A 143,356-nucleotide genomic window follows, 5' to 3' on the forward strand; every position below is an offset into this window, starting at 1 on the left:
CCTGGCCTCTCGCATGGTTTGGGTCTATCTAAATATCTGGGAAGCTGCTCTTACACTTAAGGGGACTATTACAGCCTCAAGCGCCGGGGTCCACGGGAGGCCATTTAACTCGGCGGTGAAGTCCGACAGCTCTCTAGGTGTGGGCCCCAGACCCACGGCGGCAGGGCCATCCACACAGCCAAGCTCAGCCACCTTGCCACCACCAGCAAGCAGCAGAGAAGAAGGTGGCTCAGAGGGCCTGGGGCTCCAGGCAGGCACAGACGGATGACCTCGGGAGGATTTCCCACCCAGGGCCTCTCCAGAACCCTCATCCCACCGGCGCACGGAGGAGCACGCCTCGCATGGCTCCCGGAGATCCCATCTTGTAGGCCTCGGTGGTGGACCAACTTCCTCCCTCCTCAGAGTCTCTGCCTGAACGGGGCATGTGTCGGTGGACTCAGGTCCCTCTCTGCCGGACAGCCCTGCCTGAACTCCCCAAGCCCTGCTGGCCTCAGCGTGGGCAGTCGCCTTGCCGAGGAGGACCTGGCTGGCTTGACTCTGAGAGAAGCCTGGTGTTTGGGTTCTTGGGCGTGGAGCTCCCTGTGCAAAGGCAGAGGCGAAGCCCCTCGGAGCCAGCCGACCCCAACCACACACCTCCCTGCCAGCACTAAGCCTAGAAGGATAGTTTTGAGGCTTTGGGTGGAGAAGGCCTCAAAGGGGCTATTAACCCAGCAGGCCAGTTTCCAAGGTGCCCTGCGGTTCCTCAGGGCTGCCCAGATAAGGACTGACAGGAGGAAAGATAAGTGCAGTTCTGATCCCCGGGTCTGTCACACCAAGCTGGGGTCATTAACCCTGGCCAGCTCTTGGACCCTGCCCCGGGGCCAGGGGAGGTGGGGGAGGGTGCAGATCAAAGCCCTCAGATGAAGTGACTGGTCTCCGCTCTCGGGGGTTCCGGGGTGCTGTCTGCTCTAGGCAGACGAGCTCCACACAAGCTCACTGGGCATCACCCCATCTTCAGAGGGACCAGGGGCTTGTGGCAGTCAGGACCAGTCATCCCAGCTGTGGGACAGGAACGTTCTTTCTGCATTTCTGCCCTCTTTGTTTATTCTCACTGCTTATGAGAGACAAACACCCACGCTGTGAATTCGGTCCCAGAGCAACCAAACTTTCCTTGGGGATGCAGTGATCTGGTCTGAGCCTGAGCCAGACGCTCTGAGGCTTCCTTCTCCTGCCACGTTCCCTGGAAATCCCTGCAAGCCTTCCCCCAGTCTGGGGTGCCCCCCGCTCTGGGTAAGGGGGCTTCCTCCTCTCACTGGCTCACTAGTCAGCCTCTGGTCATCCCAGGAAATGGACCCACCTGGCAGGGAGGACTGGATACCTGAGAGGTGACAGGGCTCCTTCTACCTCACTGCACCCCAGCAGCCCCCGCTGCACCTGGGGAAGGCGGTGTGAGCAAAGGGGAAGGTGGGGAGGGCGGAGAGGAGGTGCCGGGCCGGGAAGGGGCAGGCCCAGGCCCCAGAGGGGGAGGAGACAGTCAAGCAATGAGGGTGTTGGCTAAAGACAAGGAGTCTTGATGGGGAAGGAGGAGCAGGAGGGGCTGGAGTGTCTGGGCCCTCTCTGTGGATAGGGCCGGGGGAGGGGTGGTTGGGAAATACACCTCTCTCCGGAGTTCAGAGCTGAGTTTCCGTCTAAAGCTACTTGTTCCTGGAATCTCTAAAGCAAGCATCCAAGGGTACCACACTTCAGAAGGACAGCGTCTAGGTGAGTATGACACAATACTGAACACATGGACTCCTGGCTTCAGTTGCCAGGATCTTTCTCACTGTCTTGACCTCTATCTAGCAAGAGGGAGGCCCTTTCCCTAGAGCCTGGGTGGTGGCTTCGAGATCTGGTGGTCAGCTCAGAAAGCTGGGGCAGGAACACACATCTGCAGTCATGGAGAAATATCAAGCAGTGGCCTCAAGTCCAGAGCCTGGTTGGAAACAGCTTTGCCACTCCTAAACCAGCCCATGACTGCCTGATCTACCCCCACCTGATCTCCACTGCCGTGTGGATCAGAGTGCTGGGTACTCAAGAAACTCATACCTAGCAGCTTTCAGCCATCCCTCCTGGGCAGGGCTAACACTAGGGGTCCTGGCTTTTGCTGGAACCCGTGTGGGACCAGGAAATGCTTGACTCTGGGGTCCCAAGCTGTCTGGGGGTTCCTTCCTTCTTCTCCTGAAGGCAACCCTAAGCATGCTCCAAAGAAAGGGACACCAGAACTTATTTTATGCAAACTAGGACTCACCTGTGGCTGGGCAATTCTAATGGGAAAAACTGGGGCAAGTGAGCATCCTTGCAACCGGCAAAATCTTCCAGTCCGTGTCTCTATCCCAGTTAGCTTCTTCCTGAGGGCGTTCACGCTTATGGAGCAGCGACTGTTCAATTCACAGCAATGAAAGGGACACCCCTTCCCTGCAGAAGCTCACGTGATGGGGGGACTCAGGGGGGTTACTGGGAGGTTCAGGCCCAGACTGGACAGATGAGGCATCTCTCCCACAAGACTCGGGAAAGGTATCCCTGAGAGAAGGAAGGGCAGGAGGTGCCACCATGCTCTAGGGAAGGAAAGCTGGCAATGGCAGTCACTGCACACCCGGTGACAATGCCGGGAAGGTCCCCCTGCCTTTCAGGGAGCATCCAGGGCCTGTGCTCCTCCTCAGACCCCGCGGGGGGTGGAGCGAGGGCGCACATTTGTCCCTTTGTTCGGGGGTTTCCGCTGGATGTAATGGGCCTCCTGCTCTTCTCTCCCCAGCCGCGCCATGTGGCGGACCCTGCTGCTGTTGCTGCTGCTGCTGCTGCCGCCGGTGTCGCGCCTCAGCCAGGCAGATCCTCCCCAGGAGAGGGCCCCGCTCTTCTGGCTCACTCAGCGGGGGTCCTGGGGGTGCGACTGCAGCAACGCCACTGGCTCGCCCTGCGAGGGGCTCCCCGCCGCGGGGGCCACGGCCTTGACCCTGGCGAACCGCAGCCTGGAGCGCCTGCCCAGCTGCCTGCCCCGCGCCCTGCGCAGCCTCGACGCCAGCCACAACTTGCTGCGCGCCCTGAGCGCGTCAGACCTCGGCCACCTGCCGCAGCTGCAGGTGCTGACGCTGCGCCACAACCGCGTCGCAGCGCTGAGCTGGGGCCGGGGCGGACCGGCGGGGCTGCACACGCTGGACCTCAGCTACAACCGGCTGGCCGCCCTGCCGCCGTGCGCCGGGCCCGCGTCCGCGCCAAGCAGCCTCCGCTCGCTGGCGCTCTCCGGAAACCCGCTGCGGGCGCTGCCGCCCCGGGCCTTCGCCTGCTTCCCTGCCCTGCGGCTGCTCAACCTGTCCGCCACCGCGCTGGGCCGCGGCGCCGGGGGCGGCATCGCCCAGGAGGCGTTCGCCGGAGCGGACGGCGCGCCCCTGGACGCGCTCGAGGTCCTGGATCTCAGCGGCACGTTCCTCGAGCGGGGTGAGTCCGGGCGCCCCCAGGTCCTCAGCGGGTATGATCGCTGAGCTGCGCAGGGCTGCGCGCCTCCTCGACGGGTGACCTGGTGCCTGGCTCACAGTAGGTCTCAGGAATAACACCAGGGCCGACCGGGTGGCTCAGGACTGTAATCACAGCACTGTGGGAGGCTGAGGCAGGAGGATTGTTTGAGTCCAGGAGGGCGAGACCAGCCTGGGCAACATAGCGAGACCCCATCTCTGCAAAAAATAAGGAAACCTAATTGGGCGTGGTGGTATGCACCTGTAGTCACAGCTACTCGGGAGAATTGCTTTGCGGTTACAGTGAGCTATGATGGCACCATTGCATTCCAGCCCGGGTGACAGAGTGAGACCTTGTTGCTAAAAAAATAAAATAATAACACCAGCTGCATCTCCAGAGCAAGTTGGCCCTGTTTGAAGCACCACACTGGGGTTAACTCCCTGAGTCCTAAGAGGTGGGAACTGTTACTATCCCCACTTTACATGGGAGGGAACCAAAGCACAGAACTGTGACATAAATGGCCTGTGGTCTCACAGCTCATTAAGTGCTTCATGCCTCCAAATCTGAACCCAGGAAAACTCCAGCCACTCTGTTCTTCTGCTTCCCAGCATAGCTGGACAAATGCTTGCGGAATTAGAGTAGGGAATGCATCACTTTGGGGTTGAGTAACAGATGAGCTTAGCAGCAAACATGCAGTTAATGAATGTGCAGTATGCTCTGAGGGTGAATTCCTTGATTTTTCTACTTGGAGATGTAGATAATGGTCTTCTGTACTTGGTGTTCTGACTTTGATTCACAAGGTTGGTTTTATTATTTTTTAAAAAAACAAAATAGCACTTTATGTGTCTGTAACCACCTGTTCTATCACAGACAAAAAGAAAAAGGAGAACAGGAAATACAGAGGGGAAGGGGCACATTCTCCATTGATAAGGAGAGCCACAAAATTAGGTTTCTGGGCCTCCTCTCCTCCTTACTTATGATCCTCAAAAGTTCCCCACTCCCCCGGGAGCCATCTGAGTGAAGCCTGGTTATTTTTGTATGTGGTGTTTAGCAAGAAGGTAGGGTGGCAGTGGACTTGGAGACAGTGTCCTCTGTCCTCTCCCAGCTGTATGTCCTTGGGCCAGACATTCTTCTCTTTGGCCTTGGTGAGCTGGGACTGGTGATCCCCGAGGGCTCTTCCAGCTGAAATGGTCAGGCTTCTGAGATCCCCAAAGCTGCTAACTGTGCCACTGCTCGGCAATGACATTCTTCATGACCCGCCTTGTCACTCGTGTTGCTTCTTTGTGCCACGCTGGCCTCCTGGGTTTGTGCCTTCCTGGGTAACGGGCAGCTTCCCTCTGTGTTTCAGTTGAGCCAGGGTGGATCAGAGACCTGCCGAAGCTGATGTCGCTCTACCTGAGGATGATGCCCAAGCTGAAGACCCTGGAGGGGGACATTTTTAAGCTGACCCCCAACCTGCAGCAGCTGGATTGTCAGGACTCCCCAGCACTTACTTCTGTCCACACAAGCATCTTTCAAGATACTCCTCGTCTGCAGGTCCTTCTGTTCCAGAAGTAAGTGTTTGCGAGGCACATCTTAGTCACATGACTGATTTCTGCCCACAACACTGTGTTGAGTTGTGTAGAACAAACCAGACCTTAATTTTTCTCCCACTGCTCCCCCATTCCTCTCTGGGGCTTTGTTATTCCTCACCTTCTGGGTGATTTCTTGGGTAGATTCCCAGATAGTCCAGAGTAATATTAAGACTCCTATACATTTAAAGATTCTTTTAAGCTCAGGCTGAGAACATTTACAGTGGGAAGAAAGGATGAGGACCTCGGCTCTTCTCTCTGTCTGGATTCGCCTCCTTCCCCACATGCTATGCAAGTTCAGTCCCTTCCAGGGTTTGAGCAGGTCTAGGGATGAAAGTAATGTTATTGTTAGAAAATCCCTGGAAAGTCTAAGGGCAGGTCTTGTTTGTCCTGTTTTATATAATGCAGCCACTATAGATGGAATTATTCTTGTAAAAGGTGAACAGTTGTTCAAAGCAAAGATAGAACTTTCACACATTCTTTCCTTCTTTCCATAAATAGCTACTGAGCACACAATGTTATGAGGGCAAATGTTTTATATCTCCTACTCAGACTCCTTCTTTAAGCAAGCAAGCAAGAGGAAGGGAGGGAGAGAGGGAGGGAGGGAGGGAGGGAGGGAGGGAAGGAAGGAAGGAAGGAAGGAAGGAAGGGAGGGAGGGAGGGAGGGAGGGAGGGAGGGAGGGAGGGAGGGAGGGAGGGAAAGACAACCAAGAGCTGCGTAAAGTGCCAGAATACAAACATCGTGGAATTTCTTCATCTATAAAACATGTACAACAATGGGATTTCACTTTGGGGCTTTTCGTGAGAGAAAAAAATATGGTAAATGTAGAGCACTTAGCTCCAGTCCTGGTATATGGTTTATGTCTTATAAACTTAGCAAAGGTGATGGTGGTGGTGGTATAATGGTGATGGTGAGGACAGTGATGGCGATTGATATTGTCTGATGGTGGTGAGGTTGGTAATGATGGTGAATTGGAAATAGTGATGGTAATGCTGATGATGATGGTGATGGTGGGAATGATAATGGTGAGGACAGTGACAATTGTGTGACGAACTGGTGGTGGTGAGGATGCTAATGGTGATGGTGATGGTGGTCATATTAGTAAAGGTTATGATGGTGATGGCTGTGTTGACAGCATGGCCCCTGCTTTCAGGGAGCTCACAGTTCAGTATAGGCAGCAGACATTTGCAAATCATCACAATGTGTTGTGATCAAGAGCAAAGACACACAACACATGCTGTTATAAGGTAGGTGGGAGTAATGAACCATCAGACTGAATCATAGAGGCTTCTTCAGGAACAACAAGATTGATCCATATCTCTAAAGGGGAGTCCAAGCAATGCTAGAGGAGAAAGGCACTTCAGACCCAAGTACAGCAAGCACTCCAGGTTTGGAAGTGGTGACCACTTCCTCTCATCCCTCCATTTGTCCATCTATTGCCACCTGGCTGTCCATGTCAGCTGCCAAGTCCAATGGACACTTCTCTGCCTGTTGAGCTCATTGTTTTTCTTCTCCCTCTTGACACTCTGTTTCTCCTGGCCTCAGAATGTTTCCCTGTTACATCTCCCACTTAAGAAGGCCTTCTTAAGTTCCTTGCTTATTTCCACCTCTAAGTTTTTTGTGAGTCATTGCTCAGCTTCCGTGCCTACTCCAGCACCGTCCCATCCCCCAAAGCCTGATGCTTCCTCCTCCATCCCTGTGCCGAGGATGCCCATCGGGTACCTCCACCTGAGGTTTCTGATGGGCCCCAGACTCATGTATCTAACTGCCTGCTCAATACGAAGACCTATGAGATATCTGGTGGAAATGTTCAGTAGCAATAATAATGTGAATCTCTTGTTCTGTGCCGGGCATTGTTCTAAGCACATATTAAAGTATTTACCCTTGCAGCCATCCAGTGGAGGAGGATTCGGTCATTATTCCCATTTCACAGATGAGAAAACTGAGATACAGAGATGTTAAGTAACTGGCCCCAGTTCACACAACTAGTAAGTAGTAGAGTCAGAATTTGAGCCCAGGCAGTTTGGCTCCACATCTGATACCTTAACCACAATGCTGCATGAGTCTGAAGCTTGACGGAAAGGTCTGAGCCAGAGATAATAATTTGGGATTATAAAGATGATATTGGAGGTCAAAGATATGAGATCACCAAGGAGAGGGTATAGAGAGAGACCCAGAACTGAGCCTGGAAGAACCCCAATTTTTAAAGTCAGAAAGAGAAAGAACCAGGAAAGGAGACCAAGAACATGTGAGCAGTGGAGTTATAGAAAACCCAGGAGGGTGTGATGGCCTGGAGGCCAAGAGAAAAGAGTGTTTCAGAAGGGAGGGGGTGGTTGGCAGAACTGAAAGCCATCAGGAGGCCTAGTCAGCTGAGGACAGGGTGAGCGTGAAATGTGGCAACATGTGGAACAGTGGTGAAATTCCTTCCCAACAGAGCCAGGTGGGAGAGGTTGCAGAGCCATTGCAGGTGCAGATGACCCTTCAGATGACCCTGGCTCCCCGTCCCCAGGTCCAGTCTCAATCCCATCCCTAACAGCTCCCCTGCCAGCCCCCTCCCACATACCCTTTAGAGCAGCTGTAGGTCAAGTCCATTTCATTTCCTACCCAACTTAGTGCCTTCTAATCAATGTCTGCATCTTCAGGGCCCCCCTTTAACATGGGGGGGTCTTATCCTTGTTTGCGTCATGACCCTTTTGACAGTCTGGTAAAGCCTGGGGTTTACTCTTCTCGAGAGAGTGAGTGTGTATGTGTGTGTGTGTGTGCTCACTTCTTCAACACCTTAAATAACAGAATCTACCAGTAAGTCTAATAACTTCCATAATTTTAATGATTGAAAATGACATGAAACTACTGGAAAGTGACATGGAAATGTCTATGATTTCTATTAGTGATTCTCCAATAGCAGTTATTCAGGAGAGCAAATGGAGACTTCTTCCACACTAGGATCCTGTCAGTTCAGAAGTGGCAAATATCCAAATGTGGCTATGTGTCAGGACACCATCCAGGCCCTCCCCTTCATCAGCATGTGGGTGGCAATGCAACCTGTCTTTATCACGTGCAGGTGGCAGGGGGTGGCAGAAAGAACCACCTGTGCGAATTGCGCCTTTCACCCTGAGTCATTATCCATATCTGTAAAATGAGTAAAATACTGTCTACCTCACTGAACTGTCATAGTGATCTCAATGCGATAATGTATGTAAAGCACCCAACTACGTTACTTGCTAAAAAAAAAATACAAACCATAATACTCTTCCTCTCTAATTCCCTTTGCACAACAAAATGCTAATTAGATTCTCATCCTAAGATTTTCACTCTGTGTGAAATCTACTAAAACAAGCATGTACACATATATATATACTTGCATATGTGGGTATGGATTAAGTTTATTTTAAATTCTTTTTATTTCATCATATTATGAGGGTACAAATATAGTTAAGGTTACATATATTGCCCTTGCCCCCCCTCCCCTCGCCCCCCCTCCACCAACTCAGAACTTCGAGCATGTCCATCCCCCAGTCATGCACATCGCACTCATTATGTAAGTATACACTCATCCCCTCCTACCCCCTCCCACCTGCCCGACACCTGATAAACTCATTTTGATATAACCATTGGACATGGGAGTATTGTCCCCATTTGATATGAGGATGACATTACCTGAGTTAGGTTGGTATCTCTGTTTTATAGATGACAACAAATGAAATCCAAGGTCATTAAGGATTTTGTCCCAAGCGACATCCTCTAACCCCTATCAGAATGGTTTTCCCATGACACTATCATGTGGGAATATTTTTGACCTGATTGTAGAAGCCTGACTTAATTTATTTTTGTGTGTGTATTTCAGCTGTAACTTGAGTTCCTTCCCTCCTTGGACGCTGGCTTCTTCCCAGATCCTATCCATCAACCTGTTTGGCAATCCCCTCACTTGCAGCTGTGAGTTGTCCTGGCTGCTCATGGACACAAACAGAACTGTCCTAAACAGGTAACACCTTCACAAAGCAGATGGCTGAGGAGTGAGTGTCAGCCTTCAGGAGCTGAAGTTCTCCTGGTTATGTCTTCTTGATCATGTGACCATGCTGGGCACCTTGGCAGAGTTGGGCAGGGTGGCTCAACCCCATGTACTTACACTCAGGGACCCAGGGTATGGAGGCTCTGGCTCCGTTCCAGCCAGCCAGAAGGGCGAAGACCATAGAGGAGGGGACTTGGGAGGTTTTTAATGGGCCAGGCAGAGAGGTGGTACCCCTCACTTCCACTCACATTCATTGGCCAGGAGTCAGTTAACAGGCCACGCCTACCTGTGTGTCCAGTAGGATAAGGAAGTGAGCTCAGTGAACAGTTGGCTAGCTTGTCTCTGCCAAAGCAGGTGCTATCATTGCCCTATTTTACAGATAAGAGGAATGGAGGTGAGGTGCTTGCTTAAATTCATGCAGCCATTGGATGAGGAGGCAGGGTCTATCTTCTGTCTTCCTCTGCGGTGTTAACGACTGGGCCCCACTGAATCTCCACAATGAAGCCTGACCTCCTGCTCCTGGGTCATTCAGTCCCAGGCCAGTGGCCTTACAGGGTTCTCATGGGACAGGAAGAACAGAATTCCTATAAAGGCTGTTGGCTGGAACTGTATTTGCAGTAGGGACACCCAGGCTGGCCACCAGAGGAGGCTGGGGGCTGGGGAACTGGGGACACTGGTTCTGAGCATTCTCAAGCCAGCTAACTTCACCAGCTAACTACCGCTCAGGGAAAGACAACCCCCTCCCCATCCTGCAGGATTCTTTTCTCACCTTCCACCCAAGCCCAGCTGTGAAGTGGGGCTCAGCCTCCTGCCCTCCATGTTGCCTCCAAACATAAGCACTCAGACCCTTAGCAGTCAAGGGTCTGTCTCCCTCTCACATTAATGAAGAGGTTGAGAATGCGGGCTCTGGAATTGTGTTGTCTGGCTTCATACCACTTACTACTGTTGATTTGGGCTCAGTTACTTAACCTCTCTATGCCTCTGTCCCCTCATCTGTAAAATGAGGATAATAGCACCTGCCTCATAAGGTAGTGTAGATTAAATTAGCTGATACAGGAAAGTGTGAAGAATAGTCCCTAACTCGTGGGAAGCATTCAGAAATGGTAGCTAGTATGACTATTATTACTAGTACTCACTGCCAGGAAGCAGACAGGTGAGGACAAAATGGCAAACTACACTTAGACAATCTAGACCCTGTCACAGTGCCTACCTAGGTTTAGGCTCTGCCATTTGCTAGCCACGGTACCTCGGGCAGCTAGTTCCTCTTTCTGAAATTCCATTTCCTTATCTGCCCAGTAAGGCCAAGTTTCCCCTAGCGTCAGTGAGGTGGCATGTGTGGAGTGGCAGAAACGTGTTGCCACAGCTTGGCAAGAGGGCACCCCTGCACTGAGGATGCACAGCCCAGCACAGAAGCAGCCCTGAAGCCAGATCTTCTAACCGGTTGGCTTCCCCTTTAGGGCAGCAGACACCGTGTGTGCACCCGCTGCGGGCTCCAGCCGCCTCTTCTCCGCGCCACTTTCACTCTCCCAGCTGCCTGGTGTGTGCCAGTCGGACCAAAGCACCACCCTCCTTGCTTCAAACCCACCTTCCTCCGACCACTGGGCCTACGCTCCCACTGCACGGGGGCCCTCCACCCCGCCAAGCGGAGCCCCCTCCACTCGGCCTGCAGGACGCCAACAGAGTGTCACCGAGGCCCCCTCCGTAGGTGTGGATTCCCTCACACAGGCTGCGCGGCCGCCCAGCGATGCAGGGGAGGGGACTGCCCCCTCCACTGTCAGCGCTACAGCTGGACGCCGCAACTCCAGCGTTCCACCCAGGGCGTCCAGCACAGCCGGGACAGAGCACCGAGGAGAACATGCTGCCAGGCCTGTCCTGGAGCCTATTGCCTCGGCTGCCTCCACGCCATTGGCCAGCAAACGCCCGGGCCCCTTCCCTACCTCGTGGAAGGGCTTGAGCACACCCCAGCCCGACCAGAGGACGCGGACCACCCCTCAGGCTCCCCACCCGAGTCCTTCGGGGGGTGGGATTCCAATCCTCCTGTTGGACGACTACAGTGAGGAGGAGGGGGCCAAGGAGGAGGGGGCCAAGGAGGAGGTGGCAGCGCCTCTCCCTGATGTCCCTTGTGATTACCACCCCTGCAAGCACCTCCAGACCCCGTGTGCGGAGCTGCAGAGGCGCTCGCGGTGCCTGTGCCCCGGCCTCAGCGGGGAGGACACCGCCCCAGACCCTCCCAGGCTGCAGGGGGTGTCGGAGACGACGGACACGTCGGCGCTCATCCACTGGTGTGCCCCCAACTCGGTGGTGCGCGGGTACCAGATCCGCTACTCGGCAGAGGGCCGGGCGGAGAACCAGTCGGTGGTGGGCATCTACGCCACCGCGCGGCAGCACACCTTGTACGGGCTGTCGCCGGGCACCACGTACCGCGTGTGCGTGCTGGCGGCCAACGGCGCGGGCCTGAGCCGGCCGCGGGCGTCGGGCTGGAGGAGGGCGTGCGGCGCCTTCACCACCAAGCCCAGCGTCGCGCTGGTGCTCGCGGGGCTGTGCGCCGCGCTCGGCCTGCTGCTCGGCTGCACCCTGGTGCTGTCCGCGTGTCTCTGCAGGCGGGCCCGGGCGCCACGCCAGCGGCGCTGCGACACGCACCTGGTGGCCTACAAAAACCCGGCCTTTGACCACCCGCTGGCGACCTAGACCTGCAGTTAGTCAGTTTCCCCTCCTCCAGTTGAGCTCTAAGTGCAGAAAAGAAGATACAGAGGGTCAAAAACAGCCCCGTCAACTCCAGCGTTTCTAACTCCCGTAAAGCCAGCACGCCTCGGGCACACGGGACTTGCCACAGAGTTTCTCAGTCCAAGGAACAGCCTCCTTCCCTTCCTTCCACATTACTCTGTTCCCAGAAACCTGATGATCACGGCCAGACCACTTCCGTGTGTGTCGAACACCAACTCCTGTGTGTTGTTTCATTTGGGCGGTCCAGCAGTGAGTGCCCCTCAGGATCCAGTAGAATAGTGTATGGAAGTAGGAAGGGATAAAACAGAAGTCGCATAACCCAGCCTCTTCCGCGAGACATTAGAGGTGACACCCTCAGGTCTTTCCAGCAGAAGTTCTTTCATGTCCACGCTCTGGCTAAGGCGTGTTATGTGTTATTCAAGGAATCAATTCCAGTGGATTCCTGGAACTGGGGGGTGAGAGGAAGAGCCATGGGTTGTTTCCTAAGGCCTTCTGGGCTTATTAGGTGCATTTCAGAATATGGCAAAAAAAAAAATATATATACTTCTAGCTTTTACAGTTAAAACTATAGGTTTCTGGGAATATCTGTTAAACACAGGAGAAGGCTGTTCTTTTAAAAGTCAGTGTTAACTGCATTTCACCTGAGACTTAGTAGACAAATGAACTATGAATTCCTTTTTTAGGAAGCATAATTACTTTCAGGAACTGGGTTTTTTTTAATTAGAGGGAAGAAATGGGCAAAAGAGAACCTCAAGGCTCTAGCTAAAAGCCAAAGCATTTCTTTGCTCCCAATTGACCAAACAATACCTTAATAATCTGTATATTAGTGTGGGGTGTGTCCACTATACCCTTTTCAATTTTATACAAACAAGAAAAAAAGTGATTCTATGAAATTATAATTGAGGCTATTTTCTACATCAGCATTTGTTAATTTCCTGTAGCTGCAGTAACAAATTACCACAAATTGATAAAACTGGCTTGAAATAACAATTTTTTTTTTCTTATAGTTCAGGCCAGAAATCCAAATTCAAGGTTCTCAGCAGGATCGACTCCTCCTGGAGGCGCTGAGGGAGAATTGTTCCATGCCCTTCTCCTAGCTGCTGATGGTGGCGGGAATCCTTGGTGTTCCTTGGCTTATAGACATCACTCCGATCTATGCCTCCATCATCTCCTGGCATTCTGTGTCTGTGTCCAAATTTATTTTTTTCTTACAAGGAAACTAGTCATTGGATTAAGGCCCATTGTAATCCAATACTGTCTCATCCTAACTTGATTTCATCTGTAAAGACCCTATTTTCAAATAAGGTCATATTCACAGGTACTTGAATGTTAGAACTTGAACATACCTTTCTTGAAGGACACAGTTCAACCCACAACAGCATTTAATTCTGCTGTCAGGAAAAAAAAAATCAAATTTGAATCCCATGTATCTTTTGTTTCCAAACCATATTGCAGAAACTGAGCATATCCCAAGTTTGACCGGGATAACTGAATTGCTCTCCATATTTCTAGGTGTTTGAAGTTTCAAAAGAGCATCCCAAAGTTTTAAGGTGGATCCCTAGTTTCATCACAAATGTAACCAACTAAGTGATTGGCCGGGCGCGGTGGCTCACGCCTGTAATCCTAGCACTCTGGGAGGCCGAGGCAGGCGGACTGCTGGAGGTCAGGAGTTTGCAGCCTGAGCAAGACCCCGTGTCTACTATAAATAGAAAGAAATTAATTGGCCAACTTATATAGAAAAAATTAGCCAGGCATGGTGGCGCATGCCTGTAGTCCCAGCTACTAGGGAGGCTGAGGCAGGATTGCTTGAGCCCAGGAGTTTGAGGTTACTGTGAGCTAGGCTGACGCCACGACACTCACTCTAGCCTGGGCAACAAAGCGAGACTGTCTCAAAAAAAAAAAAAAAAAAAATCTCCACCATCTCCTGCTTAAAAATTGCAAAGCAAGCCAGGTATGGTGGCATGTCCCTGTAGTCCCAGGTAATCGGGAAGCTGAGACAGGAGGATGGACTGAGCCCAGGAATTCGAGAGACCAGCCTAGGCAACATAGCAAAACTGCCTCAAAAAAAAAAAGCAAAGCAAAAGCCAAAAATATGACTAAAGTTCTCAGATGTGTGGGTCAAATGATCCCAATGTTTTTTTTTCTTTTTTAGCCTACTATCAAGTCTATTTTGTGGAGACACTGAAATACATTTTCATCATGTTTTGAGTCTGTATGCATAGAATGTACTTTAAGATGCCTAATACAAATCCAGTGTTTTATAAAATGGCAAAATTTATGTGCTTTGTAATTCAGTATCCAAAAAGCCGGGTAGATTTGGAACATTTTTCTAAGGGTTGAAGTGGAAAAAGTCTATTAATCAGAGCCAGATTAAGACCTTAACAGTAAAGAGATTAGGAGTCCAACCCATAAATCACCCCAATGGCATTAACACTAAATCATAACTGTAATTCTAGCACTCTGGGAGGCCGAGGCGGGCGGACTGCTCGAGGTCAGGAGTTCGAAACCAGCCTGAGCAAGAGCAAGACGCCGTCTCTACTATAAATAGAAAGAAATTAATTGGCCAACTAATATACATAGAAAAAATTAGCCGGGCATGGTGGCGCATACCTGTAGTCCCAGCTACTTGGGAGGCTGAGGCAGTAGGACTGCTTGAGCCCAGGAGTTTGAGGTTGCTGTGAGCTAGGCTGACGCCATGGCACTCACTCTAGCCTGGGCAACAAAGTGAGACTCTGTCTCAAAAAACAAAAACAAAAAAACAAACAAAAATACCCACTAAATCATAAATAAGCATAATAAAGTACAGAGTTTTCATTTTCCCCATAACTACCTCAAGTCCTCCCTTCTTTAAACATTTTTGTATGCTTACTTCACTAATGCCAAGACTGGCTCACTGTGCCTCTTCAGTGGGACCAAACTCCAGCCTTACCACCTCCCAGCTATGAAACCGCAGGGAGGTTCCAAAGGGCTAGAACCACCAGCCACACATATCCATTCCCCACCCCCACCCCCACCCCCCTGGCTGCAGGCTTCAGTATGCTCCAAACCAACAGTGGCTCAGCTGCTAGTCTGGGAACAAGGAAGCCAGGAAGCAAGCCACAGAGGAGCACAGTGATGCAGAATGCTGTTGCCAAGAGGCATGAGTTTTTCTTATAACTTCCATTTTAACACAGCTCTGCAGGTTGTGATTGGATAATTTCACTGTATGAGTCCATATTACACTTGGGTTAAAACCAGGGACACTAGGCAGCAATAGGCCTCTACTGTTCAGAGAAAGGAACCAGCACTCCACACTGTCTTAAGGGGGAAATCCCTGTCCCGTAATCCTCCATTCTCTCAAACACCATGGTGTAGTGAGAATGTCTTTCGAACTAGATGGTCCCAAACCAATGTTTTTTACAATGTAAGTGAATCAGAAAATGTGAGCAACAGCAGAAGATAAGTATGCTACATGGAACAACTCAAGTTAAAAGTACAATTTTTTTCCAGCTCTTTTATTCCTTAACTTCTTAACAAAAGAAGATTCCCCAAAGTTTAAAAAAACTTTTGAAAAATATACAGCTTCATATTATTTACACAATATATGAGTACAGGTTCCAATATCAAACAAACATTGGTACGTTAGAAACAGAGGGACGGCACGATGTAACTCACTGCCTTTTAGCTGCAAAGGCTAATGGACGTGTTCTCATACATATTTCAACTACCTTTGTTACTTGCTATCCTGATACATACACTGTTAGGTACCTGAGAGGCTGGAAGACTACTGAACATGAACTTCAACACCTTCTATTTCGTTTGATCTTATTATTTTCAAAACGTACTGCATTTTAAATCCCTTTACAACTTTACTTCATCCAGTTATGCTAACTCCATTTTCATTATTCTAAATGATCAAATGTTAACCACATGAACTGTTAATGTATGCATAGATCTAAAAATCAAACAAAAAAATATATAGCCAAGTTGTGTAGGATAGATGCTTAAACCCAGGAAATTCCTTAGTGCTTTGTGAGCAGTTTAAATTCTATTTTAAGAGAGGTGTCAATTCTTCAGTTTCCAGGCTCTGGAGTACGTTTTCAAAAACCATATAAAAATGGCTGACAATAATTAGAATAATTGAACTATGTTAATCAAGAAACCTAAGATTAAAAATTCTAAATTATAGTTTTATTTGCATTTAAAAATACATTGAAAATTCTGCATATGCCCATGATCACATGATCAAGCGTATTTTCAATGTACATTAAATTTTGATGACATGGTTTGTTCTGACAAGTCCTTCTACAAACTGAACACCAAACTAGGAAACTCCTGTAGATTTCCACGGGCCCTGCTGCCGATGACGTATTCTGTTTCCTCGCTAATGGTGATGGATGACTTTCATCAGCCCTTTATCACCTGAATAGTTTTCCGACCATAATGATAATAACTATAAGCTGATGCAGCTGTGGTGAGAGCTGTAAAACACCTTTCATGGAAGGAAAGAAAGAAAATTTAGTTGTCAAGTCTAAAACACAGTAACAGTGAGAATCACAATGAATACATGCAAAAGATCTATTTAAAAAGTACAAAGGCTTTGTGGAATAATTATTTTTTAACTACAAGAATCTAAATACGGCCGGGCGTGGTGGCTCACGCCTATAATCCTAGCACTCTGGGAGGCCGAGGCAGGCAGATTGCTCGAGGTCAGGAGTTCAAAACCAGGAGTTCAAACCAGGAGCAAGAGCAAGACCCCGTCTCTACTAAAAATAGAAAGAAACTAATTGGCCAACTAATATATAGAGAAAAAATTAGCCAGGCATGGTGGCGCATGCCTATAGTCCCAGCTACTTGGGAGGCTGAGGCAGCAGGATTGCTTGAGCCCAGGAGTTTGAGGTTGCTGTGAGCTAGGCTGACGCCACGGCACTCACTCTAGCCTGGGCAACAAAGCCAGACACTGTCTCAAAAAAAAAAAAAAAAAAAAAAAAAAAGACTTTTCTTTAAGACTTCATTTGAATTAGTAATATCAAACAACAGTCTTCTAGGTGTCTTATGTTCTCATTTTATTTTCACAGCAACCTCAATCTACAGATGAGGAAATGGAAACCCTGAAGACTTGCTTGGGCCTATGACAGAACTATGTCTGAGCCTGGCCTGGTTTCACCTCGAAAGCCCATGTTCTCTTTCCACAGCTGCATGCTGCTTAGAGCATTAAGAGTCTATTTCCTACAGGTTTTGAGAATTTTAAATAAATTTCAGCTTTCTTTACCAGTGTTTCCTTAACCAGATACTCCTTGAAATGACAGGGGTGGTGCCACGGCATGCTGAATGCTTACAGTATCCACACACTTCTGCTTCCACCAGGTGAGACAGAATCATCTAGATTCTTTTTTTTTTTTTTTTTTTTTTTTTGAGACAGAGTCTTGCTTTGTTGTCCAGGCTAGAGTGAGTGCCGTGCCATCAGTCTAGCTCACAGCAACCTCAAACTCCTGGGCTCAAGCGATCCTACTGCCTCAGCCTCCCGAATAGCTGGGACTACAGGCATGTGCCACCATGCCCGGCTAATTTTATATATATATCAGTTGGCCAATTAATTTCTTTCTATTTATAGTAGAGATGGGGTCTTGCTCTTGCTCTTGCTCAGGCTGGTTTTGAACTCCTGACCTTGAGCAATCCGCCCGCCTCGGCCTCCCAGAGAGCTAGGATTACAGGCGTGAGCCACCGCGCCCGGCCTAGATTCATTTTTGTTTGATCCCAAACCTGTTCATACCAGTTGGATATTCTAAATTCATACATAAACCAATGAAACATGTGTAAGAACAACTGCTATTTCTGAGAACTATGCTGGATGTTTTAGAAAGACTTAATAGTAGGCAGGATGATCATGAAAACACTGGAAAAAAATGGCAAAAAAAAAAAAATCTAGTTACTGCACTCAGATTGCTCTGCAAACGTCTTAAATTCTTGCATCACCTTAAAAAAGTAAAAAATGAAAATCAGAGAGATTGTATCATGGATGTAGTTTATTCAATAAAGAAAAAAAACTCTCATTGATGAATCTGTACTTTAAAAAGCCCTCATCCTATATTGGAAGGTACAGGATGAATCAGAATGCATGTACACTTATATGTTTTAGATTAAAATAAGAAGTTTAGGCTGGGCGCAGTGGCTCATGCCTATAATCCCAGCACTTTGGGAGGCAGAGAAGGAGGATCACTTAAGGCCAGGAGTTCAAGACAAGCCTGGACAACATAGTGAGACCCTGTCTTTACAAAAAAAAAAAAAAAAAATTAGCCAGGTGAGGTGGCACATGCCTGTAGTCCCAGCTACTTAGGAGGCTGAGGCAGGAGGATCACTTGAGCCCAGGAATTTGAGGTTACAGTGAGCTATGACTGGGCACTGCACTCCAATCTGGGCGACAGAGTGAGACTCTGTCTCTAAAAAGAAAAAAGGTTTGGAGTATGTATCCCTTTGACCAGCATCAAGCTAGAAAGTTCTAATTATAGAGTTAAAAGTGTACTAAAATATAACACTTCAATATCAATGTGGCACTTTGAACTCTGAAAATTTGAATTTGACACATTTTCAAAACTATAAATAAGCAATTATGATAATAAAATTCAAACTCCTTTCTCCAGTTTTCCCACTATACCCCTTTTCAATAGGATGAACTCACTTTCCTCTACCCACTCTGCTACACCCTGACTTTGCTGAGGATCTTCCAATACCTGATGGCCTCCCTTCAGTCTCTTCCTGTACAAAATCCACCTACACCTCATGGCTCAAATGCCCCTTCTTCCCTGAAATGTTCTTTCTTCCTACCTGGAAGTATCTTTTCCTCCTCTGAAACCATAACACATCATCAGTATCTCTTGTCCCTTTTAATTTGCATGAGAACTAACTTCTACATCCCATCCTTGATGGTAAGCTTCTTAAGAATGGTAACAAGGGGCCAGGCGCGGTGGCTCACGCCTGATCCTAGCTCTCTGGGAGGCCTAGGCGGGCAGATTGCTCGAGGTCAGGAGTTCGAAACCAGCCTGAGCAAGAGCGAGACCCCGATCTCTATTATAAACAGAAAGAAATTAATTGGCCAACTGATATATATATAGAAAAAATTAGCCGGGCATGGTGGCACATGCCTGTAGTCCCAGCTACTTGGGAGGCTGAGGCAGGATTGCTTGAGCCCAGGAGTTTGAGGTTGCTGTGAGCTAGGCTGACGCCATGGCACTCACTCTAGCCTGGGCAACAAAGTGAGACTCTGTCTCAAAAAAAAAAAAAAAGAATGGTAACAATGATAAAATGTAGCCATGGCTTTACCCAGTCAGTGCTCAATAAACACTATAAGAACAAAGTCACTCCAGCACTGTCACAGTAAGTCATGGTGTTGACATTCTCAGAGAGTAATTTTAAATTTGGTTTACCACAGCATCTGAAGATAAATGCTGTCAGAATAATTGAAAACTGGAGCTGCCAAAGAAGCTGCCACCAAGATTAACTGGACTGCTGTGTTTACCTAAAAGGAAAAAAAGGAACAAGTTATAAATGAATAGTGCCAATGGAAGCTATTTCAAGCTTGTGAGACAAAGGCATAGCCCGTCCCATCACACTGTAACATTACATACCCTCGGCATGCTTGATGTTGATCTACAATATCCCTGCCAAAGACTGGCATTCGCAGGTGAGCACACCCCGAAGGGTCAACTTCACCGACTGACCCGTCTTGTCTGCACAGCTGCCCTTCACAAGTGAGGGCGATGGGGCAATGAGTTAGTTACCTGCTGTCACAACAGACAACAGAACTGAAGCTGGAACCCAGCTTCCCTGGTGCCTTAGCCAACGATCGTTTCACTTGCCTACCTGTCAACCCCTGTGAGGGCAGAAAATTAAAATGCAATCATCTTCACAAAAGAGCCTCTTCTGAAGGAAATGAATAAGATTCCCTACCCTAAAATACAGCATTAGGGAATAAAAGAAAAGAGAACTAGAAATACACTGGAACTAGAACTAGAAGAAAACTAGCAATACTCTATCATCAGGAGAAGCCTTCTGTGAAAGGGTCTGTGAAGTATGAAACAGTGGGTGATGTGTGTAGAGAAGCACTTCTGTTCTACCATCCATTCTGCAGCCCAAAGACAAAGATTCTTCATTTTTAAAACAAAATAATTAACTTTGTCTGAAGAACTTCCCACGAGAACAAGGGTTTGTTTGAGGCATTTGTCCCTGCACCTCTTTAAGCCACTTTCTACAGAGTACCATATATAAAGTTGGTGTACTTGATATAAATACAAGTCACTAAGCCAAAAGAACCCCACGTATGTAGGTTACAGTCCATCCTAGGGAGTCTTTGTATAAAAGCAATCACCCCTCTTTTTCAAAGATGATCAGCATCCCAAACCTGCTAAATCCCTGTCATTAAAGATGGGACAAAAGAATTGAAAGGGATGGCCTTGTGAAAATAATAGGAAAATACCTAATCCTACAATTTTCCCAGGAACAGTTAAAGATCAATCCTGAGTTCTCTCACTAACAAGTACCCTGCAAGAGTTGTTTTGCACTACTTATGAAGAGCTAAATAACAGAAAAAGATGTAAATCTCTTTCAAAATTGTTTTTTGAGAATCTGCTTTGACAGAGTTCCTGGGTACACAGCAGGAGAAGGAACTACAGCCTCAACCACATCTCAAGGACAAAGTCACCTCTCCCGTGATAATCCCTTCTCCAAGCAAAGGGAGGAAAACAACTCTTGGACCTTGACATCCTTGCAGTTTTTGTTACCTACCTGCTGCTGCTTTTGTTATCAACTGACAGCCATCACTATTTTTTTCTCTTTGTCCCCATAAAAGCAGCAAGCCACTTGGCCTTAATGCTGGCACCCCCCCTTCCCTTTCTTTGGGATGCCACGCCATCTCCCTACTTTCTTTCTCCTTTTCCCTTCTCTCTTTCTCTTTCTCCCTCTCTCTCTCTCCCTCCTCTAAAAGAGTAAACTTTTTTTTACTTTTATATAGCTCAGTCTCAGTGTGAGAAATCTTTCTTCACCTGTGCTGTGAACACCCACTAGCCTTTCCATCCTAACAAGAATGACTTGAGCAAACTTATCAAGGCTTTTAGAAAGACACACAGGGCTTGAGAGGCATTAATAGTATTGTTTTTGTGTGCAAAGATTGGCCTGAAGGCTCAGGAAAACAGAATGGACAACTAGGAGTAGCAGTTGTTCATTAGTCAATAAAACTTTCTCCAATCACCTTCCACTTAAGGGTGTCAATCTGAAAATGAAAGGACCATAATATATGGTGTTTTCACCACAGGGAGGGAGGCAGTGAAACCACAAGGGACACTACATCATCTCTCTGCATCTCAATCAAGAAGAACTTCCATTTCAGTTCCCTTCCCTTTTCTGAACATGGCCAAATTACAACCACTAACCCACAGCACAACATACAACAACCATTCAAAGATCTAAAAAGCTCAGAGGACAAAGAACTGGGTTAAAGTTGTCTGCCTTACCCCACTATCCCCTATAGTCAAGCCATTTAAATTTGTCTCATTTTCAGCTGCCCTTGACTGAGGTTTATATTCATTACAATAAAATTCACAAAGCTATACCTAGAGGCACATGCCAGAGGAGGGGCCAAAAAAACCCATAAAATTCACAAAGGAATAACTTAAAGGACATTGTATATCTCTTACCTTGCTGATGAATGTTGGTTTTAACCTAGCAGTAGCATAGCAAGGGTTGAAATACTTAGCAAGTGTTCGCTGGCAAAGGACCAAAACAGATAAAGTGTTTAATTTATTGTTCAAGTTTAAAACAAACATTTTGTTGTTATTTGTAGGTAACAGTTACTGATTACTTACCATTTCCTGGCCCTATGCTAGTAGATAAACCCTTTGTATTTATCTTCTTTATGTTAAATGGGTAGTATCTACATTCTTTATAAATCACACATACATTCAACACATACATATATTCAATACAGAGTGAAAACTGATTTTTAAAAATTTCTAGATTTCTTAATTCCTATAAAATTCTAAATAGCTACCAGTTATCAAGTTTGCTTGATGACATCTTCCTACTAAACTCAAAACTCCCTATCACTATTTTCTTTTACAGATTTAAAAACAAATGAATAAAATACTGCTCTCTACTTTCACTAGGCTGGGAGTCAAAAGAGGTTATTATGCTATGCTTGTGTGCTCAAATATTTATAGAACCAATGAACAAATATACAAGTAAACCATCCCATGCTCCTACAACTATAATTTTATTTTATAATATTTAAAAAAATTTATATAAAAGATTTATAAAATTAATTTAAAATAAACATTTTTATTTTTTTATTTCTTTTCTTTTTTTTTTTTTTTATTTTTTTTTTCTTTTTCCGAGATGTTTCTAGAGCTGAAATTTCTTTTATTTTTTAATTTAAAAATTTCTCTTCAACTCTTTAAACTGAGAATATGAAGTACAACTATAATTTTAAAAACCAATTCTAGACAAACCATAGTATAGGCTAAATTAGAAACAATAAGGCTTGGATCTATGCAAAACACCTCTAACAAAGTTTGCTACTAGGGATGGAGGTGCTTGCTGGTCTGGGTTTCACTTTGGCTTAAAACAGAAACACGCCTTTTAAAAATTGACTATTCATGTATTTACTAAACAACTACCTTAGTGGATGATTCAAATAACAAGGTACTTTTAAAATTCCTGGTAAATGGGTCAAAAAATAATTGCCATAAATTAATCCCATAACCATAAATAGAGTGAATCTTTACTTTTTTTCTTTCCCTTAAGTTATATATAATGCTAAGAGAATATTTTTTGGAAACAACTTACCGGTGTTGGAAGAGTTCGATATCTGACATAAAAAACAGCAGCAATCAACAATACATCTCTTGAAATTATCATATAAGTAAGTGGAACTGAAAATCAAATATAAAATAATTTTAATTGGGATTTTGAAGATTACTAATAAACATTATGAATACAATAAAACCTCATTCAGCCTTATCACAAACTGGTATTTCCCATACATGAAAGTTTCATAATAAACACTTACTGACAGTTTAGGATCCCCACAGTGAACCACTGAGTTTTATATTCTTCTTTAACCTGCCCTCAAAAGAAAGTAAAGTACAGTCTATGTCTGTCTATGAGAGAATGTTGATCCTCTCATCTCTTTTTGTTTTTTCTTGCATGTGTTTTAAGCTATAAATCTGCAGTTATCAGTGTCAGCTCTACTCTACTCCATCCATCTCCTCCTTTGTTAATCTCAGCTTTGTGGGTTTAGAAAAAAGAACACCATGCTCAACAGAATTACATGGAGAGAGATGTTAAGGAGGCTGGGAAGGATGTTGGAGGATTCAAGCTCTTCTGGAGTCCTAGGAGCTCGATGGAATGCTTCAGCACTTTAGACTACTCTCTCAGGAGTCAAATTTGCATATGCACACTATTTCTGGACAAAAATATTTTATTCTTATCCAGCCAGTTCCTACCCAGGCAACTGCTACTTTTCTGCCTGCCCAGTCATTCAATGGATTCAGCTCATCAACAGTTTTCTCATTATTCCTCAGTTTTACAGCATTGTCCCCTGACCCAGTGCCAAGAGAAGTGTATTTCAGATTAATGCCCAAGGAACCCCCCTACTCCCTGCTTGAATGAGAGGGCAGAGAACTTGCTTTACTTTATATCCTTCTTTACTGCAGGAAGTTTTAAAACTGTGAATATATATCTTTTACAAGGAAAAAATATGCTTTTGAAAGATTTGAAATTTAAAAAAAAAAAGAATTTTTAAAAGGGAAAAAAATCCTGACTGCAAACACTCAGATCAACTGTTTCAATTACTAAAATAAAGGTTGATGCACATCCCTTCCATAATACTTTCAAACAATTCTTATGAATTACTTGAGGCCGTACTTATGGTCCTCTTCAGTTCTGAGATTTCTACTGGCTCTGCAATTTGAAGAAAATCTCACTAATTAATTATAGATTTAAAATGTAAATCTCTGCTGGTCATAGCAATGATGAATATGTTGATCCTTGGCCTAGTCTTTGATGATAACACTATTCCAAAGAGAAAATGCTTCTCAATTCAAGTCATGGAATTTTGAACAGACAGAAGATATGCCCACAGAAGCCATGCAAGAAACAGTGAACCATGATTTTTATAAACATTTTTGTACATGTAAAACAAATTTTTCTATAGCAATCATTAGCTGGCAAAATCTAACAACAATCACTCTTTTAAAATGCAGCAACCCCATGCAAATTAAAACTCATGTAAACATGGAGGAACATGCAAGACTGTATCTATGCAAGAATGTAGGTATACAGAATTCACAGACTATGTTTGGGGCAGCGCACTAGGCTCCAACCCAGCAGTATGACCTAGCAACTAGCATCTCTAGACTCAGTTTACCTTGTATAATAATCTGGTGGGCGAAAGGGCTATTAACAAAATCAAGGGTTCCCAAAACTAACTGCCTACCCAAAAATCACCTTGGGAGAGCTTCCTAAAAGCCCAGATGAAAGCTCCCTGGGTGATGTGCATGCACAGCCAGGCTGGGACCTTTCTGCAGAAAGTAGTCTTCTCCAACTGACAGTATATGGGCTCCTACTGTTGTTCTCTGGGCAATTTTACCTAGTTCTCTGACTTTTTCTCTGGCCTTCCCTTCTTTTTTTTTTCTAGAGCCAAAGCAGCTTTCATTCTGCCTGCTAGAATATGACAGTGTGTTAGCGGTGGACAGCACAGTGTAAAATGTGTCAGGGAATGCTGCACAGTCTTTCTCCCTACCTGCTAATTCTGTCTGAAACATAAGCAATGTTTGCAACAAGGAGGTACATCATGCACTCTAATTTTATTAGAGTTAAAGGGAAATATTTCATAAAATCAATTCATTTTTACATATTAAAAGTGGTCAACATCAATATCATAGGTTTTTGCTTTGAAAACAATACATTTAATGAAATTATTCTGGAAATCGAAACCAGAAATAAGAATTTACCATATGGTAAACCAGAAATGATATAAAGATACAAAAAAATGTGGCTAGGTGGTAAATGTGGCAAAACAAATGCCCATAAGCAAGTAGAAATTATCTTAGGTTCGTAATCCACACTCTAATAAATATAACAAGTCAAATAATTCTTCATCCTTCTCCCCCTCTCCCATAAAAATAAGATAAGCAGAATGATTTATTATTTCAGCTAAGGAAGAAAACAAATTTCTTTTTTTTTTTTGAGACAGAGTCTCACTTTGTTGCCCAGGCTACAGTGCGTGCCATGGCGTTAGCCTAGCCTAGCAACCACAAACTACTGGGCTCAAGCAATCCTGCTGCCTCAGCCTCCTGAGTAGCTGGGAATACAGGCATGTGACATCATGCCCGGCTAATTTGCTATATATATATTAGTTGGCCAATTAATTTCTTTCTATTTATAGTGGAGACTGGGTCTTGCTCTTGCTCAGGCTGGTTTCGAACTCCTGACCTCAAGCAATCCGCCCGCCTCAGTCTCCCAGAGAGCCAGGATTACAGGCGTGAGCCACTGTGCCCAGCCAAAGAAAATAAATTATTTTAAAACTCTTCCCCAAAGAAAACTCAAGGCTTCAACAAATTCGACCAAACATTTAAAGTGGAAAGGGAGAAAAAAGCAGTCTATAACTCAATTTATGAGGCTAGTTATAAATTTGATACTAACCTAATAAAAATATTTGGAGAAAAGAATTTCAAGACAATCTTACAAATCTAAATGTGAAATCTTCAATAAAACATTAGCAAACCAAATCCAGCAATATCTTCATAATATATCATGGCCATGTTGGATCTATACCAGGAATTGCAGATGGTTTTAGTATTAGAAGACAATAATGTAATTCATCACACTTTAACAGCTTGAAGGGAAAGAAGTGATATAACAATCATAATACACACACACAAAAGAGTTTGATAAAATTCAATATCCAGTTGTGATAGAAATTCTTAACAAACTCCCAACAGAAGTAAACTTCTTAACCTGAAAAAGGATATCTACAAAACCCTACAGGAAACATCATCTTTAATTGAGAAATGTTAGCCAGGTACAATGGCTCACACCCCTAACCCCAGCACTCTGAGTGGCCAAGGCAGGAGGATTGCTTGAGGCCAGGAGTTTGAGAGACTAGCCTGGGCAACACAGTAAGACTCCCTTCTCTAAAAAAAAAAAAAATTCAAAAAATTAGCTGGGCCTGGTGGCATGCACCCATAGTTCTAGCTATTTGGGAGGCTGAGACAAGAGGATCACTTGAGCCCAGGGTTTTGAGGCTGCAGTGAGTTATGATCACACTGCACTCCAGTCTAGACAAAGCGAGACCCTGTCTCTAAAAAATTAAAATAATAGTAAAATGTTAAAAGCTTTCTCTATGAGATTGGGAATAAGACACAGATACCATTCCTATACATAACTATACTTTTTACTTTTCCAGTAAAAGGACTGGAAAAGAAGAAATATACTGTCATTAATTATAGACATAATTGAGGATATAGAAAATTCAAGAGAATTTATATTATTAGAATAAGAGCAAGTTTTGCTAGACACAAAAATCAACATTAGAAATAGAACTGGGAACACTCATTCTATTTTATAGAAAAAGTATTACCCAATAAAAAGTGAAAAAGAAACAGAACTGATTTTCATCATATCAACAAGGAGTTCTTACAAAAGGAAATTTTAAAAGCTACTATTTATAAAAGCATCAAGAACTATCATGTACTTAGGAATAAATCTAACAAAAAAAGTTTATTACCTCTCAGGAGAAAACTATAAAACTTTGAGAGACATTAAAGACACAGAGTAGATACACCATGTTTGTGGACTGGAAGACTTAATATTGTAAAGATGCCAATTCTCCCAAATAGATCATAAATTGCAATCCCAATGAAAATTCCAAGAGATTTTTCTCAAGAGAATTACAGATTCTGGGAAAAACTGATCCTGAAATTTATATACAAATGGAAAGGGCTAAGAATATACAAGGTAGAGGACTTGCTCTACCAGATACTGAGACTTCTAGCAAAGCAATAATAAAAATGGCATTAGTGCAAAGACAGGACAAATCAATGGGGAAAAAGGCAGACAACTCAGAAATGGACCTGTGTGTATACTGACATTATAGTAAGATTACTGTTCACTAAAATTAGATAATATTTTAGTTACAACTAGTGGAAATCAAGCTCACTGTACCATTTTAATAACTGAAGAGGAAAATATGGAAAAGCCAATGATTTGTAAATGAAGCAGGGAGAGACATTAAAAGGAAATACAGGTGTATTTTATATGTTTAATGTTGCTGAAAAGCCAAGAATAACAACTTTTATGAATATTCATAGTATATTTTTATTCCAAAAAACTTTATGAGTCATGATAACAATGCTCTCTATTAATTTATTGGATTCCTCCTTACTTTTCAGAAAATGTGGTATTTGTTTTAGTTGTTTAAGGAAACAGAAAACATGTAAGAATACACCTAAATATAAACGACAGTGTTTTATTAAAAAAAAAAAAAAAAAAAAAAAAAGAGTGCTGCGGGCTGAGTGTGGTGGTTCATGCTTCTAATCCCAGCACTTTGGGAGGCCAAGGCAGGAGGATTGCTTGAGGCAGGAGGTCAAGACCAGCCTAGACAATACAGCAAGACCCTGTCTCTACAAAAAATAATTTAAAAAATTAGTCAGGTGTGGTGGCACCTGCAGCTCTAGTTACTCAGAAGGCTGAGACAGGAGGATCACTTGAACCGAGAAGTTCAAGGTTGTAGTGAGCTATGATCACACCACTATACTCCAGCCTGGATAATAGAGCAAGAACTTGTCTCTAAAAATAAATCACCCTGATACAAAAACCAGGAAAGGACACAAGAAAAAGAGAAAACTACAAACAGATATCCCTCATGAACACAGATGCAAAAATCCTCAGCAAAATACTAGCAGAAAGAATCCACAGCACATCAAAAAAATAATACACTAATCAAGTGGGTTTTATCCCAGAGATGCAAAGATGGTTCAGTATACACAGATCAATAAATGTGATTCACCATATAAACAGAATTAAAAACAAAACCCATATGATCATCTCAAGAGACCCAGAAAAAGCATTTGGTAAAATCCAACACCCACTCATGATGAAAACTCTTAACAAACTAGGCATAGAAGAAACATATCTCAAAATAGTAAAAGCCATATATGACAAACCCACGACCAACATCATACTGAATGGGTAAAAGCTGAGAACAGGAAGAAGACAAGGATGTCCATTTTTACCACTTCTCTTCAACATAATACTGGAAGTCCTAGGCAGAGCAATCAGGCAAGAGAAAGAAATAAAGGGCATCCAAATCAGAATACAGGACGTCAAACTATCCTTGCTCACCAATGGTATGATCTTTTATCTGGAAAACCCTAAAGACTCCTCCAAAAGACTCCTAGAACTGACAAATAAATACAGTAAAGTATCAGGTTACAAAATAAATGCACACAAATCAGTACCATTTTTATACACTAGTAACAGTCAAGCTGTGATTCAAATCAAGACCTCAGTACCATGTATGACAGCTGCAAAAAATAAAATAAAATACCTAGGAATATGTTATACTTAACCAAGGAGGTAAAAGATCTCAACAAAGAGAACTACAAAACACTGACAAGAAATTAATGACACAAACAAATGGAAAACTTCCCATGATCATGGATTGGGAGAATCAACATTGTTAAAATGTCCATTCAGTCCAAAGTGATTTACAGATTGAGTGCAATTCCTATCAAAATGCCAACGTCATTTTTCACAGAATTAGAAAAAAAAAATCCTAAATTTCATATGGAATCCCACTCTAGCCTGGGCAACAAAGTGAGACTCTGTCTCAAAAAAAAAAAAAAAAAGTAAATTTCATATGGAATCAAAAGAGAGTCCAAATAGGCAAAGTAATTCTAAGCCAAAAAAAAGCCCAAATCTGGGCTGGGCATGATGGCTCACACCTGTAAATCTTAGCAATTTGGGAAGCTTAGGTGGGAGGATAGCCTGAGGCCGGGAGTTCCAGACCAGCCTGAGCAAGAGCAAGACCCTATCTCTACAAAAAATAGAAAAATTAGCTAGGCATGTGGTACATGCTTGTAGTCCCAGCTACTCAGGAGGCTGAGGCAGGAGAATCATTTAAGCCCAGGAATTTGAGGTTGCTGTGAACTAGGCTGACGCCATTAACACTCTAGCCCAGGTGACAGAGCAAGACTCTGCCTCAAAGAAAAGACCGACAAATGTTGGTGCAAATGTAGCAAAAGGGAACATTTATATACTGTTGGTGGGAATATAAATTAGTATAACCTACATGCAAAACAGTATAGAGATTCCTCAAAGAACTGAAAGTAGACCTCCATTCAATCCAGCAAAACCACAGCTAGGTGTCTACTCAAAGGAAAAAAAAAAGGCATTCTATAGACACCTGCACTCAAAATAATTTCTATGTTTAATAGGGAAATGACCCAAACTTTGTAAAACAACATAATAAAATATAACAATCAAAATGAGAGATATGAAAACACACACACAAACCATTTGAATTTTGAATGTCACCAGAATGCTCTACAGGATTTTTCCTAAAAATTCCCTACAGTCATTAGAATGAGAATACCACTGTCCCTTCAAGCCCCCCATCCCTAACTATATACACACCTCAATTCCAACTTTCAAAACAGCATATAAATGTAAACATTAGTCCAATTTATTTTTCAATTTGGCATAAAAGCTTAGAAGGCTAATGGTAAAAATCAAAAGGAATTTCCAGCTTGAGAAGATTACATTGGACCGAAATAACCACTACACTCCTTCCTACCAACTGTCAATAATAACATGATACTGAAGGACCACATGACAGCTGCTTTGTTCTCAGATCTGATTTCTAACCTTGGGGGGAAAAAACAGTTTAATCTGGACTAAGGAAGAAAAACTGATTAAGAAATACAACTGAAGTAGAAAACAACCAGAAAAGCACATGCAAAATACAAAGCAAAATATCACAAAATTGTGTTAGAAAAAATATTCAGATAATATACCATCTATGTGATTTGAATATTGCATAATAGGGTCTAAATAGCAATAATGATGTGAAGTTTTATAATCATCTTCAGGATTTCAGAGTTTTCATTTATTATGACTAAACTGTATTTAATAAAGGTAATAATAGACTTAGGAAAACTTTAAATTGTTTTCAAAAAGTAAGGCACTAAAAATATATAACATAGCCCCCCCAAAATTCTACAGTAATATGAATAGGCATTGTGAAATATTTGTTCAACTTTAATATTAAACAATCTTACTAAGAAAACCGCTAATTCTACTAGTGTAACTCGGACATAAACTCTAAAAGAAACAAAGATGTTGGCAATCAAAATAGTTCAATAGTTTAAAATTAGGGAAACAGTTTAAAGTTGAAAAATATATTTATGGAACAAAAATTATTTGTCTCTCAAGAGAAGTCCTAAACTGACTAATGTCATTCTTCCCTGTGCTACTTAACAGCACGCATGACGGCGTTCTTACCTGGAATAAGATCTGCATAGGTCAAGCTAACATATAAGATACTGATAAGTATTTTATCAGCAAGTGGATCAAGAGCACTTCCCAAAGCTGATTTTTGATTGGCCCAGTTTCGAGCAATAAATCCATCCAACTGAAAATAGAAGTTGTTTGTTTTTTTATAAATGTCATAATAGGAACAGAGTAGATATCTTGAAGCTTAAGAGGTACCAGAATAACAACTATACTTTCATAAAATGTTAACAAAATCTATTCTGTTTCTTACCCCCAAACCATTCTCATTCTTTTCACTGGCATACATTTAGCTTTTAAATTAACAACTAGTCTGAAAATAATTTCACATTTCTACAAAACTTTTTTCCTCAAGGCCTTCCAGTTATTTTTCAATATTTTTACAATGCCCTTTTGTAGGATGAACCTAGACACGTATTTAGAGATGAAAAGAACCCAAACAAAACTCACAGAGAGCATGACTGACAGAGCCTGGACCAGGAGCCCTGTCTTTTGAGCCTTAGACTATTTTCACAACAGCTAAAATAATTTCTTGACCCTATTTCTTTATTTCCCTACAAAGCAAAATGCCTCAAAGCAATGTCCATTATTACCACCTCACAATTGCTTATCACCCCACTCTAATCATCCCTACCCATCTAGAGAGGATACTCATAAAAATCACCAATGAACTGTGTATTTTTTTTTTTTTAGAGACACAGTCTCACTTTGTTGCCCAGGCTAGAGTGAGTGCCGTGGCATCAGCCTAGCTCACAGCAACCTCAAACTCCTGGGCTCAAGCAATCCTGCTGCCTCAGCCTCCCAAGTAGCTGGGACTACAGGCATGCGCCATCATGCCCGGTTCATTTTCTCTCTCTCTCTCTATATATATATAATATATATATTTATATTTGTTGGCCAATTAATTTGTTTCTATTTATAGTAGAGACGAGGTCTCGCTCTTGCTCAAGCTGGTTTTGAACTCCTGACCTCGAGCAATCCGCACACCTTGGCCTCCAGAGAGCTAGGATTACAGGCGTGAGCCACCTTGCACAGCCCTGAACTGTGTATTTTTAAATTACCTGATCTCAACACAACTGAAGCACTTTCTTCACTTACCCTCCAGGATACCTCATTGCCTAATCTTCATCCTTCCTTGCCAACTATTTTTTCTCTGTGTCCTTTACTGGCTTCTCCATTGCTCATTTCTCTGACCCTTCATTTCTATTCTTTTACATCAGTCTAGATGATTTCACCCAGACTTGACCTTCTGTATCTGATAGCTCTCAAATCTGTCTCTATGTCACAATTACTTCCCTCCAACTCCAAACTACTAAACTCAATTGAAACCTCTAAGGCAGGCGTCCTCAGACTATGGTCTGCGGGCCACCTAGCACATTTATCCGGCCCTCCAGGTGTTTTTTGCCGCCACTGCCTGTCCTGCTTAGCAGCCAACTCATCCCAGGCCCACAGTGCGAACTCTCCAACAGTCTGAGGGACAGTGAACTGGCCCCCTGTTTAAAAAGTTTGAGGACCCCTGCTCTGAGGGGACAGGCATCAGAATTCCTGGTATTCTTCCCTATACCCTGTGTGTTGCCCATCATAGAAAATGTGAACTCCATGCACCTGGTTTTTTTAAAAGAGAATGTTTAAAAAAAAAAAAAGAACAGCAGCACAGTATTCATATTTGACTCCTCCTCCTCTCATTCCACATATCCAATCCATCAACATATTAACTCTATCTTTAAAATATATCCCAAGCCCATCCACTTCTCTCCAACTCCAAACTCCCACCCCTGTCCATGCTACCACCATCGCTCCCCTAGATTACTGTAAGCCTCCTAACCAGTTACTCTTCCATTCTTGCCTTTCTATAATCCATTTCTCAAAACAACACAATCAGATTTTGTCATTCTCCTGCTTAAACTGATGAATCCAGCCATCTGCCCAGCATTAAAACATGTAGGCTTTAAAACCTCCATGGAATAAATGTAAAATATAGTACCAGCTAACTCAGGTCTCCACACACATCATGTTATAAACTTAGAAAAATGTTAATGAGGCCTCTCTCCCATTCAATGAATATTGCAATCTCATGTGGCATCTCAAAAAAGAAAACAAAAACTAGCAGAACAAAAAAAGTGAATCCAGTAACTGAAAAAGATCTTGTCTGTTACATTAAAAAAATTTTCATTATCAGTATAATGACCTTTGACAGACTTGGAGACCATATCAATAATGAATGGAGGCCTTCAGGCTTCAGAGATAAAAGCAGGGACAAAAGAAAGGGAGAGATTTTGAAAATGGAGAGAGGTGGTGACAAATGGAGCTAAAGTCTGCAAAAAGAGAGGCAACAGCCAATTTGAGGGGTTATATTTGATGCATATTTGGAAACACTATCCATAGATGTCAATCCTCTTCTCTATTTACCCGCCAAAATCTTTAGTTAATTCTATATTTTCCCCATACTGCTACTGGGCAGGTGGAATTTTTGTTTCTACGAACCTAAAAGAGCACAGAGCTGATGTTACAAAGAAAGATGCTATACAACTTTTTTCTTTTTGACAGCACCAGAGGAATCTAATATACAACTCTTATTGATAAAAAATTAGTTTCTCTCTAGTCTCACAAGATAAATATTGAGCAAAGCTTTTCAAACATAAAGCTTGAAGAGGCATCAAATCACTGACTAGGTGCTCACATGGATCTCAGACAAGCCTTGTACAAGAATATAATGTCTCTATTTCTTCATGCTAATTTCGCCCTGATTTAAAATTTTTTCTCTACCTTTTTCACACTTTTCTCAACTATGTTTTTACAGAGCATGTACAAAAACTGTCTTTATAAGGCATTTCAAATCTTTTATAACACAAAGTGGGTGATAAATACAAATAATGTCATACATGATGATGGCTGGCCAGTCTATAAAAGCCTATTTAACACATAATGAAGGCTTTTGTTATAAAATTATTTTCCTAGTTCTAATTTGAGATCACCCAAATAAATCGTCCCCTCCCCCAAAATTGACATTATGGTATCAAGGGCCTCTTTTCTCCTTTGTCCATGTCTAGAGGAGTGGAAAAAGGAAGGATGTTCAAAGGCCAGCCTAGAGCAGAGTCTTCTGCAAGGTGGTCAGAGCGTTGTGGAGCAGAGATCAGGGACCAAGCCTGTGGGGTCCCTACAGCCTCCTGCTAGCATTAAACCTGAGCGAAGCTCTGACCTCTATAAGCTCCCTGGTCACATCCCAGTTCCCTGGGTCATAACAACTGGTCCACTGTTTTTCTCTCCGCCAGGAAAACCAACTCTTGCTGCAGATCAGAGTATTTCTCTCTGTCATAATAAACAGAAAAATAGACTCAGAGCCTCTGTCCTTTATTTCTATCCCTAATGCAAACATGCAGCTCTTTGGGAATTTCTAAGGGTGCTTCTTTTGCAAAGAATTTAAAAAGCAGGAGTACAAAGTGCACCCTCCTATTCCTCCCTACAACCTTCACTTCCTCCCTTGGATCATATGCAGAAAAAATCTCATGCAGATGCTAAAGACAAGTCCTTACATAAAGTACTAGGTCAAATTCATCTTGAGGATTTCCTTCCAAGAAACAGCAGACTAAGGCTGTGCTATCCTAGTGCAGTAGTAGAGACCTTGGGATTAGGAAGGACAGCAAAAGGGGTATATGTTTACAACTTACCAAATCAGTTAGCCCAGCTAAAGCAAAAACTCCTAGTGCAATATTAAAATCTTCTTCAATAATCAAATAGCCCAGAACTGGGGCCAAGCCAATTCTTGTCATTGACAACATATTTGGGATTGTCCATGGGTTTTCATACTGAAACACAAAGAATACAATTTAAATGAAATACTATAAATTCATACTTTAAATAACTATGTATGTTAGCAAAATACAGTTGAGCAACTTAAGATTCAGAAGCTACATAACCTTTAAATTTAGTATAACCTTTAAATTGAGTTTTTAAATCCATTCTGTTCTTTTTATAGGTGTCTCTCTAAAACCATCTTTCAAGAATACAGAAGGTGAAGATGTGCCATGCACCCAAACATAGACTAAAGGGTCTTACATACATAATAGGTTTTCTTCCTAAAAAGAGAGGAGACAAAAGAACATATTATCTGTCATATAAGCTAAGGCTTTCATAGGTGACTTTACCATAAGAAATCAGAACTTCCAATACTCTGCTTTCAAAAGTGAAATTTCAGGAAGATCTTGTAAGTAGACAAAATAGTCCTATGAAGTGTCAGAAAAAAGCCAAATTATCAACCCCAGGCATTTTGGCTTAAAACATTTATTGCAGGCTGGGCGCACGCCTGTAATCCTAGCTCTCTGGGAGGCTGAGGCGGGCAGATTGCTCCAGGTCAAGAGTTCGAAGCCAGCCTGAGCAAGAGCGAGACCCAGTCTCCACTATAAATAGAAAGAAATTAATTTGCCAACTAATATATAGAGAAAAAATTAGCTGGGCGTGGTGGTGCATGCCTGTAGTCCCAGCTGAGGCAGTAGGATTGCTTGAGCCAGGAGTTTGAGGTTGCTGTGAGCTAGGTTGACACCCATAGCACTCACTCTAGCCTGGGCAACAAAGTGAGACTCTGTCTAAAAAAAAAATGAAATAAAATAAAATAAAACATTTATTGCAAATAAACTCCCTCATTCCCCTACACACATCCATCAAAAGAATGCTAAATGCTGTACACAGTGAAAGCAGATATGAATTCATCATATTAATTAAATTTTTAAAAACCTGATTTAATTCTATAACCTTATCACTAAGTCATTAAATTGCTGGAAGTGGAGATAGGAATAGGGATTGACATATTTGGAATAAAGTGGAGATAGGAATAGGGATTGACATATTTGGAAATAAAGAGAAATTTTGAAAATCTGTTCAAAACAGCCATGGAAATGTTAAGATCCTCAACTAGAAACAGAGCTTTCACAGCTCCTATGTGGGAGCTTTATGATTCCTTGAAACTTCATTTGGAGCCAAGCTGTTTGCTGTTGGCACTAACATAATAGCTCTTTGGCAGCTGCTCTGAAGAACATCCCTTCCTTGCCAAACAAAATCTGATGGGTGAAAGGGTATTTCAACTTTAAAAAGCCTCAGCCCCAGTAAAGCTAAGACACCCTGCACAACAGGGAGCAGAAATAACACCAATACAGCCTTGATTTTTTTCCACACTGAGTCAAGAGTGCCAATTCCACCCCATGGGACTTTCTCTTCACAAGAACTAACCCTACTTAACCTCTTTCTTAATCGGTAACCAACTTGCTTAAACCTGAATTTTGGTTTTTAAAAAAGTGGTAAAGTCCATTTCTAAAGATATCTTTTAAAATGCCATAAACTACCCTGTAAAAAAGGGGAGGGATTCTCTAACAATACTATATTTGAGTTTCTAAACAGAACTCAGAAAAAAACAGCAAGAAAGCACCTCAGCTTGGAGGGGTAATTGGGTGGTTGTTGTGGGGGTTAGGTGGCAGAATACTGTAAATGAAAGCTATAGAAAAAGCTCCAAATTCTCCAGAGAACAATCTAAGAAGCAATACAAACCTCTATCTGGGATCTTTTATTGAAAGCAAACTGCATTATATAAAGAAAAAAAAAAATTCTGGGAATATATTCCAAATTCAAGTTCAAAGATCAGAGTTTCGGAGTCCAGAGACAAAAGATAAGTCTGTTGACCATGCTGTGGCACAGAATTAAGTCAAATACCGATACAACATTAAAGCAACTCACAGGGAGGGAGGGAGGAGGGAAATGTAGTTCATGATTGAGAAAAAAGAGTAACAAAGCAAAAGATCAGAAAGAAGAGGCCCCAAATTAACACAGATATGTGTGGAGCAAAATTAATTCAAAGTTGCAAACAGCAACATCATTTCATTGGGTGAATTAATAAACAGGAACTAATGTTGTTGAACAGTGAAAGGGGTTCTTCTTAGTTCTACATAAAACATTTCAGTTAAAATAAAATACTTCATTAATTTCTAACCATTAAATCTGTAAAAGTTTCAAAATTAACACTAGGAGAGCTAATCTCAGATTACCCAACCAGATAACCTGTGGCATACTCGACCAACTACTGCCGTCTGGGATGGACATCAGCCAGGATATGACAACTTCAAAGCATCCAGCATTCAAACCCCAGCATGCTTTAGCTATTAGTGGAGCTGAGACTCCTGCCAGGATGTGACCACCTCAACCCATGCTGTACAACTGATGAAAGCAGTACGGGGGCCCACTGAAGACGTAACAATTGAAGATGTAATAATTGCGTGAGTTTTGCTAACACATCAAAAGCTCTCCCACACTTATGCTCTGTGCTCTGGTGTCTTCTATCTGGGCAGCATTTCAACAGGTAAATGGACAAATTTCCCTCTGTTACCTCAAGAGTAATATTAATCTTTTTTTTAATAATCAAGAGTTAAATAATCTTTAAATTATGACCTAAATTACTTAACTATCCTTCATACTATAACGTGTGAAGTTACCAAAAGCCAAATGATGGTGAACCAAATATGCACAAGCAAACAGAAGAACCCGTATACCTTCCTAAAGATTCCTACTGACTTGTCCTAAACATTGGAGATTCGCTTCAAAACATTAAAAATAGAGTTTTAATAAGACAAGCAAAGCCTACTTTTACCAATGAAGTACGCAGAAGCCCTTCTAGCACCAGGTACGGAGAGAGGGGGGGTAAGAGGAGAGTCCAAACTTGACCACCGAGACCGTGGGTGGGACCCCGCTGGCGCCCCTGAAACTCATCCAGACCGAATGACTTGCCCGTAGCTTCTCTTCAGGGAACGGTTTAAACGTTCTAAAACGGAAGCATCCGGGCTGGATCCGCCCGAACACTTTGCTCGCGTCAGGGCCGGCGACCCCAGCCCGAGGACGGCCCTCCGCCGCCTCCGCGGTACGTACCAGGCTGGCTGCACTCGCCGGGCCCCACTGGCCGCCCGGGGCCTCGGCGGCGGCGCCCCCTCCAGCAGCTGGCCCGGGCGCCGCCTTGCCCGCGCCCGAGCAGTGGTTCCGCGGGCCGACCCCGCGCAGCCGCAGGCCGAGCGCGGCCGGGCGCAGCCACCAGCGCTCCGCGAGGCAGCCCAAGCAGCAGGGCGCGGGCGGCAGCAGGGCCCCTCGGGCGCGCCCCTTGCCCGGCCGCGCCCCCGGCGCCCATGCAGCGCTGCGCAGGGCCCCCCAGCAGCCGCGCACCACGCGCGAGGCCAGCATGGCCTTACGGCCGCGCCGCGGAAACGCAGGCGGCGAGAGCTCAGCAGCCCGGGACGCCAAAGAGCCGCTTCTCCATGGAGTCCCTGCAATCCCGGGGAACCTCGGCCACCGCTGCTTCCATACTAGTTTTCAAACCCTAGCACGCTCCGCTTATACAGGTGGCAGGGAGCCGCCAAGGGCGGACGCCTTCGCGACGCTTTTGCGACACCGTCGCTGTCGGGTTTCCCAGCGCCCTAGGCGGCAGCAGGAGGCAAGCGCCGCGCACTGACAGCGTCCCCAAAGCCCACGGGACCTAACGGCGCTCGCGCCTCCACCCGCAGCCAGGAGCCACCACGACTCTGTGGGGACGGAAGGGGCGGAGCGAACAAGGTGGGATGACCCCGCGGCCGCCAGGGGATAGGAGCCGGCTCACGCCCCGGCGTGAAACCCTCCGAGGCGTGTGGCCTGTGGAAGGCCGCCTCCGAGGGCTGTGCGTCGCTCTAGTGTCCTCGCGGGAGGTTTAATTATTAGTAAGGAATCTGGTACAGAAGTAATTAATAAATACTCTTTGCTCTCCTTGTTGATCATTGAATGAAGATGCATATACCAGAAATATGCGCAGTACTAATTGTTTTCCTGAGAATAGTGCTTACTATTTAGCCAGGCTATAATGCATCATCCCATTGAATCCCCCCAACAACTCTAAGATAGGTTCTATTTTTACTTTCCTAGATAAGGAAACTTAAAATTGCTTATAAGAATATCCAAGATATGAATCAGTTCATTAATATAGTCAGATTAATATACATACTAATTATGGACATATTACTAATATTAATTAATTTGCAATGTTACAGAACTTTTTTCTTGTTGAAAAAAGTTGTCAGTTCTGGCCCAGCGCGGTGGCTCACACCTGTAATCCTAGCACTCTGGGAGGCCTTAGCAGGCAGATTGCTCGAGGTCAGTGTAAGGTTTTTCTGCCGCAGCTGCGAAAAGAGAAGACAGACACAGAGAGAGAAAGAGTGGGGGCCAAACCACGTGGCTTTATTATACACTCGTGGACGAGGTTCTAGGGCCCCAAGAGAGGGGGGCCCCAGAAGTCGCCGCTGTTTGAAGGGGCCGAGGCCTTTTATACCCTTTGGGCCTGGCTTGGGACTTTTGGCAGGAAGAGCTGGGGATTTTAGGAGGGGCTGGAGGTATTTGTGGAATCCAGGAGCCAAAACGTTCTTATCCAGGTGGACATCTGGGTGTGGATCCTCTCTGCGGGGCCTGGCAGTTTTGTCCTTGGCGGGTCTGGTCTCATGAGCCTTTTCTTTTTGATCTAGGGAAAGGAGGGGACCTGCTACCAGCCTTACAGTCAGGAGTTCCAAATCAGCCTGAGCAAGAACGTGCCCGTCTCTACTATAAATAGAAAGAAATTAATTGACCAACTAAAAATATATAGAGAAAAAATTAGCCGGGCATGGTGGCGGATGCCTGTAGTCCCAGCTACTCCGGAGGCTGAGGCAGGAGGATTGTTTGAGCCCAGGAGTTTGAGGTTGCTGTGAGCTAGGCTGACACTACCGTACTCACTCTAGCCTGGGAAACACAGTGAGACTCTGTCTCAGAAAAAAAAAAAAAATTGTCAGTTCTGCATCCAACTGAATTTGAATGGGTTCTTGCCGCCTCTCTGTCTCCCCAACCGTCTCCCCCACCGTCTGTGATGGCCTACCCACCTTAAAGTTGCTCTTAAACTCTTAGTTCAGGTAGGTAGGAAAGGGAAAGACCAACAGAAATTGAACATTGTAGATGTGAGCATTTGTCAAAAGAATATCTTCAATTTCTTACACACATTGAAATACTGATATTGAGAGGAAAATTAAAGTTTTTGTGCTAATAATGTAAAAACGATAATTAAAAACATTGGAATCAAACACCTGCAATTCATATAGGTAGACATCAATTCTGGTTAACTGTGGCAAAAGGGAGTGGACAGGATTCCAGTCACTCTCATCATTTCAACTCACTGAATTGCCTTATTCACTCTTTCCACTTCCTAAGACAGTTTCTCCTTATCTCTTGGGATTTCTCCTCTCATCGGCCTTTAATATTTGACACTGAGGACACGAACTTATTTTCTGTGTTTTTTTTTTCCATTTGTCGCTCTGATAGGCTTTGTTTCTATTACATATGGTATTTGATCTTTTCTTAAGTTTTTCAAAATTAACTCTAGTTACTATGTTTAATTATTTTCTTCAACTTCTCTACTATCTATTTTATGGTAATCAAGTTTAATCCAGGCTTAGTGCCCTCAAGAATAACACCATTGGCTCAGCTCTTATTTGCCTTATTGTTTGGAAATACCATTCATAGTTTTCTGGTTTTTTTTTTTTTTTTTGGTGTAATAGGATTTAATTTTCCAGCAGCCTGCATGAATTGTTCCCTGCATACAGCTATAAAGTTAATGATTGAATCATATGCTTAAGCCTAATATTTTACATTAGTGAGACTGAAATTAGAGGTAAGTTTCTTTAACAAATAAGACTTATATATTTCTAAAGAATTACTCTGGTAGTGTTTAAGAAAAGCAATCAGATCTAGAAACAATCCAGTAAGATGCATAGTAAACATGATTATAACCATAGTATTGCTATAATTACTGACAGTTTTATAAAAAATTTTAACAATCCAGTTTCTCAGGAATATAAAAATTATCTTCAGAAACATGGTTGGGGTCTTTCTCCAATTCCTCCAGCCAGCTGAAATACTGCCAAGCTTACTTCATGTGCAAGGCTATCTGCACTTTCTTGAGAGTCAGCTTCTGCATATACTCGGACAACATCTTCAGTACCAGAGGGCCGGACAAAAGCTCGGGAAAGCTTGTACTTCTTCACCAGGTCATTGATTGCCTCCTGTAGTCCTGGGGGTGTAACTGCTTGTCTTTCAGCATCTGTGGTGCTAATAACTCTCCTGTCTGCAGCCTTAACTTTGAGTTGTCTGTTTGGAAGATCTGTGTAGAGAGCATCCCACTGTTGTACAGTCAAGCCCTTCAGAGCCAAGATTGCCTCAGTCACCAGCATGTCAGAAATAGCATCACCAGCTGCCTGGTTAAACAAGTCCATAATGTTTTCAAGCATCTTAGCAGCTTTTCTTTTCTTATCTTCTAATTCTTCTGCTAGTTGTTTTATCTTCATTTCAACTGCTGTACTAAACAGTGCGGTGCCATGCCCATTTGCTTCAAAATAAACTCCAATGTCAAACTCTTGAGCCTTGTGGTGCAAATGTTTTACACCAGTTTTGGTGCAATACACAGGTACCTTCATAACTTCTTCAAGGTAACATGTTGAACTTCCATTTGCATATGCAGTTTGTACAACACCAATATTCAAACTTTCTCCAATCTCCAACAGGAGCTCTTTAAGGAAACTGCTAATTAACGTTGCTATCTTGTCACCATCTACGAGATGAAAGTGACCATCTGCATCATGGTAGTAATAAACAATTCTGTCTGCATCTCCATCAAAGGAACAGCATCTTTCATTGGACTTCATTTCCATGCCTTGCGGAGGTTTCTGTTGACTCTTCACTAAGTCAGCTCCACATAAATGATTGAGTTTCCCTTTGGTCCCATCATCAAACAGCTGGACTGACAGGCCCTGTGAGAAGTAGTGTTCCATTTCTCTTAGCTTCAGGGCCCCTATGCCATTTGCACAGTCAACCTTAAGCGATCTAGATTCATCTCCACTGCAGGAAGCCTGTTTGGTAAGTTCCAAAAAAGCCTTAGAGAGTTTCTGGTAGTAACCTTCTGTGGTTGCCTTTCCATATCGGCCACTGGTGTTTCGACAATACACCATGTAGTGCAGCTGGGGTGTTGTTAGCAAGCCATAATCATGGAATTGACCTCCTAAAGCAGTCACGCCATCTATTACAGATTGTGAAAGTTTCTCACTGCTGGGCCTGGTATCTCTACCAATAACTATGAAGGCATCTTGTTGCAGATTCACAGCTTCTTTCTTGCTGATGTCAATAAGCACTCTCTGTAGGTCCTGTTCCTCAGCATTTGCCAAACATGTAGCATGTTCCTCCCAGGATGGTGCCAACATTTCACCCAAAGGGTCAACCAGTTTGACACCATTGTCTTCCTCAGGATTGTGGGATGCTGTTACCATGACTCCTATTGTGGATTTTGTTTGTTTTGACCTCAGGACAGCTAATAATCCCATGCGAAACATGACGTGATCAAGATGTTCTGCCTTCGTTCGAAATCCAGCAGTCCCATATTGAAGAATGAGTCCATTGGGCTTGGCATGTGATGCTGAGTGCTTTGTAATAGCACCTATATCCATGTCCGTGCCGGGAGAGACTCCCCTTCCCCGCGCCGACACGCTCCCAGTTGCCACCCCAGACTCCAGCCCCAGGCCATAGTTTTCTGTTTTAAATACAGTGTTAGTTGTATATATTTTTGTATATTTCCACATATGGAATTACATTATACTGAGTTGTAAATTATTAAATAGAACATCCCCCAAATTATCTATGTAGCAAATTTCATTGTGTTCTTCTGTTTTTCACTTCCATATAAAATTAGAGAAAAAACTCCAAGATAAAATAAAGTCTGTGCTTAAAATATAATAAACTATTTTATAATTTTTTAAGAAGACCAACTCTACTATAGACTACTGATACTGCTATTAGGTCTTTATAAACTAGAAAAGTAAAGTTTTGGACATTTTGCACCAAAGGACTATGACAGATCAATACTTAGTACTAAAAAGTAACATGCTTGTAACCGTTTCTCTAACATTTTAAGACTGGAAAATATCCAACTATCAATCTTGATTTCATTTTCTACAACTTGACAGGAGTCAACAAATGAACAGGTTAGTCTGGGATAAAGAATGGAGAAAATGTAGAAACCCAGTGAAGCAAAATTCCAGATATAAGATACTAGAATACACACAGTAAATAGTGGAGCATATTTACTAACACATCTGGTTTAGAGCAGAGCTGGGGGCAGAGGAAACTAAAACATTCTGCAGTTAATACTTAGTTTATAATAAGTTAATTTCCTGTTTTATAAGTTCTATAATAGTTAATTGCTATCTAAAAAGATTAACTAAATAGACGGGCACCTCGTATTTCTGAAGAGTCTGGGAATCTTTGTCACTAATCTTTTTCCCAAAATGGGGGGAAAAATTAGAAAAGTAAGTCTATAATAAAAATCTATATATAAATCCTAAGTTTCATGCTTGAAATTAATTTAAAGTCTGTATCTTTCACCCTTTTATCAAAATTATTTTTTAAAATAAGCAAAATATTCTGGTCAGGTGTTTTATCCCAACTTCTATAGTCAATCGTGTAAGTGCTAACACCAAGAGAACAAAAGAACACGAAAAAGAAAGGATTGCTTAACTTGAATTATTAGCCTATTGACAGTATACTTAACTTAGTACTTGAAAGTATAAACGTTAATAATAATTGCTACTAATATCCGTTGTGCAATTACAGTGGCACTATTACTGTCTAGTTCTTTATCCTTTAATTAAGTTGTAAAAATAAAAATTCTGCCCCTAGAGGGTAGTATTGTCTTGCCACTTTTATGCTTTCCATTGTAAGTTGAGAAGTGCTGACAGTATGATTGTGATGAATATTGGCATATCTTATCTTTTTGCTAAAAATTCCTGGAAACCGTTTCTAGGCTTTTCGAAAATTCTGCAGCCCAATCATTCTCACTTGTCACTTTTATATGAAACATAAGCTTTTTGAAAAGAAAATTCTATTCCAAATCTATGATGAATATTTTCTGTCTGTAGATAAATTGACAGATTCTAGAAATATATTTATTTGCCTTGCCCTTATATCAGACACGCAATAAAGTCTAGTGTTCATCACTTGTATTAAGTTGTTCAGTCTGGGACACAATAAACTTCATCTACTTTCTGTTTCCTGGAACCAGATGAAAATACTGTTAATGCAAAGAAGGTAGTTTTGCAGATGGGTCTTATATAAACATTAACGATAGGAAGTTAAAGCAAACTAGGAAAACAAAGGTATTTCTCTAGGAAGCAAAGAGTATTAACCCTTTGCACTCGCTTGCTCTTTTCTCATTATCCACTGAACTTTATCCACACTCGACATCCGAGTGCAAAGGGTTAAGTCTTACAGGAGTGATGGGGATAAGACCACCGGGGCTTAGGGACCCCATTTCTGAGGCCTTAGGAAGAGAGGAGGTGAAGGAATGCTGCCTGAGCAGGAGCTGGAAATAAGAGCAGAAGTTAACTGTCTAGTTGGGGGACGTTTGAGTGATCTGGAAGTACAGCAAAGCAGACCCCCACCTTAAAGCTTGAGGGGCCTCATGCCTAAAAAGCCGGGAGTGGCTTGACATGAAAGCCACCCACCAGCGGCTGTAAAGGAAGATTGTAAAATGTCAGCCCGGGAAAAGGGACCCAGGCTCCAATTCTTAAAGAATACCAGGTTAAGTTCCTTCTCTCCCCTTTGTTACTAGAGTGCCTCAGTTAATGGGAGCTAACCTCCCAATAACAAGTACTAATCTCTTTGTTCCTCAATTGAATGGGCCACAGCTGCTGAGTTCAGGTACACTATCTGTACATACCTTAAGGTGTAGTTGTGCTTAGTAATGAGCTATGTGTTCCTGCTTCTATAGATAAAAGAGTAATTAGCTAAGACATCTTATAACTATTAGGGGAGAATTGAAACTTCTACACATTGTATAACCCATGAGCTTTTCACGTGAAATCATTGTAACCTATAGCATGAAAAAGAGAATAAAAACGGGTGCTAATTTTTTTTTTTTTTTTTTTTTTTTTTTTGAGACAGAGTCTCACTTTGTTGCCCAGGCTAGAGCGAGTGCCGTGGTGTCAGCCTGGCTCACAGCAACCTCAAGCTCCTGGGCTCAAGCAATCCTTCTGCCTCAGCCCCCTGAGTAGCTGGGACTACAGGCATGCGCCACCATGCCCGGCTAATTTTTTCTTTATATGTTAGTTGGCCAATTAATTTCTTTCTATTTATAGTAGAGATGGGCGTCTCGCTCTTGCTCAGGTTGGTTTCGAACTCCTGAGCTCAAATGATCTGCCCGCCTCGAGCCTCCCAGAGAGCTAGGATTACAGGCGTGAGCCACCTCGCCCAGCCTCAGTCGGTACTAACTGACTCACGGGAATGCTGGTGGTCTCCTGATCTTCCCTGCACCCTTCACTTTACTTTTTGTGTCCGTGTCTTTGTCTCTCCCATCTCTTGCAGCGCACACTGCCAGGGACCTGGTTATATCAGAGGCATCACGAACCCCCGTTATAGGAGTAAGCTGTAATTATTGGCACAAAACCCAAAGCTGAGTTTTGAATAACTAGTAATTCAAATAAGGTACAGGTTTAAATCATTATAGTAAATACACCCTCCCACAGCCTAAATAGGAAGAAATAAAACAATTGGATTTAGATTTGAAACACATGTAAGCAAGAGAGCGTATTAGTGGTAGGGCCAGGCAGGCACATTGCAGAGATTAACTGCACCTAAACTCTATAATTTAAATTACTTTTTACATTATTAAGAGAGCTAAACTAATTTTTTAAAGTTTTATTTTTAATTTAACACTTGGGTCTCACTGTTTCCCAGGCTGGATTGCAGTGGCTACTCACAGATACAATCCCACTGCTGATCAGCATGGGGATTTTGACTTGTTCTGTTTCTGACCTTGACTGTTTCACCCCTAATTAGGCAACCTGGTGGTCCCTGCTTGGAGAGGTCATTATATTGATGCCAAACTTAGTATGGACGCCCAATTAGCATAGCATGCTACAGCTGAGAACCCCTAGGCTCAAGTGATCCACTTGGCTCAGCCTCCTGAGTAGCTGGGACTACAGGTACGTGTCACCATGCTCAGCTAAACTAATTCTTCCTGTGTCAAGTTCTAGTGTCAACTTTTCTTCATTTCTTCCTGAAAAAGTATTGATATTACTAGAATATGTGAACAATTAAGTCAATTAAGTGCTTTTATTAATATATGGTTCATTCCTTTAGGAATCTTTAAAGGAAATAAGAACACTCACATAAGCAGATGTAGGGGACTGACACATATTTTCCTAGTTTAAGAATTAAAATTCAGTGGGTAATGTATGAGTTCTTCCCAGAGCGTTTGAAAGTAAGTGTTCCAGACAAGGCCCTTGGGACAAACACGGTTGCTGCCTAGAAGCATAACAATAGACCTGAGTTTCTGCATTGAGGCAAGAGCTGCCCAGCCCCATGATAAGTGGAGGCCCAGAGGCCACACAATAAGCACATTGTTCTTTTTTTTGCTGCTTAATCCCATAAGATGGCTGGTTAGTCAATGACGGGTAAGACCCCTCAAGGGAGGGGCGACCTAAGCCACCAGGCACAGCCCACAGCCGCAGGGGATCGGCCTAAGAGGAACTGGGGATGAAAGATGCCCCCTGTGGTGGCCTTGCCCAACCCTGCTAATCTTGGTCTGTGATCTATGCCTGGCCTCTAGAGCAACTACCTCAAAACCTTGAGTCAGGAGACATCTGTGTCCTTAGGCTACGTGTTCCGGGATTTATGGCTATCACTGCCATGCCTGGGTGGGCACGTACAAGGAACTAACTTTGATTTTGGGGGTGTAAAAATAAAATGACTGGTGCGTTCTGACTGCAGTCTTGTAACCGTCTTTGTGTGTGTCTGTGTGTCTTTTTGTGTTCTGTGTTCATCCTCCGTCCTGCAAATGAGCCACAACAGCCAGATATTATCTACAAACAAGGATGTTAAAGGGTCGGTTTTAGTATTTTTATTCCCTCTGCTCTTAGTAGTAAAATATTTAAGAGGTGGCAAGGGATTTTTAACATTATTTAACATGTGATTTGCTTTATTTTCCATTCCATTCCTCCTTCCTGTAAAGATTTAAGAATCTTGCTTTCTGTTTTTCAGTTTAAAGAGCCCTGATTTAATGTCACGTTTTACTATCCTTTCCATTTCAGAACATGTGACTGAACTTTGAAAGATGAAAAACCACCTGCTTCCCCCTTCCCCAACTGGAAAAAAGTAAACCAGCACTGTGGTCTCCTTCTCTGGTTTATTTGTGAGAGGGACCTTCAAATGTGAGCACAAGATAATTTTTTTTCTCCCACCAAATCCTAGTCATTTTAGTTCATTTTAAAGGGATTTACACAAGACCTACAAATGGAATGCACACATAAGAACTTTGTTTTCTTCTTTTCTCTCAGTCATGTGAAGAATTTTGTTTTTTAAAATACTGCTGAACATGGTGAAATAGTCTGAGCTATTATTTTTCTGTACATACCTCATATTCCTCAAAAATGGAACAGGGGTGTTATTAATACTATTTACATTTTTACAAATCATGTCTCCACACAACCCAGCATTAACTTATTTTGTTAAACAAGATTGTTTAAGAACCTTAATCGTGGTGCACATACTGGTCCTTGGGATAGGATTCTAGAGCTGCCCACATTCCTTCGTTCATCTGCAAAGCCAGCATTGTTGCATGCAAGACTTTCATAGTCACACCTTCCTCTGATTGACTCTCTTCTACTGCCTCTCTCTTTCACTTTTAAGGTTCCTTTTGATTATATTGAACCACCAAAGATAATCCAGGATATTCCCAGTTCACATCAGCTGATTAGCAACCTTATTTCTCCTTTGCCATATTTGGTATTTTCACAAGTTCTGGGGATATGGATTTTGTTTGGGGGATGGGTGGGAGTATTATGCTTCAGTGTTCTAATGCAATGTTCTGAGGTGCATCCCTGAGTATTTAGGAGTTTTTTTTTTTTCTTTTTTCTTTTGAGAGACAGGATCTCAGTCTGTCATCTAGGCTACAATGCAGTGGCACAATCATAGCTCACTGTAACTTGAACTCCTGGGCTCAAGCAATCCTCTTGCCTCAGCTTCCTAAGTAGCTGGGAATACAGGTGTTTGCACCATACCCAGCTAATTTTTTAAATATATATTTTTTTATTTCAGCATATTATGGGAGTACAAATGTTAAGGTTACATATATTGCCCATGCCCTCCCTCCCTCCTCGAGTCAGAGCTTCAAGCGTGACCATCCCTCAAACATTGCACATCTCACTCATTATGTTTGTTTGTTGTTGTTGTTGTTTTTGAGACAGAGTCTCGCTTTGTTGCCCAGGCTAGAGCGAGTGCCATGGCGTCAGCCTAGCTCACAGCAACCTCAAACTCCTGGGCTCAAACAATCCTGCTGCCTCAGCCATCCGAGTAGCTGGGACTACAGGCATGCACCACCATGCCTGGCTAATTTTTTCTATATATATTAGTTGGCCAATTAATTTCTTTCTATTTTTAGTAGAGATGGGGTCTCGCTCTTGCTCAGGCTGGTTTTGAACTCCTGACCTCGAGCAATCTGCCTGCCTCGGCCTCCCAGAGTGCTAGGATTACAGGCGTGAGCCACTGCGCCCAGCCATTAGGTTTGTATATACCCATCCCCTAAGCAAATCACTCCCTCTTCCCACCCACCTGACACCACATATATTTTTTCCTATATGTCCACTTAGGTGTTGATCCCTTAATACCAATTTGCTGGTGAGTACATGTGGTTACCCAGCTAATTTAAAAAAAAAAAATGTTGCCCAGGCTGGTCTGAAACTTCTGGCCTCAAGTGATCAGGAGGCCTTGGCCTCCCAAAGTGCTAGGATTACAGGTGTGAGCCATCATGCCTAGCCTGGAGATTCATTTTTAACACTAAAGATAATATACAGTCTCTGTATATTATTGAGTAGTGTAGTTTTTAGACTATCTAGTATTTTCAGTATATCTGGATGAAACCTTTTAGAAAATTATTTTTAATTCAGTTGAATCTCTCTTTACAGATGAGGCCTTTTGAAGTTATTGTTCATTTATGGAAGTAAAGGCTAAGGTCCTATATAGTCCCAATGAATTATTCAGTGATTTTGCAAGTCTGTGTGAAAATAGTTTCAGTTTAAATGTCAATATCTCAATTTTTTGTTTTCACTTTATTGATTTTTATTTTCATTTTATCAATGTTATATATACACATGATAATCCCATCATTCAGAAACAAATTAACTGATGATGAAAATCAATAGGTACACCGTCCCTGTCCATCCCTAGGCCCATTCTCCAGAACAAACCTGGTATAGCTTTTCTGTTTTTAGTTTTTCTAATGGTTACCTCTGTAACTTTAAATAAAACCAGTATGTATTTTCGTGTATTAATATTGACTCATAACATTAAGTATAGTACATGGGTGGAGTGCTTTAGGTAAAGGTTTATCAGTGAGAGTTTACTTGTAGGAAACATAAACGTTAGCTAGCCACATTAAAAAGGATTGTAAAACAGGGAATGCGGGGAGTTAGCTATGCTCCCAGCAAAAATTGGGTCCCTTTAGCAGGGGTCCTCGCAAGGGATAAGGAAATAATAGAAATGGAAAATAATAGAATATAGAAATAAAAGAAGACACAGAGACAAAAGTACAGTTTTTATAAAGTATAGTTTTATAAAGTTGGGGGAGTCAGGAAGTCCTCCAGCATTCCCATGAGCTTTGAGGCCATGAGTAAAGTCCCGCATCAGTATTTACTGGTGTAGTGATCAGTTGCCAGGGGTAATAGATTTACATAATAACAGGTAGTTCATTTTAGGTTAAAAGTATGCCAAAAAAGCTTCTAGAGATCCCTTAATTAACTCTATCTACATGAGCAAACGGTTACAAAATCTTTCTAAGACAAAGTTCTAAGATAAAATCAGCACTTAGCAGAAAGGCTGGGCATGGTGGTTCACGCCTGTAATCTTAGCACTCTGGGAAGCCAAGGCAGGTGGATTGCTCTAGGTCAGGAGTTCGAAACCAGCCTGAGCAAGAGCAAGACCTTGTCTCTACTATAAATAGAAAGAAATTAATTGGCCAGCTAATATATAGAGAAAAAATAAGCCGGGCATGGTGGTGCATGCCTGTAGTCCCAGCTACTCTGGAGGTTGAGGCAGCAGGATTGCTTGAGTCCAGGAGTTTGAGGTTGCTGTGAGCTAGGCTAACGCCATGACACTTACTCTAGCCTGGGCAACGAAGCGAGACTCTGTCTCAAAAAAAAAAAAAAAAAGAAATGTTAAAAATGTTTTTAAAAAAAGAAATATAGTGCCTCTATACTTCTTTATCTAGTTTTTTGTTGATTGAGACAGGTAGTCAGGAGTGAAGCAGGAACTGTCCCTTAGACTAATTGCTTTTAGCCGCAGTTGTCTGTCAGGTGGGTACTCTCTGATCAGTTCTCATCGTGTGGCCCAATACCGAGCTTTGTCGTACAGAGGCCTCAGGCGAAAGCCAACAGGTCTGAGACACAACATCACCATGGAAAGCGGCTACTTATTGGTGAGATGCCCTCCTGTGGCGAGGCAGCTTGGATATGTAAACTAACATGTTCACATATTCCTTCAGGGCAAAGCCCTGCAAAACTCCTGAAATCTTTTATGTCTCTATAGAGCAACATTTCTATAGTGCAATAAGGAACTGGATGCTTGCAATATTGTTGGAAGGACCAGAGGAATGAGTTCCATGATGAGTGTCTAGAAGTAGCTCCCAAAAAACACTGCAGGTCTGTATGGTTTTCCAGGGGAACTGCTACCTCACAATAATGAGAAAGGTGGAGAATTAGGGTTGTATCCACCACACCACAACTGCCTCTTAACAATTGCAAGAATTTTTTTTTTTTTTTTTTTTTTTGAGACAGAATCTCGCTTTGTCACCCAGGCTAGAGTGAGTGCCGTAGCATCAGCCTAGCTCACAGCAACCTCAAACTCCTGGGCTCAAGTGATCCTCCTGCCTCAGCCTCCTGAGTAGCTGGGACTACAGGCATGCGCCACCATGCCCAGCTAATTTTTTCTATATATTAGTTGGCCAATTAATTTCTTTCTATTTATAGTAGAGACAGGGTATCGCTCTTGCTCAGGCTGGTTTCGAACTCCTGACCTCGAGCAATCCGCCTGCCTCAGCCTCCCAGAGTGCTAGGATTACAGGCGTGAGCCACCACGCCCGGCCAATTGCAAGAATTTTGCTGCAGGGAAATTAGATGTCTCCTCAATCATGTGTGCCACCAGAAAACAAGCAAGAGGAAGATGGCTCTCTCCTCAGTTTTACACTCTAAATCTCACATGAGGACATCTAATTAGTAGAACCCAATTCACATCTGGAAATTTAGCTACAAAGAGAGCTTGGGGGAAATGTGGTTTTTTTCACTTTCCAGCCTCTGCATTGTAGGAAGGCAATTAGCAGGGTGGAATGGATGGTGATTACCAAATAACTATACCTACTTATCATCTACCTCTTTGGCTAGTCAATAGGCATACACACAATTCTATGCATTCATAAACAATATATATTGTTTAATATTTTGTATAACAATTGCAATGATAACATGTTAATACAAGAGCCATATTTCCCTTTTTTATAAAGGAGGAGCTATAAAGATCCATCAATCACAAGGTGGTGGTTATTCCTCCTGATTCAGTTACATTTTCACCTTAATAATAACCTCTGTCCCAAGGACTAAATTATCAAGTTGATTATCACCAATACATCTTATTTAACAGACAAATGTAAGAGGAGAGAAGGGCAAATTGGTTAATGTATTAATATAAATGCAGGCAGGCCTTCTTTCTGCAACTGGTCATGAAGTTCTAGCTAATATTTACAACTATCTTCCTCCACTCCTGTTCCTTAGTCCCTTTTTTGCTCAGTCAGCATCTCAACCAATCTAGATTCTTTACCTGGTAGGATGACCCAAAGCTTCATTCCTGAGTCTTGAGCCTTTGTAAATCCTGCCCATAGCTTTCCATCGCTTTTACAATAAGCCTAGATATCTTCCACAATAAGCCTAACAAGTGAGTTAAATATAACATTTCTTCATCTTCCAAAAGAGAAAGTATCACTTACCTCTGATTCCTCCAGGGATGCAGCATTGCCTTTGGTTTACTATTTGGCCCTTCCTATCTTAATAGCTCTTATCCACAAATTAGGGAGCCTGGTGGACAATCTGTAAGTTGATGTCTATCCCAATTATGCATTCAGGAATAACTATACGGTAGGCTCAGGGACCCACTGGGCCACTGTAAAATGGACTTGGACCCAAACCCAACTTTTATCACCTACTCCCAACCCCACCAGCTCTGAACTACAGTGATAATCTGATTTTCCCAGGATTAGTGTTAACTCATGGGCAATATATGAAATTTTTGGTTTTGATCTCTTAGACTCAAGAGCTATTTATGTATGAATTTTTTTTTTTTTTTTTTTTTGAGGCAGAGTCTCGCTTTGTTGCCTAGGCTAGAGTGAGTGCCGTGGCGTCAGCCTAGCTCACAGCAACCTCAAACTCCTGGGCTCAAGCAATCCTTCTGCCTCAGCCTCCCAAGTAGCTGGGACTACAGGCATGAGCCACCATGCCCGGCTAATTTTTTCTATATATATTAGTTGGCCAATTAGTTTCTTTCTATTTATAGTAGAGACGGGGTCTCGCTCTTGCTCAGGCTGGTTTCGAACTCCTGACCTTGAGCAATCCGCCCGCCTCGGCCTCCCAGAGAGCTAGGATTACAGGTGTGAGCCACCACGCCCGGCCTATTTATGTATGAATTTTAAATTTCTAGCTTTATTTCTTTGTGATGAGAATATTCTTATTTTTACTTTTTGGAATCTTAAGTTCTATTTTTTTTTTTTGAGACAGAGTCTCGCTTTGTTGCCCAGGCTAGAGTGAGTGCCATGGCGTCAGCCTAGCTCACAGCAACCTCAAACTCCTGGACTCAAGCAATCCTGCTGTCTCAGCCTCCGATTAGCTCAGACTACAAGCATGCAACACCATGCCCAGCTTATTTTTTCTCTATATATATTAGTTGGCCAATTAATTTCTTTCTATTTATAGTAGAGACGGGGTCTCGCTCTTGCTCAGGCTGGTTTCAAACTCCTAACCTCGAGCAATCCACCTGCCTTGGCCTCCCAGAGTGCTAGGATTACAGGCGTGAGCCACCACGCCAGGCCTTAAGTTCTATTTCATGGTTAATATCTATAGCTTTCATGAGTATTTGAAAAGTATATTGTTTCCAGGGTACTACCGACTTTGGTACTTATCAATTAGATCCATCTCATAAATTATGCTATTCATACCTTTTATGTTCTTACTTTTTATCACTTAGCTGACATGAACCAAGAGAAACAAATTAAAATCTTCTATTAATTTGTCTGCTTCCTAATTGTTATTCAGTGTGTGACCAGTTATACAATTATGAATTGCTCCCTTTAGCATTATAAAGTATCCTTCTTTGTCTAATAGGCTTTGTTCTGATTTCTCTCTTTTTATATTATGCCCTTGCTTTCTTTTTGTTTGCACTTTTCTGGTATACCTTTGTCTATCTTTTTTATTTTCAGCTAACTCACTTTGCTTTAGGTATATCTTGTATACAAGAGTTTGTGATACCATTTGAAAGTCTTTTTGTTTCAATAGGTGAGGTTAGCCATGTACATTTATTTATTACATATATTAATATGACATATTTAGGTTTTTCTGTCACAAATATACTAGGCTCTTTTTGCATGTTAAAAAGTCTTCATGATGCTGCATCCAGGTGTGGTGGGCACCTGTAGCTCAGCTACTTGGGAGGCTGAGGTGGGAAGATTGAGCTCAGGAGTTCGAGTCCAGCCTGGGCAATATAGTGTGATCCCATGTCTTTTAAAAAATGGTTTTTGTGGTGAGGGATGCCACGGAGCCAGGTGGAACTGGCCTGCGGCTCCTGGGGCAGGCCCACCGGCTGGAGACATGGCCCGGGGGCCCGGCCCGTTAGACCGGCCTCACCCCGGCTCAGTCACCATGCCCAAGAGAGGAAAGCTATTCAAATTCCGGGCCCACGACGCCTGCTCTGGTCCGGTGACTGTGGCAGATTATGCCAACTCAGATCTGGCAGTCATGAGGTCGGGACGAGTCAAGAAAGCCGTCGCCAATGCTGTGCAGCAGGAAGTAAAACATCTTTGTGGCTTAGAAGCTTCCCAGGTTCCTGCAGAGGAAGCTGTCTGGGGCTGGTGAGCCCTGTGACATCATCGACAGCAGTGATGAGATGGATGCCCAGGAGGAAAGCATCCATGAGAGAACCGTCTCTAGAAAAAAGAAAAGCAAAAGGCACAAAGAAGACCTGGACAGAGCTGAAGGAGAAGAGTATCCCATGGATATCTGGCTTTTGCTGGCCTTCTACATCCGTCCTGAGGACATTGTGAACTTTTCCCTGATTTGTAAGAATGCCTGGACTGTCACTTGCACTGCTGCCTTTTGGACCAGGTTGTACTGAAGGCACTGCATGCTGGATGCTTCTCTGCCTTTGCGCCTGTGACCAGAATCAATGGAGAAGCTGCGCTGTCTCCGGGCATGTGTGATCCGATCCTTGTACCATATGTATGAGCCATTTGCTGCTCGAATCTCCAAGAATCCAGCCATTCCAGAAATCACTCCCAGCACATTAAAGAATTCCAAATGCTTACTTTTCTGGTGTAGAAAGATTGTTGGGAACAGACAAGAACCAATGTGGGAATTCAATTTCAAGTTCAAAAAGCAGTCCCCTAGGTTAAACAGCAAGTGTATGGGAGGATTACAGCCTCCCATTCAGTACGTTCATACCAACCCAGATCAGGACTGCTGCCTGCTGCAGGTCACCACCCTCAATTTCATATTTGTTCCAATTGTCATGGGAATGATATTTACCCTGTTTACTATCAATGTGAGCACGGACATGCGGCATCATCAAGTGAGACTGGTGTTCCAAGATTCTCCTTTCCATGGTGGTCGGAAACTGCACAGTGAACAGTGTACAAGTCATCTTGGACCCAGTGCAGTGTTCTACTATTCGACTGGTGGCATCCTCAGTATCCATTCTCCCTGAGAGCATAGTTACTGCTTCCCATCCCTTGGGGGCAGCCATGAGTCTAGTCCATCCATTAGTAATCAGATTCCAGTTTGAAAGGGGCAGCTGGATTATATATCTGATTAGTAATGTACATGCTCAGATTGCTGGGGCTCCTGTTAGGAGAGGGAGAAGTGTTGAATCAAGAAGAAAAACAACTATGATCTATAAACATATTTTAATGTAAAATTTGCATTTGAATGGAGTCGCCCTGTTTTCTGTGTTTAAAAAAAATGGTTTTCTTTAGGATGTAATGTTTTCTTGCTTTTCATGTTTCTAAAATTTGTACCCAGGATTTGTTTTAAGCAGGTATGACAAAGTGGTGGAGGCAAATGCCTTTGAAAGAATTCATTACTTATACTTCCCAAGAGAAAGGTGCATGCCATACCATACCAGGCCGTATGAGGAAGCACCAACGTCAATTAAGGGGCAAAGGAGCAAGGGAAAAGCCTAGGCTGGAGCCTTTATTGCTATACTGGTGGGGAGTTGTTTAGGTAGGGGCATCCCCCATTGTGCAGGAAGTGAAAGACAGATGTTGGGCTTTGTGGTTGGATGCTTTGTAATGTGATTTTTGCATGCCCACAAAAGCAAGATTGCAGGTGAGAGCTAAACAACTTTGGCTGTTTGGTGCTGTGATTGATGGATGCTAAATAGACAAATACAGAATTAAGAAAACATTAAACAGTTTCTTCTGATAACTTAGGCTTATATCATCTTTTCTATAACTTTATATAATAGCCTTAGCCTTTGACATTTTGTCCTTTTTTCTGTGAACAATGATGAATTAGTATATTTCCTTTCTTCTCTTTCTCATGTCTACCACTTTACTTGGAAATATAACAGCTTTTTTTCAATTAGATGTTTCTGGAACAGACTTTTCTTTTGAATTCAGCAATTAGGAAGGCCCCATGAAGAATCCTTTTTTTTTTTTTTTTTTTTTTTTTTTGCTGTTCTGGTGTGTTGTAGGGGGAGCATTCTTCCACCTGTTCCTGGTTCTGAAGTGACACTGGTCAGGCATGGAGGCAATAGCACTTTCTTCTAGTGCCCTGTGTGGCAACAGGGTGTTAGCAGTTTCTTCTTTCAGCTAGTTCTAAGGCATAGTTTTACAAATTGCTCCTGGAAGTTTACCCTCCTGGTTCACCAGCCTTCTAAACAAATCTGTGAGCTAACCAAAATTCTTTCAAAAAACTTCTCCTGCTTAATCAGTCAGTTTCTATTATTTGCTACCAAGAGTTTACAAACTATTACCCATGAGCCAAACCATGCTTATTGTTAAATGGATTTAAAAAAAGAGTATTTTGTATTTGTGACATATGAAAATTTTATGAAATTCAAATTTTAATGTCCATTAATAGAGTTTTACTTGAACAGAGACATGCTCATTTTTCTGAATGCTTACATGATGGATATTTTATATGTAAAACTGAAATATTCATAAAAATAAGGTAAAAAAGGTAACTACAAATAATTTTTAATCATATCATTTAGACAAAATAATTTATTTTTAGCCTTTTAGAGAATTAAAAAAATTAACCTATGACTTTATCACTTTTTACATTCGTTTATCGTATCTAACATTTTTTTCCTATTACATTTGAGGCATCATTTTTCAGAGAACAGTGTATGTGTGTGTGTGTATGTATATATATATATATTTTTTGCATACCTTTGTTTTATTTTTTATTTTTTTAAATGCAGCTGTGCTTGGAAATGTATCTTCATTATTGTGATGGCTTTAAACTGCTGATAAACCCAGAAGGGTCTGACTTGGTAAAGTCTTTTTACATAGTTTGAAGTTGGAAAACCTTTGGGCCTTTTTTCAAGAGGTAACCTTGGTCATTTAGTGATCCAATAAAGTGTTCAAAATCAGCAACCTGGGAGAAAATAATCAAGAGTTAGTTCATTAAGTAATATGCCAAAATATAACTTTTAAAATTAACCTCTTAAACCATAATAATATACAACTGTTAAGTTGCTTGGGCAAATAAAATTATTTGTACCGCTTACAGAACAAACTGCCTACAATTTGAGCTTTGGATTCTCTAATGCCAAAATAAATAAAAATAAAAACTCCAGCATGTGGAGACTCTTTTATATTTGTTTTAGGTTAGCTTAAAAACAAAAATTAGCTTTTGAAATTAAGCAGGCTATTTTTCATAATGTGTAACAGTACATGTTTAAAGAGCTATTACAGTGATTTTCACTAGCATTTTCAAGTATGAAGAGTGTAGAATCATGTTCATTTAACAGAGGAGGAAGCTGAGGTTAAAAGAAGTTAAGATGATTATCCACAAGGAGTTTTCATAAAAACATGAGACTGAGTCTTGCTATAATGGTTCCCACTAATTATCAAGATGCTGAAAAATATCTGAAAAGAGATTAAATAAATAAAAACTATTTTGTTCTACTATACATTAATAAAGACCCCCTGAAATTATTGCAAAAAAGATTTATTAAGTATTCAGTTTATCATACCTGAATGTTTAGCTCTTTGGCAATCTGCCGAAGTTGATGAAATTGAAATAAATTATTATAAGTTCTTTCAGCAATGTTGTTGAGAGCAGAAATAAATCTTTTTGCTGATGACCTGTTGCTCATTCCAGAACCATGCTGGGATCGCTCAAAATCTAGGTTCCCAAATTCATCCGAGTAAGTTCCTAGCATGCTTAAAGGGAAGGGAGGAAAAAATTACTCAATGTGGCATAGCTGTAGAAATTCTGCCCTGGGCTTCCAGGTTATAAGAAGAAAAATTTGGAAGTAGCCACAAGGCTCACTTAGCAAAAATTTAAACATGTGTTTATTGAGTGGCCAGTTTGAAATTCACTTTGGTATGGACTGTTTGGAGATAAAAATATTTTGAACACAGTTAAGAAACTTCTAAATTTGAAAAGAGAAATGCACAAAGCACAACATTGATCAACTACAATATAAATACCTACAACATTCTTTCTGATTAAAAAATAAAATTCTAAATAGTAAATTTAGGCTTTTTTGAATAAAAATGTGTTCTAGCTCCTGGTATAGCATCTGGCAAATAAAAGGTGTTTTAAAATATTATAAGAATGAACTAGAAGGCTTATGCTGACTTGCAATATTAATTGTTAGATATTAAAGGACACACCTATTATTGCCAGATCTCTTTTGCTTTCTCTTATTTTCACAATATCACCAAGGAAAGAAATATGCACTTGACAGTGAATTTAGCTCAAAGTCTGAAAACACCAGTTAGACATACAATTAACCAACCTCTCTATTCTAGCTCTATTGCTGATTCTCTGCCTGTACAATGGGACAGATATATCTCACAGTCAGCCTAACAGGCAAAGATGTTACTTAATCAGGAGTTAATTAATCAAATATATACTAGTCACTTGCTAGGCTTACAGTGGTGAACAAAATAGGTACAGTCTCTCCCCTTTAAGGAGCTCATAGGAATGATTTTAATGGGTTACTAACAATAAAGCTTCATTTTGTTCATTTAATAAACAAAGAACCTACATTAAAGAGCATGAACTATAGGGATATGAGTCATTCAAAAGATTATAAAAATGATAAAACAATAAGATGGATAATATAGTATATATAGTATATAGTAGTATATTCCTGAAATATAGTATAATCTTATTTAAGGCTTTTATGATTAATGTACCATATACTTGTTTCTTATAAGAAAGTTGTCAAAAACACTTTAGGTTAATAATAATAGGTAATATTTACCTATTTACTTTATTTATCATAGGCTATCCTGTTTAATTCTCCTAGCAATCCTATGACTTACGGACTATTCTTACTCCCATTTTACCAATAAAGAAACAAAGTCTTAGTAAGGTTAAGGGACTTGCCAAAGGTTACACAACTAATGAGTGGCACAGGTAGGAATTGAATCTGTACTATACTGCTTCAGATTTGAAGAAAGATTTGTAAAATATTTGAGCTAGTTTCCTGAAATAGAAGAGACAATGATCTCTCACCTTTGAAGGTGGCTCTGTTCTCTGCTTCCTAGTGTATTTTCAATTTTAGGAGAAAGCTTATGTGAACTGTTTACTAAATGTAAACATTTAGTTTTTTTAAAAAATGTAAAGCTAGGTGCTCTACTAACTCAGATAAGCTATATCACATTTTAAGATTTTTCTTATTCAGGATTCTGCTTCCCAGTTAAAAGGTAATCTTACAGGTTTAAAACCACATTAAGGGCAAAGATTCAATAAAGCTGAAAAGATGAAAACTCTGAAATGGAAGATGTAATGAATGAACAAAATGATTACTAAGGTCAACTTCACAATGTAATACATTTACTGAGGACATGCTGTGTGTTAGGCATGAATCTGGGCCCTGGAATACACCGGGAAATGAAATAGATAAGGTCACTGCTCTCATAAACTAAGGACAGAATGCATATTAAGTATAACAAACAGAAAATTCGCAACCTAATCTCAACGTGTTTAACTGGGTCTTGATCTTTACCATGGAAATAGTGTCAGGTAAACCTGATCAAACTACTCTTTTTCCCCCCAAATTTTTATGAAAGCAAGTAAACACACTCAGGCAATTCAGAGAAACAATCTGGTAATCTCATGTGGGTGCTGTTAACACTTAATAATGAGACCTCTCTTTTCAGGGGCCCAGATGCAGACGGATGACCTGAAACTAGTTCAAATTTACCAAGAAAGCAACTTTGAGAAGCAGCAGAAACAAATACAGAGTTCCACAAGGCAACAACCCCATCTCCTCTTAGATGCAAAAGCACATTCAAACACTGTCTGACATGAGTATTCAGACATGTAAAGAAATCCTATACCAAGTACAAGCCAATCGTAAACGAACAATATAGCATTTTTATTGAAAAAAGTAATTACAAGGTTGAGCATGGTGGCTCATGCCTGTAATCTCAACACTTTAGGAGGCCAAGGCAGGAGGGTCACTTGAGGCCAGGAGATCGAGATCAGTCTAGGCAACATAGCAAGACTCTGTCTCTATAAAAAATTTTTAAAAATGAGCTGGGCATAGTGGTGGTGTGCCTGTAGTCAGTCCCAGCTACTCAGAAGGCTGAAGTGGGAGGACTGCTTGAGCCTAGGAGTCCAACGTTACAATGAGCTTTGTTCATACCACTGTACTCCAACCTGGGTGACAGAGTGAGACCCCATCTCTAAAACAAAAATCAGTAAGTTTAAAAAAAAAGAAAAAAGAAAAGTCAATTACAGAAATAATTTACTTTGCTTACACATAATGCTCAGATAGGAGAACTAATCTACAGTGTCCGCAGAACAGTGGATTCATTGTGGAGAAGCACCACCAGATAGCTAGTGGAGGCAATTTGTGTGGTCTAAGGCCCACAGAAATTGAGTAATGGTAACGCCTCAAAAAAAAAGAATTTACAGATAACAGAGAAAAGGAGCAGGGTAGTTTGCCTCTTGATTTTCATGATAGTTAACAGTCTATGAAGTAGAAGCATGTGACATTCTTCAGTAGAGCCAGGTACCAGAAGACCCAAAGGGCTAGGGATCATTACAAGGAAAAGGAAACCAAGAGTGGCAATCTTAGCTCCACTCCCACAGGCAAAGTTCAAGTGGAGGATGCACAGAAGGCAAGATGCATACATTCTGGATTGTAAGCCAACAAGTACCTTTTGTTCATTAAGTAAGAAGTTCCTACTTCTGGTTCTTCTTTTTTATAGGAAAAATAGTTAAAATCAAAATTTTCTGAAATATTGGTTGAGTTCAGTGATTTACTTTCCTAGTGGAAAAAAAGATCTATGTTAGAGCAGTTTCTATGTTTCTTAGCAGTCTAGTCTCCCAGGAAGCTACAACAATCAGAAGTCAGGCAGGCATCGAGTATTTGTGGCCATTCCTTTATTTCACATGCTAGTATACCAAGTCTAGGCAGCATGTTATATGAGAAAGTCTAGTAATTCCTAGACTATCTGGTTGCTTATAAATGGCAACTGGAGGGTCTCCAACACAAGAAGGTCAACTGGATAGAGTGAAGCCAGCTTGGTAAAATTTTCAGCTGTAAGATCCTTCAAACCCTAGTGCTCAATCACATAAAGAGAAAATTGATGGTTTGAGCACTGTGTGATGCCATACTAATAACGTATTTAGACATAGAAAGTAATATTTTGGGAATGAGTTGAAATGGTTGATAATCATAAATTACTAATAACTTTACTTATTATGAGGCAGTTGCTTTGGGGCCAGCAATAAAAACTTAAGACCTGTCAATTCTATAGTCTTTAAAGCTTTGAAAGACAACCAGCATAACCTTACGGTTGCTGACAAAATCTAACTCATTGAATTAAGGAGAAAGTTCCTCTTCTTCCATAGCCTCCCTCTAAGGGCAGGAAAGAAGCTGAAGACCTTCAGGAGGTGGCATGGTGCCCTTCTACCCCTATACATACTATAGAGGTAGCAGAGCAACCTCCAGGAACAAGCTAGTACCAGCCTGGGGACAAAGAGACAACTAGGTAAAGTCTATCCCTATGAGGAAAGGGAGAAAAGGATCTGCAGCTCAGAGGTACTAGACAATTTAGATGAAAAGCATTGAGGACTAGACCCTAGAAATACTTTGAAAAGAGTAAATTTGGAAATTTCGTATTTGGGATCCGAGATATGCCAGTTCTTGAGGTCCTGAGTTTATGATATGAGTCAGAGAAAGGGGGATCTGCTCAGTCTCATCTTAATATCATCATCAAAGCTAGCACTACTCCCCAGTTGAAAACTAGGTGGGGAAAAAAAAAAGCTAGCACTACTGATGGTAAATAGTGTTTACTGAGTGTCCACTAATGTGTCAGAACCATATTTGTCACTTTACATAGCATCACTGCATGATACCTAAGAGCACAATCCTTTGTCATGTGTTTAACACAAGACTGCAAAGGAGTATGTAACTAGCTGTGGCAGCTCCAGATTGGACTCTAAAGCCCTCGCTATTTCGGCTATACTCTACCACTTTTATTCATAGCCGAAGGGGAACAATTGGGCAAAGTCGCCTTGTTTTGACAGCAAGCAATCCCCAGAATCAGCAGTTACTAGGGAGGAAAAAAAAACCCATCTATTTTTGAAGAAAGAGAAACTACTTAACAAAATAAAATATGATAATTTTATCTATATATAGATATAGATAAATAATTTTTTTTTTGAGACAGAGTCTCATTCTGTTGCCTGGGCTAGAGTGCTGTGGCGTCAGCCTAACTCACAGCAACCTCAAACTCCTGGGCTCAAGCGATCCTCCTGCCTCAGTCTCCCCCGTGGCTGGGACTACAGACATGCGCCATCATGCCTGGCTAATTTTATATATATATATATATATATATATACACACACACACACACACACACACACACACACAGACACTTTAGTTATCCAGCCAATTTTTCCAGCTATATATTTTTTTAGTAGAGGCAGGGTCTCACTCTTGCTCAGGCTGGTATCTTTAATATATTTTTTTGGCCTTGGAAAAGTAGATTCCTAACAGATTTATATTTTAAGTGCTGTGAGAGCATATTAAATAAAGTTAATTTATAAATTATAAGTTGATGAATTGATACAGTTGTGAAAATAAAGAGGAAACTCTGTAGGTACTGACATATCAGTACCATATCAATGATCTTCAATATGCATTTTAAGTGAAAACATAAGGTATAAAATGTATATGGTATGTTACCATTTATCTACAAAGGGGAAAAAAGAATATACAGATACATATCTGTGATGTGTATTTTATATCAGAAAGTCACAGAAGAAATTGGCAATATTTGTTGCCACTGGCCAGGAGGAAGAACTGAGTAGCTACTAAACAAGGTAGGAGGATACTTTTTCCAGTATATACTTTTTGAACTTTGAAGCATATGCATGTATGAACCTATTCAAAACAATTTTTAGCTAGAAAATAAAATCTACATAAAATAACCAGCTTTACTGATTTAAAAAAATCTATGTCTAAGGTAGACATATACATCAGTTAAAATATGTATTTTTTCTTTACCTTCTAGGAATCATGATCTACTAAATGGTAGAAAATGCAAAGGACACAATTTAGCAGTAATTATCAAAATCCTAACATATTTACTCTTGAACCCAGACATACAACATACCCACATATGAACTATCTTAAGTAGAACATTACTCACTGTAGCACTGTTTGTAATAGCAAAAGAATACAAAATATTCATATATCTAATAATAGGGGACTGATTAAATATACTATAGTGTATATAAATATACTATAGTGAAAACTATGTAGCTGTAAAAAAATGAAATCTCTCTATCCTACTAAGGAAAGATCTCTGCATATATTATTAAATTCAAAAATGGTACAGAACAGTATAAATAGTATGCTATTTATGAAAAAGTAATGGGTACCTAGGTGGAGGGAAAGAGTGGGTGATAAACAGGATGGGAGCAAGCCTTCTCAAAATCTCACGTTGATTTTAGAATTATGTGAATGTATTACCCACTCAAAAAAATTTGTTTAATGTAACAATTATTTACAGTCAGAAATATTTTAAAGCAACAAAGTATACTTTGTTCAGGAAAAAATAAGTGATCCAATGGGCTAAATAAAAGTAATTTTGCTTGGCCTAATGATATATAATTTGAGATGAGAAGATAACTGGTATTTAATTTAAAACAGCATGTACAATTTTAATCTTACCTATATTTCATAATTTCAACTATATCCTCAGCATCTTCTTTGGTTGCTTCCTCTCTCAATTCCAACCTTGCTCGTGCCTTTGAAAGAAAACAACTATTTTCAGATAACAAAAGACAAATATGTTTACCATCTGAGCAGGTATGGTATGTCTAAGCTTTATTTCATTTATTCACTTTACACAAAGACTAACTTTAGGGAGCAGGGAGTTTGTAATATCAAAAGTCAGAACATAAAAAAATTCTTTGTTATCACAGCACTATTCACAACAGCAAAGATATGGAATCAGCTTAAGTGTCCATCATCAGATGACTAGATAAAGAAAATGTGGTGCATACGCATACACACACACACACACACACTCACTCTAGAATACTATTCATCCATAAAAAAAATGAAAGCATGTCTTTTGCAGCAGCATGGATGGAACTGGAGGCCATTATCTTAAGTGAAACAACTCAGAAACAGGAAGTAAAATACCACATGTTCTCACTTATAAGTGGGAGCTAAATTATGCATACACATGGACATAGAGAGTGGAATGATAGATATTGGATACTCAGAAGGGTGGGAGCAGGGTAAACAATGAGAAATTACTTAATGGATACAACATACAGTATTCGAGTGGTGGCGACACTCAAAGCCCAGACTTCATCACTACGCAATATATCCCCGTAGGAAAACTACACATGTACCCTTTACATTTATACAAGTAACAAAAATTCTTTGAAAACTTGAGTATGCAAATAACTCACTTAAAATATGGATAAAACTCATTTTCACCTATTAACAAATCTTTCTGAGAATATTCATTTTAGGATATTTGATAATAAAATATACTTGGTTTTTACTTTCAGGAAATCATTTGTTGAAATAACAAAAAGTAGTGAATCAGATTTTAGGAGCAAAAAGGCCAAACTCTGGTCCAGCTAATTTTCACTGCCAGAGGTCTCTTAGTATTCTACAACTGGAAACAGTTATTATGGCTATTAGAAACATAGGCACTATCATTATGGACCTGCCATGTAATCAAATCAAATACTCAAGATATTTGGCATATTCTATGTTCCCCAAAACTCAACTTGAAATCCTAGAATCCTACTTAACCTAATCATTCTTCAGACACTCTAGGAGTTTCCAAGAGTCATTAAAGGGGAAAAGAAGTTGCATAGTAAGTAATTGGTTCCGGGCCTAGAAAGAAATAGAGACTTTGATATGTTACAGATCTGACCATATCTTTAAAAAACTTTTATCTATCCATTTCTAATTCTCTCAGTGGGAGGAAAAACTGAGTCAATTATGCATAAAATTGTTCAGGAGAAATCATACTGTACCCTATCCACTTCTTTAAGCCAAAAAAGCATGAATGTAGAAATAAACAAACCTCTGTTAGGCGAATCAAAGATTCTAGCTGCCTTGTGGTTATTGGTGAGCTATTTAACCGTTGACTCTGTTTCCGGAGCTCCAGGTAAAAATCTTGAAGAATTTGTGCTGCTTCTGTGGATAGCCTTGGGTAGACATACTGTCGAGCATAGCCGATGTACTTTCTCAGCAACTGGTGGGGAATGGGATCTATTGTTTCTCCAGGAACCACCTGAGGCATGATAAAAAGGCTTAAGAGGCCGGGCGCGGTGGCTCACGCCTGTAATCCTAGCTCTCTGGGAGGCCGAGGCGGGCGGATTGCTCAAGGTCAGGAGTTCAAAACCAGCCTGAGCAAGAGCGAGACCCCGTCTCTACTATAAATAGAAAGAAATTAATTGGCCAACTGATATGTATATAAAAAATTAGCCGGGCATGGTGGCGCATGCCTGTAGTCCCAGCTACTTGGGAGGCTGAGGCAGAAGGATCGCTGGAGCCCAGGAGTTTGAGGTTGCTGTGAGCCAGGCTGACGCCACGGCACTCACTCTAGCCTGGACAACAAAGCGAGACTCTGTCTCAAAAAAAAAAAAAAAAAAAAAAAAAAGGCTTAAGAGTTCAAGTATAAGTAGCAAATAAAATCTTTCTGCTAAAATTACTTGTTTAGATAAATAAAAAATTCTAAAAGACCCTCCAAATATATATGATGCTGTAGTTGTAGCTCTTGTTCTGACTTCAATTATTTCAAATGAAGTTATGTATACTCTAGAATCATATTATAAAAAGTTTTGGTGTGAAAGTTTATATGCTACTGCTCTATAGTAAGCCACATACTGAACTTTGACATTCAAAAAGAACCAAACTAAATGATTAAGAAGAAGAAACACTGATACCTTTAGTCTTTCTGATAATGGTTTTTCAGAAACCACTTCAAGTATAGAAGTATTTGACTCTTGACTATTCATACGAGCTACTGTAGCACTGCTAACAGTTCTTTGCTTTCCAGCTCTTATTGCAATCACGTGTTCAGAGAGTAAGTGATCATGATGCTCATTTGGGGTGTCTAACAGGATAAAGACCAAATCAAATCTGGATAGTAGGGCACTCCCCATTCTAAGAAGTATGAAAGAAAGAAGAAACAGTGATTGGAATCAAAACAAACAGAAAAACTAGAAAATTGTTTACTTGCTTGTTTACCACTCAAGTTCCATGTAAAACTTTTTTTAAAAATTAAGGTTTTGGTTAAAGAAATAAGCAAATAGCTTTTTAGATTCAATATATCCACCCACTCCAACTCCTTCAATATGTGCACAAGAAGTACATGTATTAATACTTCCTCTAGGTAGGCTGAGGACATGGCCTTTCTCACATAATCAAAACCACTGAATTCTTCTTTATGCTCTATTATCACTAACTGACAATAATGCTACATGACATATCAAAGGTGATCTAGTTGAGTAGTTCTTAATCTTTTCTGATCTTTTGTCTGACCAAAACATTGAGTCTCTCAAAGTACCTATGTCCCATTTAGAAGCAAAAAAGCCCACTTTTTTTTTTTTTAAAAAGGGCACCTACAATGTCTATTAGTCATTAAAATAAAAATGCTGTTATATTTAGTTATCTTCTCTAAACCCACCAATCAAGGTAACTCCTCTGACAGGAAAATGAAATTCAGAGTGATTAAAGAATTTGACCAAGGTCCCAAACTAGGTTTAAGATACCACTAAAAACCAGAATCCAAGTGCCCCAGATTTTTGTTAATAGACCTTTTTGATCTTTCCAATATAGTACTTTGTAACTAATGAATTGACTTTAATGGTGGTGGTGGTACAGAAATACCCCCAAATCTCCAAGTACAATTCTAGATTGTACTGTGCTTCAAAGACTATTTCTATAAATGTATAAATTAGTAAACATTAGGAAATTAGTTTTTTTCCTCCCACCAGACTTAAGGTTCTCACTTTTGCATTGCTTAAAATTATTTTTCCCTTTCCATATTTTGTCTAACCTGTGTAAAATGAATTAGAAGAAAAAGCATACAGATAAAAACATTGTAAAAAAAGGTAGGATTATTCCACATAAAGTATGTAACATGCACTCCTCATATAATAGTACAATACAGATATCAGAATACAAACTCACTTTCATTCTCATAATTGCTACTTTCTTTCCACTGTACAGTCAGTCTTACCATAGTTTTGTTTCCAAATTTTGGCAGTGATAATGAAGCAATACCCACAATGTAAACATATCTTTGTGTGCTTGTGTGACTACTTCTGTGAGCAGAATTTCTAAAAGTAGAATAGCTGGAACACATGGAATGTACATTTAAGATTATGATAAACACACCAAGTTGTCCTTCAAAATTGTGAGAACCAATCTCCCTACTCCTTTGCTAATAATGATTACGAATATTTAAAATGTTTGCCGATCTTGTAGATCTCAATGGTATTTCATTGTTTTAATTTGCAGTGTTTAACCACATTTTTGTACATTTATTGGACACTTACAACTTCTGTGAACTATCCATTTATGTCTTCAGTTATCTTTTTCTTATTGATTCAATATCTTAAAGGCGTAAATATTTGAGGGGACTTACTTTAAATTCTCAGAAACTGTTTTGGCTTTATTGTAGTGTCCTCCTACTGGATTTGCAGCAGCAATAATGGAAGTTCTTGCAGGAAGGCTGCAAACCACACCAGCTTTAGCAAGACTAATACTTTGCTGTTCCATGGCTTCTAACAAGGCTTGATGCTGATTTCCCATCTTATCAAATTCATCTATTCCACAAATACCTACAACCACAGTAGAATAATACAGACAAAAACAAGTTTCCTTTGGTCAAGTTCCAAATTTTACAGGACAGAAACTATTCCACGATAAAAAACTATTTCCATTTGTTTCCAGCAGTTAAATTTATAAAATGTCAAACAATGGAGAACTGCTGCTTGTTTTGCAGCAAATAATACACTTGTCTTATTTAACTAAGTTTTTTGTAATATTTATTCCTTCAGTGTTTTTCACTGGCAAGGCACTATGTTGTGAGGGTTATAAATATGAAAAAGAGCTAAGAGTGACCCTCAAAATGCTTAAGGACTTAATTTCAAACAGGTGATATATTATATATATATATATATATATACACACACACACACACACACACATTCAAGAAGTATATTTCAAAAACTATAAGATATACGCATAACTCTATGAGTTTTCTGGCATGGGAGGAGGTTAAAAGAGGAAAGAAAATCTGGAGAGGTTTCAGGAGCAAGGTGCTGTCTGAGCTAGGTCTTTTGGAGCACCAGGACAGCATGATTAGGGTGGAAAAGCATGGGTTCTAACGTCAGAAGACTCCAGTGCTAAGTGCAGTTCTCAGCAACCCCAGGTATTGACTGTACACTTGCAGGGAAATCACATAACCTTTTAAAACATAATAGAAAGCGCCACTACTAACTGAAGGCATTAGCATGTGCCAGGGATATTATGTTGAATCCACAAGTTATTGGAGACCCTCTACCATTACCTTGTAATATTTGTCCTCCCTGCTCCCCATACTAATTAGTCTAGCACTGAGGGGGTCCCTTCTGGAGGGTTATGCTGCGGTTAAACTGCTCTATATCTACTCTATACTTAAGCCTTGCTAGCTCAGAGGCGTATGTGGAAAATAAATGCTGATTAGCCTCGTTTATTTCAAGCAGCTTTTCTTATATCTCAGAATCTACTTCTGGGTCCTCTAAAGCCATGAAACTATATAATATCACAAAGAAGGTAAGTACAGACCTAGAAGACAAAAGGTTCAAGAACTAAGCATTTTAGGTACCAACAGGTAAGTGGTCAAGGAGATGACAAAACAGTAAAGACTGAGAAAGAACAGTGAGTGAAGTAAGGAGAAACCCAGAAGAATGTGGCGGCCCTGAAACCAAGGAGAGTTTCAAGTATTTTAAGGAGGGGGAGTGATCAACTGTGTTAAATGTGGCTGACAGGTACTGGGTTTAGAAATGTGGAAATCACTGGCAAACTGAAAGAAATGAATGACCCTAATTGGACTGGAATCTGGGCACTGCCTGACACGTGCACAGGAACACGCTTCTCCAGTAACTTTAAGGCATCACAAAGTGAAACTCAGCTAGCAAAGCTCAAGGAGATTCTTGCTGAGCCCTACAACTAGATTTCTTATAAACTCTCACGCAAGTACTGGAAAAAAAAATAACCAATGAAGTGGGTTAAAATACAGCAAAACTATTAATTCTTTCTAAAGTCTTCTGTGAGCAAATGATGGCATCTACTTTTTCAGTCCCAAGGGTACCTAGAATCATTCTGAGCTAAATTATGGTAATGCATTCAACAAGTATTTACTGTGAACCTACAGACTAAGCAATGGAAACATAGCAGTCAAAAAGACATCTAAATCACACCCTGCAGGGAGCTTACCATAAAGCTTCAAAACAAGAGTTAAAACAAATGATCACAAACATGATGGCTGGTAATGAAACGGGAAGTGTAGGGAGCTACACATATGTACTTGATTCATTTTTACATATGATTGTATCTGCTATAAGATTCTGAAAATGAATGATACTAAAAACCAGTTTCAATTCTGTAGTATAAATAAAAATGATAGTACTGCATTTCCAATTATTGTCTCTGACATTCCTGGTTAGGACTGTGCTGTCTAAATGTCTCTTGAACTGAATGTAAAGAAATTAATTGAAAAGGAAAAGGCTTTAAAAAAAAGCTCCAGCATTACTGATTATGCCCTTTGGTCTCTCACCTTGATCACCAAGCACCAGGGCACCAGCTTCCAAAGCAAAATCTCCATAGCAACTATCTTTCGAAAGAGTTACAGTCAGACCAGAGGTGGTCGTGGTATTACCACAAACATACACGCCCCGTGGAGCAACATTGCATACTGCCTAAGGAAACAAAAAGTTTAGGACAATCATCCAAAGTAAAGGGAAATAACTGCAACAGTAATTATTCACAAAGGTTACCTATGTGCCAGGTATTCTTCTAAGAGCTCTACTGTACAATCTTCACCACCACCACCACAAGAGTAAAGTATTATTATACCCTTGTTTACTGATATAGAAATCAAGGTCTATGAAGAGTGAATGAGGAACTATGCAGCTATAAAGCTGAGAAGCCAGGATTCAATCCAACCCAGGCAGTCTGACTTGAGTCTGCGGTCACATAAATATTCAACACAATTCCATTTTATACTTCATTTTCAAGTTCACATAGCAAAAACATGAGTACCAATTTTAATTTTAAAGTCTCCAATGTTTCTTTAAATATCAGGTATTAGAATGGTTCAATACATGCTCACCTTATGAGCAGATGAGCTATCGCAGGTCAAAAAAGTAAATAGCGCAAGAGTTAAAAGCATAGCTCTCGGGAGCCAGGCAGACCTGTTTAAATCCTGGCTCTACTATGCACCAGCTGTGTGGCTCAGACTTCTCTGAGCCTCAGCTTCCTTATGTTTTATCACAGTACTGCCCTGAGGAATAAATAGAATTAATGTATGCAAGGCATGTAACCTGGCACATAAGTGCCTAATGTAAAGCCACTGTGTATGGCTGTGCACTGCCAAATTCCAGGGGACAGTGTTCACACTGCTATCTATGTCAGTGGCATACTCTGGACTTACACAGTGCACACCTACAGTGACCCTACTATGTTGGCTCAAGAAACACTATCATATTTGTTACTTATAATGCCTTATTTATTAGTCTTTCTGAGAAACCTTACAACTTCCTTACACTGTGATGGTTTACTAAATGGCCAGAGGAAAATAGAATTAAAAATACAAGGTAATGGCTCATAACCACTAGTGTTAATTTTTACAAACCCTGCGTAGTGGGGATTACGTACAATACCCTCTACTGTTTGGAATGTGTAATTCCACTAATATTACAGCTTCTATTTTTAAATTGGGCCAAGAGTTTTAAAGGCATTATTCCAGGTTTGAAAAATAAGAAAAACTGCCAATGTAATCCTTTGGTATTAAAATCTTTTCAGTACCATTAGCTGTATTTTAGAACCATCATTTGCCAAGAGGCATTATTTAAATAACACAAGAGAGAGTTTTATATACTGTAAGCAACATGCATAAATTAAATTATAAGATTTATTTTTAAAGATAATCAGACACTGTAGGGTTTACACCAGGATTCCATGTATAACACATTAATTCCACTAAATACACACACACACACAGCTTCAAAAGACAAAAGAGAATGCTGTAACAATCCAGATCCCTACGCATGCCTTTCCCTGCATGTTCTGGCTAAGTACCCTGTTTTCATCTTTATTATGAACTTTGCTTCCCCTACAACTGGGTACTCTGTGTCTCGGTTGTCAGCCTTGTAGCAAGGGTTTGGAACAGCATTTATTTTGTAAAAGGAGGCCCAGTTAGCCAAAAGGAGCCCAACATAGATGAAATGTCAGATTAGAAATTAAAATGATGACTGCTTTAACAGCCAACCACAGGGAACAGAGGATGACTCAGACATGAAGGGTAGTGAGTTTATCATGTAATTACAAAATCAAAGCAGTCCCCAATCCTAGCTGCACATCAGAATCACCTGTGGAGGGTTATCATGTACAGACAATAGGACCTTAACTTGGAGACTCTTAATTCCATTTGCTTGGGGCAGGCCATGGTATTTTCAAAGAGCTCCAAAGGAGATTATTCTGATATATAGCCAGGGTTCCCAAACCTGGGACAAAGACCCAGCAGCCACAGGACTACAATTTACCAAAGGGCCAGAAAGTTCCTGGTCTGGTCACGTTTACCACACTGAATGGGGAGACAGGACTCATAGGCATTCTTAGAAAGGACATTATGGCTGGCTCACAAGGTATCACTCTGAGGAAACCACAAGCATTCTGACAAGCAGTACCTTCTGGAGCTATCATAAACCCAGGAGAGGAAAACCACTAGGCTCTAACTGGTAGATCTTTGATCTTTTGATCTTTGGGATCAAAAACTGACTGGTCACAGAAGTTGCCCTGACTTAGTGGAGATGTATATGGACAGATCTCGTGCTTTTACCAGACTGTTCTTAAAGCCCAATACAGAGTTCACATACTTGTATGAAGAAAGAATGGGTCACCATTACTTCTTTAAACTGTTCTGTTCATAAGTGAAGTCATGTCACAACAATAAAGGCTAGCATTCTGATGATGAGGAACTAAAGTCTCAAAAAACAAAAAAAGACCAGCAGCCTGGATACAATGCTGGATACAAAAAGGGGTTAGGGAAATGGTTAACGTTTCATAATAGTTGATATGTCAACCAGCACATCTGTGGTGCCTGTGTGAAGGAGAGCGGCTCGATTTAAAAATAGAGTCAGATACAAGACACATTATTATTCACACAAACCCCAATCACTTACACTACTAAACTATATCCTTTGGAACACAAACACTACATGCTTTAAGAAAATTCACTTGTGAATTATTCATGCATTTAATAAGCAAAAGGCCAAACACTAAATGACTGAGTTTCTACCTGTAGCATCTGACTCTTTCCCAAGCCTGGATCTCCAACAACAAGGATGTGTGGGTCTCCTCGAATTGGAATTCTGTTTTTGTCATCTGCATATTTTTGGCTTCCTCCAAAGAGTGCTAATGCCAAACCTGCTTTAACAAGCTCAAGTGAGAAGAGAGAGAGATGGGGAAAAACAGAAGTAAGAAAAACATAAAGATGACTAGCAAAAAGGGTATTCCTCCTTCAGTGTTTACAACACTGATTTGTTTGGGAATTTTTTTAAAGCATGATTGAACTTTAATTTTTTTCTAAGAAAAGTTAAGTCTAAAAACAAACTTCTATAATGTAAATGATTAAAAAGCAAAAACTTGAAAGCATATAAAATCAGAGAAGTATCTAATTACGATGACCTACTTTACAAGGCATAAATCCATTCCACAAAAATGAAAAATACCTGTTAGTTTCTGCTTTAACATTGACAGTATCAAGTCACTTTAAAAGAAGCCCATTTCGGCCGGGCGCGGTGGCTCACGCCTGTAATCCTAGCTCTCTGGGAGGCCGAGGAGGGCGGATTGCTCAAGGTCAGGAGTTCAAAACCAGCCTGAGCAAGACCCCGTCTCTACTATAAATAGAAAGAAATTAATTGGCCAACTGATATATATATAAAATTAGCCGGGCATGGTGGTGCATGCCTGTAGTCCCAGCTACTCGGGAGGCTGAGGCAGGAGAATCGCTTAAGCCCAGGAGTTTGAGGTTGCTGTGAGCTAGGCTGACGCCACGGCACTCACTCTAGCCTGGGCAACAAAGCGAGACTCTGTCTCAAAAAAAAAAAAAAAAAAAAAAAAGAAGCCCATTTCTATAAACTTTAATTGGCAGGCACTTTTTCTTTTTTTTTCTTTTTTTTTTTCTTTTTTTTTTTTTTTTTTTTTGAGACAGAGTCTCGCTTTCTTGCCTAGGCTAGAGTGAGTGCCGTGGCATCAGCCTAGCTCACAGCAACCTCAAACTCCTGGGCTCAAGCGATCCTCCTGCCTCAGCCTCCCGAGTAGCTGGGACTACAGGCACGAGCCACCATGCCCAGCTGATTTTTATATTATATATATTAGTTGGCCAATTAATTTCTTTCTATTTTTATGGTAGAGACGGGGTCTCGCTCAGGCTGGTTTTGAACTCCTGACCTTGAGCAATCCGCCCGCCTCGGCCTCCCAGAGTGCTAGGATTACAGGCGTGAGCCACCGCGCCCGGCCTAGGCACTTTTTCTTAAAAGGGACTATAGCTTGCCTCTCGTATCATTCATTTATGAAGAATAAAGATTCATATTAAAATATAAATAACTGGCCAACAGAAATTACCTATGTTTTGAAAAGTCTTTACATATTATTCTTGCCAACTTTATATTTACACTTTTTGAGTGAAGACGAAGTAAAATACTTACTTCATGGCCAAAAATGACAGGGCAAAGTGAGCTGAAAAACAGAATACAACTTATAAAAATTCTAACTTATACTTCATTGGTCCATTAGAAGATCCACTTTACGGTTTGTTTAACTTGCTTTAGTTAGCATGAAAAAAAGGACAAATATAAAAAATTTACACCCCCTAAAATAATTTAAAAACTTTTATTCTTATAGCAAGTTTCTTGAAATTTTTGGTTAGTCTATAAAGCGAAGAATGCTTTAAAAACTGTGCCTATGTAAGGAAGATAGGCTACTTATAAAGCATCTTAAAGCAACCAAATATACTGTTGATCTTTTCACAGAACTAACTTTAAAATGTATCACAGTCATGGTCTTCCACTTTAGGCTACAGGGTTGTATGGTATTTTATATGAATAGACATCTTTAGACCTATGCATTAAAAGGAGACTAAATAGTGAACTCAGTATATAATATTTTAAGATGAGATAAAATTTCATTTGTTTCAGTTCACTTCAAAGGGTCAGACTGACATAAAGAAGCACATTTACATTTAGTAATTTTATAAACAAGGAACAAAAGTGGACAGGGTAGAAGAGAAAAAAATCAGGAGTAAAATATAACTCTTAATCCATCTTAATATATATAAACACAGAAGAAGTTGGTGTCCTACCCACATCCCCTTGGCACTCACTGTTCAGCACTTCTTGCATAATCACTGCTGGCTCCCTATCAAGCAGCTGCACCTATTTGCCAAAGAGCTTTCCTCGGCCACAGAAGCATCATCAGCAGGCAGGATGAACTGGGGTGTTTAATATCCCTGGCCACAGCCCCAAATCTAGGCCCTTAGGTGGAAAAATACTGAAGCTAGTTTTACACAGTGCAGTGTTCCAGAGGCCCAGGAAGACTATGCCCCAGATGCTGGTGGTAACCTGTTCATTATGGCACTGGCACCGTACACTGACTGTCATCCCTTCTCTGTATTTCTTCCCCATTCCCCTACAAGTACTTCTGGGATCAACCCCCAAATAAACTACATTTACCCAAATCATTGCTGCTGAAGAAACCTAAACTAAAACATAACCTGACACTGGTCTTCTCCATTCTTGGTCCTCCTTATATTATCTATCATGGATCAACAAACGTTCTTAGAGGATCAGAAAGTATTTTCAGCTTTGCACGCTATACAGTCTCAGTTATAACTACTCAACTTGTGGTGTGAAAGCAACTATTAACAATATGTAAATAAATTAGGTGGGGTTGTGCTCTACTAAAACTTTATTTACAAAAACAGGCAGCCTGCCTAATTTGTCAATCCCTGGTAGATTAATAAATGGAGAACTATGAAAAATTCTAGTTTTGATGCTAAAATTATCAATATAAGGGAAAAAAGCAACAGTAAGAAGAAAACTCAAGTTTTTCATACTAATCTTCTGTAAGTATGGCAGAAGGTAGACCACTAAAATATTCACTTTTCATTTATATAACTGGTAAGAGGAATCAATCAAAGAGGTATTTGGATCTTCAACCAGGTTGTCCCTTGGCGTTCTGCTCACAGAGCACTCACCGCCAAATAACTCCCTCATCCTAAATTAAAGCACCCTGTCTCCCAAGATAAGTCTGGATGGCTATGTATTCAGAGGGAAGTCTCTGAGGGTTTAAGGATAAAGAACCTCTGAGGAACTCTATTCTTTACTCAGTTGGCTAATTAACATATTAAAGGCAAAATGAAAAAGCATCCAATTCTCTTAGAGTTCAGAGCCTAGGTGAACAGGAAAGCATGACAACATCAATTTTTCTAACACAATGCACTTCAAAATCCTAGTTCTTTATCTCTCTTAGGTACATCTATTATTCATTCTCTTGTTTTCCCCTATTTCTTCAAAACCATCCAAAACACTGTCAAAAAATAATTTAAAATAACAGCCTGTTGACTTAGTTCAGTACATTATTAAATCCCACTTAACCTTCAGAACAACTTTCTCAAATAGGTTTTCTCGTTTTTATTTTTAGATGGTAAAAATGAAGGAGAAATTAAATTAACATGCCCCAGATCACACGGGAAGTAAATGGCCAAAGTAGGATTCTTAGATTTGTCTCCAAAGAAAAGCTCAACCACTGAAGCAAAAATGCCTCTACTTTGCTCCTTTCCTACTGCATGGCAATGGCACAAAAATAAAGAATATTATTGAACACACCAAATGTAAGTGACTTCTATTTGAATCTCTACAAACAACATCCTACATACAACTAAATGAAATGATTTTGGAATTCATTGTTTTCTCTTCTGTTGAGCAACAAACTTCCCTAAATATCTTTATTGTTTAAACTAGAGATAAGCAAACTTTTTCTATAAAGGGCCAGAGCATAAATACCTGTGAGCCATATGTACAATCTCTGTCTTAAGTACTCAACTCTGCCACTGTAGCACAAAAGCAGCCATATACACTATGTAAATGAATGTGTTATTTATGGACACTGAAATATGACTTTCATATAATTTCATGTGTTATGAAATATTCTTTTGATTTTTTTCAACCATTAAAAAATATAGGCCGGGCGGGGTGGCTCACGCCTGTAATCCTAGCACTCTGGGAGGCCGAGGCGGGCGGATTGCTCAAGGTCAGGAGTTCGAAACCAGCCTGAGCGAGACCCCGTCTCTACCAAAAACAGAAATAAATTAATTGACCAACTAAAAATATATATACAAAAAATTAGCCGGGCATGGTGGCGCATGCCTGTAGTCCCAGCTACTCGGGAGGCTGAGGCAGTAGGATTGCTGAGCCCCAGAGATTGAGGTTGCTGTGAGCCAGGCTGATGCCACGGCACTCACTCTAGCCTGGGCAACAAAGTGAGACTCTGTCTCAAAAAAAAAAAAAAAAAAAAAATATAAAAACCATTCTTAAATCACAGGCCATACCAAAATAGGTGGTAAGCTAGATTTGGTCCATAGACTACAGTTTGCCAACCATTTTGATGAGTTGTTTGGTATTTGTAGTCAAGAGCACCCCCAACATGCATAGATGTAATAAAATTTCAGATAACTGCATACATACTTGACTATGAGTTTAAACAGGTTTTCTTCAGCCTGAATTTCTTGTATGGCATAAAGGTCTTTAAGTGAGAACTCCATCAACATTCCATGCTTACACCCATCCTCAGAAGTCTTTGTTTTCTGTCCTTTGCTATTGCAAATAGAATTTGCTTCAATGTACAAAAGGAACATGCACTTGTCATTCTTATTTCGAGAACCTGTAAATTCAAAGTATTAAATACAGCAATTGGTATTGTAAATTTCTCTTACAATGACTCCACCAGAAGTAAAAGAAAGTCATAGTGAGCTATAAATGCATTTTTTTTTTTTTTGAGACAGAGTCTCGCTTTGTTGCCCAGCCTGGAATGAGTGCCATGGCATTAGCCTAGCTCACAGCAACCTCAAACTCCTGGGCTCAAACAATCCTCCTGCCTCAGCCTCCCGAGTAGCTGGGACTACAGGCATGCGCCACCATGCCTGGCTAATTTTTTCTATATATATCAGTTGGCCAATTAATTTTTTTCTATTTATAGTAGAGTCAGGGTCTCGCTCTTGCTCAGGCTGGTTTCGAACTCCTGACCTCGAGCAATCCACCCGCCTCGGCCTCCCAGAGTGTTAGGATTACAGGCATGAGCCACCGCGCCTAGCCTACAAATGCATTTTCTAAAAGGAAAAGTTTCATCTTATGTAAGCAATAAGGAATTCCCTAAATTATTTGAAATTCAGAAGGATCTTAAAAAGACAAAAAATGAAACATTGAAAAATCATTATTGAGAGATAATCAAAATGAAGAAAGAGTTATATCATACCTTCTTCAGCATTTGAGACTTTGACAATTCCAGTAACAGTCACCGTGTCTCCTGGGACACAGCTATCCACAAGATCATGTACAAGCTCACATTCTATTGTTCGTGGAATTCGACCTGCTTCTCGTTGATCATCAGACATCAGCTCCTGGATTCTAAAAAGTTAAACAGTTTTCAGTTAGAACACATACTTACTTTGGGTTGTTTCTCCAACATATTAACTATTCAGGGTACACATGAAGCTGAGCTAAATAAAGAGCAGATTAGTTTTTTAAAAGTTCAATGGTGGCTGACTGCAGTGGTTCCAACCTGTAATCCTCATACTTGGGGAGGCCGAAGCAGGAGGATTGCTTGAGGCCAGGAGTTTCAGACTAGCCTGGGCAACAAAAAGAACCCATCTCTACAAAAAATTTTTTGAAAATTAGCCAAGCATGGTGGCACTTGCCTGTGGTCCTAGCTACTTGGGGGACTAAAGCAGGAGGATTGCGTGAGCCCAGGAGTTCAATGCTACAGTGCACTATGATTACACCACTACATTCCAGCCTGGGCAACAAAGTGAGACCTTATCTCAAAAAACCTTTAATAGTTTATCTAAAATTACTTCAACAGTTTCCAATTTAGGACAGCAGAATAAGCACATGCATTTGTCTAGCTTTCCTCCAAAATGTTCACTGAAATGACTCACTTAAAGAGTGAAGAGAAGTTCTGGGGTATGCAGAAGTGTTACCAGCAAACGAGATATTAATACAATTTTTGAAAACAGCAAATGGGAAAATATTGATAGATGAAACAAAATGAAAGGAACACATAAAGGTAAAAGTAATAAGGGTACAAGAGAAGTGGGAGCTAATGTTCTTAGAAGAGCCCCAGAAAAGCTTCCAAGTTGGAAGTAGCAGGAATGGAGAACAGGAGTAGATGGTCAGAAGAAAACTGGATAATCTTTCACAGACTAGCCGCTTAGAATTTTTTTGAAGGTAGGTGAACAGGTGGGTAGGGGAAGAATGAGGACTTTATCATCTGGCAAAAACTAGAGCACTGTTCTTAGGAAACGGACCCATCTCCTCTGTGAGGGGAGCTTAAGGTGCCCAGTGAGGATAGCAAAGCTTCAGAATAAAGACTCCTCATTCTGGCATTTGAAAAGCCCTATTCCAATTTAAAAATATATTCACAAAGCAAAATCTGATAGGCAAAACCCCTATCTTCTTATTCAGGGGTGAGAACTCATGAGAAAAAACTCCTGTATATCTACAAAATAGCAAAGGAAATCTATATCACCTACTCCAAATAATTTGTCATTTCTCATCAGACATTTCAGGACTAAATGGCAATAATTCAGGAAGGAGAAGGGCATTAAAAACAAAACACTGCCTAAGAGTTTTGAGAAAATATTGCCATCATAAAACAAGAATAAGCTGCTAAAAACAAGTACAAAATCAGGAAAATTTAAAACACACACATATAAAAATCATACATTTATAGAAAGGATACAAGAAAAAGCCAAAGAAATCCGGAAAACACTGGAAAGAAAATCAAAGGGTGATGGAAAAGTTAAGAAAGATAAATAATCCAAGGGATAATGTGACAGGAAGCTCAAAAAGAAATCAATCAGATATTATAAAGTTGAAGACAACTCTGGAACAAAAGGACCTACCAGTGTCAAGCAGGATAAGGTCATAAGTGGATATACCCTCACTGTTTCAGAACACAGATAAAATGGTTAAAAAATGGAGGGAAGGTCCAGTCCCCTCAAAGGAACGAGAATCTAACCTGCACCAGATCTCTCATCAACAGCAGGGAAAATTATAAATAAAACAGACTTCCATAGCCAGGCAAACTCTTATCCAGGCTAAGATCCAAATAAAGACATCTTTAGACATGCAAGAACCAGAACACTTTACTTCTCATACACACTTTATGAAAATTTAAGGAAACTCTAGAAAAACAAAATTAGAATCTTAAAAAATAGAAGACAAAGCCCAACAGAACAGTGTGTAATCAATGCAGCAAGATCCCAGTATGAATCAGGGCTGCAGGTCTAGAGAAGGAGTAATCCAGACTCAAGCAGTACTGCAAAAAGTCACCTTATCTATAGAATAAAACAATTATGTGATGTAGTTTATTATAAAGTTTATTATAAAGTTTTACTATAACTAACTCATTTAAAATGAGTTTGACCAATACATTACTTTTAAAGATTCAAGAAAAAGACTTAGTCTCTTCTCAATTGTCTACCCCTAAGTATGATTTCCTAGTATTAGGAAGTCATCATTTAAATCCACTTAAAATGTAAAGTCTATTTTATTGTCTGCTATTTTTACTTGAAAGCAAAGAAATTTTGTTCAAATAGTTTAAATCTTTGTTCAAAGATTCAGCGTTAAACCTCCCTGGATCTTCTCTGCATAGGCCCTGTTGTGAACTCTGTACAACCTCCAATGCCCTCATCACCCTTTCAGTGGTGAAATCCCACAGACCTAGCTGGAAATCAGACTCTACTACTCATAGGCCACACAACTATATGCAAGAGTCTTAAACATTTTTCTTTTATAAAATGTGGTATCTGAAAATATCTCAGCATAGTTCAGTTAGTTATTATAAATGTTTGCATTGGTTTTCACAGGGCAGAAGGGGTGAAGCTAGCTGGTAGCAAGCCATCTCATCTTTTCCCTACGTTCTTAGGACCATTCCTGTTTCAGCTAGGTTTCCTGGAGAGCACTCTGACTTCAAAACTACCCATTATTTTATATTTAGAGATGAGTTATGAGCTGATGGCTAAAATAAAAAAAAAAGCAATCAATTATTGAATGAAAAATACACACACAGAGAAAACTCTGACTTCCCAAAAAAAAAAAAGCCTGTAATAAAATGCCAAATGCCTCATGGATAGTGAGAACAGGAAATGAAACATGCCCATTTCTAAGGGATTCTTTATTCGAAAACTTCCAAAACAATATTATTTCTATCACAGCTCATTATGGAATGAATCATATAACTCTGTTTATGGCCTATATTCAGTTCAATGAATCGCATACTTGAGATATAAAATCAACTATTTCTCATTAGCAACAGGGCATAATATTTCCATATTGAATCCTTTATGGAATCCAATAGAGAATAAATTTCAAATAAAGACTATTATTTCAACACATAAACTCTTCATCAAATAAACCTGTTATACACTTTGCCATTGTTTAGATAAAAATCACAGTAAAACTACAGATTTACTCAACAGTATGAGAGACTTAAAGCCTGCCTCTTATTTACCAGTCTAACTGCTTACTTGATTGACTGCCAGTCCATTGTAACTGTGAGAGGAGAGCTGCGGAGAGCGGTAAATGACTTCCCTCGACATGCAGGCACAGGACACTGCCAACAAGAATAATTCAGTCAGATTTTGATAAACTACAATCACGTCTCAGGAAAATCCAAGCTAAAACACTTCATTTAATATTGCTTTAAAAGTTGGTCTCATGATGCTTTTAAAAGTAAAATTCACTAAGAGTGGTAATGACTTTCTATTTCCTCCTGCAATGATTTGATATCATGAGTTTTTGAGGCACTTTTCCAGCTGGGCCTTCTTACTTATTGCTCTTATTCTTTCTGCTGTAGGTATGCAAGGTGTCTCGCTCACCTCCCACACCAAGCACTCTTTCCTTCTTCTGTGCCCATGCACTCTCCTGCTTCTTGAATAGCCCATCTCATTCAGACCCATAAACCTAGTCCCAATTCTCTCCTTTTGAGAAGCCTATCCTGGGTCATCTTTAATCCCCAGCTGTCTCATTTAGCCTCCTTTTGTACTGTTTGTACTGTATAATATTTATTGTACCACACAGTCTTCTACATATAAGGCAGGGTGTGTTCAAGCTTTCAGAACTCACTTGTTTGGCACTTGGACCTCAAGATGTGTTTACATATTCAGAAACTGTGGCAGACTGTATTTTCCAAATAAGATTGTAGCATTATTTCTCTTCAAACCTTTTTAGAACCTCCCCAACTCCTCCATCAAGAAATAGAATCTAATTCACTCTCTTGGAACCTGGGCAGGTTTGTGCCTCACTCTGTAATCCACAGAATGTGACAGAAGTAATGCCGTTTGATTTCCAAGGCTAGCTCATCAAAGGCAAAGCCATTTCTGCCTATCAACTGAATCTCCTTGCCTCAAAGCTATCAGCACCCATATGAGCAGACTGAGTGTCCTGAGCTGCCATACTGTGTGCAAGAAGCCAAAAGTAGCCCACCAAGGGAGACTGCATGGAGAGAGAGAGAGATGCCTGGCCAGCCCCCAGCCACTTTGCCGTACCCCAGCCTCTACCTGACCATAATTCCATGAGAGACTTGGAGCCAGAACTACCAAGCTGAGTAGTCTCTCCAAACTCTGGACCCACAGAAATCATGAGAAATACTGTCTACAGAAAATATCCAGTTTAAATCAGGAGTTAAATTCTGGCCTCTGAGCTAATGTTTTAGCTTGAACCTTAAACCAAGACAAATAGATGACACCCATCTACTAACACCACTGATTATTCAGAACCAAGAGCCAAATCTAACACAATCTGTTCTTCCAGTAAGAGAAAGAAGTCCTAAGAATTTCAAACATAAACACTTTGTATTTCCATTTTAAATTCTTCAAGGAATTATTTACTTCACTAAGGATTCAACCCTATACATCAGCAAAAATTTAATAAATGCTAAATTTATTAAAGTCTAATGGCGATAAAGGCAACTCTGGAAAAGAATGACAGATAGGGCAAATATCCCTGCCATATCAAGTTTTAATAAGATCAAAATAAATAAGACTGTTTAGAGTGTGTACAAAACCAGCGAAATGAAACAGACTCTTATGTCTATAGGAGCACAGTGTACTATCAAGGACACATTACACATCTATGGTAATAAAGGACTTAATTAGTAAATGGTGTCAGGGCAAATGACTTTTCACTTAAAAATTAGATCCCTAGGCTTTTTTTAAACAGACATGGTGTCACTATGTTGCCCAGGCTAGTCTCAAACTCCTGACTCAAGTGATTCTCCTGCTTCAGCCTCCTAAGTAGCTGGAACTACAGGTGTGCAGCACCATGCATGGCTTAAATCCCTAGTTTTATGATAGTAACCAAATTAATTTTAAGATGGACACAATATTTAAATGTTAAAAAAAAAAAGAAACTTAAAAGTATTAGAACAAAATGTAGGAAATATGTTTATAATACTCAAGTGAGAAAGGGCTTCTTAAGCAGAGCATTAAATGTACATGTTATGAGGGAAAAGACTAATCAACAATTTGATCTTGTCTGGGCACAGTGGCTCATGCCTGTAATCTTAGCACTCTGGGAGGCCGAGGCGGGTGGATTGTTTGAGCTCAGGAGTTCAAGACCAGCCTGAGTAAGAGCGAGACCCCATCTCTACCAAAAATAGAAAAACTTAGCCGGGCGTAGTGGTGAATGCCTATAGTCCCAGCTACTTGAGAGGCTGAGGCAGGAGGATCGCTTGAGCCCAGGAGTTTGAGGTTGCTGTGAGCTAGGCTGACACCATGGCACTCTAGCTGGGGCAACAGAATGAGACTCTGTCTCAAAAAATAAAAAAAATAAAAGGAAACTGAATGGCCAATAAAGATATGAAATGATGCTCAACCATAACAGAAATCATAGAAATTCACATTTTACACCCACCAGACTGTCAAAAATTAAAAAGTCTAATAAGTGTTAATCAAAATATGGGGAAATGGAAACTGCTTAACATTACCAGTAAGCATGCAAGTTGGGACCAATACTCTGGAAAGTAATATGGCAATATCTAATACAGTTAAAAATAAGTATAGCCAAAAAAAAGCATAGCCTATAATTTAGAGATTCCTCTGCTTAGGAGACATGTACAAGAATGGTCTTTGCAGCATCATTAGTAATTATAAGAAACTGGAAAAAACACAAATGCCACCACCAGGAAAATGGATAAATAGTGGCTAGTCATTCAATGGACTACCCCACAATAGTAAAAAAGTTAGATATGTATTAAAATAGGTAGAACTCCAAAATAACCAAATGAAACAAAGTTGCAGAATGTTACATTCAGTATACTACATATGTAAACACAGCACAACAAAACTAACCCTACATATATATAGTCAAGAATAAAAATTTAGACTCGAACACATGCCAACTTCAGAATAGTGGCTGCTTCTAAGGATAGAACAAAGGAAAAGAAACTGGGGAGGGGAACAGAGAGATTTCAACTTTAACTACAATTCTTTGTATTTGCTACAAACTAAGCTAAAATAACAAAATATTAATGATTTGCCAACTTATAATGGTGAATGCATAGATGTTAATTACATTATTATTCTCCACATTATTATATAGCTGTAAAATCTAGTTTAAAAAAGTTAATAAAGAAAACAGAACCAAACACGTTACTTCCAAACAGTAGAAAGACTAAAGGGAAAAAAATTCTGATGTGTTTACCTACAAAGTCAAAATATAGAAATATGAAGGGAAAGGATGCACATTAACTTCAGGATAATGACTGTCTCTGGAAGTGGTACGAAGGGTAAAAAAAGAGACAATTGCATCAGTAATGCTTGGCATCTTTAAAAATATATCTGGAGTTAAAAAATATAAATTTTGGGTGGTATGTAAAGAAATGTTCAAGCTGGGCGCAGTGGCTCACGCCTGTAATCCTAGCACTCTGGGAGGCTGAGGCGGGCGGATTGCTCAAGGTCAGGAGTTCGAAACCAGCCTGAGCAAGAGCGAGATCCTGTCTCTACTATAAATAGAAAGAAATTAATTGGCCAACTAATATATATAGAAAATTAGCCAGGCATGGTGGCGCATGCCTGTAGTTCCAGCTACTCGGGAGGCTGAGGCAGAAGGATTGCTTGAGTCCAGGAGTTTGAGGTTGCTGTGAGCTAGGCTGATGCCACGGCACTCACTCTAGCCTGGTCAACAAGCGAGACTCTGTCTCAAAAAAAAAAGAAATGTTCTATTCATTTCTGTATTCTGTATCCTAAGGTATTTCATAATTTAAAAATTGAAAATAAAAATAAGCTCTTGTATTCAGAAACATTGGGAAACATTTTCTGTAAATTGATTAGCCTTCTTTAACAAGATAAATAAAGCAGTTAAAGAACACATCACCTTTGTGGGAAGACTATATTTGCCATCTGGAAGGGAAAGACTCTGAACTTCTCCACATGCAGCACAAAGAAAAGCCATCTTGGTGCAAAGAGGCTTTATATTACTGACACGAACCACTGTTCCTCTTAGAGCAATGTATTTTCCATAATAATTTGCTCGGACATTCTTGAGCTGTGTCAAAGGTTCATAGTTGTAGACCCTAAAAACACAACAGGAACATATTTATCTATAAATTTACAATGAACAGAAAGTTGATGTCTGTATTTTCACAAGTTCCTTTTAGAAGTAACTATGCAATTCTCAAACCATACCATCCTTTTACATAGCAGAAATTTCACAAGAAATTAAATCATTCTTAAAAATAAAAAAATGCAAAATCCTCCCCTTTCTTCTTATCCCATAGGCTCTTTTCTAGGGAAAAAGAAAAAAAAATTTAAAAATAAAAGGAAAAAAGGAAGGCCAAAAAGAAAATCTACAGATTAAAAAACTTTGGAGTTTATAACTTCTTTTTAAAGAACTGTAAGGAAATGTCTTCTACAAATTCTGGAAAAGAAAAACAAAACCCTAATGATTACCTTATAAATCTCTTCTAATGAGTTTAAAATCTTAGAATAAAGATGAATTTTTAAAAATTTCATTTATTCCCTTGTATCTAATAGAAACTTAATAATTTAACAAAATATATACTACTTTGTATATTACAGGTTAAGTATATCCCCATCCAAAATGCTTGGGACCATAAGTGTTATGGATTTTTTTCAGATTTTTAAATATTTACATTACCAGTTAAGCATCTGAAATATTCTAATGAACATTTCCTTTGAGTGTCATGTTGGTGCTCAAAAAGTTTTTATTTTGGAGCATTCCAGATTTTGGATTTTCGGATTAGGGATGCTCAACATGTACACAGATTATTAAATTTACACAGCAGGGTCTTATTAAGTTCACCTGGAAAATCAATGTTTACAAAAATCTGCAGGCTGGGAAATTTAGGAAGAAAATGTTGAGTTCTATCATGATCTCCCTGAGTAATTTACAGTGGATTCACTTTGATATGATGATCAATGTGATAGCAAGGAACTCATATCCTTTTCACTGATTCGTTTGTTTTTATAAAATGAGGTTCTCATTCTTATATAGTCTTCAATGCCCTATTCCAAATAATATTTTTTTTTTTTTTTTTGAGACAGAGTCTTGCTTTGTTGTCCAGGCTAGAGTGAGTGCCGTGGCGTCAGCCTAGCTCACAGCAACCTCAAACTCCTGGGTTCGAGCGATCCTTCTGCCTCAGCCTCCCGAGTAGCTGGGACTACAGGCATGCGCCACCATGCCCGGCTAATTTTTTATATATATATCAGTTGGCCAATTAATTTCTTTCTATTTATAGTAGAGACAGGGTCTCGCTCTTGCTCAGGCTGGTTTTGAACTCCTGACCTTGAGCAATCCGCCCGCCTCGGCCTCCCAAGAGCTAGGATTACAGGCGTGAGCCACCGCGCCCGGCCCCAAATAATATTTTAATCCCAGCAAATTTCTCACCTTGCATGAATGTGTGGCACATTTACCATTGTTTCTCCATCACTAGACAATCCTTCCTGGGCTTGTAATTCAGCTGCATGCGTTTCAAGGTCCTTAGTTAATACCTAAACAGGATAGACATTTACTGTAAAGTTGCAAAACAAAATATCCTCTTTAAGCAAAACTCTAAAGAGAGTATGAAGTTTATGAATAAAAACAGTTCAGAACAAAATAAAAACAGAACAAAACTCTAACAGCCCTTTAAAAATTTGACATTTAATTATGACTACTTATTTTATAGTGAATTATGTCTTACTTGGGATTTTCTTAACTCTAGACTGGAAAACTCTAACATTCTTGTCTGCCATTTTCTGTCCGAACAAAACCTAATATTAAAAGTCCTCATAGTAGCCCCCAAAACCATTACCTCCTGGTTCTAATAATAAAATTTTTGTTTTTACTTCTCCATATTCACTGATTTATCAAGACAAAGAAAATAAAGATGACCTTTAAAATACCTAATACTCACTCCCTTGGCATTTAACATTAAATAAATATTTAATTCCTACTTGTACACAAAGCAGTTTGCTGACAATCTAAAATGCAAAATAAGATAGATATATACAACTATAATTTTTATAAGGACCATAAAGATTTACTGACAAAACACAATGAGAGTTTTGAAAAAGTGCCATGACAAAGGTTTCACAGAGAAACAACTAAGCTAGGCCCAAAGAATCTGGACACATAAGGTAAAGGGAATTCTATGTTGAATGGACAGTATGTGCAAAATGTAGCAGTATTTAGACAATACTAGAGGGAGCTCAGTTTAGTTGCAATGTAGTGAATGAAGGACAGTAATGGAGAAATGAAGTTGAGTCAGATCATGGAAGGCCTTCAACACCACATAAAGGATTGTGATTCTTCATTAGCAGAAAAGAGTCATCACAGTTTCCCAGGAGAGATCATGTTTTATAAAATATAGCAACAGTTTAGGAATGATAATAAAGACTTAGCGTAAGACAGAGTCAGTAAGGATGGAAAGAAGGTGGATTTAAAAGAAATTTTAGAAAGAGAAATGAAAAGATGTGGTAACTTGGATATGGGGAAATAATGAGCTAGTTAAGTCTTAAGACAACAGTCAAGGCTCCTAGTTTAGGGTTACTAGCAAATGTACACATCTTTATGATGAAATGTTTCTGGCACCTGGATATCCTTACCTTCCCTGTTCTATGTCCAAATTCTAGCTACACCTTTAAGACCTAACAAAACCCACCGATTACATAGTCTTCCTCTGAACTTTCCCCATTCTTCCCCAAGAGTTGAGGGTCTTATCTTTACCTATGGATGCATTCAGCACTTTGTCTGTGCCTGTCCTGAGATTTGATATTCTTTACCCTGAAGCATTTATCGGTTGACTGGCCTAAAAAAGCCTTTCATATATGCTGTCACTTGACCCTGAAAAAAACTCTTCAGCAAGATTAAGTGATTTGCCTCATGCCACGGAATCTAGATTTGAAGATGGTCTTTTTGCTTCAAGTTCATAACTGGTAACACCAAGATGCCTTGTCTTATCTTCCCTATGAGACTGTATAGCTCCTTGAAAACAAGGTTAAATTTCTGGACAATCTTTAATGAGATTAAACAAATTCAAGTAAGTTAGAAATAAATGTTTTACTTAAGTAAGCTGTTGTATATAGATACCCATAAATGGTTATCTTTTAGGACAGGATTGCAACCTTTCAGTTCTAGCCAAAATCTTTGGGTAAAAGTATCTTTTAGAGAAGGTACTGTCACTGTGAAATCTTCCTTTAAAATTCTGATAGAAGTCTGCATAAAATAAATATTTACCTGATGTATTGCCAAACCCATGCAAGCCAAGGTTTCCTCAGGAGCATCTCTTAGTTCATTTGCTATACTTGGTACCAAGGTAGTTATTTCATCATCTTTTGTCAGTTCTTTAAAATCCACCAAAATACTTCCCTTTCTTTCTATTTCATCCTATAAAATACAAAAATATTAAAACAATAATTGTTTTTTGCAGTCAATTATCATAAAGGAGAAATCAATTATGTAATTTTTGAGAAAGCATATAATATTTATGTGGTGATAATGGTAAGTACCATGGAAGTATAAGCTTTGTTCCAAGTATGGTTTTAATGCTTTAAATATATTAACTTATTCATGCTTCTTAACAACCTTTTATGGTAGATATTTATACAACTATTTTTAACTGAAAGAGAAAACTGAAGCAAAGAGAAGTTAAATAATTCACCAAAGTCCACACTACAAGTCAGTGGCAGGGATGCAGTCTAAACTAAGGCAGTCTGACTCCAGTGCCTATGATCACAATCACTAGCACCTCAAATACACTGTTCAGTAAGATGACACATAAAGGTGGACTGGCAGTTTTGTTGTAAAGAATCTTACCTTGTCATAGAAATCAATATGCCTTGTGAAAAATTTTTCAAATGCTTGAATCTTCTCAATAAAAGGAGAGCTATCGCTGTAAACTAATCCAACAAATACGTCATTAGCACTAATAATCACATATGTAAAAGCATATTTTTCATGAGATAAAAGAAACACTATATACATGGTAGGCGATTATTTTCTAATTGCTTTGTATTTTGATTCTGCATAATCTGAAATGCAGACAGGAAGTACCTCTCTCTAAAAGCCCCAATGTCTGGAAACTTTGTATTGACTCTCTGACATCTAATAGAACATATTAACTCAAATAGCTTACACAAAAAACTTAAAACCCAAAACAAAACCAAAGCCAGACACATAAATTAAACTTTTATTTTGAACAAGAGATGAAGACAGTCACAGTCTTTCCTGAGATCAGGAGAGAGACAAACCAATAGTTAACTCTGTTCCCAAAATTATAAAGCTATAGTTTTTACACCCTAAAGTTTTATAATATTTTCAAATTGGTATCCCACAGAAAAACAATATAATGAAGTAGTTTGGAAGAATAGCTGGTCAAACCTAAGGCACCTCTTGAACTCTATCTTTAGGACCAGTCCAAAGATCACTTATAGGATAGAGTACTGACCTACCTGTTAGAGGAATAATATGAGTATTGGGGTGGCTAATGTATCCTAAAGCAACCAAAGACCACTTGTGAAACACATCTGTCTATTTAATAGGAAAAAAACCAGACTCCCAAAAGAAAAAACATTTGCAAAGTACTCTATTCATTCACAAAATGAATACTGAGTGCCTGGGTTCTTGACTTCAAACAGTGTAGTCTTGTGGGACACACAAACACACACACACACATATATAAGACCCATACCTCACCAAAAGAGTTATAACAAACATAGATATTTTAAGAGCACAGAAAAGACAGTTCCCCACACCTGCGTGGATAGATATATGTTAGCTGGTTTTCTTGATTCTAAAAGGGAAATTCCTTAACTGTGTTTCTACACAAGAAACACAAACTGTGTTTCTGCATTGGTTACTGCCTCCCGGTTCCAAGCTGACTGTTCTATTTTCTGCTCTGTGATGCTATGATCAAGATCTATACCGTTCATTTCCCAGACTCTCTTTAAGTTCTGCCTATCGGAGGCACTTTAGAGACTGGAAGGCAGCAGGAAGTAAGAAAGGAATTTATTCTCGTTTCTAATTCTTTGCAGCATCTCTGCAGCTGCAGAAGATAGCTACAGCTCTAGCCTCCAGCTCTGAGCATTGAGTAATGTTCTCAGCTACCAGCAGCAACCAGCTTCATTCACCACGGTGGTCTGAGCACAGCTCTGTGGGGCAGTTTTCAGAGGTCCAAGCACAGCATTGCAGAATGCCCCTCAGATGTCAAAACAATAGCTATGCTGTGCCCCCCACCCCCACCCTGAATTCCTAGGTTTTGGCAACTTCAGAACTTCTTAACTTTTATTCCCTCAGTTATAGGGATGGTTCCTATTTCCTAAAATTATCACTTTCTGGGGAGTTACCGTAATTTGCTCTTTCAGTCTTCCACCTGTATATCCAATTCCCTGTACTAAATCCCCTTTTTGAAATACATACGTTGGTTTCTGTTTTCCTGACTGATACAAAACCTCAAAATGATGCTCTTGAAACATAAACATGATTTGTTTGGGTGAACTAAGATTAAGGTGGTACATGTCAGTAGGCCAAATGAATTATAGTAATATGAGATGTAGCATCCAAAGACAAGTTAAAAAAATACAATTTATGATACTTTTTACACTTTTAGTTCTACCTTCAGAAAAATAAAGCTTCCAGCCTTTATATGGTATGAATTGATCCAATGTTGACTGATGTAGAAAAGACTGTGGGGTTTGTTCTGAAAAAAAAAAAAAAAAAAAAAAAAATAGAATACTAGGTTAGTAGAAACAGAGCAAACCTTTTCCCCCAAATTTGCTCTTCTTTCCAACAATGAGAACCTGATATGACATTAATAGAGTATTTAAATTAGAGGTTTTGGTAAGAATTTGGGATATTAATAATCAAATACTTGCTAAGGAGTAGCATCAAATAACAGACCAAAGTTTGAGATAAACTGTTTTGTGTGATAGTCATGAATCACTTCCTTCATGAAGGGAAAAAAATTGAACAATCATTGACCTCACCTACCGGAATTATGTTTTCCCACAGTTTTACTCAAGTTAGGTCTGTGTTCTCTTTCTTTCCATTTTCCTGAAAAGTTTCCACCACTTCTTCCTCTTTTCCAGCTTTGAAATCTTCCTCGTCCAAATCCTCTGCCTCTATGCTCTCCATTCATGTCTTCTAAAAGACAGAGATTAGAAAAGTCTTCACCAACTATAGGGGAAATAGTGCTCCTAAAAATATACTAATATTAAGAAAGGACACTTTAAATCCTCATCACTTTTTAAAGTATACTATAATGTGGAATAATGTAATAGTTTGGTAACTATTAAGTATAGTTTAATTAAGTATACTAGATGCTCACAAGAGCTAAAAATAAGATACTGTACTTGTCTCCCACAATAGAAATGAAAACAAGATAGGTAATAAATTCTAAGATAACTTGTTTGCAGTGTTTGACACTTATTATAGGGTAGCACAGGATGAACATAACCCTGACCTGTGAGACATTGAGGGATGCATCATCATAGCTCCTTACATACAGTCAATTCTGAAGCATCACACCCATTTTCTGTGCAATTTTTCTGTAAACCTAAAACTGTTCTAAAAAATGTCTACTTTAAAAAACTTCACATCCTAGGGATAAAAATAAACAATATATCCACACACTCTAGTGCAATTCATTACAAGAGAGCCTATCCAAATCTTGATTTAAAGGGTTTTAGCTAATAAATAATAACTAAAAAGTTCACGATGTTAGGGCACAGCAAGACTTTAATAATCAACCAGACATTATACATTATGAAACCGATACTCAGGGAAATTAAGCAAACTGATCAAGATCAAAGTTATCTGGTGACAATACAGGGATCAAAACTCCTTCAGGATCCGAAGCTGAGGCGCTCCTTCAGCAATACTGCGTGCCATACTCTCTCAAACGAGATAATACGGTGAGAATAATAACGATTCCAACACAAATGTAAGAGGTAAGACCGGAGAATGAGTAAAAGAACCACCCGTCGGCCAGCTGTGCTTCGTTAAATACCCTACTTTATCTACGTCTCCTCTGGCTAAGTTCTTACTTGGCTGAGATAGAGGTTCCAACTCCGGGATACCCGCTGATCTGTCCCGCCAGATTCTCCCTCCCTCCCGGGGGGAAGCACCGGAGTCTCCGAGATCTCAGTTCCTCAAGCGACCCTTACCAGGTCCTGCGATTCTCTTCAGCCAGAGCTCTCCTGATGTCCCCACGCGGGGCCAGACTCCATCTGTTGCAGCGGTTTGGGACGCTCAATCTTTAGACCGCAGCCTCGGGAAGGTGAGTCAAACTAAAGTCCAAACTTCCTCTAAATTCTTTTTTGGCGCGTCTGTGACGCAACTTCCGTTCACGGAGGTAGTGGGACAGGAGGGGTGGGGCGGAGCGCAGCCAATCAGGGAGTTCGGCCAGACGGAAGCCGTGAGGTCTCCGGAAGCGGTCCGGAGGTCCGGACCAGAAAGCGGAAGCGGCGCACAGCACGTGGGGGCGGTGCCGGTCGGAAGGCTACGGGTCTCCCGGGTTGTGGGAAGTGAAGCTGCTTGAGGCGACGTCGGAGGAGGAGGGGCGGGACACAGGGGGCTGGAGGGACGCTAGGGAGCACGGAGACCGGCTGAGCATCATGGAAAACTCAGGGGAGCAGCCGGGCCCACAGCCACCGCATCCCGGGGACCACCGCATCCGTGACGGAGACTTCGTGGTGCTGAAACGGGAAGATGTGTTCAAAGCAGTGCAGATCCAGCGGAGAAAGTAAGTCAGGTCGTTGGCCTTAGGGGTCCCTCGCTCTAGATACCTCCTCCCTCCAGGTCTTCCCACAGACCCCTCCTACCAGGGTCTCATCCTTGGCTCTTTTTTGATTTCCGTTTCTCGCCCTCGTTGTCTCCTCAGGTCTTCTAGTCACAGAGGGATTTTCCACCAGGATCCCACCAGGCCCTCGGAATCTCCCCTACTCTTCTTGCGTTCCCACAGAGCTCCCCTCCATGATTTCATACCTGGCCCTCTACCTTCACCATCCCTTCCAGTTTTTCCACAGAGTCCTTCCCCAGAGTTCCATTCTTGGCTCTCAGATGCTTGGATGCCTCCCTGTCCACCACCATCTCCCAGCCCCAGTCCTGGGGTGTCCCCTCACCCCAGGGGGTGCCCACCTCCCAGTAGATCCTTTTTCCTCCCAAATCCCTCAGCCAAGGATCTATCCCACAAACAATGAAACCTCTCTTATTTAGTCTGGCTCTCCGGCCTCTTACCTTCACCCAACAGGATATGGGGAATAGAGAAAGGAGACAACTTCCCACAGAGTGGAGGATCACTTTGGCGATCCCTCATTTTACACAACGGGATTCAAGGTCCGGAAAATTGCTCAAAGACAATTTGCTCAAGGTCTCAGAACTCGAAATTGGGTTTGGTTTATTAACCTGCTGACTAGTATTACTCTGTTTAGTACTAGAGAAGTGGGAGTTTGATAACTTTCTGGAAGTTGCTGATACTAATTACTTAAGCTTTTTAATTGAAGTATAACAGTGCAGCCAAGTTCTTAGATTATAAAGTCAACGAATGAGCCCAGTGTTGCACATCTGTATAATGACCGTCCAGGTGAACCTTTTTTTCTTTTGTTTCTCACATTGTTCTTGTAAGTTGCTTAATTTTCAAATGTAGTTGTTTGAATGTGCTTCTAATAATGTGCTCTTTTAGACTTTTTCATTACCAAGGAGACAGACAGTAACCTCTTTAGTTCTAAAAAGTACTCTTTAAACATTTATTTGGAAATACTTTTCATCAAGTCCTCTTCTTGATAGAAGCCATAGTGGCAATTTCCATTTTATTTAGAAAATGACCTTCTGAGCTCAGCTACATCCCAGGCCAGACTCCCCCATCCCCTTTACCTTTGGGCTCTGCTAATCTGGTTGGGCAGTAGTCCTGGCTCTCTGAGGATGAGGCTCCACAAATCTTACTCCTTCCCAGTGAAGACATGACCCCAACGTCCCTCTGACTGGGCCCCACTTTCCTGACTGGGGCAAGAACCTCTTGTCACACCAGTCAGTTTAATATACCTCATCCCCTTTAGACGTCACTTAGGCTGGCAGAGGGGTGAACCCAAGCCAACTCAGATTCAGTATTTCGGTAGCACTGAGGTGCTTGAAGGATGGTGGTGAGGAAAGCACATTTGGACTGAGCTGAGTTTTGACTTCGGAGGGGGTTTATGTTAGCAAATATTTTGAGTGTGTGTTATGTCCTATTCTGTGTTAATAACCAGGGATCCAGCAAAGAATAAGAATTGTTCCTGTCTGGATCATTTAGGATCTTGCAGGATTTCATTCTAATGGTTTAAGTAAGCTTTAATGAAGATGTGACAAATAACACATACAAAGGTATGGAAGGATGTAGGGAAGCAATAAAGGTGATGCACCCAGGAACTAGCAATGGTGGTAAGCCTTTGACTAGGGAGCCTAGGTGACGTGGCGATGCATTCTGTCATGGTCAGCCTCCAGGGGCACAGAAAAAGCAAGAGAAGGGGTGGGTGGGACACAAGCAGAATTACCACAACATGTCTCCTAGAGTTTGGTGTTCTGTGCATGTGGGCCATGTCCTGAAGCTAGGCAGGGCTTCCAAGGTCCTTAGGTCTTTGCTAAGGTAGACTGTGTGGTATAGTGGAAAGAACCAGGATTTGAGGTCAGACAGATCTGGATTTGAATTCCAGCTCCAGCACTTTGTAACTGTTACTCTTGGACAAGATACGTCTCTTTGGGCTTCAGATTGCTTATCTAGAGAGAGCTATGTCCCAGGGTTACTGTAAGAATTAAATCAAAAAGTATAAAACATACCTGGCACATACTGCCTAGCCCCTGATTGGCACTCAACAAATGTTAGTTTTCTTTTGAGGGGAAAGGTTTGTTGTTGTGGGATTTCCCTTTTAAATTGCAGTAAGATAAAAATCTTAGTAATCTCAAATTGCTTGGTCCTCAGTAGAGCAGTGTCAGGCTTCATTTCTAAATGTGTAGATTGTAAATAAACACAATTTGCTTTTATTAGGTAATTTTCAAATAAAATGACCAGTTAGACCAAGTCCAGGGAATTTGTTAAATCTTTGTTGTCTCAATGATCGTTCAGTTTTGAGATTTTTCTGGTGTAAATTGCAAGGGATGTCACAGTACATGTCCAGTGGCCTAGCAATGTTGGCAACCCTGCCTGCTGTTCAGGAAATCCACAGAGCCCATGAGTTCAGACATTCTGACAGACAGCATGAAGTGGTGTCAGACCAATGCCCCAGAAGAGGACTATCTTCTGTCTTTGCTTCCTCTTTTCAAAATTAACTGTTTTTGTGGCTTCTTTATTAATTTTGTGTCTCTATCCCAACCTGGATCTCTGTAGTTCATCTGTTGCTTTGTGTTCAGACATAGTGCTGCTGATCATAAATTGTGGAGCCTGCTTTTGAAATAAACTAGAATGAATGTGTCTTTTCTATACTGAACACAAAATAAATCAGTTAATTGATTGCTTTTTCTTCCCCAGAAAAGTAACTTTTGAAAAACAGTGGTTCTACCTGGATAACGTCATTGGCCATAGTTACGGAACCACATTTGAAGTGACCAGCGGAGGCAGTCTTCAGCCCAAGAAGAAGAAGGAAGAGCCTACATCAGGTGCACCACTTTGGGTGTTTGAAATAGATGCTGTCCAACTGGCTAGTCAGAAACATGTTAATTTCCAATGAATTCCAAAGTGCTAGCCTATCCAAAGAGAAATCTTAAGTTATAACCTAAGAACTATGACTAGGTCAAATGAAGCTAGTACTACCTTTGTCCATGAGGTTATCTGGATTCTGACTCCAGCCCATGATTAAATGGTTCTCTGACCTTGAGCCAGCATTTAATCCCATGAGTTCTTGTTGCTTCGTTGCAAGAGCATGTGTAGAACTTATTCGGGGCCCACAACTTAAGTAACAGATGCAAGGTAGCTTATAGTGTAGAGGTTGAGAGGTCTGACTTTGAATCCCACTAGGTAAGTTTAATTTCCAGTGTCATTACTTGCTTTGTAACCTTGAGTAAATTATTTGATTTCTGTAAGTCTTATATCCTCATACCTGTAAAATGACGCCATAAACATACTTAATGCCAAGGTTATAGTGAGTGTTCAGTGCTCTAACTCATAGGAAGTTCTGAACAATGCCTTGCTTTTAGCAGGGACCCATAATTTTAGCTATTATTATTTTTTAACAACTTCTATGTCTAAAATCTGTTATTAAAATGAACATACTTAATAGTTTTATTAATAAAATAAAAACATTTAAATAATTAAAGCATTATTAATATTTTGATTCAAATCAGTTATTTATATGCTTTTAAATAAATATCCATATTTTTACTGAGCACCAGATATGTGCCAGGCATAATGAGGCACTGCAATTATAGCAGTTGATAAGATACACTATCTTATAAAATGTACCTACCAGTGAGGAATACCAAAAATAATCAAGTAGATAAGCAAACAGCGTAATTTCTGATGGTGATACATGCTGGGAAGATAATAAAGCTGGGGCATGTCCTGGAGCCTGCTAGGGGGAAGCAAGCCTTGCTGAGAGGATGAGCTCAGCTTTGAGTGATGGAAAGGATCCAGCCACTCAGATCTGTCATAAGAGCCTTCCAAACAGAGCCTTCCAAACAGAGCTGCAGGTACCAAATGCCTGCTGTGGGACCTTGCTGAGTGTGTTCAAGGAACAGAAAGAAAGGCAGTGTGGCTGAAACTTAGGGTTCAAGAGATGAGGCCAGAAAAGGTAGGCAGGGGCCAGATCATACATGACCTTGCAGGTCATCTTTGGAATGTATTTTCATTGCTATGGGAACTCACTATTTGGTTTGGAGAATCTAGGTAGATGAGCCAATTTGCATTTAAAGAGCTCTCTGGCATCCAAATGTATAGTAGGGGAAATGTGTAGTATGAAGAAGAGTGAGGGCAGGAAGAAGAGTTGGAGGCTCAGAGTAGTTGTGGCAAAACACGAGAGTGGACTACAATGGGGGCAGTGGAACTGCAAGGCCAACCTGGAGTGCCTGATGGGCAGGGTGTGGATGTGAACTTTGAAAAAGAAAGATTGTAAACTAATTTCATACCATAAATGTCATAGAGCAATTTCTTTCCTTAGAGACTAAAGAAGCTGGCACTGATAATCGAAATATAATTGATGATGGGAAATCTCAGAAGCTTACTCAAGATGACATAAAAGCTTTGAAGGACAAGGGCATTAAAGGAGAGGTAACAGTCAAAGGATTTTTTGTTTCGGTTTTGTTGGTGTTTAGGAAATTGTTTGGTTTTTAAAGCAGATTTTACCTAAGGTAAAATAGAAAAATAATGTTATACTTTTCTTATCAATAAGTCAAAATGTACATGCAATTCAGTATACCAAAGATCTTGTTTCTTATACACAGAAATATAAGTGAATGGCATTACTAATATTATTAGAGAATTTGATAACAGTACATGTGAGGATTTAACTTTCTTCATTTTCAGTAATGTTTTCAGCCAGTGTCTTCAGAAATGAGTTTCCTCTCCCTCTCATCTCCCTTTGTTGTATATTTCTGTTCTTTTACTGTGGTTTAAATGGAGTTATAAAATACTCGTATTTTATTACAAATTCTAAATAGAACATACAAATACGAAGTTCATCCATTTGAACTTCTGTGGAAAAGGGACTGGAGATCAGGCTGTTGGATCCATTCTGGGGTAAGAAACCTCTAAAGTTATTTATTCTGTGAAAGTAAAGTTTCAGAAAATCTGCTTGCTCCTTTTCTTATAGGAAATAGTTCAGCAGTTAATTGAAAATAGTACAACATTCCGAGACAAGACAGAATTTGCTCAGGATAAATATATAAAAAAGAAGAAAAAGAAGTAAGTAATTTTTGCTTGAAAAGGTTGAAAATATTAAAAAATTCTTATATACTTATATGTATATTTTTAAAGTAAAATACTTTGTCTTTTTTTTTTAAATTAGTGTTCTGTTTTTTCTTCCTTCAGATATGAAGCCATTGTTACTGTTGTGAAGCCATCCACCCGTATTCTTTCAATTATGTATTATGCAAGAGAACCTGGAAAAATTAAGTACGCTTTGTTTCCTTTCAAAAATATAATTGGGGGAATATATCTTTAAGAAAGTCATGCTTTTAAGTAAAATGAAAACCTTGCTCACCTGCATAAAGTGTTCTCCTACCTCATAAATTGTAAGTCCTTTTACTATCACCTCCAAAGCAATCAATAATCTTATCAATATAATTTTTATAAAACAAACAAAACTTGAAAAATGATAAGTAAAATAGCAGGCTTCTCTTAGCTAAAAACAAATGAATTATTCTTTTCACCTTAGCCACATGAGATACGATACACTAGCCCAGATGTTGACATTGGGAAATATCCGTGCTGGCAATAAAATGATTGTAATGGAAACGTGTGCAGGCTTGGTGCTGGGCGCAATGATGGAACGAATGGGAGGTAAGATTTAATATTTTCAAGTTCAGTAAAACCGCACCCTGATGTGACTAAAAGGGTCCAGAAATTCAAACTCGTGGAAACCCAGATTGAGTTACTTTGAGGTTAATGAAGTGACTTGGAGTGAACCTGCACAGCTCCTGGCCTGGGGACCTTCCTTTACACCTCACATCTCCCAGTCTAGGCCATGTTGGTGCGCAGCCGACTCCCAACCCCTACCCAGCCGTGGCAATTGTCCTTTCCCCTTCACGCTCAGTGGGCTTGAGCCTGTGGCTGGCTAGGACTTCCAGGGCAGTGATTTTAGTACACCATTGGATAACAGGTGTTTTTATTGGGCTTAAATTGAGGGAATTAAGTGGGAAGATTACTCAACATGTATTCTCTCCTGGAAGAATACAACATGTATTCTCTCCTTGATTTGTCTGTCTTTTCTCTGGCCCCATAAAAAATAAGAACTTAGGACTGGGCAGTGGCTCAATGCCTATAATTCTAGCACTTTGGGAGGCTGAAGTGGGAGGATCCCCTGAGGTTAGGAGTTTGAGACCAGCCTGAGCAATTAGTAAGACCCCTTCTCTACAAAAAATAGAAAAGTTAGCCAGGCATTAGGTGGCACATGCCTGTAATCCCAGCTACTCAGGAGTCAAGAGGATCTCTTGAGCCCAGGTGTTTGAGGTTACAGTGAGCTATGATTATGCCACTGCCCTCAACGCCTGGGCAACAGAACAAGATCCTGTCTTCAAAAAAACCAAGAAAACAAAAAAGAAAATAAGAACTTATAGGTGGCCCATTTGAGGATTGGAGTAAGAAGAAGCAGAGTCAACCACCAATCATGTGACTTTCAAATTTGCATGATCACAAGGTTTTAAGGTAGTGTCATGTGGGGGTAAACTTTTTAAGTCTTCTTGTTTATCTGTTTTGGAATTAGATTACCTCCTTTGGGAACATTCATAGACTCCAAATGGACCCCCAGAGTTGCTGCATCAACTGTCAGCCTCTGAATAAAGTGGAAAGACCTTTAGTCTTATTACTGTGGAGGACTCGGGAAAGGTCACCTCCATCAGGCAGATGTTTGTTTCTCTTACCTGTTCAGGTTTTGGCTCCATTATTCAGCTGTATCCTGGAGGTGGACCTGTTCGGGCAGCTACAGCATGTTTTGGGTTTCCCAAATCTTTCCTCAGTGGTCTTTATGAATTCCCCCTCAACAAAGTGGACAGTCTCTTAAATGGAACATTTTCTGCTGAGATGTTATCTTCAGAGCCAAAAGACAGTGCTTTGGCTGAGGAAAGTAATGGCACACTTGAGGAGGAAAAACAGACTTCTGAACAAGAGAATGAAGATGGCATGGCGGAAACCCCAGAGGGCAGTCACCCAGAAGAACAAGAAATGATGGAAATCATTTCTCAAGATGCAGAACATAAGGAGCCTAAAGAGAGAGGAAGTAAAAAGGATTATGTAAGAATGTCAGGAGTCCCCACTACCATCGTAATACTCTCCTCGGGGCCTCAGTTAACTTCATTTAAGTAATGAGATTTGGTTTGCCTTTGTGAGTCAGCTCCCAAGATGATAAATATCAGAACAATTGGGGAGAGAGAGAGAGAGAGAGAGAGTATGTGTGTGTCAGTGTACACAAGTGTGTGATTTAATTTTTGGGATGGAGCTTTAGGATACAAAGCATTGCATAGGTAACTTAATGATGGTTTTTAATATATGGTCTTTCTTGTGTTTTTTTAACTTCCTTGTTAAATAATCTCCTTCTGTTGTTTAAGTCCGAGTTGGTGAATATTGTTGAAATGTTTTGACAGACCAGAGTATTTCCATAAACCTGACTGAATGACCCCAGTATGTTGGTTTCTTATTTTTCTTCTTGAAGATTCAGGAAAAACAAAGGAGACAAGAAGAGCAGAGGAAAAGACATTTAGAGGCTGCTGCTCTGCTGAGTGAAAGAAATGCAGATGGGTGCGTTGATGAAAGAATGCAGGAGACTTCTTGGTGCATGTGGGCTCTACTTCAAACGGATTGACATTCTCTTTCTGCTTGACTGCTTAGAGTTTAGTAGACCATGAGATCAGGATTCTGTCTTGGGCTTTTAAACAAAGGAGGTTGAGTCTAGCAGAGGTGGGAAATTGATTGTGCTGGTGTGAGCCTTTTAGAAGAAATCTGAACCTTCTCCATTGACAGTGCATCAGACCAGACAGGGTTGTGTAGTCCTAAGTGTAGAGAGTGGGGCATTCAAGTGCAGTGAGACAGGCTAATGACAAGGGTTAATGAAACCTCTTGACAAGGAGAGGTAGATTCAGGTATCTGCAAAGCAGCATATACAGTTTTGGATTTGTTTCCAGATGATTTGAAAACAATTCAAGAATGTCATTAAATGCAACTTAGAGTTGCCAAGCACTGTAAGAGCTTCTAACCCAGTTTGTGTTTCTTAGAGAGAAATAGCTCATGATTTAATTCTGTTTGGTACTTCTGGAATGTTGTATTTAAATCTCTTCTTTGAGTGAGTCATGCAAATTAAATGCATAATCATTTTAAATGCCTTTTATTTTTTTACTTTTTTTCAGTAAAGGTCTACTGTATTTAAATGCCTTTTAAAACCTGTGCTCCACTTTGGGGAAGTAGAAAAATAATTTGTCTAACATTTTCCTTGCAGTTTAATTGTAGCTAGTCGTTTCCATCCCACTCCTCTGCTGCTGTCTCTGTTGGACTTTGTGGCCCCTTCAAGACCATTCGTGGTCTACTGTCAGTATAAAGAGGTAATATTAGAATGGAATGGGCGGGAATTCTTGCATCTGAATGTTGATCCTCAAACTGCAGCCAAGGAAGCAATTCTTAGCAGAATTCTGTTCTTGCCTGCAGCCTCTGTTGGAATGCTACACGAAACTACGGGAGAGGGGAGGGGTCATCAACCTCAGGCTGTCTGAAACCTGGCTCAGAAATTATCAGGTACGTGCTCTTACAGCCAGGCCCAGGGGCTGCTCTCTTGAGTCCTGGCTCCTTGCAGCAATACTGGAAGTTGTTAAATAGAGATATCCCTATTTATGTCTGCAGAGATGGAGAAGTCTCATGCCTGTAACTTGGAGAAAGTGCCCCTGAATTTTTCTGATCCTTTTTTCTCTTTTCATGTCAGAGTTACTCTGTAACTCCAGCCCAGAGGCATTTAAAATGCAAACAGCTGTGGTTCATATTTCGCCAAGGCCTTGATATCTCACTGTGGAGGGTGTAATTGATAATAGCAAAATCCCCAGGTGGATGATGAAAGTGTCCTTTTCTCCTCTGCCGGGATGTTTTTGCAGCAAATTTTTATGATTTACTGGCAGGCCCTATGGCAGTTCAGGTCTTCTAAAAGACATATGCCAAGAAGGAAGTTGAAGTGTAAGAGATTTGTTAGGGAAGGAAATGCCTTTAAAAGGTAAGGAGAGAGGGAGCAGGATTAGGTGGTGTGGATTGATGCCTCTGCAGGAGGGAGTGGAGGAAGTGAGATGGAAGGAGGAGCCTGCAGTGCTTCTTTAAGATAAAGTCTCAGCCAGGCTGATGCGGAGCCCAGGAGCAAAATCGCCCATTCAAGGAGCCTTGTGTTGGGCAGAAATGGTCCAATCCTGGTACCCATGCTCAATTACCAACTAGGAGCAGCCCTGGGCCTCTCTCAGTGCGAACACTACAGCGGATCCTAAAGAAGTGGTAGCTGGAGGCTTTCTGCTGCCTGACTGCCTCGCAGCCAGTTCTCTCAGAGGGGAGCACCTCCACACGCCAGAGGCCCTGTCCTGCTGCTTGGTGTTTTATCATACTGTTGTAGGGATGCTGTTGAGCTTTGGGTGCCCTTCGTGGAGGTCATCTAATTTAGCTAAGGTAACAGGAGAGAAGGCTTTTTTTTTTTTTTTTTTTTGAGATAGACTCTCAGTCTGTTGCCTGGGCTAGAGTGCCATGGCGTTAGCCTAGCTCACAGCAACCTCAAACTCCTGGGCTCAGGCGATCCTTCTGCCTCAGCCTCCCGAGTAGCTGGGACTACAGGCATGCGCCACCATGCCTGGCTAATTTTTCCTATATAGTTTTAGTTATCCAATTAATTTCTATTTATAGTAGAGTCAGGGTCTTGCTCTTGCTCAGGCTGGTTTTGAACTCCTGAGCTCAAGCGATCCTCCCTCCTCGGCCTCCCAGAGTGCTAGGATTATAGGCGTGAGCCACCACGCCCCGCCAGGAGAGAAGTCTTGATGGAGTTAACAGGGTAGCAGAGAAGGGAGGTTCTGAGTACACGTTCAGTAGCTACTTCTACATAAACCCAAGCTCCACTGTTGGCCATGAGGCTTCCTGGAGCCAAGAGGAAAAAAGCTACACTTAGGCCCAGAATCCTGTCCAAACCTCTTGCCCATTCTTCATCAGAAACATGCCTTGGGTTTAAGAGAAACAGGGCTTCACTTTTATTTTTCAAAAGAAAATCTGTTAAGCCAATTTCTGTATTTTTCTCTGCACTGTCACCTGAAGGAAATAGCACCTTAGAAATTGGTCTATTTAAATCTTCAAGAGAATTTGTGTCATTTAAATTCTGATTTTTGGCATGAGTGTTGTTAGCATGCACTTTATTATCTTGGGAAAACATGAATATCTGTCTTTCCATCTTGATTAGGTTTTGCCAGATCGAAGTCATCCCAAATTGCTGATGAGTGGAGGTGGGGGGTACCTTCTCTCAGGCTTCACTGTTGCCATGGACAACCTTAAAGCAGATGCCAGCCTCACATCCAACTCAAGCACTTTAGAATCACACAAGACTGAAGAGCCAGCAGCTAAAAAACGGAAATGCCCAGAGTCGGACTTTTAACCCTTCAAGAATTGGTTTGAGTTTTGTTCTCAGGCATTATACAGTTAGTAATTAAACTTTAAATGCCATTACTAATTGTTTTTCATATCCTAAGAATAAGAACATGCCTATACATTCATTCCTGAAAAGGAAGAGTAAGCCTTTTGTCTACTTCTGACACAGATGGTTTTGGTCTGTCAAAACTGCAGCTCTGAGGCATGCAGTGGATTGATGCGACCAATCGTGTTTGTTTAACAAAAATCCTCTAAGGACTTCTCAGTCCTCTGTGTAATTATCTTGAGAATTTCAACATCCTAAATATGTATTTATAGAAGACTTTGTTTATATTTTAAGCTAAGTTGAATAACAACATAGCTAAAACTTGATGAGTACTGAAAGGAAGAAATTTGTGGAGGAAATTTCCTCTGTTCATTTCATTCTCTTCAACCTAAGCAATATGGATGTATGTGTGAGGTTTACAGTACCAAAAATGTCCACTCTGTTCCCTGCAGTGGAATAAGCTTTTTTGAAATGCTAGGTTTTATTATTTTAATAGTTGACAACCTGGGAAAGTTCTGAGTATTTATTTTACTGCTTTTTTGTGCATAGAAAGGTTTAGTAGGGTACTTTTTTAAATTAATTTGCCATTCCTCTCATTCTTTGTCCCAAATAAAGTGACTAGAATTTTTGTGTAGTATTCAATTAAAGGAAACAGAAATGGTCTTTTCCCTTCCCTCACTTATGGATACACATATGCACACATACTTGTATATATGTGTGTAGATGTTGGTATATACATACTTATACCTACACACAGAGACATAGATTGTACTATCTATATGGATATATACACACAGACGTAGATTGTACTATCTATATGAACATACACATGCACACACAGAGACAGAATATACAATCTATTTGAACTACAGGAAAGTTTTGTGCAAGACTTAGACCAGTTTTTATTGCATCAGTGTCACTCCTTGTCAAATGTATTTAAAGTGCCTTTTTTAGTGATAATGCTGATCTGAAGAGCTCTGACATGATTAGGTGGTTAGCCTTTCTAAGCTCTGAAAAAGCATAATCAAATTTGATCAACTGCCGTAGCAAAGGCAAGTGTTTAGAATAAGCCAAGGCTCTTGTCCATTTGAGAGTTGAGTCTCTTGCTTACTAGAATGTGTGTGCTCTTCATGTCATGATAGAAAAGATGTGGATCATGTAGTGAGGAGCATCTCAAAACAAAAGAAATTTCTCTTTCCAAATAGTGTGTGCTATTCTGATAATGGCCAGTGTCATTACCAACAAGTGTGGTTTTGGTTCCTTTTTCTGAAAATAATTGCTTTTAAAGAATAAAAGTGTTTCTTACTATGATCTGTCTAACATTAATGATGTAGTTTGTGATGCCACGTTGACTGCTGATTATTACACATGGTCTCTGTGGTAGAGAACATGCCTGGATTAGCACCTCACTGAAAAACTGTTGTCAGCCATATACAGCCAATTCAGTTTGGTCAAGGAGAACAGAAAACTGCATAGACTAGATTCAGGAGTGCCTGGTCTCCACTGGTCACTGTTAGAACTATTTCCTACTTGGGATTCAACCAGTTTCCAAATCCCATTCTGTTCCCTGAATCCCTTATATTGGTCTGGGGCTGGGGCTGGGGAAAGCCCTGCGTTCCATGTTCCCCTGGAGGTGACTTGTGAACTTTTTCTACCAGCACCAGCAGCAGAAGTTAACCTGCGTTACTTTTTCTCATATAATGTACTTCATCTTTTGAGTACAGATGATTTAATTCAGAGGTTCACAAACTCCATGTGCAAACTTCTAAGTATTTAAAAACTTAGAATCCCCTGGATGCATAGTTAAATACATATTGTTGGACTCTCTACCCCAAAGTTTCTTATTCAGTACATTTAGGGTGGGGCACAGAATTTGTATCTCTGTAAGTTTCTAAGTGATGCTGGTGCTATTGGTCTGGGAACCAGCCGTTGAGAACCACTGCTGTGTGTGCCCACATCACAGGTGCCTCTGAATACAGGATGTTTTTGTCTCGTGTGTAAAATGGGCGTTCACCTTTGTAGTAGATGAATGGATAATTTTATGACTTCTGGACATCCAGCCACCAGGAGAGTTATGTGGAATAGCACTTTATTGAGTGGCAATCGAAAAGTAAAAGACAAAAAATAATTTTGTAACATCTATACTATTTATTGCACAAGGGTACTTGACAATATACTGTGGTTCCCATGAAAGGGTGTTTTTAGCTTACAGGTATGCTAAAATTGTATGAGGCAAATATCGGGCAATCATTCACGGACTGGTTTTATATGGAAAAGCCAAAAATGCAGTCTTAATATATATATGAAATTTTGAAAAAAAATTAAGGTGTTTGCTTTTTGTTTGAAAGCATTGGTTGTATTATCCCAGGTCAGGTTGGTTTAAAAATAAATAAATAAATCATTGGTTGTAAATATTGTAAGAACAATACTAAATACTAAAAAGCATGCCCTAAAAATCTGATTGAGATTTACATTACTCTAAATGTTCCTGATTTTCTAATGCATTTAGGTGCAGCGCTAGAAAGACCAGAGTATATCTAAAACCTTTACTTGAAATATAATGTCACCTTTAGGCTAGTTAATTTTGTGAAAAGGATTACAGATTTTCCTTGGATTTAGCTGTGTAGTCAAGATCAGATGACAAAAGATGTGAGTCCTTGAATAGCTACTTCAAGAGCAACTAATGAACTGTTAACTACCCTATTAACATTTATTAGGCACCCATAGCTTTTTGAGCCTTTATGAGGAAGGGCAAAATCTTTAAAGCATGGGAAATGAATATCAGGTACTTCTGCCCCAACCCCCTTTATTTTTTGCCTTTTTACAGTTCTATTAATAACCTGGGCTTTTGGCATTTAGTTGAGATATCATGAAAACAAGACTGCAAAGATTTTGACATTTCAGTTTTGCTTTAACAGATAAGGAGACACTAAGGAAATTTTTTTTTTGAAATGTAGGTGGGCTCCATCTTTTGGGTATTTGGTCTGCTTGGTATTACCATTCTAAAGCAACAAACTTTAAAAAGTGTAGAAATTCATGCAGAGGATGGAGGAAATGGTAGCGGGAGTTCCTTTGCCTTATGGGAGCAGTTTCTTCATCAGATACTCAGGTGGGTAAAGTGGGCCTCTCCTAGTTCTTTTCCATCACCTGTGAGTAACACAGAGTAGGAGCTACATATAATATAAACTCAAGCCATATGGCAATAGATTCAAGGAAGAGAGGAGATAAGAATAAAATGTGATTGATTTAAATCAGGGGTCATCAAATCAAAACCTACAGGCCAAATGTGGCCCACTCTGAGTGTTTTGTATGGCCTGCAAGCTAAAAAGGTTTCTACTTTTTTAAATGACTAGTGAGGAAGAGTAAAAAAAGAATAATTTTGTGACATGGGAAAATTACCTGAAATTCAAACTGGAGTTTTATTCGAACACAGACATGCTAATTTATTTGCATACTGTCTGTGGCTGCTTTCGCACTGTGGCAGAGTTAAATAGTTGGGACAGAGACCATATGGCCTCAAAGCCTAAAATACTTGCTGTCTGGTCCTTTGAGAAAAAGGTTATTCACTGATTTCAGTGAAGCAGTGAGAGATGAAACGGGAGCAGCTGCAGTAAGGAGCTGGTTTGGAGTGAGCAGCAACAAAAGACACACAGTCATATGAAATTTAGAGCTGCTAGACCCATCCTCTAGGCCTATCAGCTGCTTTTAACACCATCCCTCATCCTTGCTATGGTTTTCCTCACTCGGCTCCTAGGACATCCCTGTCTTTTGGTTTTCCTCCTGCTTTCTGGCCTTTTCTGTGTCTCTTTTGCTGGTTCTCCTCATCTCTGAGACTTCTGAACACTGGCCGCCTTGTGCTCAGCTGTTAAGCCTCTTGCCTTTGTCTATACTACGGGTAGCTCCCTAGGGTGCTGGAGGGATTTGGGGTACTAAGCGAAGAAAACAATGTGACCATGAGGTGGCAGCAGCACACACATGCTTTATTGGGTGGTGGAGACACTGACAGGTTTGCAGAGGGGAGGTGGAGGTGTCCGTCACAGCAAGAGTCTGTCCAGAGGCCACACCACAGGGCCTGCTACTCAGAAGGGAGAAGGGAGGGGAAGGGTAACCCCTCACTGAGGGAGGGGGGAAATGAGAAACAGGGCTCCAGTGTCTAGGCATTGTTGCTCAGTAGCACCTGGGAGTCCCCAGGTCAGAGTGCCCGAGGGACCAAGAGTGGCTTGGGTTCTTATAACCACAAAGCTCTATCTTACCAGTGACCAGCCAAATCTGGGTCTAGTTTGGTGGGGCTATGCAAAGCAGGAAAGCCCTAAATGACTAAAAATGTGCTTAAAATGTGTTTAAAATAATTGGATGTGTAAAAATTTGAGATTTGTTTTTGGGCTAGCCAGTCTCAGCCTTCAATGAAGAAATAGACAACCTAGAGCCAAGACACAGAGGGCATCTTTGACTTGTTTACATGACACTAGGTGATCTCACCCAGTTTTAAGGCTTTAAATACCATCTCTGTGATAATGACTCCCAGGTTAAGTCCTCAGCTCCAGGCCCATAGACCCAACTCAATACCTCTGCAGGGTGTCTATCCACTTCTTAACATATCCAAATCTCTCCCCTCCCAAGCCAGTCTCTCCTGCAGTCTTCACCATCTGTTTTCCCCAGTTGCTCAGGCCTAAAACCTTGGTATCCTAAAGCCCTCATGCCACACCTAACCCCTCAGCCCTCCCTGTCAGCTCTGTCTCCAGAGTAGATGCAGGGTTTGCCTACTTCCCACGCCCAGTGCCACAACCCTGGCCCCAGCCATCACGATGGGGGACCAGGATTATCTCAGCGCCCCTCTCACTGGTTTCTGTGTTTCTGCCCTCACTTCCCATACAGCCTTCTCTAAACCCAGCAGCCAGGTCTATATACTGTAAAGCAAATCCTATCAGTTTTTTGCTGAGAACTCTCCAATCACAAAAGCAGAAGTCCTTGCCAGGACTCACAAAGCCTTTGTGACCTGGCCTGTGCTGCCTCTCTAACCTCGTCTCCCATGACAGCACCCCCCACGCTGGCCTCTTGCTCTCCTTCAAACATGCCTCATACATTCGTGTCCAGCCTTTGCAACTGCTGTTCCCTTGGCCTGAAATGTCCTTCCCCAGGCGTCCATGTGGCTCACGCCGTCACTTCCTTGAGGTCATTCATCAAGGCATTTTCTCAGTGAGGACTGTCATGTATCAGAGCATCTGGTTCCTGGACTCCAGAGTTGTCATTAGTACAGTTCATTAGTACTAGTTCATTATTTTAGCACTTGAGATGGCCCAATTATACTGTTTTGCAATGGCATATTGTGTGTTCTTATTTTGAAATGATAGGACCCTTTCTCCCTTCCTGTCCCATCTCTGTGCTATAACTCCTTGATAAAATATTAGAGACCATGACGATTAAAATATTCAAATAAGAAAAAACTCTAAAATTTAAACTATAGGTGCCTGCCTCTGCTGAAAGATTTGGGGGCAAGCACTGAGACCATTTGTTTCTCACTGTATTAAATACGTAGGGCTGCCATAACAATGTGCCACAAACTGGGTGGCCAAAAACAAGAGAAATTTATTCTTTCACAGTTGTAGGGGCTGGAAGTCTGAAATCAAGTTGTTGGCACGGTCACCCTCCCTTTGATGGTTCCACGAGAAGAGCCTTTCTTGACTCTTCCAGCTTCTGGGGACCCAGGCATTTCTTGGCTTGCAGCAGTGTAACTCCAGTCTTTGCCTCTGTCTCCACGTGCTGCTCTCCTCTGTGTGTGTGGCTGTAGCCAAATTTCTCTCTTCTTATAAGGACACCAGGCTGAGCATGGTGGCTCACGCCTGTAATCTCAGCACTCTGGGAGCCGAGGTGGAGGGTCACTTGAGCTCAAGAGTTTGAGACCAGCCTGAGCAAGAGGGAGACCCCGCCTCTACTATTTAATAAAAATAGAAAAAATGGCAAGGCATGGTGGCACATGCCTGTAGTCCCAGCTACTTGGGAGGCTGAGGCAGAAGGATCACCTGAGGCAGAAGGAGCACATTCACATGTGCTGCGAGTTAGGACTTCTACATATTATTTTGGGAGACACAGTTCAACCCGTAATATTCATTATAAGCCTTTCAGGACTACTTAATGTTTTTACCATGAGCATATATTATTTTGATTAAAAGAGTGAAAAACAGTGGCATGGATAGTTCTTGACTTCCTCTTGGAGAAATGCAGCATCCCCAGGCATCCTGATTGCACTCTGTCTGGGCCCCGCGTGCATCCTTTTTTTTTTTTTTTTGAGACAGAGTCTCGCTTTCTTGCCCAGGCTAGAGTGAGTGCCGTGGCGTCAGCCTCGCTCACAGCAACCTCAGACTCCTGGGCTCAAGCAATCCTCCTGCCTCAGCCTCCCGAGTAGCTGGGACTACAGGCACGAGCCACCATGCCCGGCTGATTTTATATTATATATATTAGTTGGCCAATTAATTTCTTTCTATTTTTATGGTAGAGACGGGGTCTCGCTCAGGCTGGTTTTGAACTCCTGACCTTGAGCAATCCGCCCGCCTCGGCCTCCCAGAGTGCTAGGATTACAGGCGTGAGCCACCGCGCCCGGCCTGTCATGCATCCTTGATAGACCATCTGCACCTGCACATTCCCCCGCCCCAAGGGGTTTGCAAACTATTAATATTAATAAAATGAAAAGATGTGCCAGTGTGCAAGGCATCCAGAAGGCAGGGTGCCACGAGGAAGCTGAGTGAATCATCTCCAAGCTGGGAGAACATCATGTACAGTGCTCCATCTGCCTGCAGCTGCTCCTCACGGGCAGTGCCCATTGTGCCTGTGTGCGCTTTGCCAGGATAGTGTTTGATACATTGCAATGACTTGCTTTCTCTCCTCCAGTGAGTAAACCCTATTCATCTTGAGCCCCTCGAATGCTGTTTATTTAGGAAATGACTTTGCTTTCCACTGGGCACGACAGGAAAAAAGGCAGAGACATATTGCACTGTGTGTATGTGTTAAGCATTTCCCAGTATCTTGTATCAAGATGTAAAACAAGGGGTTGCAACTGCAGTTGTATTATTTGTCATATATAAACCTTGGCTTTGGTTGGTTTCAGGTCAGGGTCCTCCTGAAGCCAATCCTTAAATAAGAATTTGAGGACAGGGAATACTCATTCTATTTTATGGATGAGTGTTTCCTGAGTCTAGAATCAAAAATTAAGTCACTTGAGATATTTAAACTAAAAAAAAAATAAAATAAAATAAAGAGGGGCATGGTGGCTCATGCCTGTAATCCTAGCACTCTGGGAGGCTGAGGTAGGCAAATCTTTTGAGCTCAGGAGTTCGAAACCAGCCTGAGCAAGAGCGAGACCCCGTCTCTACTAAAAAAATAGAAAGAAATTAGCTGGACAACTAAATATATATATATATATATATATATATATATATATATATATATATATATATATAAAATTAGCCGGGCATGGTGGCACATGCCTGTAGTCCCAGCTACCCAGGAAGCTGAGGCAGGAGGATCGCTTGAGCCCAGGAGTTTGAGGTTGGTGTGAGCTAGACTGACACCACGGCACTCTAGCCCAGGCAACAGAGTGAGACTCTGTCTCAAAAAACAAATAAAAATAAAAAAGAGGGTTTTGGGGTTGTTGTTTTTTTCTATTTGAGGACAAGCAGTTTATTTGGGAGGTGATCCCAAGAAACACTAGGAGGGTTAGCAGTAGGCGATGGGACAGGGAGGTAAAGGCAGCCAATAAAGAATGTATTACCTTGTGTCTGAACTCATGTGCTGAAAAAAAAAAAAAAAAAAAAGAATGTATTACCAAGCAGGTCACCACTGTGGCATCTGGGGTCCAATCTGCTGGGAAATTTTGGGAGGCAGAGTAGAATATAAGCTTCAAAATTATTCCACCTGAGGTGGGTGGGAGCTGGCCTGCCTTGGTATAGGTTGAATTGTATCCACAGAAAAAGATTTCTTAAAGTCCCCACTCCCAGTTCCTCAGAATGTTGCCTTATTTGGAAATAGCATTGCAGATGTAATTAGTTAAGATGAGGTGGGCCCTTAATCCAACATGACTGGTATCCTTATAAAAAGAGTGCCATGTTAATAGGCAGACTCCCAGGGAGAGGGCAGCCATGTGAACATGGACACAGAGTGGAGTTATGCCGTCACAAGCCAAGGAAGGCCTAGGGCCACCAGAAACCAGGAGGAAGCAAGGAAGGAGTCTCCTCCCGAGGCTCTGAATCGGGAGTGTGGCCCTACCAACACCTTGATTTTGGACTTCTAGCCACCAGAACTGTGAGACCATAAATTCCTGTTGTTTTAAGCCACCCAGTGTATGGTACTTTATTATAGAAGCCCTAGGAAACTAGTGCAATATTTATTTACCAATACCCTGTATACTGCGAGGGCTGCCTCTAGCAGCCATTACCCCTGACACAACTCACTGGCCTTTCAAACAGCTGGTCATGATCCCATGGGCAGAAAAAACCACAAGTAGAGGGATCTTCAGAAGCCTTCTAGAAGTATGTGCCCAGGTTTGGAACAATTTGCCATCAGATTCATAGCAATGATGAGCTTGCCTCCCATATGATGAAGCCACAACCCCCCTGGAAAAGTATGTCACAGAAAGTTTAATCCAAAAAGAATCTGGTGAAATTAGCATGGGCAATTCCTGACTCAGCCAAGAGGAGGAGAGCCAGGACTTCTTGGATGGATGTAAGTCATATGTGATCCCCAGACTTATTTTTGCCACTCTTGACGCTCAGGACACACCACCCCAAAATATGCCTGTCGGAGACCAGACTGTGCCACCCCAAAAATATACTTCTTTGGTATATTTTGAGCTGGTTATGCTGAGAAAGTGCAGACACAGGAATAGTTCTGAGCATCTGCCCTTCTTAAAGGAAATTTACATCTAGATAGGAAATCTATGTTAGTAAAGTATCTGTATAAAGAAGAGGGCTGCTTTTATTAATACCTGCTTTTTAAAAATAACTTTTATTACCTGAGAGACTTTATCTACATAATAGGATAACCTTTATTCACTGTGAAATTCCTCCCTTCACCCTCGCATAACTTGTGCTGCCACCAGAAGCTCTAAGCCCCTAGAAGAGGTGGGGAACCTGCGGCCTTGGGGCCACATGTGGCCCTCCAGATCCCCAAATGTGGCCCCTCAACCAAATCCAAACTTAAGAATTTGTCCTGTAAAATTTGGATTCAGTTAAAAGGCCACACTTAACCCTTTGCACTCAGATGTTGAGTGTGACTCAACATGGTTAGCAAAAATTATAGAGATTAAAATTACTCTTTGAATGTATCAATAATTTGAAATATAAAAAAATCCAAATAAATAAGTTTGTATGAAAAGAAACTCCAGTTTTTTATTCTACTGCCGCCCTTTGTAAACTCTGGGGTATTTAAAAAATTAAATCCCAAGTAGAATAAAGGAATCGAGAAAAAAAGCAAGCAAGTGCAAAGGGTTAAGGACCCAGAAGGCCACAGGTTCCCCACCCCTCTGGCCCCTCTTCGAGACTCTTTGTGAAACTCCCAGACCTATGCACATAATTAAAATGGATTTTCTCTTGTTAATCTGTCTACTGTCAGTTTATTCCATAAATTCAATTATTAAACCTTCAGAGAGTAGAAAGTTTTACTCTCCCCTACTCCAGCCCCTCCCACCCAAGAGAATAACTCTTCACCTGAACTGTCAAAACAGTAGAAATCAACCAAGTAGAAGCCACTAAGGGTAAAGAATAAAATGGCAGGTAAAAGAAGGGAGACGGGGAATTGGCCAAGTGCTTTGCTGTAAGAAGCTGCATAGATAATTATGGCAGAAGTTACATTTCCTATGTCATACCCTATGTCAGGCACTACTCTGAGTGTTTTGCACAAACTTGTATCATCCTTGTAATAACCCAGTGAGACAGGTATCTTTATTTTGTTGATGAACCTAAGGTTCAGAGAGGGAGCGTAACTTGCCCAAAGTCACACAGCTACTTAGTAACAGAGTCTGAGCTCTGCCTTCTCACAGAGTAGAAATAGGCCCTGAGGGACCAGGGATCTGTCTAGACAGGCCAGATACTCTGACTCCCACTCCAGAATTCTTCCCATTATCTAGGCTTTCTTCTCAGCCCTGAAAAATGGTCCTTGGCCGGCTACTAGAGCTCTCCAGATAATAGGATTTTTAAAATAATATCTTCTGATGGTTTTTGAAACAACTTCTTCAAGCCTATTTAATCTCTCTCTGCCCGGGGGAACAGATGTCTTTTCCTAATCTCTTGCTGTTTATAGCCAGTACATTCTTTCACTCCAAAAGGTTCGCTTTTTTATTCTATTATGTATCCAAAGACCAACCAATCCTAGTGCCATTTTTTGCAATTTACTTCAAAGAATGGATTTGAAAAATCACACTTCTCCCTATTAGCCCAAAGGAAGCTGAGGACAATGATGCTTTTGGTCTCAGGTGAATCTTTTATTATTTCAAACTGAGATAAACATTTTTTTCAAAGACAGTAGCACAGTCATTGTCACAAGCATGTTAATATGTCTATTTTGCAAGAAAGAATATACTACAAGTCATGCTACTCATATTTTCAATAGTGTTCTGACAAAAAATAAAGACATTTCCAATTGTGTCAAACATATAATGAATAATGAATTCTATTTTCCACCTTTGGGTAAATAAATGGTGTCTTTTGGTGAAGTAGTGGAAAATAGACAAAGTGAGGGCTGCTTCTTAAAACTGCCCATTGCTCCAATAACCATTAGCCCCGTTTGCTGAACTTCTCAGCTATTTTCTGTAGTTCTAAATCCATTGCAGCCAAGTTTTCAAGTTCTTTTTCCTGGAAAATACAGAAGAGTGAAACCATGAGGTCCCGAATCAATTGGTTTTACTGTCATGTTAAGAGAGTATGAATGAACAGGGGAATTTTAGGTATGTTAGAAGCTATGTGAATCAACCTACGCCAGTGGTTCTCAAAGTGTGGTCCCCTGGCCAGTAGCATCAGCATCAGCAGCATCACTAAGGAACTTTTTGGAAATGCAGATTCTCGGACTCACCCAGAACTTACTGAATCAGAAACTCTGGGAGGAACTAGGAATCCATCATGATTCTGATGCACATTCAACTTTGAGAAGAAGTACCACTTACCTAATCAATATTAGGGAAAAACATTGTGTGGGTAGGTACAGCTCTAATAATGTTACCTCTCCAAGATGTAAATATCTGATCGTACAAGGGCATGAACCAATGGTAGCAAACTAAATAGCAAAGCAACTAATTTCTGCATCACCTGTTCTCCCTACCCTGGGTGATAGTAATGAACAGTCCAACAGCCAAAAGGCAGTCACCAGAACAGTAGTCAACCTGGGCTGAACATTGCAGTCACCTGGGAGCTTTAAAATGTCCTGATGCCCAGGCAGCACCCAGTCCCAGTGAGACAGACTCTCTGGGGGTGGGTCCCAGACCAGTAACTTTCAAGCTCTCCAGACGATTCCAAGGTGCAGCTGGGGTTGAGAAGCCCTGCATCAGAAGAATGTGGGCCAGGATGTGGACATTGGCTACATGGCAGGTGGAAATTGGTCCCAGAGGTGGTATCTACTCTGTTACTAGGGCACTTTTCTTGTGGGGATTAATTCCCACCAATTTGTCCGCATTAATATCATATAGTCTTGAACACAACATACTAACGTTGACCATAGGAAGTTAATTTTAAACAAAAGCCCCATGTCATACCTCTTCCTCTGTCATAACTCTCTGGTCAGCCCTGTCCTTTTCATTTTCTGCCTTGCTGCGTGGGCTCAATGGCTCCTCAGAATCGTAGAAATCTGGAAATTCGGCTGACTTCTTCCTGTAGTGAAGGAGCTGGTCCAGTTCAGCCACTCTGTCATACTGCCTTTTCAGATCCAGCTTGGGCGCCCTGGCAAGGTTTCTATTCTCATAGCCCCAATTCACATCCTCCGAGAAGGGCTTTTTCTCCCACCAGTCATAGTTGTATTCTGGGAAGAAATTCTTCTCATTCAAGGTCAGCCCATTTTCCTCTTCATCCTCGAGAAAATTGTCAGCCATGTTGTCTCTTCTCTCAAAATGGCTGCTCTTCCACTGGAGAGGGTCATAGTATGGGTTGAACAGCTCCCCTAATCGCTTCTTCTTCTCAGTGGTGTGATGGGGGGCGTATTGTCTGTCTTGAAACCTAGTTTCTTCCCTATTCTCTTTAGTGTCTTGCAGGTCTTCCTGCTGCTGCCACCTCCTTTGGGCTCCTTCCTCACCGTAGCTGAGGTAAGGTCTGTCCAGCCCTTTCCACTCACCTGGTGGACGTCTCCTTGCCTTGTCCAGCTGGCTTTCTTGAGCATGGTGGTATCCCTCCCCCAAGAGCCTTTTTTCTTCTCTGGTGTCAGGTGTAGAATAGGCACCTGGCTCCCCTCCCCTGCCTCTCTGATGGTGTCCTTTTCCCCCTTCAAGGCCCTTCTCTTCCTCACTTTCTTCATTATATCCATGCGCCATGTTGTCAAGCTCTGAGCTGGGACGGTCCCTCTTGTCTTCCTCGTCCTGACTCTCCTCACCATGAGGCCTTGGAGCCCTGTATGCCTCACTTCCTCTGCTCCCATATCGTACCCCCTCCAGGTCCTCGGGGGCCTGGATACCTGGATAACTCCTTGCTTCTTCCACATACTCTGGTTCTTCTTCTGAAGCCCTGGAATGGGTTGAAGGGTGGTCCCTCTTTTCCCCTAAATGCGCCGTGCCCATGTTTGGCTTTCCAGGTTCCTCCAAGGGGTGTCCCCTTTCTTTGGAAGGAGGATTCCCTTCTTGAGAGGACCTGTCAGGTCTGCTCCTCCCATGGTGGTGTCTGGGCCTCGTGCGTCGTTTGGACACCTCAGACATACTGTCTTCCTTACTTTCCTCAGACTCTTCCTGGCTTTGGGGTTGGCTCTTAGACTCTTGGGGGTGTTTCTCCTGACTCCTTGTCTCCTCTCCACTCTCCTGGCTACTCTTTTCCCGGCTGTGTGTCTTCTCAGAGCGCCTAGCAGAGTATGTATCGGATCTGGCCACCAACTCCTCTTTTTTCTTCGCTGAAGCCTGGTTTCTTTTGTTGAGAAAAGCGTTTTGTCCTTCTCCCGGCTCTTCAAGGTGTTTCTCTTTGCTGTCATCTTCCCCGCGCTCCACTTTCTCATAGTTCTCTCCCTCCATCTCCTCCCTGTCCTCTCCCTTGCTCTCCTCAGAATGGTGTGTCTTTGCTTCTTTGGAGACTTGACCGTCAGAGGGGTAGAGGCTCCCCTGGGGCTCGCCTGCTCCCTCTCGGCTGTGCCCACCTCCCTCTGCCCATGTCTCTGTGTCTGCCTGTGTCAGGCCTTGGGTGTCCTCCTCTCCTGGGGCTCCTGCCTCCTCCTTGCTGGAGGGCCTGTGGGCTTCTGAGGCATCAACTGGGTCTCTTAACAACCTCACTTCAAACTTTGTGTTTTCATTTTCACTTTCATCTTTGTCTTTGATCTCTTTTCCACCTATAATGAAAATATAAGAGTAGATATAAGTTCAGAATTGCTTGGGGTTCAATAAGCACCAACCTTGGTGATCATGACAAATCCTAAGGACACTGAAAATTGCTTGAATAATTTTTTTTTTTTTTGAAACAGGATCTTGCTCTGTTGCCCAGGCTGGCATGCAGTGGTGCAATCACAGCTCACTGTAGCCTCAAACTCCTAGGCTCAAGCAACCTTCCCGCCTCAGTCTCCCCAGCAGCTGGGACTATAGTCACACACCACCATACCCAGCTATTTATTTCATTTTTGTATACTGGGGCTCTCACTATGTTGCCTAGGTTGGTCTTGAATTCCTGGCTTTAAGCAATCCTCCCTCCTCAGCCTCCTAAAGTGTTGGAGTTATAGGCATGACCCACCATGCCCCACCTTGAATAATTGTTTAAGTTAATGAAGAATATACTCAGATTCCTTTTAAAAGCAAATAGTATGAAAGCTCCTTGGCTGTGTTTAAATCAAATAATAAACTCTCCATGTTTTTATGTTTTCATAATAACCAACATCTCTCATTGGTATTATCAATAGTTAAATTGACATCCAGATATATAGATTTATGAGATATTAGAATTTTGAACCAGAAGAAATCTTAGAATTCATCCAGTCTAGCCTCCTCTTTTTGCAGATATTGAGGACACCAAGACTCAGACTGGTATAATTTGGGACCATTCTTACCATATTTACTCTAAGTAGGGCTTAAAAAGTTAGCATTATGTGAATGGCTATAACTATAATCCAGCTAAATAAAGTTAAATAGCAAAATGGGAAATACCAAGATTCAAAGGAGGTTTTAAACATTTTAATTATTAGTTTGTATCAGGCTTTTATTATCCAATCAACTGTGTAGACTCAATATAGCACTAAGTTACAATAAAACTTAGTAATTGGTAATTAGAGGGATGTATATTTCTTCCCTGAGAAAACTACACAGCCGTGGAAAGGACCATTTCTCTCTTCACTCAGGTCCTGTCCACTCAACATGTTCTCAGATGTTGAGGATAAACTTCACTATGCAGGATTATATTTGTGTTTCATGAGTCAGCAGTAGATGGTATAACTGATATTTTAACTGACTGCTATTCTCTCCCATCTTTTCCAAATATCAAGAATTCTTTTACTAAATCCTCCCTAACTCAAGGGCATCCCATGAATAGACATATGTAGTTAATGCTGTCTCAGTTGATAGCTGGGAGGGCTTGGATTTCAATTTATGTCATTGATTTCAGATAGAATGGCTGGAGCCAAGGCCACTGACAGTCTGGGTCTACACTGCAGGAGCCACTAGCCCTTTGTGGCTACCGAGTACTTGAAATGTGGCTGGTCCAAATTGAGACATGCTATACATGTCAGACACACACCAGATTTCTAATACTTCCTATGGAAAAAAAGAATGTAAAATACCTCAATAATTGTTTATATCCATTATACATATGTTGAAAGGATAATATTTTGGATGTATTGGATAATACATATTTCAAATAACTTGGCTATACAGAAATTATAAATTAGATAAATAGATTAGATAAAAATAAAATACATTTTTTTTTTTTTTTTTGAGACAGAGTCTCGCTTTCTTGCCTAGGCTAGAGTGAGTGCCGTGGCGTCAGCCTAGCTCACAGCAACCTCAAACTCCTGGGCTCAAGCGATCCTCCTGCCTCAGCCTCCCGAGTAGCTGGGACTACAGGCACAAGCCACCATGCCCGGCTGATTTTTATATATATATATATTAGTTGGCCAATTAATTTCTTTCTATTTTTATGGTAGAGACGGGGTCTCGCTCAGGCTGGTTTTGAACTCCTGACCTTGAGCAATCCGCCCGCCTCGGCCTCCCAGAGTGCTAGGATTACAGGCGTGAGCCACCACGCCCGGCCTAAAATACATTATTGAAATGAATTTCACCTGTCTCTTTTTACTTTTTAACTGTGGCTACTAGAAAATTTGAAACTATGTTTGTAGCTCACATCGTATTTCTATTGAACGGCACTGATGAGTCATTTTGAACTGGTATCTACAAAATGGAAAAAAATTGATCTGTTTTGTAAAAATGTCCAAGAAATAGCAGACTGCCTATATGTCTCTGTTTAAAGCCCAGCCTGGCATGATAATAATATTCTCATGTTTATAAGGCAAAGGAAATGTCCCTGACCTTTCACACCCAGACACCCAAGGCCTGGCCCATCTGTCACCAGTCCCTTTGCCTTTTAAGAGCCAGGAGTGGTGTGTACAGCATTGGGGCAGAGCTAGCCAAGTGGGCACAGGTAAGCAGGGGGATTTTGAGCAGTGGTATTGACTAAAAAGTTGTGTGTCTCCCAAATTCATATGTTGAAGTTGCTAATCCGTAATGTGATGGTATGTGGAGGTGGGGCCTTTGGGAAGTAATTAGGTCATGTGGATGGGGCCCTTGTAATGAGATTAGTGCCCTAATAAGAAGAGACATGAGGGAGAAAGATGATCTTGCTCTTCACCAGGTAAGGACACTGAAAAGTTGGCTGCCTACAAGCCAGGATGTGGACCTTCACCAGACACTTTGATCTTGGACTTCCAGCCTCTACATCTGTGAAAAATAAATGTTGGTTGTTTAAGCCCTCCAGTCCATGGTATTTGTTACAGCAGCCTGAACTAACAGGGGCAGATACTTATGTCATTCTGAGAGTCAGCTGAAATATTGCTGACCAGACAAAATCTCAGCCTCCAGCTACAGAGGCTATGTTGCCTCTTTTGTCCTGCCTACTAGTTTGTAGGGTCTTACGTGTCAGGAACAGAAGTATTTTTAATTTCTCCCTGTTAAAAATATACTGCCTGTAGCAGCTTGTACCTGAGGCTTGGCACTTCCTCCTAAATTTAGCTTTAAGCTCCTGCAGGTAAGATTGGAAGAGGGCTGTGATTAGCAGTACACAGTCATTGCCGATCTGTAAAACCAAAGTGTGAAGCTCACTCTTAATATCAAGCAAAAAAGGGGGAAATGCACCTGTCATGCTGCAAGGATGATCAGATCAACCCTGGTCAAAGAGGTTCTTATGCTTATTAAGAAACTGGACTACGTATTGGCTAAGATCTCTTGAAGCCATATAACAACAATTATTCACTATTCCCCAAATACCCATTTGCTCGGTGAGTGTATGCTGACTCAGAGACGCGCAGCAGAGAGTGGGTGTGGCGAGGGGCTTGGGGTGGGACAGGCTGTATAAAGGAATTCACCACCCAGTTGACCAAAAGCTTCATCAGTCTTCTGATCAGCTTAAGACACATCCTCAAGAGAAAGACAACTAGAATAGGGTAGCAGCTGCAAACTGGTAGCCCAGAGGTGAGTTCTGTTTGGCCTAAACAGCATTTTTAGTAGATTTGAATTCAGAGATAATACTTAAATACCAGGTGATGTCACTTAAAAATCAAAATTTTAACTTCTTTTTTAAACCTAACACCTGATAACAGAGTCTGTATTTCTCCACACTAGGACTAGAGCTGAGAAATATCTGCTTTCCCGCAGAAGGGGCATGTGCCCTCCAGTTAGTGAGTCACTTCCTGTCCTGCCTGACTCCTTTATGTTATCTGCCTGTCTAGCTCTGGCTGGTGTTTGAGGCCGTTTAAACCTTCTCCATCTCTGCATTCTATCAGCCTCTGAGTATAATGTTTGCAGGGTCCTTACAGACATGGGTCATTTGATTTTTACCAGTTCCCCTGGGGCTCTCTCAAGAGACAGGGCACAGTCAGTAAGGGTGCAGAGGCTAGAGTTGCTGTGCCGCAGAATAAGGGCTGAGCATCGGATCTTCATGGCAGGCAGAGACAACGTCTCTTAAGCAATCTTAGGAAAAGGATCTCTGCAGTGACAAAGATCTGCCTGCAGTGTGGGACACTTACTCTTCTTCAGGACTTGTCGACACTCAGGGGTGATGGGTGGATGGGTGGACTTCGCCAGGGCATTTGAGAGGACCTCGATGATGCAGCGGGTCACCTGGGGGGGAACCAGAAGGCAGATTGGAAAAGCTGGTGTCACTGGGATGACAGATTACTCAACCCAGAGATGCTGTCAGGGAGGCTTGACTATGGGACCTGTACTGATGCCGGATCCCTATGGCAGAGATACAGATTTACAGACTGTAATGAAACTCCCAAGACTCTACACAGAACAATGCAGGAAGGCATTGAGTTGAGATTACCCTGAGAAGGGAAATAAACACCCATTTCTGAACCAGTCAGAAGGAAAATGCTGTGACAACACAGCTATCCTCAGGGGTGCTAAACCATCCAGGAAGGATGTAGGAGCTCAGCACAGGAGGGGTATCCATGGGCTCCTTCTCTCAGGGATGAAAACCTGGCTTTGTCAGATTATGTTGTGTCTTTCTGTTTGTGTGTGTGCATGCACGTGTGCATTTGGTTTGGGATGGCAGAGAGTAGGAGAATCTTGAGTCTAGATACAAGTCTAGATTCTAAAATTAACATTTTAACTTACCATTTCTTCATTGTGATTCCTGGTATCCACTGGGGTGGAACTGACAGCTTTGAAGGAGAAAAAGAATGGGAAATGGCTTGAGTTGGTGTTTGGAAGCTATGCAAACCCAAACTCACAAAATCCCCCCACATTAGGTGGAGAGAGGGGCAGAATCAGCTCTACAGAGTGGAGATATTGGGGGATGATCAGCACGGGGCCACAATTATCCCAATTTCATGTACACACACATGCACACCCGCGTACTCATGTCCACACATGTGCATACAGTTGTTGTCGCCTAGTAATGTCTTAAGTATATTTGGAAACAAATGTCATCTTATATCCAGTATAAATTAAATTCATACCACAGACAAGGAGGCCTTCTGGGGTCCTGGAAATGTTCCGTCGACTGATCTGGATGCTGGTTACACAGGTGTGCTCATTAAACTGCATACTCATGATCTCTGCAGTGTTCTATATATTATACTTCAATAAAAAGTTTAAAACTAAGTCTAAATAGAACCAGAGCATCCTCCTTAACCCTTCTCTTCTGCCTAGCCCCAGATGAGTAAAGTTCTTTGGCTCTCTCTGCTTATCCCTGTTCCCAAGAAAATTTCCTCCCTAGACTCCCTTCCTTAATAAAAACATGGTTACGACTCTCTTCCATAATTAATTATCAATACCTCATTTTACCCCCTTGTTCAGGCCTTTATCTGAATGAGCTCGCTCATGCATCTGTATCAATGTTGTGTTTCTCTCCCCCCGTGTAAAGAACAGGGGAGGTATCCAATTCTCCCAGTGCAGTATCAAGTCCATAATGTCATATGCAAATTGGTGTTTAACAACTGCTTTATGAGAATACTTTAAAAGGAAAAAATTTAATTTATTTAAATCAAATTTTATGAGATTCTGCTATTTTAAAGCAGCAGTTGAAGTAGCTTTGTCCTCTTAAAAAATGCTTCAAGTAATTTTAATTTTCCAGTGCCATTTCTTTCTCTTTCTAGGCTGCTTTGATTCTCTTATTTTTCACTTTTGCTTTGTTCTGCCTGATCCCTTTCCTTTAGAACAGCCCAAAGCGTTTACATACAAGTCTACCTCTACAGTTCTCCCGGAAGTCCCTGGAGTAGACAACTGCTATTATGGCAGGAGAAACTCAGTGCAGAATATTATTCTAGGTCCTTGAGACAAGACAAGAGCTGGCTGGGGCAAAAGCAAGATCCCCCAGAGATTAAACATAGAAGCTACTTGTGTGCAGTTCATTTATGAGTAGCAACCTGACCTTTCCTCCAACAATGCTTTGCTCTCCAAGCCTCTTTAAACATCCCTTACCCCCAATCAATTACATATCATAGGGCTCAACCTAGAAATAAGACACCTGTTTCATTTACTCACTTTACTAAATTTTCCTTTTCAAAACATGGCCTAGAATCTATTTCCATTGTTTCAGGAGGCCCAAAATTATCCAGCCCATTTAGAATGATTTAAATGTCTGAGAAGTGGCTAACAAGCTATGAAGACCCCAAGTTCTTCCTAAAATGCAGGCCAGACAAGATCTGGATGGCTCACTTTTGGTACCAAAAGTCCAATATGCTGGGCTGTTCTTTTATACCTCAAATACCTGTTATTTGAGAACACACCCACTTTGGCACTTTCTCTCTACACCTGAAATCTGTAAAATCCTCTGGACAGAAATAACTATAAGAGAATTACTCCCCTAATAAACTAGAAGTTTCCTTTTAAAAATCTAGCTTTTACTAAACCTTCTTTGGTAATGCAGTTTCTTGCTAATACTTTTCTCTTTTCTTCACAAATATAAAATAGATGCTTTTATTAACTATTGGTATTGTCAACGTATTAATAGTTATTAGATTTGAGGGCAGAGAACATTTTCTTTTATTACTGTAGACAATTTTTAGCTTACATTTGTTATTACAGAACAGTCTTATTTCTCTTATTGGGGCTCTTTAGACCTCCTTTTGGTGGCAAAGAACTAGGGTCTGCTTGTGAAAGTACATTATACATCTTGGTGAGACATCTAAGTGCCACTGTATTTCTTCCAATAGAATCTGTGATAGCAAAGTAATAGCCAAAGGCATATTGACTCCCCTAAAGTAGTCAGATCAGTCAGATTCAGGGAGCACAAAAGAAAATCTAATGCTCATGTTAAAAGTGAAGTAATCAAATGGTAGTAAAATTATCAAATAATATGTTAAATCTGAGAATAACTTCTAAATTATTATCTCATAAGACTACTGAGGTTTGATCTCAGATTTAATATATAGCTGTAAAATAATTTAAGCAAGCTCTTCTGAATGCAGAAACCATTTTACCTAGAATAATATGGATATAATGTGACTACTTCACTCATATTAATTTTTAGAGTGCATAGTAGCTACCATAAAATGTTGTGTATCTCCTTCCAGAAGCTCTTAAGTGTAAGAAATGACCTAGATGGTTTCCCCTAGCCCTGCAATTTTGCAAATGACAAACTCTACTTGAAAGCTATCATATCTTATTGCCAGGGGTTGGGGGCAGGTGAGAATGAAGAAGTGACTGCTAATGGATATGGGGTATCTTTCTAGAATGTTAAAAATGTTCTGAAATTTAATAGTGGTGATGGTTACACAATCTGTGAATATGCTAAAAAACCACTGAATCCATCCATTTTAAAAGGGTGGGTTTTATTGTGTGTGAATTATAGCTGAAAAAAGTTGTAAAGAGTTTCATGTCTCCATTTAGCTGCTGTTAAAATATGAAATTTTATTAAAATAAAAAATTATTAAAATATTCTGTAACATAAGAGATCTATATTTTACCACAAGAGTTAAATAAGTCCTACAAGTGCCACTGTTTTGTGGTCTACAGCACAATGTACAGTACAGCTTTATCCTCTTAAGCAATTATTTTCTGAAAGTATTTTGGCCATAAATAATTCTAAATTATTTATTTAGTTTTCTTTAATAAAATTAAGAACATTTATTGGCAACTTATAAGAATGGCAAGAATTTTAGAATATTCTAAATGTTTATAGCTTGCAATAAAATAAATTACCACTTGCTTTCATTTTGTCTCTCTCTACATTTTGGATCCAGTATTTGCTGTCAATAAAAGCTTCATATTCATGGATGGCACTATCTTGATTCTTGTTAGGAATCTCAATCTCAGATATGAACAATTTTCTGAAGGCCATTAAAACAGCCAAAGAAAACCTCTAGTTTAATTTGGTGGTAGTATACTTACTACTCAATAGTCTCAATATTGATAGTGACTTCAATACACACACACACAGACACACACACACATTTTTCAGATCTTTGGAGATAATTTCTTTGACATTCAGAGTAGTTTGAAAGATTAATCCTATAATCTTCCACAAATAAAGAGAAACTCTCAAATATCTACTACTTAAAATTGCATCCTCCTAAATTGACTGTAACATTTATTTTTACTACTCCAAAGATACTTCTGTGGTTATTTTATACCAGGTGTTTTCCTGGAATACAAAAGTCAAAATATCTCCTATAGTTTCCATTCATAACTTAAAAATGAATTAATTTGAGCATGAAATTACCTTTCTCTAGAGTTGGAAATACAAAACAGAAAATATTCTATTAAACCTGTATATATATATATATATATATATATATATGCACACACACATATATTATACATGAACATGTTAAGAAAAAATATCTTATATACATATGGGACTTACTCTTATTTCATCATATTTACATAATAAAGGAAATTATGCAGATGCCAGCTAATATCATGCTACATGTCTTCCAGCCTCCCTGGAGTCACCTGGCTTTAAAAAATGCCAAACAGATACAGAATTTGACTACAACGAGTCTCTCTGGATGGGCAGCGAGAGCGTGGCATCTTAGAATTGAGCACAAAATGTGGGGTTTCCTTGGAGGTGTGGCACATTTTCTATCTGCAGAAAAACTCAGATGTGAAAAGACTGAAATTCTCCTGGTTGGGGTAGGAAGCCCTCGGGCTTTTTCCAAGTCAAACGGGGGAGGAGGACATGGAGTTGAAAGGAAAGACCCAGGAAAAAGAAGACACGAAGAACCTCAAGCCAGAGAGAAGGCGTCCACTCAACCCTCCCTCTCCCAGGATCCGCCGGCCCAGGCGGTGCCGGGAGCTGCGGGGAGGCCCGAGGCCGGCGCTGTCCGCGGTGCTGAACAGCTCGCCGCGCCCACTCACCGGCCAGCGCCGCTGCTCCCAGGAGGCTGAGAAGCACGGCGGGCTGCATGGCCCCTTCGCCTGAGCCTGCACGAGGAAGAGGACGGCGGCTGGACCCGCGAAGTGAGGTGCCCGAGGACGCCGAGACGGAGCTGCTCGGGAACCAGCGTGCGTCCCGGTCCCCGCGGTGTGGCGCGGTTGGCGCAGGCCCCTCTCTTTTAAAGGGCAAGCGGGGGCCGCAGGGCCGAGAGGGGCGGGCAGCCAGGAGGGGGCGCCCCCAGCTCAGCTCTGACGTCACGAAGCCCTCCCCCCCTCCCGCTCCCACACACACCCCTCCCCGGCGGCAACGCAAACAGGAGGAAATTTACGCCAGTCCAGTCGCCTGGGTTGCGGGGTCTGGAGCGGGGGAGTGCGGGGGAGTCGGGAGTCAGGCGGGCGAAAGAATGGGAAGGGAGAGGGGAGGTTGTGCACATCTGAGACAGGAGAAGAGGCGGGAGGTCCTGCTCAGGCTGCCCGAGGTTGCCCCCCATCTCCCCCGCACACACCTCCAAATCCAAAAACGTGTTTGAGGCTGCGTGTATATGCGTATGGTTCTGCTGAGAGTGTGTGCGTGACTAAGTCTGTTTGTGTCTCCGCCACCTAGCAGAGGAAGAGACTCCTGCTAACAAGAGAGGACTAAATGGTTGGTGGGGGAAAATGGAAAAGAGAGTGATGGCTTTAAAAATAAAAGGTGCAGCCACCTTTTATAAGGTGCAGCCACCAATAATAAATAATAAATATTTATTATTTTAAAAATAAAAAATAAAAAAAGGACCTGCTATTCCTTCTAATTTTTGGTCTTTATATCTGTCTACCTATCCATGAGTCTATCTACTATTCATGACTCTCTCTTCTCTGTCTCCCCCGCCCCTCTCTGAATACATAACATACACATACGGCTTAAAAAGTCAGACTGTACAAAGGGGTTTACTATAAAAGTCCCTTCCACCTCTGACTCTACTTCTCAAATTCCCCAATTCCTCTCTGTGGTCAACAGGACTTAACCACTTTCTGTGTTTTAGGCTTATTGTATTTTGGTACATATATAGCTGCATCTTCCTTTGAATGACTGCACTGTATTTCATTGAATAGATACAATAGAATTTATTTAACCAGTCCCCTTTCTGATGGATATTTATTTACATTGTTATCCTTTGGATTTTAATTATTTGTTTACAGCACAGCCTTAATCTCAGGGGTGTGTCGTGGGATAACCTTTTTGTTATAACTAGTACATTCTACAAGCCCTGTGCATACTCTTTTGCTTTAAAATTGAGACTGGAAAGGATTTTGTTATTATGTGTGAGAAAAAGGTGAAAACATCTTGCAGAATATTTTCAAGATTGATTTTCTCAGCCTAATGATGAATCAGGAATAAGCAGCAGGCGAGTACCCGGCACAGAAGAGGAACAATCTTCTCTGATAACACAGACTTTGGGGGACAGAGTGAGACTTGATTTGAAATCTCTTCATTCAGGGAATGAAGATGTCTGCAGCAAAGCTAAAAGGAGGTTTTCAGTTTCCTTTTCCTGAAAATTAATTATAAAATAGGCTCAAAATCTTTTTGCATGTGCTAAATGGGTGGATACCTCTTCCTTAAAAGGGAAGGTTGGGGCTGGGTGCAGTGGCTCATGCCTGTAATCCTAGCACTCTGGGAGACCAAGGCTGGAGGATTGCTCCAGGTCAGGAGTTCGAAACCAGCCTGAGCAAGAGTGAGACCCCGTCTTTACTATAAATAGAAAGAAATTAATTGGCCAACTAATATATATAGAAAAAATTAGCCGGACATGGTGGCACATGCTTGTAGTCCCAGCTACTCGGGAGGCTGAGGCAGCAGGATCGCTTGAGCCCAGGAGTTTGAGGTTGCTGTGAGCTAGGTTGATGCCACGGCACTCACTCTAGCTTGGGCAATAAAGTGAGACTCTGTCTCAAAAAAAAAAAAAAAGGGGGAAGGTTGGGAATTATTTTACCAAGACCACAGTCACAGAGTATTTAAAAGAGTAGTCTTGAAAAGGATAGTAGTGGAACGATTGGTCAAATTCGAATAAGATCTATATATTACTTTATCATATTATATTAGTGTTAATTTCCTGATTTTGAAAATTGTACTGTGATTATGTAAGAGAATGTCCTCATTTTTAGGATATGCATATTAATGTATAATATATAGAGATAAAAGGGTACCATATGCATAACTTACAAGTTTTTGGAAAAATGTAAAGATGAGAAAAGAGAGGATGCTAAGGCAAGTGGGGGCAAAATGTTAACATTTGGGGAATCAAGGTAAAAGATATATGGGAATTTCATAGTATTTTTGCATTTTTCTGAAATTTTAAATTCTGTTAAAACAAAGAAAAAAGAATATTTTGGGCACAAGAATCTGTTTACAGTTTCTGTAAAGCAGTGAGTACAGAAAAAGAAGCTGTTGAGTGAGAGCCCCTCTTTGAATGCAGATCTGCGAGTTTTTCCTCTCCTGTTGAGATTGTGTAAGAATTCCAACTACTGTTTAAAATACACCAACTGCCAATAATTTTTTTAAATCGCCACCCTCCAGGAATGCCTCCATTTTAGTTTTCCAGTGACTTTTCTTTCTTCTTGATCCCTTGGAAAGCATGGAGTTAAACAATGTTAATGTCATCTTGGGCCTTCTCAGACTGGGCTTGAGCTGACTTTATTATTCATGGAGACAAATCCTGATGTAAGAAAAATGTTTTCATTATTATCAATTGGATTGAAAAGGGGAAAAAGCATCCCTGGACTGTAGCCATTTCCCACATTCAGACTTAGCCTTCTTTTAAAATGTTTCATTATTTTATAAACTTGTTATGACTTTGCCTTTAACATTTAGATCTCCATGTACCAGGGAGGAAAAGCCATCAGGAGAAGCATTTCTCAGGAATTCTCTCAAAGCAAGATGAAGGAGGAAAATCAATATTTTTCTAAGGAACTGATGCTTATAATAAACATGGTATAAGATAGGAGTATAGTCACATTTTTTACCATATCATCACCAAATTGTCCTGGGAATGTTTACTGAAGTGACCATCCTTTCCCACCTCCAATGTCATTTTGAAAAAAACATCTAGACCGGGAGCAGTGGCTCACGCCTATAATCCTAGCACTCTGGGAGGCCGAGGCAGGCAGATTGCTCGAGGTCAGGAGTTTGAAAGCAGCCTGAGCAAGAGTGAGACTCCGTCTCTACTATAAATAGAAAGAAGTTAATTGGCCATATATATATATGTGTGTATATATATATATATATATATATATATATATATAATTAGCCGGGCATGGTGGCGCATGCCTGTAGTCCCAGCTACTCAGGAGGCTAAGGCAGAAGGATTGCTTGAGCCCTGGAGTTTGAGGTTGCTGTGAGCTAGGCTGACGTCACGGCACTCACTCTACCCTGGGCAACAAAAGCGAGACTCTGTCTCAAAAAACAAACAAACAAAAAAAACATCTAGAGTCCACATACACATGAGTATGTTCCTGGACTCTTCCAGAGTATTGGTCCATTCCATTTCATTGGATTATTTCTTCCTTGGAGCAGTACCACACACTTTCTCTATCATTGTTATCTCTTTTTTTCTTTTGTTTGAGACAGGATCTTGCTCTGTTGCCCAAGCTTGAGTGCAATGGCATCATCACAGCTCACTGCAACTTCAAACTCCTGGGCTCAAGCGATCCTCTTGCCTCAGCTTCTCGTATAGCTGAGATTACAGGCCCAAAGTTAGTGATCCCAGCTAATTTTTTAATTTTTTGTAGAGACAGGGTCTTACTATATTGCCCAGGCTGGTCTTGAAATCTTGGCTTCAAGCAATCCGCCTCAGCCTCCCAAAGTGTTAGGATTATAGGCATGAGCCACTGTGCCTAGCCTATCATCATATCTTTTTTAATAAGTCTTGATATCTAGTGGAAAAGGTTTTCCAACCTTGTTTTTCTTCAGGAGAGTATTGGCCATTGTTGGTCCTTTGCATTTCCATACAAATCTTGGAATCAATTGTCTGTTTTTCATAAAAAAAAAAAAAAAACTTGTTAGGATTTTGATAGGAATTACATCAGATCTGGTGGCAAATGAGTATTCCTCTGGCTATAACAAATTACAGGGACAATCCCAACATTAATGGCACTCTACCTACTCTAGCAGAGTTCACCAGCTACTCAGGGAGTAAGGGTGGGACAGGTGTAGGGGAGTTCTAGAGATGGAGGGTGAGCGCACAGCATGCCTGGAAAATGGCACTGCCATGGCAACAGCCACCCCACAAATGGAAATCTACAGAATTCCCTGTGTTTTCAGCCAACAGGATAAATATTATCTCTTGTGACTTTAAGATTTTTTCTTAGTAAAGGGCACCATGTCAACAAGTACTTTTCCTTGGGCGGTTTTGTCCTTGTTTAGTACCTGGTTTCTTAGGTCGGATTCCTGATGCACTTTTTACAGTTGAGGAAAAGCTGTTCTGGCTTTTAAAAGGCAAAACGGCTGGGGTTTTTTCTCTTTGTTGCAGACTGGTAACAGAAGCATCAGTGAAATGTCAGGGAGTTGGCTTCCCCCACGCTTCTCTTTCCCCTGGAGGTGGGTTTGTCCTTGGGGTGTGGTTTTGGCAGGAATTAAGGCAGAGAGCTAAAGTGGGGAGTTCGCAACCCTACTGTCCACTTAGAGTTTTTTAAGGCTGAGAAAACAAAACTCTTAGAGATAATGAGTTAGGCTGGAGGTGTTTAAATTAAATAAAATAAAGGGGGTAGTTGTGTTGTGAGTTTTCTCTTCAAAGGGGCAATTATGTGTTGTCAGTTTATTTCCCTTATGTTCTGTTTGATAGTTTATTTTCCTCTGTTAGCTAGGTTATTAGTAAGGCCATGTTTCACACAGGTCATGCTTGCTTACTCAGTGGTAATGCACAGAGGTAAGGAGAAAGAGTTAGTTCTAAAACCCACAGAGAGAACACATTATTCATCTTAGGCATTTCCTTAACAATCTTTTGCTTTAACATTTAGTTCTAGAATTGATAGCGTAAAGACTAGATCAATGTGGCAGGATGACAGAATGCTCCAGCCTCCTTCAACTTAAGCCTCCAGAAGAGACCAGAGAGAGATTTCACACACATGCACGGGTGTACCCCTCCCATATACACTGCAACAGATGCTGCTGATTCCCACCCATTTCCCTCATTCATACCATTTTGTTTATTTATTTTTAAATTATTTTTTGAACAAGTATTTCATAGCAAAGGTTTAGCTGCTATCATTTTTTTTTTTTTTTTTTTGGTAGAAATGGAGTCTCACTATATTCCCCAGGCTGGTCTCAAATTCCTGGCTTCAAGTGATCCTCCCCTCTTGGCCTCCCAAAGTGCTGGGATCACAGGTGTAAGCCACCGTGCCTGGCAAACCATATCAGTTTGGAGCACACTGGCTTGACTTCCAATGGCCAAGACCTGCATTTCTTAGCCTGACAGCTTTCTCTGGCCACCAAAGTCAACACTGCTATGAAGATGGCAGGCTGGAAGTGCTGGGGAGGGAAGGTCCCCAGGAACAGCCCTCAACTGACGCTTGGCAGGAGCCAGTGTACAGTCCCTATATATTCGCAGATCCCTCTGGAGTGTGTGTTCTACACAGGCCCTGAGAGTTCCCCAGTGGAAACTGTCTTAATAGCAAGCTCTCTATGGCTGCCTTTCCTTCCTGTCTCACTTCCCTAGTTCCCTGTTGCTGTTTCCTAGAATTATGTCCAAAATATTATTTGCTATCAAATATTTGTCATGGTCTGCTTTGGGGAGAAATTGAACTATGACACAAATCTATAGCAGGCTGTGAAATAGAATTGTCTTACTATGTCAAATTTTTGGCTGAGTCCTCTGAGCTAGAGGTCATGGGTTTTAAGGGCCCACATGTTCCCAAGAGGAGCCAGTCACAGCTCTCCAAGACTGGCTAACACAGGGCCAAACTGGCACAATGACTGTCATACACATCTTTGCAAAAGAAAAATAGAAATGCAAAGGGGACTGATTGGAGAAAGATTCATTTGAAGGGGGTTTGTAGGGAGTCCTATGCAACTTCATGATGCTTCTTCCTACCTCAACCAAGTAAGAGGCTCCATAAAGGACAGCTCATAAAAAGTGGGGTTGTCTGTAGAAGGGAAGACTGACTTCTCCTTTCCTGGCTGGATGTGTGCTGAGCTGTGGGGATCCATAGACCTCCCATGATGCTACCAGAGGAGAGTGGGAAGGAGACCAAAGGGCACTTTAATCCTTGTCCCCAGGAGTTCCAAGAGTTAAGTGAAAAAGGTATGGGTTGGTGGGGAAGGGGCAGCTGGAGCAGCCTGCAATGGCAAATTGGGGAGAGAGGACAGCGGCTGGAACACCTGTGTGTCCAGAGACTTTCCCTGGGCCAGGTGGATTCCATGGAGTGTCACTAGTCTCAAGTCATCCCCCAAAGCCCCTGTCTGATGGAGCAAGGGGACTCCAGGGATGTACTGATGATGGTAGCCAAGGGTCACTGTGAGAGATCAGTCAGAGAGCACATCCCTGTCTGGGATTGGTGCAGGAAGGAGGGGCCCTGGAAGTCTCCAGAGAAGCCACAAAGGTTCCCTGTGAGTGGGCAAGCTGGCACCTGGAGGTGGGCACTGAGTGACCAAGAGCGAGCTACACAGGTGATCTCTGGTCTCTCCTCCAACTTCTCTGATGCTCTGCCTCGTTCTCCCAGACTCGAAGGAACTGGGGGGTGAGGCCGGGCAGTAAGACAAGAAACAAGGAGAAAGAAAACATGCGCCAGCCCTTCCCTCTTCCGCATGGCTGGTTCCTGGTCCGGCAGTAGCCGGGGGTTGGAGGAGCTTTGACTTGGGCAGAAAAATGGAAGTCTGGGTTTAGATAAAACAGTTGGAATGGTCTGGAGTTAATAAAAAGCCTAAGATATTGTTCAAGGGTGAGGAGAGGAGATTTGACAGAACATGCTTGACGGCAGCTGTGAGAGAAGATGGAAGCTATTTCCTGAGTGTACTTTCCAAGTTCTGCATGTTCAAAATTGCAAATGTGTTATGTAGGATTGCGAAATGTTTACACATTGCTTACACATACCAGTGCTACAGTAGTAGAGAGAAGGTTCCGATTGGACCAAAAATCATGAAACATTCCCAAAAAGATAAAAAGTAGATGAATTCATGCCCAAGGAGAATAAAATCACAGCTCCTCAGCTAGGACTAAGGCAAAAGATCGGAGGAGCTTTGGGGTTACTGCAAGCCTAGAAGCAGAAGGGCACCTGGGGGTGACTGTTGAGGAGTCTGAGGGGACCTGGTGGAAGCACAGAAGGTGTGGCCTGTCCCGACTCCAGCACTGTGCAGAGCAGTGGGTGGCTGAGGTGTCAGGGCCATGTCCTCTTCTGTTGGGTTCTTGCCACCTCTTGGCAGTGACTTCTCTCTACATCTGCTGCCTCTTTCTCCTCTTCCTCTGAAAAGCCTTCTATCTATGGCACTCTTCCTAGAGATGTTTTGGAGTTTGGTCTTATTCCAAAATATGTATACAAATATGTGGAATTTCCAGCATGCAGCCAGAAATTGTGGCCTTGACCCTGAAGTCACACCCCTTTCAGGCCAGAGTGGCTGATGGGCAGAAGCAGTCCTGGGCTGAGCGTGCTGAAGGCTCCGTCCCCTCCTCTGCCTGCTGAGTCTCCCTGGCCCTGCTCTCGCTGCTCGTCCTCAGGCTTCAGGAAGTGTAAGTTGGTTCTGCCTCTGTGATTCCGAGAGGTTTGGCTGACTTTGCTCTGCAAGGAGGCATTCTTCTGCTGAGGCGGAAGTTTTAATTATTTATAGTGAATATTAGAGCACACCAACTCCCAGGCAGGCCTCTCCTCAACAGAAATGTATTCTGTAGAAGTAAATTCCAGGAAGACTGCATGTAGGTTAATTTCAGTTTTATGACTATGAATACATTATTTTCCAATAATTCATACTGGTCCTTGAGGAGCCACTATTGTTAAGTAAATACTTACTTCAGATGTAATTGCCTATATTTTTGTTCTATGTAACAAAGATATAGATGTATAGTGGACCATTTCTCAAATGGTTTTTGAAAAATTTTTATATATTTTAAAACATTTTTTGTAAAATTTTTCAGGGTCTCTGTGTTGCTCAGGCTGGTCTCAAACTCCTGCCCTCAAGTGATGCTCCCGCTTTGACCTACCAAAGTGCTGGGATTATAACTGTGAGCCACCACATCTGGCCCACTTCTTGTAAATTTTATTAGGTATTTGCTCTCTGTCTCTTTCTCTCTCCCCTAGCTGACTTTATTCACTCACAAAGCTCAGAAAAGAGTACCAATATAATTTTATATTTCCATATAAATATGGTGCTATCTGAAACAGTAAATTACCAATGGATAAGCCAGTCTCAACTCAATCTTTTTGTCTCCTAGAAGGCACATTATCCTACCAGGTGTGAAAATGCATATCTGAAGACATTGGATTTGGTCCCAGTCTAGTACAGTGGAGGCAGAATTCACAACTAACTTTAGAAAAGACAAGAACCTTTGCAGAAATATGACCAGAGGCAAAGTCGTGCCCCAGGTCCTACAGACTAAAGCAGAAGCCTCAGGGTCCATCAGACCTGAGTCTCTTGGAACACGGGCCAGTTTCCAGCCTGCAAAAGAAAGTAAAGAGGCTTCCAGAAGACCCCACACAATTACAGCCCAAAAGAGAGTAAGGAAAGGTCTGAGCACTGTGAGGGAAGGGGGCGCCTCCACGGAAATGGTTTAGTCACTGAAGAGTGAACCTCAATCCCCTAGTTCCTGAATTCACACAAGGACTCCATAAAACAGAGAGCAATATTGAAAAGCTAGAGCAATTGCTGGTTTGCATAATAATTTAGTGTTTTATTGAAATCCTTGGGACACTGTTTTGGCAGTGGAGAGTGAGTATGTAAGAAGCAGAAGGCACCACACACAAGCTCCTACCCTCTGCCCCTGGTAAGCCCACACGGTGGTATTCTCAAACGCTGCTCCTTCTTACTTTGAGGGAAAAGGGCACATAGCAGCTCACGCCAGGCTCAGAGCCAGCGTTGAGACACCAAGTCAGGCAGTGGCCCTTAATCTTCTCCTTTCTATGCCCTCTTTTGCATTTCTCCTGATATCTCATGATAAAAGGAAGACATGAAAAAAACTCGGGGAGATGAGGAGGAAGTAACTCAGAGACCACGCTCTGTGTCCTTGTCATTCTGCTCTTAGAGTAAGCCTCCAAATGACCCAGCTCACCCAGTCTGCCTGCCCCATGAGTACCTGATTAACATACCACACACCAGCTCCCAAAGTGAAGAGGTAATTTGCACAAAATGTGCTATTACAAAGTGCTAATGATGCTGGAAGGCTCCAAACCAATATTATCCCTGGACCATTGCATAACAATTTGTTCCCAAAGATATCCAGGGGCAGAGAGAGTCTATAAGTAAAATTTTATTTTATTTTATTTTATTTTTGAGACATTGTCTCAGTTTGTCACCCAGGCTGCAGTACAGTGGTGCAATCATTGCTCACTGCAGCCTCAAACACCTCCACTCGCGCATCCTGCCAACACCTCCAGCTAACATGCGTAGAATTTTAGACTCAGTGCAGAGGTTCCCCCATGGACATTCCTCAGTTAAGAACCTTCTCAGGGCCGGGCGAGGTGGCTCACGCCTGTAATCCTAGCACTCTTGGGAGGCCGAGGCGGGCGGATTGCTCGAGGTCAGGAGTTTGAAACCAGCCTGAGCAAGAGCGAGACCCCGTCTCTACTATAAATAGAAAGAAATTAATTGGCCAACTAATATATATATAGAAAAAATTAGCAGGGCATGGTGGTGCATGCCTGTAGTCCCAGCTACTCGGAGGCTGAGGCAGGAGGATTGCTTGAGCCCAGGAGCTTGAGGTTGCTGTGAGCTAGGCTGACGCCACGGCACTCACTCTAGCCTGGGCAACAAAGAACAAAGAACCTTCTCAGGATCCCTCAGCTCATAACTTATGGCCCACTCAGTGGACTGCTCTGGCACCACCTGAAAACCATAACTCTCAGGATAGCATTGCTGAGGTGCAGGGAACCTGCCGAAATGGACATTTCTGTGAGCCCTGCAGAGTGGGTGGTGGGTTGGAAGGCCTTCCAGCACTCCAGGGAGAAGGGGCTTGTTCATCTCTGTACCCTGACAGCATCTAGCCCAACCTCACTGAGGATTCCCTGGATCACGTGGTCCACATTTCCGCGGGGTTAAGGAAGTGTTGATCTTGTGGCATCACTTGACTGGTTCTGCAGTCCTCATCTGTCCACAACTGCCATGCCTTACTAGTGTGTTTCCCATAGTGGCTGCACCATTTTACAATCCCATCAGCAACGTATGGAGGGCTTCAATTTCACTACATCCTCACTAACACTTCTTATGATGTAACTTTTTTTTTTTTTTTTTTTGAGACAGAATCTCACTTTGTTGCCCAGTCTAGAGTGAGTGCTGTGGCGTCAGCCTAGCTCACAGCAACCTCAAACTCCTGGGCTGAAGCAATCCTACTACCTCAGCCTCCCGAGTAGCTGGGACTACAGGCATGCGCCACCATGCCCGGCTAATTTTTTCTATATATATTAGTTGGCCAATTAATTTCTTTCTATTTTTAGTAGAGACAAGGTCTCGCTCAGGCTGATTTCGAACTCCTGACCTTGAACAATCCTCCGGCCTTGGCCTCCCAGAGTGCTAGGATTACAGGCTTGAGCCACCGCGCCCAGCCTGGTGTAACATTTTGATTATAGCCATTTGACTGGGTATAAAATAATTTTCCCTATAGGCATCTTTATGGACCCATCAGTAGCCTGCGACACAGCTACTAATTCCCTCCATCTTGAAATCCCTTCTTTACTTAGTTTCTTGGGCACTACATTTGCCTGTTTTTCTGAACTCTTCATCTCAGGTTCTTTTGGTGGTTTCTCATTTCAACAATCTCTAAATATCAGAGTGTCCCAGACCTCAGTCCTTGGACCTCTTCCCTTTTCTATTCTCTGTCCTTGGTGCTCTCATACAATCTCTTGGTTTTAAATATCATGGTTTATGGTGACATCTCCCAAATTTATGACTCCAGTTCCAATCATTTCTCTACTCAAAGTGCCCCAATGGCTCCAAGCTCACTCACATCACCCCCTTTCTTTTGCTCTTACTTTCCCCCTCATGCACTCTTCTCCAGCAACACCAGCCTCTGTGCTGTTCCTGAAACATGCCAGGCACCCTTCTGCCTCAGGTCCTTTGCACTTACTGTGCTCTCATACAGGGCCAGAGACCCACACACTTCCTTCCTCCCTCCTTTAGGGCTTTGCTTCAATGCCACCTTTTCAGTGAGGCCTTCTGAGACCTTCTCCTCCTGCCAGGATTGCCTATCCTTTCTCTTGCTTTTTGTTCTCCAAACCCCTATCCCCACCAGTAAGACGCCATATATGTTTTACTTGTTTGTTGCCTGTCTCTCTGCCTAGAGTCCATGAGGGTGGGGTGTTTCGCCTGTTTCATTCTGTATTCTGTATTCTATCCATAAAACCTAGAACGGCACCTGGCTCATAGTGGCTGCTATGATAGTTCCTATATCTGGTTGTGCATCATTCATTCACTCAACAATATGCATGAGCATATTGCATATGCATGAATGAATCATGCACAACTAGATATGGAGACTGTTATTAGGCAGGTCATTCAACCAACAGGAAGATAGGTAGTCTACTCTTGGGGCCAAAACTATGACATTGTGTGATGTGGGGAAAGGTCTACTGAGTGCCTACTATGAGAATGACACTGTGGAAGACAAAAGGAGATATAGATTAGGCCCCAACCCCTCCGATCAATTCAGTTTGACAAATGAGCCCCTACAGAGGGTCTGACATTGTGTTAAGCTGTTAGGATTTGAGGACATTTGGGACATGGAATAAATGCCCTCAATGAGTCTATTGGGAATTCAGAGAAGCAAATAAATAATTCTAATTAGAATTCTACTAATTCTAATAATAGGATTCTGAGTGCTTCCTTGGAAGAAAATACAAAATAGGGCCAATAAAGATTTCACAGGTTGGCAAGGGGACCCTCAGGACTTCCACTGGGGGTGATTTTTGAGCTGGCTCTTAAAATAAACATATGTCAGAGAAGCTTATTGTTTCATAGGATGATAAGTAACATTAGATACAAAACAGCAGTCACAAGGCAGTGTGCCACTCATTCTGGGGTGGGCTCATAGCAGCTTGAGAGAGCAATTGTTAAATTTTCAGGAATTTCAAGAGTTGATTAACATCATTTTGGAAGTTTGAACTTGGCTACAGGGAGAGAATTTACAGAACAGAAATCGCTGTACATGCATCAGAGCTTCCCTCCCTGCATCTACCCAAGGGAGCTAAACATTTGCCAGCACACCCCTGGGCACAAGACAGACTTACTGCCATGGTTTCCATGATGGGATGGTCAGAGCAGCTGTCAGGCACAATACACCCAAGTGATGGAATCTGAGCTGGGCCTTCATGGAGGATAAGACTTGTACATGCCAAAGTGAATGTACTGGGTGTAATAGTGTCCCCCCAAATTTATGTTAACCTGGAACCTCAGAATGTGACCTTATTTTGGAAATGGTCTTTGCAAAAGTGACCAGTTAAGGTGAGGTCATATTGGATTAGGGTAAGCCCTAGATCCAACGGCTGGTGTCTTTATAGGAGAAAGGGGAGGAGATTTGGATATAGAGACACCAAGGAGGCCCAGGGAAGAGTGGCATGTGAAGAGGGACACAGAAATTAGAGTCATGCAGCTACAAAGCCATGAAATGCCAAGGATGGCTGTCAACCATCAGAAACTGGGAAGAAGCAAGGGAAGATTCTTCCCTACAGAATTCAGAGAGACCACAGCCCTACTGATGCCTAGATTTCAGACTTCTGGCTCCAGAACCATGAGAGAAGATATTTCTGTTGTTTTAAGCCACCAACTTTGTGACAATTTGTTATCACAGCCCTGAGAAAGTAACACAGAGCTACATGATTAGGAACAAAGAGGTGGGAATGTATAAAGGAGGGATGTCTGAGGGGCAGGGAAGACTAAAAACCATTGCCATGTATTGAGGGCTTTTATGAGCCTTCTCCATCCTAGGATGTGCTTCCTGTATTGCAAACATCATTTTTGCTAATCCCTAAAATACTCCAGTGAGGCAAGTTTCATTATCCTCATTTTGAAGTCAGAACACGATAGTTCAGAGAAGTTAAGCAACTTGCTCAAGGTCACACAGCTATCAATGACAGAACTAAGATTTAAGGCAAGCTTGTTGGCTTTTATTTAATGCTCACGTTCCTTCCCCTGTGACATTCTGCCGTTCTGATGTTCTCTCCCAGGAAGGCAAGAACCATCTCAACAATCTCAAGTGATGGAGACAGTGATGAGATATTAAAATCCTCAATATCTACCCCAAGGAAGAAGAACAGGAGACTTTAGGACCCAAGTAGACTTCGATGTCTTTTACATTGCAAAGGTCACCTTAACCTGGTTGAAAGATTCAGAAATCATTAAAGAATGAAAATTCAAATAATCATAGACATGCTAAGAAAAATGCTTCAAGGGGCCGGGCGCGGTGGCTCACGCCTGTAATCCTAGCACTCTGGGAGGCCGAGGTGGGCGGATTGCTCGAGGTCCGGAGTTTGAAACCAGCCTGAGCAAGACCGAGACCCCGTCTCTACTATAAATAGAAAGAAATTAATTGGCCAACTAATATCTAGAGAAAAAATCAACCAGGCATGGTGGCGCATGCCTGTAGTCCCAGCTACTCGGGAGGCTGAGGAAGGAGGATCGCTTGAGCCCAGGAGTTTGAGGTTGCTGTGAGCTAGGCTGACGCCACGGCACTCACTCTAGCCTGGGCAACAAAGTGAGACTCTGTCTCAAAAAAAAAAAAAACAACAGAACAGAACAGAACAGAACAGAACAGAAAAGAAAAGAAAAGAAAAGAAAAGAAAAGAAAAGAAAAGAAAAGAAAAGAAAAGAAAAGAAAAGAAAAGAAAAGAAAAGAAAAATGCTACAAGGAAACTGAGACCATTTATTACGAGGGAAACTACCATCATGTTCAGAAGAGATTTGATCAGCTGATGTTTATGTTGGATAAAATCTCCCCCCCACAAAATGGTGCTTTTTATTTGTCATGAAAGTCACACATCATGGTTAAAGAAATAAAGATCTAGCTACTAGGATAACAGGCAATAATCAGACAACATTTTACATATTTGTATGCATAAGACAAACTTTGACATATTTTTAAATTTTTCTTTTCCTTTTTAAGTTTTTTCTTTTTTCTTTTTTTGTCCTTTTTCTTTTCTTGATTTTTATTTTTAATTTTTTTCTTTTTTCGATTATTTTTGTTTTTAAATATTTTTTATTTTATTTTTTAAAAATTTTATTCTTTTAATTTTGACTTAAATATAAAAGAGTTATAAAGGAAAGAATCAAAAGTTATAAAGGAAGAATCACATCAAACAATTGTGGTTAGTATTGCAACTGTATTTAGAACATATTTAATTGATTAAAAACCAATGGCTTTTTCCCCTTGTAGATTCATGTAAAAAATGCTCTAGGTTATATAATATTAGGATTGCATTTGAAGTTCTATATTGAGAAGGGTAATCAGCCAATTATCTAATAAAAGGGAGCATTCCTAGTATAGGTGCAGTGGTTGAATGAGGGGGGGAGCAGGTTACAGTTTCATGAATTCCCTCCCTTGTTTACAAAAACATACCCTACATATGGGATATGATTTCTCATCTGATTGCTAAACTTATAAGTCAAATATTAATAATCCTGACATTTTGCCTATTTGTTTATTTTTAAATTACTTTTTCTAAAAATTATGGTGGTTATGATGCGGAACATGTCAGGCGCCAGGACTCGGCCGCTTGCCGCCTCCCCATAGTTCCGCATCTCCAGGGCCAGTGCTGCGCGTGGCTGCTTAGAGACACGCTGCTGGGCTGGACACCCACGACTCACAGCTGCCGGACCCCACATGCGGTGGGAACCCGCCTGAATGCCCCAGGCCCACATGCCTCGGCCTGTTTCTGGCCACTCTGCTTGCGTGATCCTGATTGGGTAATTTGTTAAAGCTTGTTGTTGATTGGATGTTAAAGCTTGTTGTTGATTGGATGTTAAAGCTTGTTGCTGATTGGATGTTAAAGCTTGTAGTTGATTGGACGCTTCTTGAGCCCTACCAAGGGTATAAAAGCAAGGGCAGAAGGGCAGGAAGGGAGGGGAAACATCGGAAGACACCAGGACAGCGGTAATACTAGGTGTGCTGAGCCTGCTGTAGAAGAATAAAGGCTGTTCTCTGATTCTTCATGTGCCGCTCGGTTCTTTCCCCAGGTCAAATGAATAAGAGCTGTAAACGCTAGTTGTACACACTGCCGCAACAGTTAGACTCTGAGTCTTACTCTCTGGGGTCGGAAGTCTGCTTAGCGACAGGACTTGGTTTCCATTAGCCCATGCCTCCCCACAACACGCAAAGTAGAAATCCTGAACAAGCCTGAGGGCCTCATGTGACCCTCAGATGGGTTACGTTTGGCTTGCATTGGTCGGTTGTTTTCAACATTTGAATTAGTGCCTTTAGTTGAGGCTAGCACTCTTGTTTGGCCACATCTGTCTGCGCCACTCCTTATGGTCTTATAGCCAGTCCAGTTCCCACGGTTTATCACCAAAGTGGCCCGTGAAAGCATTTGTTCCTGTGGTCCTTGAAGGGAATGCTTTCGACTATCTTCCCCACACTTGCAGAAATGTTACCATTGTCTTGATTAAACTTCTAATCCCCAAGGGAAACATATCCATTCGTCATACCTCAGGGTGAATGAAATGGTCCAGTAGGATTGCTTTTCTCTTCGAGTCTAAAGTCAGCCCAGAGGGAACTAGCATTTTGCTGGTGGGGAGTGTGTGTCCTTGAAGCTTAAATGATGTAAGGAAAGGACAAGCCGAGCGGGACTAGGTAGAAAGGCTTTGGGTGGTCAGAGCGCAGGGGCAGGGGTGAGGGAGTCTCTGACCAGCAGATGAGTGGTGTTCATGAGAAAATTCCTTCCCAGCATTTCTTATATACTTTTCCAAATCCCAAATTCCAAGACAAATCAGCTGAGAAAATGGAAAAATAGGAAAAAGCATTACAATTCTCCTGCAAGACTTAAAGCTTAACAATGAACAGGAACACTACTATTTTAAAGGGATCCATTGTGGGGCCCAATGAAAGGATGAACAGGAAATGCTGACATGGGAGTCAAAGGTCAAAGGTCAAGGTAAACATTTCTGGGAAGGAGGGGAGGAGCACTTGCAGAGGGTGGATCATAGGTTGATCAGTCCATCTTGCTTGTAGCTGATACCATGTTACAAGTGTGTGTTCCTGGCTCTGTCTGTTACTGACTGGGAGGCTTCCTTACAAATAAAATAAATAGTAATAGCTTTATACTTTTCACAATAGACTTTATACAGGGCCTACGAGTCGTGTTCCAAGAAATAAAAACTTTTGGAAGCAAAGCGTCTATAAATTGGTGATTTTGAAATGCGATATTTTCATGTAATGCTGTTCATTTTGCTGGGTTAGATTGGAGCGTTAGATTATTCCAAAACTACATCACAATGTTGGCATTTTGCAATGTTTGGATATTTGCTACAGGCTACAGTTCTTTGTAAATACTACTAAACAGAATATTTCTTATTTATTAAAAAGTTAGGGGGGGGGAATGGGCATTTATTGAAACCTTAAAATCTGTACCCCCATAATATGCCAAAATAAAAAAAAAATTAAAAAAAAAAAAAGAAAATCATCTAGGCAAACAGCTTGCTTAGGAAACATTTTACTTGTTAAGACCCATTCAAGATCCTCACTCCATTGTGTCTGTCAATTCTAAACTATTATGTTGTGAACTTTGCTCAATCCTAGCATGTTCCCCACTTTGAAGTACCAGCCTTAAGCCACTCAAGCCTGGATGCTAACCCCTTATAAATATCCTCTAGTGACCTCCCTCTTCTAACACATTTCTGATGATCGAGGTAGCATTCTGCTTTATTGGATTAGGTCTAATAAATTTAGTTTTGATTGAAAAAAAAAAAGTTAAAAAATTCACAACAAAGAGTAAAGAATTTCTGATTTTTCATTTCCAGGTCCCACATATTAATATTTATTGAGAATTTGGAAATAACCACAATGAATGAGGGTATAACAAGGCAAGTTAAAAGTCTGTTTTGAAACTTTTCCTATCTTGTTCTTGGAGAAAAAATAATGGTCTCCAAGAGGCATGGGTTTCTACAGGGAAGCAAAGTTATTGAGTAAATGTCACAGGCTGAGGAAGTCGCTGGGATTTGCTCCCAGGTTCTCAATTTCATCTAGAAACATTTTACTTTTTTCTTGGCTGACAAGTCAGCTCAAGTACCGGAGCAGGCTGACATGACTGTGGCAACCTAAGCTGATGTTTTGGTCACCAAATCAGATGTCTTTCACTACTCTGAGGCCTAAAGAGCCCAGGGTGGAATTGCAGGATCCGTGACTTCCCATGTGCTCACTGCACGTTTTCCAGCTCAGACAAGTTCAGGTGCAAGAAGATGTGATCAAACCATATCAGGTTTGCCAAATGCAGTGACTGCTCTTTTGAGAATTATTCTTTATTGCCATGGTGATAAATTATGAGACCAGTGTGTCTGCACCAGATGCCCTCTGGTTCTGGGAAGCTGGCAAGCAAAGAGAGGGCATGCACACAATTCACCAGGCCCATGCTTACCTTCGCACGTCAATCCACATCAGAATGAAGGCCTCTGTGGTGGCTTATCAGAGCCCAGAAGCCAACAATATTGCAGTGTTTACTAGCAGGGACAAGGCCAGCAAAGAGCTCATGCCCTTTACTTTAGGGAGTATAATTGACAATGGTTGGCCCCTGTTCCACTCACATTTTTTTTTAATAACTTCTTTTTTTTTATTTTTTATTTTTTTTTTTTTTTGAGGCAGAGTCTCTGTCGCCTGGGGTAGAGTGCCATGGCATCTGCCTAGCTCACAGCAACCTCAAACTCCTGGGCTTAAACAATCCTCCTGGCTCAGCTTGCTGAGCAATCGGGACTATAGGTGTGAGCCACCATGTCTGGCTAAGTTCCTTTTTGATAGAGCCACCTGCTCTTAAGGTAGCTCAGTTTCTACTAAAGGCTGATACTCAGGTTAGCAAAAAGAAAAAAAAAATAAATGAGGAAAACCAGAAAGACATCAGACTCGATGGTAGCCCTTCATTAATATGAGATCACATGGGAAACTTCAGATGGTCTTTAACTTATTCAAATCTTAGTAGGGTGTTCATACCCCAGACAAAACTGAGCAAGTCTTTTTGCTTTTACCAACACCCCAGTCTTTCACAGACATCACCAAATTGCCAACTCACAGCTGGCTGCCCCAAGGTTTTAAGCAAATGCTATCCATAGTCCTGAAGGAACCTGATCTTTCCCCCCCAGAGA

General features: G+C 41.3%; 5 protein-coding genes, 1 long non-coding RNA gene and 2 pseudogenes across 13 annotated transcripts; 4 read left to right on the forward strand and 4 right to left on the reverse strand.

Moving 5' to 3' along the window:
- The first annotated feature begins 2,777 nt into the window (after window positions 1-2,777).
- On the forward strand, window positions 2,778-13,985 carry LRRN4 (leucine rich repeat neuronal 4). The gene is made up of 4 exons (XM_076010935.1): window positions 2,778-3,450; window positions 4,814-5,018; window positions 8,882-9,019; window positions 10,504-13,985. The coding sequence occupies exons 1-4, from the start codon at window positions 2,778-2,780 to the stop codon at window positions 11,732-11,734; spliced, it is 2,247 nt and encodes a 748-aa protein (XP_075867050.1). The 3' UTR covers window positions 11,735-13,985.
- Window positions 13,986-15,236: 1,251 nt separating this feature from the next.
- Window positions 15,237-37,687, reverse strand: CRLS1 (cardiolipin synthase 1). Of its 6 annotated transcripts, XM_076010942.1 has the most exons (8): window positions 36,359-36,886; window positions 34,249-34,389; window positions 33,982-34,119; window positions 30,305-30,434; window positions 22,586-22,671; window positions 21,439-21,507; window positions 19,174-19,265; window positions 15,237-16,241 (listed from the first exon to the last, which is right to left on the reverse strand). In XM_076010942.1, exons 3-8 carry the CDS (start codon window positions 34,090-34,092, stop codon window positions 16,157-16,159), a joined length of 573 nt encoding a protein of 190 aa, XP_075867057.1. In that variant the 5' UTR covers window positions 34,093-34,119; window positions 34,249-34,389; window positions 36,359-36,886; the 3' UTR covers window positions 15,237-16,156. The 6 variants fall into 6 exon arrangements, with proteins under 6 accessions (XP_075867057.1, XP_075867053.1, XP_075867058.1 ...); XM_076010938.1 differs by lacking the exons at window positions 34,249-34,389; window positions 36,359-36,886 and adding an exon at window positions 37,220-37,687; XM_076010943.1 differs by lacking the exons at window positions 34,249-34,389; window positions 36,359-36,886 and adding an exon at window positions 36,945-37,176.
- LOC105865988 (uncharacterized) lies at window positions 36,612-61,642 on the forward strand. 2 transcript variants are annotated; one of them, XR_001151663.3, is made up of 4 exons: window positions 36,612-36,656; window positions 45,215-45,360; window positions 46,468-46,587; window positions 59,028-61,642. It is a non-coding gene; the product is annotated as an uncharacterized LOC105865988 (long non-coding RNA). The 2 variants fall into 2 exon arrangements; XR_012923709.1 differs by lacking the exon at window positions 36,612-36,656 and adding an exon at window positions 37,808-37,894.
- Window positions 39,880-41,883, reverse strand: LOC105865984 (phosphoacetylglucosamine mutase pseudogene; annotated as a pseudogene). Its single transcript, XR_001151661.3, has one exon. The product of XR_001151661.3 is annotated as a phosphoacetylglucosamine mutase pseudogene (transcript).
- MCM8 (minichromosome maintenance 8 homologous recombination repair factor) lies at window positions 52,394-91,729 on the reverse strand. Its single transcript, XM_076010934.1, has 19 exons — window positions 91,572-91,729; window positions 90,397-90,549; window positions 90,023-90,106; window positions 88,225-88,307; window positions 87,646-87,795; window positions 85,816-85,919; window positions 84,283-84,481; window positions 80,436-80,521; window positions 77,162-77,313; window positions 76,375-76,570; window positions 73,339-73,369; window positions 71,928-72,068; window positions 69,186-69,327; window positions 67,011-67,206; window positions 65,305-65,524; window positions 64,440-64,649; window positions 63,059-63,135; window positions 56,885-57,074; window positions 52,394-56,283 (listed from the first exon to the last, which is right to left on the reverse strand). Exons 2-19 carry the CDS (start codon window positions 90,542-90,544, stop codon window positions 56,191-56,193), a joined length of 2,502 nt encoding a protein of 833 aa, XP_075867049.1. The 5' UTR covers window positions 90,545-90,549; window positions 91,572-91,729; the 3' UTR covers window positions 52,394-56,190.
- Window positions 53,071-54,396, forward strand: LOC105865985 (transmembrane protein 183A pseudogene; annotated as a pseudogene).
- Window positions 91,730-91,817: 88 nt separating the features above from the next.
- On the forward strand, window positions 91,818-104,027 carry TRMT6 (tRNA methyltransferase 6 non-catalytic subunit). The gene is made up of 11 exons (XM_012755236.3): window positions 91,818-92,149; window positions 94,907-95,034; window positions 96,531-96,640; window positions 97,182-97,273; window positions 97,400-97,483; window positions 97,746-97,870; window positions 98,958-99,319; window positions 99,738-99,823; window positions 100,518-100,620; window positions 100,724-100,810; window positions 102,489-104,027. The coding sequence occupies exons 1-11, from the start codon at window positions 92,022-92,024 to the stop codon at window positions 102,678-102,680; spliced, it is 1,497 nt and encodes a 498-aa protein (XP_012610690.1). The 5' UTR covers window positions 91,818-92,021; the 3' UTR covers window positions 102,681-104,027.
- Window positions 104,028-112,920: 8,893 nt separating this feature from the next.
- CHGB (chromogranin B) lies at window positions 112,921-125,058 on the reverse strand. The gene is made up of 5 exons (XM_012755233.2): window positions 124,888-125,058; window positions 120,700-120,746; window positions 120,108-120,201; window positions 114,454-116,216; window positions 112,921-113,560 (listed from the first exon to the last, which is right to left on the reverse strand). Exons 1-5 carry the CDS (start codon window positions 124,934-124,936, stop codon window positions 113,483-113,485), a joined length of 2,031 nt encoding a protein of 676 aa, XP_012610687.1. The 5' UTR covers window positions 124,937-125,058; the 3' UTR covers window positions 112,921-113,482.
- Between the last annotated feature and the right edge of the window lie 18,298 nt (window positions 125,059-143,356).

The sequence above is a fragment of the Microcebus murinus genome, chromosome 16 (genome assembly GCF_040939455.1).
Source record: "Microcebus murinus isolate Inina chromosome 16, M.murinus_Inina_mat1.0, whole genome shotgun sequence".
NCBI lineage: Eukaryota > Metazoa > Chordata > Mammalia > Primates > Cheirogaleidae > Microcebus > Microcebus murinus.

Excerpts from the sequence above, each read along its gene's own strand:
- LRRN4 (XM_076010935.1), top strand. The coding sequence starts at position 2,778 with ATGTGGCGGACCCTGCTGCTGTTGCTGCTGCTGCTGCTGCCGCCGGTG. Across the intron at positions 5,019-8,881 it reads CAGGTCCTTCTGTTCCAGAA|CTGTAACTTGAGTTCCTTCC; the intron begins GTAAGTGTTTGC and ends TGTGTATTTCAG. Across the intron at positions 9,020-10,503 it reads AACAGAACTGTCCTAAACAG|GGCAGCAGACACCGTGTGTG; the intron begins GTAACACCTTCA and ends CTTCCCCTTTAG.
- CRLS1 (XM_076010938.1), bottom strand. The coding sequence starts at position 37,525 with ATGCTGGCCTCGCGCGTGGTGCGCGGCTGCTGGGGGGCCCTGCGCAGC. Across the intron at positions 19,266-21,438 it reads AACCAACATTCATCAGCAAG|GTAAACACAGCAGTCCAGTT; the intron begins GTAAGAGATATA and ends TTTTCCTTTTAG. Across the intron at positions 16,242-19,173 it reads ATTTATCTTCAGATGCTGTG|GTGTTTTACAGCTCTCACCA; the intron begins GTAAACCAAATT and ends CTTCCATGAAAG.
- MCM8 (XM_076010934.1), bottom strand. The coding sequence starts at position 90,544 with ATGAATGGAGAGCATAGAGGCAGAGGATTTGGACGAGGAAGATTTCAA. Across the intron at positions 80,522-84,282 it reads AATATAGTCTTCCCACAAAG|TGTCCTGTGCCTGCATGTCG; the intron begins GTGATGTGTTCT and ends TCTTGTTGGCAG. Across the intron at positions 72,069-73,338 it reads CTGTCATTTTTGGCCATGAA|CTTGTTAAAGCAGGTTTGGC; the intron begins GTAAGTATTTTA and ends TTCTCACTTGAG.
- TRMT6 (XM_012755236.3), top strand. The coding sequence starts at position 92,022 with ATGGAAAACTCAGGGGAGCAGCCGGGCCCACAGCCACCGCATCCCGGG. Across the intron at positions 95,035-96,530 it reads GAAGGAAGAGCCTACATCAG|AGACTAAAGAAGCTGGCACT; the intron begins GTGCACCACTTT and ends TTCTTTCCTTAG. Across the intron at positions 97,871-98,957 it reads AATGATGGAACGAATGGGAG|GTTTTGGCTCCATTATTCAG; the intron begins GTAAGATTTAAT and ends TTACCTGTTCAG.
- CHGB (XM_012755233.2), bottom strand. The coding sequence starts at position 124,936 with ATGCAGCCCGCCGTGCTTCTCAGCCTCCTGGGAGCAGCGGCGCTGGCC. Across the intron at positions 120,202-120,699 it reads GGAATCACAATGAAGAAATG|GTGACCCGCTGCATCATCGA; the intron begins GTAAGTTAAAAT and ends GTTCCCCCCCAG. Across the intron at positions 113,561-114,453 it reads GAGTTATGACAGAGGAAGAG|GAAAAAGAACTTGAAAACTT; the intron begins GTATGACATGGG and ends TGTATTTTCCAG.